This window comes from Aythya marila (genome assembly GCF_965140915.1).
Source record: "Aythya marila genome assembly, chromosome: 4".
NCBI classification, from domain to species: domain Eukaryota; kingdom Metazoa; phylum Chordata; class Aves; order Anseriformes; family Anatidae; genus Aythya; species Aythya marila.
This window is the reverse complement of record NC_139045.1, coordinates 46,854,330-46,996,956: the sequence shown is the minus strand read 5'-3', so window position 1 is coordinate 46,996,956 and position 142,627 is coordinate 46,854,330. Positions and strand designations below refer to the sequence as shown.

At 44.1% G+C, this 142,627-nt stretch overlaps 5 protein-coding genes and 1 long non-coding RNA gene across 6 annotated transcripts; all 6 read left to right on the top strand.

Moving 5' to 3' along the window:
• Positions 1–4,420: 4,420 nt before the first annotated feature.
• LOC309877811 (interleukin-8-like) lies at positions 4,421–6,677 on the top strand (the record flags this gene model as incomplete). The annotated part of the gene is made up of 3 exons (XM_082759572.1): positions 4,421–4,478; positions 6,311–6,437; positions 6,590–6,677. 3 exons carry the CDS (start codon positions 4,421–4,423, stop codon positions 6,675–6,677), a joined length of 273 nt encoding a protein of 90 aa, XP_082615698.1.
• A 23,246-nt stretch (positions 6,678–29,923) lies between these two features.
• Positions 29,924–66,384, top strand: MTHFD2L (methylenetetrahydrofolate dehydrogenase (NADP+ dependent) 2 like; the record flags this gene model as incomplete). The annotated part of the gene is made up of 8 exons (XM_082760297.1): positions 29,924–30,060; positions 36,987–37,171; positions 37,754–37,876; positions 42,562–42,714; positions 43,453–43,560; positions 49,282–49,374; positions 55,960–56,085; positions 64,801–66,384. 8 exons carry the CDS (start codon positions 29,924–29,926, stop codon positions 64,911–64,913), a joined length of 1,038 nt encoding a protein of 345 aa, XP_082616423.1. The 3' UTR covers positions 64,914–66,384.
• A 2,303-nt stretch (positions 66,385–68,687) lies between these two features.
• Positions 68,688–75,844, top strand: EPGN (epithelial mitogen). Its single transcript, XM_082760298.1, has 5 exons — positions 68,688–68,747; positions 69,246–69,335; positions 73,383–73,503; positions 74,066–74,218; positions 74,519–75,844. The coding sequence occupies exons 1-5, from the start codon at positions 68,711–68,713 to the stop codon at positions 74,571–74,573; spliced, it is 456 nt and encodes a 151-aa protein (XP_082616424.1). The 5' UTR covers positions 68,688–68,710; the 3' UTR covers positions 74,574–75,844.
• An 11,165-nt stretch (positions 75,845–87,009) lies between these two features.
• LOC309878174 lies at positions 87,010–91,964 on the top strand. The gene is made up of 3 exons (XR_014317499.1): positions 87,010–87,088; positions 91,627–91,666; positions 91,879–91,964. It is a non-coding gene; the product is annotated as an uncharacterized lncRNA (long non-coding RNA).
• Positions 91,965–96,544: 4,580 nt separating this feature from the next.
• On the top strand, positions 96,545–105,451 carry EREG (epiregulin). Its single transcript, XM_082758703.1, has 5 exons — positions 96,545–96,701; positions 102,646–102,729; positions 103,199–103,322; positions 103,898–104,044; positions 105,053–105,451. Exons 1-5 carry the CDS (start codon positions 96,647–96,649, stop codon positions 105,111–105,113), a joined length of 471 nt encoding a protein of 156 aa, XP_082614829.1. The 5' UTR covers positions 96,545–96,646; the 3' UTR covers positions 105,114–105,451.
• A 17,015-nt stretch (positions 105,452–122,466) lies between these two features.
• AREG (amphiregulin) lies at positions 122,467–129,928 on the top strand. The gene is made up of 6 exons (XM_082760348.1): positions 122,467–122,635; positions 122,750–122,914; positions 125,333–125,516; positions 125,969–126,127; positions 127,803–127,905; positions 128,714–129,928. Exons 1-5 carry the CDS (start codon positions 122,593–122,595, stop codon positions 127,888–127,890), a joined length of 639 nt encoding a protein of 212 aa, XP_082616474.1. The 5' UTR covers positions 122,467–122,592; the 3' UTR covers positions 127,891–127,905; positions 128,714–129,928.
• The last annotated feature ends 12,699 nt before the right edge of the window (positions 129,929–142,627 follow it).

The following is a 142,627-nucleotide window of genomic DNA, read 5'->3' as shown; positions in this document are numbered from 1 at the left end:
AGGTGATCTATGTTTTCTAGTTGTGATCAGACTTTTGAAAACTTCTTGATGTATAAAATAGCTTTTCTCTCTGTAATGCCAAAATTCGAAAGTCCGATATTTAGGCTGTTGTGGCTAAGAGGAACTGTTCCGTCACTCAGAAAGGAGAACTATTTTTTTCAGTGATACCATATTCTTGCTATTGGAAGTAAAGGGATAAAGTGTTACTATATTAACAGCTTTTCCAAGGCAAATCAATTATTTTGCCTGAACTTATCCATCTGATGAGTACAGAAATTTAAAATGAAAAAGGGCTAAAAAGATGTTACGCATCTGGGAAAAGCAGTGAATCCAATGATGCATGTCTGCAAGCATTAAAGAGAGAAGTTAGGGGAGAAATGGACAAATGTACATGTCAAAAAGGTACAGAGGATGGGAAGGTACTTACAGCTACGTATATAATTAACTGAATTAAATTTCTATCAAAGGGTGGATTTTAAAATATGCCAAAGACACACACATCTACTTGTATCAGGCACACATTACGAAATCTCAAAATGACTCGAATTATAGATGCTCTATTACCCAACTGCCTAGTGCACTTGGTCACAACATGACTTAGCTAGGAGTTGAAGACATTTCATGAAATGACCGGTGTTACTGGTTCGGTCATACAGTGAAATCTGGCTGTAAGGAAAATCAGCAGTTTCCAAATGACTGCGATGCTATTTGTCAGACAAAAATATTCCGAGTTTCCCCACATTGCCAAGTGAGCTGGAGTGATTATTATTGTCCTATCCGAGAACATTTTGCTTCTCAAAATTTATCTTATTAGACTGTTTTTGCATTTTCCCACATTTTGTAGACTTCATACCCTTTTCTGCTAGAGAGAAAAAGAGAAACTTTGCTCTGTTTCTCTCTGTGGGAGTCCTTTACAACACAGATGTCCCCGTGCCACTTGACACTGGGGTCAGAGGAGGTCCCCCTTGTAGAGACCTGGCTGGGACACGGGTGCATTGAGGCACTGGTGTCCCATGTAAGGGTTACTCGGAGCTCAATGCTGGTGATTACACCACCTACACATCCTTGCCCTTATGGAAAATTGCAGCAAGAAGGCCTCATGAGAGCACCCTTCTTATCTAACCATAGAAATGATGAATAGAGTTCCAGCAAACCCTCAAAAGAGCTTGTGTAAGCAAAATGGGGTAACCTTTTGGCATCCAGGATTCTCAGAGAATGCTGTGCCCTGCTTGGAGCCCTGCTCTGTAATGCACAGTGAGGGGCTACCAGCATCTGAAGAGACATCAGATGATCTTCACTCTCCTCTTCTTCTGTGTAGCATTAGTTCCAATAAATGGCATTTTAGGTGATGCTTTGTAGAGCCTGACTGCCTCTCTTACTGGCACCCTAATGGACTAGCAACTTTCTGGTGCAAAACAGCCTTTCAGAAAATCCAGGAGATGGTCTTCAGATGCAGGCATGTGCAAATCTCCTGGCTACCAGTCTGTGACCGGGTCTGTGCCGGCCAACACGCTTCTTCCACACCAGCAATGCCAGCTTTACTGCAGCCACCTAGAATACCAGAGTTGCCTGTTACACCACCACGCAACAAGACCTCACTGCTCTAGGCAGTTTCTGGCGAGGTTCATCCAGACACCAAAATGAGTCTGCTGGATTTGGCAATTCTCCAAACCGAGCAAAAAGCTTCTAAAAAGGAAGCACAATGACAAATGAGCTCAGGTCTCTTCTGTCTCACTGTCCTGGTTTCAGTTAGGACAGAGTTAATTTCCTTGCTCAGGGATAGGCTGGGCATTGGTCAGTGAGTGGTGAGCAATTGCATTGTGCATCACTTATTTCATACACATTATTATTATTATTATTATTATTATTATTATTATTATTATTATTATTATTATTATTATTATTTTCCTGCCTTAATAAACTGTCTTTATCTCAACTCACAGGCTTCACTTTCCCGTTTCTCTCCCCCATCCCAGAGAGGGAGGGGGACGAGTGACCGAATGGCTGTGTGGTGTTTAGCTGCCAGCCGGGTAATACCACAGCACTCACCTCTACTCACACTGTGTAGGGCTGCAGAACCAGAGCTACCCTTGGCTTCTCCCTCTCCCCCTCCTTCCATCTGACTCTTTCTCCAGCAGCCTGGCCACCACAGAAGTGGGTGCCTCTTTCCAAGACAGGACCCATGTAGTTCACGTTTCCAGCGGACCGCGCTATCACGCTGAAACCACACATCCCCCTTCCTGACCATCCCCAGTGCCCAACCTTGCTCATTTTGCAGAGGTGTTTCCTGCTTCACTGAGGAATCCCACAGGATACTCCTCTGCTGGTCTCACACCAGAAATCACTCGTCTGTTCCCAAATTTATGGCTTGCCTTGCTCCCTTTAAGGACAAGCTTGAGATTGTAAGTTTGCAGGTGCTGGTAACAAGCCCATTGGGTTGCTGTTACCCAAGCAGGAGGTGCAGGTTCCTCCACCAGTTCCAAAAATGTGAGGATTACAAGGTCACACAGGCATTCAGATACAGCAGAGTAGTCCTGCACTTGTGGCCTGCTGAAACCACAAAAAACATGTACCACCATGTTTGTTACAAAGGATTGAAGCCAAATTCCATGTCAACCAACATACGAACCAAAGCTGAAAAATTATTTTGCACGAAGTGTTAGCAATTTCTCACAATGACATATGTACAGATACACATGGAACAAGTTTTTCATCCTGCTCCTTACAGAAAATAATGATACCTTTCCATGGGGAACTATTCACGGGAAAATAAAGTTTTCCACTGCTTTATGAAATAACCTCAGCTGTGAGCATTACCATAGATATGCAGAGTGGCATGCCTTACTGGTTGTTTTTGAAACAAAAAGAAAAAGCTTTTCTAAATTCATACTGTAGAGAAATGTTCTTGTACTTTTCACTTCACAAGCAAAACTGATGGTAATTAGGTATTTCTTCACATTTTTAACTTTTATTTAGTTGATTTCTAAAGTTACCAATGTTTTAGTTATTTCATGGAGCAACCAATTTCACAACATGCAAATGTGCACAGAAAACCACAAACATTATTTGTCCATCTTGTGAGCTATCGTTCACTCGCATGCCAATGCCAAATATTCATATATAGAATGGGTAAAACTGAGTTCCTCTTCTGAATACAGTATTTTTGGCATAGCAAAATCACCAGCAATTCATTATGGCAGAAGAAAAGGCTGGACTGGGATTGCAAGCAGCGTGCAGTGCACACGTCTGGTCATAGACATGGGGAGAGCAACTAGCCATGTGGCGAACACATGCTTTCTTTTGTTTTTTTTTTTTTTTCCCTCATTTTCCTCTCTGGAGGAACACAAAGAAAGAAGTGGGAAGAAGAGATCTGAAAAAAAGAGGCATGTTCAAAAGGGTTAAACACACAAGCACAAAGAGGGACAATCCCTTTGTGCTTGCGAATCCAAAGGGACTCACAAGAAGGAATTAATTGCTCTTGAATGAGAAGAAGAGAGAAATACCAAGGAGGGCAAAGGAGGGACCGTGAGGTGGCTGTTTCCAGCATTTCCACAGCTGGTTTGTGTGCGTATCTGTGGTATTGCGCAATTAAATCAAATCCTCATTTAGTGAACCACACGTTATTAGTTCCCTTTGAAGGGAAGGAGAGCTTATTTTGTTACTACCTCGAATGACAAAGTTAAACATGGCTTTAAGTTCTTTCTAAAACAGAGCATAATATTCAGACATGTTGAAAACTCACACCTCCTTAATATCTTTATTTTATTTTTATTCTTTCTCAATAATACAATTACCCAGATTTTTGCCTATGTTCTGTTACCAAGTTAATTCTGCCTTGTATTTCACTGAGCAAAAACAAAGCAAGTACTGAGCTATAAAAGTCAGCAGCAAATGAAGCTTCATATCTTCCTCACTGTTTCAGCCAGCATGTTTGAAAAGCTCAGCCTTTAGATACTCATGCATCTCACACATTTCTCCGTTACTCTCTCACAATTTGTCTGTCTCACCTCAGACAGAGTCTCAATCTCTTCTCACATCAGCTTTGTCTGAACATCATCCACTGATTCCACTGCGCTCGCTTCTGAATGACACTGCTGAAGTAAAAGAGGGCAAGGCACACAATGTTCAACTCCATAAAGAAAGCATTTTAGTATTTTACTGTTTTATTGGAATTAAAGGAATCAGAGCAAGCCCAGGGGCTTCAGGTTGCTGCTCACTTACAGGTATGTTAGCAGAAGATGTTTCATCTCAGATTTTCCCACTACTTCTGGTTGTGGCAAAAGGCAGAAGCAAGAGCAATTGCATCTGTATGTACTTGTGCCTGCAAAACAAATCCTGCAGCAGTGTCAGCAGTCCCATGTGGGTCTGGAGACAGAAGAGTTTGTTTTCAGTTCACCATAAGAAGGCACAGAGAGCAGTCATGGATACCAAGATTGCAATCTCCCTCCTGATTCTTGCTTTTATGGGCAACTTTCCTGGTAAGAAAATTGAATTTATCTTCCTTTATATTTCAATTCTTCTGCAATATGGTTGAACTATACAATATTTTCAAGGTATGTAGGACTTCCAAACTCACACTGTCTTCAAGGTAGCAGGTCAAGATAAAGATGTCCACAAACTGTCAGAGTGAGCCTATTTCTCATCTCCTATTATTCTTCTACTAGTGCAGATTCACTAACATTGAAAACTTGTCCCTTAAATATTCTGAGAAAAATGAGATTAGAACCAAGGCTTGAGAAATTATAGCCTGCGATAACTGCGGCATGTTTCATTACTATGACTTCTCACGTTGTTTTTATAATAACAACCCCTGAGTTTAAAGCCCAGAATATTCAACTTAATTTGAGTTAATTTATTTCTATTCACCACCAATCTGTAGAAGCTCTTCCCGGAGAAGCATGAGGGTAAACAAAAGCAAAGTCTGCTGGGATAGTCCAGAGAGTATTTTGTGGGCAGAAAGTTTGCCAAGTTTAGGGGTCTGGAATGCTCCCAAGCCTCAGCACCATGGAGGTCCATGTATCCTGGCTTCACGCTGGGATGGCACACATGTGCAGTCCCTCCTGGGCCAGAACAGAGCTGGATAAGCTGTTACCAATCTTCAGGCTGGACAACTGGTTAACAGGACACTGGTATCATCATACACATCCAGCTCTGGCACCACCTTTGGAAATTTACTTTCTTCTGTTGAGCCTGAAGAAGAAAAGGTGCTGCTGCTATGCAGTGATGCTCTGTGCTGCCTGGTGTTTGACTTTCAAGTGCTTTTGTTTCTGCTTTCTGTCAGGTAGGGAGGGAGGTGCTGGTCAGCCAAAAGAACCACTGGAGGATTCAGCTGGCCGGAAGATAAGTGAAGAAGGGAAATAGGTGGATGATCTTATCAAGGTACAAGAAGTAGCACAGGGTGAGGTAAAGGGCAAAGCTGGATGGTATTAAGGATGTAAATACTGTCCAAAGACAACTGGTGAACTGAATGGGATTTCAGCTTCTGTGGCCCTGCTCATCTCAGTAAGAGTCTCTGTCCTCCCCCCACCATCTGTTTATCTGAAGCTTATCTTTGCTGCTTGTTGATGCTGCCCTGAAAAGTACTGAACTTCCCTTTCAACTAGATTCCACAGTTCAAGTGTCAGGAATTGCAGGCTGCAGCTCTAGCTTGCCTTAGCAGGAAAAATGAAGAAATGTGAGAGCTGTGATTGTACACTTTAACCCTGTGCTGTCTGACCTGAAAACAGGAACCTATCCCAGTGTCCGCAGAGGGTGGAGCTGGGAGAGCTCTGGGGTTTATGGCTTGTGATCCTGGGAAACTCCATCACCTTTCTGTGCCCAATCTTTAAAGCTGGGCTAACATTTTTCTTGCTTTGCTAGGAAAATGTGGGACTGGAAGGACTGTCAGGCAACAGCAGATCCGTGGACTTGGGAGCTGTAGGGAATGTGGAACAATTCAATTAAACTTCATCCCAAAGCCAGATAGATTTCTTGCTCCTAGTACTTACACCGCATGGCTTCCTCTGCAGCCTGATTCTGAGGTCAAGCTTCTAAGCTAAATGTATTTGTGGCTCTCTCACACCAGGTGCCAACACAGAAATTTAGCCCAAACAGGTTTCACCTCCAGGCTGTATTCATGGAGAGCAGCCTTCGGCCTCTTTGGCTAGCTTCTTCTTCCTCTCCTAAGACAGGGCCCCCAAACTTTCAGTAGCCTTTCACTGTCCTTGATATTGTGAGACACCAAGAGAATTGTGGCAGCAACAGGAGCTTATTCATTGTTACCTGTGCAAAGTCTGCAGACATTATGAGCTTTCCTTTCGTTTCCTCACAGAGATGATGCTGGCGGCAGAGCTGCGGTGTCACTGCATCCGGAACATCAGACGATTAATGCTGCCGAAGCACCTGGCCAACGTGGAAATCATTCCCAAGGGCCCCCACTGCAAGGCTGTAGAAATCATGTAAGTAAAGTCAGCAGGCGATGGAAGGCACAGCTTGTAAATGCTGAAGAGTTGGCAGCCCTTAAGCTTGAAACCTTCAGCCTTCTCTGTGTCCTCCGCTTGCCTCCTCTGGTGCTAACATTAATTAAAGTGAAATGTTCATTCCATTGCAGAGCAACACTGAAGAACAGCCAGCAAATCTGTTTAGATCCCCAGGCAAAATGGGTGAAGATGATAATTAACAGGATTCTGCACAGGTAGCTGTCAGGATTACCTAGTAACTGGAATTATTCCACCAAAGGGTGTTTTCTCCGGTAGAAACATCAATGTGAGGGCAATGTTTGGCACTCTGTCTCTGAGAGCCATTTGAGAAATGCAAGGCTGGGAATAAGGAAGGACTAGAATTAGTCAATCTTTGGACAAGGCAGGAACAAGGCTTACTGGATATATCTCTGTAATTTAAAGCAAACAACCACACTAAACGTTATCCATCCTGTATTTCCAATGAGTATGTTGGTCTTGGATTCCTCGGGCTTGTGTTCAGCTCCACAATGCCACAGGCAATGTTTGGGCTTTCTGGAGGGAGAGCCTTGGAAATAATACAAGAGCACTGCTTGGCACTGCCTTGCTGGTCAGGCTGACCACTAGGACAGGCTTCCCTCGTGGCTGTGGATGGATGCATCTCCTCGGAGATAAATTGCATGCAACAGCTATCCAGGGAACCTTAGTGTAGAATAGTTGCAAGTGACTTCCCACTAGTGCAACTTAAACCTACAATCAACTAAAAAGAAACAAAAACTAAAATAATTCTTTTTTTTTTTTTTTTTTTTTTTTTTTTTTCCCCCTAGGAGTGAGTGTTTTTTACTGTTTCTGATGTCTGTAAATTAATATCACTGTGTTGTGCCTTCTGATAATTCATTACAATGTCTGCATTGCAGCTCAGCCAAGAAACATCATCAGTAAAGAAAAGAGAGTCATCTCTGCAAACAAGCAAAAGCTGCATGGAAATGCCAGTAGCCTCTCAGTGTCTCCAGGGCTAGGTATTCATCATCTTACTCTCATTTTTTTCTGTCTTCGCTTCTATCCATGTACAAACTGTTGATTTTCAAAAGGAGACTGCTGGGCTCAGTAGGCTGCCACAACACAAGCAACTTCTCATATTTTATCACAAAATTTTATACTGTGCTTAACCGCAGAGCATTTAAAGCAATATTCTAGCCAAGCCCTAGCCTAGCATCGCATCACTCAGCTGGAAACACTTGCACAGGTTTAGCTACACCAAGGAGGTAGCCGTCACCAAACTGGTGGTAATACCAAGTCATCTGTAAGCTTAAGTCATCTGTAAGCTTCGTTCAGAAGAACTACAAAGTAGGGTTTTGTCTAGTTTAAGAAAGCTGCAGTTTTCAAACTAATAAGGAATTAACCAAAGGAGATTCTAAGTGAATGTATTAAAAAGAAAGAGAGAGACAGAGGAAAAAAGGAATTTCTTGATATCAGTAAGCAGCTTGCTTAGAGGCAATATGATCAATTGAAGTGAAACAAATGCTGTAAGATTTTAGTGTTTAAAACCTTTTTTTTTTTTTTTTTTGTCTCATGGTCATTAAATACATCTCTAACCTTAAAACCATAATCATAGTTATTTTGGTTTTTGTCACCAAGCATGACTGCAATAATACTATCAATTTCAAAAGGGTTCTTCTCTATAAAAGGTTTTTAGGTTTTCAGAAGCCTTCAACTGTAAAGAAAATGTGTATGAAATATCTTAATGTTTCAGATGTGCTCAGAGTTTTGCCACCTGCAAGCCATTGTGAGGCTTTATTCATAATGCACCAGGGGCTGAAATGTAAAACAAAATTTATAATAAATACAAGAGTGTATATAATTTTCTGAATTGCTGTGCTGTTCTTACAGGGAAAAAATAGATTTTACATTTATTTTCAGTACAGAAAGACTTGGTGAAAGGCATTTAAATAACATATTTGAATACTATTTTGTTTTCAAAGTGAGAAGTCCCCTTTCCCCATCTGAACACAGATGTATTTTTGGTTCTTATGCATGTAAGAGATCATGATATTGTCACTGAATACTAACATTGTTGGTCTCCAAACACAGCTGAGAGCTCACTTCTCAGCTGTTTAGCATGAGGGGCTATTTAAGATCTATCTGACTACTCAATAAATGAAAGAACAAAACAAAAGAACAGGTTTGCCACTAACACTTACATGTAAATGTAATTGAAAAGATAGCTCAGCAAGAATTTCTTTCCAAATATACTGAAAAATATGCTGATCTAGTCAATTAGTTAGAAGCAAAATGGTTGATACTTTTATCAGTATTTGGATTAAAAGAATGTTTATTTCAGCTGTACTGGACATGAGGTAGCTTTCTGATCAGTTTACTTTGCCAAAAGCACATGTTGGTACATGAAGTGTATATTCACATTGCAGTAGGAGTTGTTAGTGAAAAATGTCTGATAAACACAGTTTTGTGTGATTCTATGCACCCAAAAGTGCTATCGTGGATTCCAGTTTTTATCTCTGCAGACAGTCAGTGGCTGCAATGACACAGAAGATTAATACAGCATTACTATGACACAGAAACAGCAAGTGAATCTTCTTCCAAGCCCATAAGAAACAAAAACACATCTGGTACCAGATGTACCAGATGTTGCTTCACCTCTCTGGGACATCATCTTAAAAAGATTTAATTAAGGTTTCTACCATTGGAAGGATTCTTGCAGATACTTGAAAAGTTCTTCTAACTTCTAATGTACTTTCACCCAGCACTGATGCAAAATCTCTTGATGTTTTTCCATTTCTATCCCGCTGCATTAATAGGTCTTTTCCATTAAGGTATCTGTAAAAAGTCCCCATAGCTCCTCTCGACAATGTAAACCCATTTCATCTCTTTGCAGAACATGAAGTCTTCTAGGCACTCTCTGAGTTCTTCCCTGTGTCTTCTTTGATTTAAGCTAATCTTTCTTGCACATAAATAATAATCTTCTGGATAAAATCTTCATCTTGGCATGAAATGATGATGCTGATTTTAAAAACACAGTTTGTTGTGGTTGTTTGACTGGCATTTTATTTGTTGTAGATGGTCATCCACACATAACAGACCTTTGTAAACAGTCTGCCTTACAAAGATTATTGATGTGAATGAAAACAAGACTTGTTTTTATGATGCAAGACAGGATGTAGGCACAGAGCTGCAATATTTCTTTGAGATGTGGCTTAACTCTCAGGGAAAGAACTTCTGGTCTCTGTGATGGTAAATGAAATGTGTCAAGAAGCAGAAAAACAATCCTGTGGCAAATCTTTTGGTCTTTCATCATCTGTGACAAAAGAATGTTGCACTCCAGCCTAAATGTGACACAGCTACAGGCATATTTTTAGCATTCAGTGGGATATGGGAATTAGAATCCTAGAATATCCTGAGCTAAGAGGTACCCACAAGGATCATGTTGCTGTTCCCAGGGAGCAAAGCTCAGCTTCGGCCCCTCCACTCCCCTCGGGAGGAAGCTGCAGGCTGCCATGAGGTTGCACCTCAGTCTCCTCTTCTCTAAGCTGAAAGTGGGGGACAAACCTCTTAGTGAAATGAGGAGAGCAGGAGGGAGCTCTCCTCACTTCAGTTCTTACGTTCCAGAAACAGAGGGTGTGCTTCAGATACCCTCTATTTATGAGGATTTCTGAGGAAAAATAATACGAGAAAAAGTCCATTTTCATGTAGGTATTCTTCGTACTGGCTGTCATTTTGAGCTTTTTGCCCTTGATAATGCAGCCAGTGGGATGGAAAGGTGTTTGCTCTGTGGCTATGTCAAGGAAAGCAATCTGTATTTTATGTACTGTTAGGTAAGACACTGCAGCAAAGTCACAAAACTTTGTCCCTTTAGTATTTTGTGACCTTCATAGCAACAGCAGCCTTTTGGTGATCAGTTACATAAAAATGAGGGATGTCCAAATGACAAAATTATGTTGTCATAAATAAAATATTTTGGAAAAAGTACAAAAGCAACTTAAGCATTAAGACCCTAGAGGGGTATTTCTTTAAAACTAGTTATTCCAATAGGATGAGCAGCTGACATGCAGATCAAGCCTCTATTATGCCTGAACACCTCCAGATTGCACAGAAGACAAAACCTGCAGCCCTGAAGTGAACTGGTACGAAGGCCAATTCACAAACCCAAAACCCAGACCTCTGCATACCTAGCGGATCTGAAAATACACTGAAAAATCCCACAAAAATGCCTTTGGTTACCCTCCAAGGTGAAAGCAAAACATCAGAAGGCCCACATCTTCTGTTTTCACATAGTGATACCAACAATTCAGTGGCTGAAAGGATACATAAAAAGTGCCTCAAGGAAACAGCTGAGTAGTCAAGGTCAACTTAAACCACAGACAAAGTAGTACTTGGCTGGAAGAAGCGTGCTGGGGACAGTAGCAAGGCCCTGGGTCTGTTTCCTGGAAAGTCAGGCAAGCTGCTGAAAGAGAAATCAGAGCATGCAGGACTGACAGCTATGCGGGGGGGAGGACTTCCCACCCACAGAGACCAGCAAGGCATAGCAAGCTTTCTGCCAGGGTTACCCCAAGCTCTTTGTCTGCCCACAACATCCCCTTTCCTTCCCCTAGCAAGACCCTCCTGGCCCAGCTCCAGTCCTGGTTCCTCTTCCTTAGGACAGCAAAAATCAGTTTTGTTTACATGGCTGAGAAGCCTTGAACCGGTTCTGCAAGGATTTCACCGTACTGTGAGGAGGCTGCACTTAGGAGAAAAAGTTGGAAATATACATGTAAAAATACCAGCAATGCCTAAATTAAAACAAAACAAAATAGCAACCACAAACCCACAACACTATAGGAATGCACTAGCATGACCTGCAATACGTAACACAAACCATTTCCCCGAAGTCAGCACACAAGCTGCCAAGCATCACTCCACATGCAGCAGTCACCGGGGAGAGGATGTGTGAGAGCTGGCAGTGTTGATGGCACTTTGATCATCATGCAGGTGTTGCACTGCAAATGAGAACAGGCACAAGCTACAGTTTTGAAATACCCTGGTTCCAAAGAACTGGGAGGCGATCCAGCTAACAGTGGGAAGCAGAGAGCAGGAAGGGCATCAGTCTGTCTGTACGGTAAATGTAGATAAGGTTCAGAGGATGATAAGGGTTATGGGAGGGGAAACAACCAAGTAGAATACACCTCTTCAGCCTAGAAAAGAGATGTGACAAAATTTTGTAATGTTGCAAATGGCATGCATAAAGTGAACAAGGAAGTCACTGCTTTCAATCTAAAAGAAATATGGCCAAAAAAAAATAATGAAGGCAGCCAGTGGCAGATTCAGGAGAAACTAAAGGAATGTGTTCTCCTTACATCTAATAGTTAAACTGTGGGATTTTTGCTACACCATTCTGTGGATACTAAATGTTTACAGGGGGTCAGACAGTGATTAAGCAAATTCATCACTGAAAATCCTATAAGGCCTACTCAATACAGAGATGCTCTGTTTGGCTCAAGAAGTTCCTCAGCTGCAAATTCTTGACATCTAGAAAAATACAGTGGAATATTAAAAGTGTAAAGTATCTTTATATGTTTTCTCTATTCTTTCCTAAGCATTCCTTATTGGTCACAGTGGGTGTCAAGATATTGTTCTAGGTGAACCTGTAATGAGATGGTGATGCAGCTGCTCTTCTGCTTTTGTCCTAAGGCTATTGAAATGCCATGACATTTACAGGATACTTGTCAGCTTGCGTGTGAAGAGCTCAGAAAATCTCCCCTATACACCTACGGAAATGAAACAGGCAATAAAACAAAGCAGTTTGTTTCACAAAGTATGCTGAGTCAATGCTACGATCCTCATGCTGCTGATTTCATATTCTAGATTGGTCATATGAATGGCAATGTCAGCATGAAAAAAAAAGGAAACTATAGTTTCCACTGTGGAAGGATGACTTAGAAACACCATAGCATGATGAGGAAGAATGAAAATAACCTGAAAGATTGCACCATTACTGTGCACTGGAACCGTGTTAGGAGTGGTGCGTAAATTCTCCTTGAATTAATCATGTCAAGTAAACTACAGAAAACATACAATTTCAGAAACATTTTTCCTCTGATTTGAATTGAGTTTTCTTGTTCCTGGAACCAGCATGCAGTTCAGTATGGTTTATTCAATTGACAGACACTTCTATCAGCCTTGAAATGCGTTGCTTAATCACCTCTGGAATAGTTTTTCTGCCTTCTTCCAAAAAAAATGTCAGGAAGGAGAAACCAGAGGAGATAAAATGTTATCCTCAACAGCACAGAAAAGTCTCCTGAGGCTTGTTTCCTATGTGACTATCAGATGCAGAACACGAAGAATGTTTTTCTAAGTCAGATGAGCAAACAACGGCTGGGTCCAGAAGGCAAGAAGGGGATACTTTGCCTAATAAAAGTAACTTCTATTTAATTCTTCAGTATTTGAGATCCTTAGTACTGCAGATTCTTAGGACACTGGTAATGCCCTTATTGCCTTCAACTATTTATTTTTATTTTTATTTTTATTTTTATTTTTATTTTTATTTTTATTTTTATTTTTATTTTTATTTTTATTTTTATTTTTATTTTTATTTTTATTTTTATTGTGGGAAAGACCTAAGTATATGGAAACTTAGAGTCATCTCTGCCAACATGTGTCAAGTAAGAGGAAAAGGACTTCCCATGTATGTTCCTGGATTGTACTTCTAAATGTGTAGCCCCCACTGAATGAGGCCTCAGAACTTGATGGCCTGTTGTTTTGTCTTCTGTTCCTTAGAAAGGGAAGAGGGCTTTCACCCCAGCACTTCCATTGCACCTGCAGTCGTAGCAGATAGAAGAAACCTGTCTGTCTTTATGAAAAGTCCAATCAGTCCATCGAGCCCAACCTTCAACCTGACCTACTGCATCCCATCGCTAACAAATTGTCTGCATTCAGACTGACACCATCTCAGGGTATCTTTTCCATCTGCCCTTTCTCAGTGATAAAGTTGTTACTGAGATGAAAACAACAAAAAGCAAGGCCAAGTTATGAGATCATATTGGTCCTGAGTAAATTGACATGGAGAATGAAAACAATTAGCCAGCGCTCCCTGGACACTCACTACTTAAATATTAACACCGAATGGTGCCAGCAGAAAAATATACATTACACCACACTGCCAACAGGGAAACTTAAGAGCCTGAAGTATGGCACCACTCACGTAACACTATATTTTTTTTTAAAAGGAAGGTAGCTGCAGAGTCTGATTTCTGCACTTCTCGTTCTTGTTCTTGTCCCTAATGCCAAGTTGATGTAAGACTGGACAAACTGAACACTGCTGTGGGAGTATGCCAGTGAGTGCATGGTACCAGGGTGAGATCACATTCAGACCGGACTAGCTGAAATCCGTGTTGTAAAGCCATATTCAGGATGTCGCATCCTCTTTCGTTTTGCACTCTGTGCCACCTTTAGATAACTCGAGGCTTTAATAATATGAGCTACTTTAAGATTCTTGTGAATTATGGGAGAAATTGTTCTATGAAAAAACAGGACTAATCTTCTCCAGAAGATTTCTGCATTTAAAAGGCTTAGCATGTTGACTGCAAGACTGGTAAATGATGTGCAAATGAATGAGGTCAGCACTCTGAAATGGATCCAGTTAATGAGAATGAAAGCACCAATAATTCTAGAAGAGAAATCCTTGCATAAATCTTCAGATCAATACCTCAGCAAAGTTAGTTGCAGCATTTTTACTTCCTTCAATGGGCTGCATTCTAGGTTGCTCTACTTCTCAGCTACATGTTATATCCCATCTCAGGTAATACAGGTTTCACAGAAAGAGCTGATAGAAATAGTTTCTTCGAAAAGCTGAACAGGAGATTAATGAAGATAACTGATCCAATGAAGCTGGACAAGTTCAGACTAAAAGGAAGAGAAAGAAGGGTGAGAAACCAAGAAGGAAATCTGGAAAAGAATGAAACAGTAAAGATTCCTTAAAGGGTGTGGAATCTTCCTGCTCCTGTCTGCACTGGCCTGACTAATTAGAGCATTAGTTTTGGCACTCTAAATTGTTACCCATGTCATCATACGTCACAAGGAAATGTGCCATTCTGATTCCAGATGTAGGAAATTATGTGGGAAATACTGATTCACTGCAAGGAAAATAGTAAAGTCATAGAAAGTCACCTTTCAGGCTTGGGGCACGCTGAATAAAAATAGCCTACGTTCTGTATGAAATTAAAATGATGAATATGCATGTAATTCCTCATTTATATACTCAGTCAAAGTCAGAAAATAAATGCGATTTGGGGATTCATTTTTACATTTTGAATTCCAGCACCCAGGGTGTGGAAGGGGCTCTTCTGTCCAGTGTGTCACTCTATGTCAGAGTGAACAAACGTCTATTGGTTTTCAAGACAAGATTTCTTGGTGATAACATCCTTATTAACCTATTGGTAACACTAATACCTTTATTAGACCAGCTACTTTAACTGGGAGGAATAAGTATATACACCAAAAAGGCTTTGCCAGCCTGCTGTTCTACTTCCCTATACAGTGAAAATACCCAGATTATTTGACTGTCCGCTAGAGTTTTGTCTTTTTGATAAAATGCCATACTTCAACAACAACACCCCCAAACCACTGCATACAGCAGGCCACATTTCTCTATATCACATGAGTACACTGATGGAGCTCCACACTGATGTGTGCGACCAAAAAGATTTTTTTCTTAGAAAACTTCGGAGCCTGCTATAATGAAGAACCAAATCTCCACTCTACAGGAGGTAAAGAACTACTGCCACCTGTGGTTTAGTGATGGGGAAACTGAAGTCATAAATATCCCGGAATTTTGAGCAAGGTCTTCCCGTTTCTTTTGCTATATAACACTATAACACTGTCTTCCTACTTCTTCAAATCAGCAGATCAGCATTTTCAGGAATCTTTCTTACAGATACAAAATTCTGCTCTTGTCAATGAAATGAAACATTGCAGGGATTTGAATAAAAAAATGTATTGGCAATTGTGTTCTTTGCCAATCCATTTATCCTAAACAGAACACCAAATTCGCCCACTGCTTTTTCTCTTACCATCCAGCTGAGATAAGCTTCCTACTGAGACATACAGTAAAGCACATAACAAGACATAAATTTCCACCAAACTTCTGATCTCACTTCTTTTTATTTTCACTCGATACAAACTTTTCTAGCAGAAGGGTTGCATCTGGGTTGCACTACAGCAAAGTCCTGCTGTTTTCGTTTTGCCACCAAGCTGTACCTCAGCACTCTTTTCTGTACAAAACTACAACAGGCCGTTGGTGGTTTGAAAAATCTTTTCTATATTATCAAATTATTTTCACATCCTGCGAGGGAATGTGGGGTAGTTAAAGAGTAGGTAAGCTGATAGTGAAGAGGAAGACTTCTCCAGAGCTCTTCTTCAGTAGCTGTGTCATGACAAAGTTTGCAGTATAAGAGTTCTTAAATCTCATGGGATTTTTCCCGTGATCTGAATTGTCTACTCTTCCAATGACTTTCTGCCCTGCCCCACATGACATACAATATATCTCAGTCACAAGGTGTGAAACATTACCCTTGCATTATTAGAAAACAGTCTCAAATTTCCTGTTTATACTGATATTAAACAGTACAGTTCAACATAGAAGTTGCTTCAATGAAGTCAATAGAATTAAACTACAAGTGAACGTAGTCTGCAGTTGCTTTTGTCTCATGATTGCCATACATGTAAATACTAAATACTTGTCCCTTGAATGAACTCATCAGCATTTTCTGTGAACAGCTTACTGAACGATGGAAAATACCAGTTCTCCCTCCTTCTGTGCAATTGCAGTTTTTCATTTCAGGGTTTTTCCAAAGGCACACCCTATTTACGAGTCACCGTCTCTTAAATATTAGCAAAGTTTTCCTTACATGGCACATAAGTAGCAGTAATTGCAATGGTAGGAAGGCATTACATGCCTTAAATCCAGCAATGGACAGGAACTGGGTAGCAGGTTCTGATCAAGTTTGGCTGCCATTTCTCCTGACATTCTACTTTTCTTGGAGGGGTTTACAGTGTTGTTAGACAAATTATTTTTGAGACTGAATTGTCCACTTGCTTGCTCTGGAGGATTTTTATACATTGAAGGTTTTAGTCACATCTTTTGATGACAGCTGAGGTGTATGTGAAAGTACAAGTACCCCCTTACACACACTTATCCCCCTAGTAATGTTGTGGTTGGATAGAAAACTGAAGATTGAAATGAGCAACATCAGAGCTGCCATATCTTAAAGACCTACTTAGACAAAACCCTAGTTTAATGTGGAGATGGATTGCAGAATAAAGCAGAAAAATAATTATGATTTAAGATAAAACGCTCAAGAACTTCCTCAAATAAATGTCATTTTTAGAAGTGATGTAAGCATATAAAAGTCTAAGCCAGACAAAAAGCCGGTTGAACCTACATGGCTGAGTGAGCTCATGGGTTATGAACTTAAAGTATGAGCTTACTGGTATCCCTGACTGATGGCACTGATTTTGAAACACAAATGGCTTTTTCCAGTTCATACTGACCACTCTGCAAGTAAGAAAAAGCCCAGGTTCACATCTGTAGCAATCCCAATACAATTAGTAACATCACAGTTACACCATTCTAGTTTGGCTTCATGCTTCTCTGTTTAGGAAAGCAAGGTGTCACTTCCAGAACAAGTAGAGTTTTTACAGTGCTCTTAGACATGGACATTGAAGTTTATCATCTGTTTGGAGCTTTAACACCATTACTAACTGCACCAGGAATGCCTTAGGTTGGCTCAGCATTTGAGTGTTGCTCTCTGAAGCTTTAGATGATTCTGTTGAAGTGCATCAATTCAAAGAGGGTCAGAATCATTCAAATTCTACATAATGGCTTACAGTTTAGAAAATAGCTATCGTCTTCTACTTTAACACCTACCCAGGAAGTTAAATAGTCTAACTGTATTTACAAAACTCAGAAACTAACAATAAAATAATCTGAATTTTTGATCTGCTATACTGACTGACAGTGCCCATACACTTCAACTTCAGTAACAGAACCCTGCTGTAAATATCCTGTGGTTTCAGACACTGAGAATTTATTTCCTTTCTGGCTAAGTTTATCCAGAGCAGGATAAATCACATCTATGTTTTTCTTATCTTTATGTGCTTAAAACCCTTTGCTTGACATTCAGGACCTGAAGAAGCTGCAATTCAGATTGGATTCCTTCATGCTTCTGAAACATGCATTAAAGAGTGGCATAAAAAAATCTTAAGTTTTTACCTGTATAAGGAATAGAAAAAGACTTTTTCCACATCAGCAAATATTTAGTTTTATCTATATTCAGAATAGTAAAAAAGCGTCAAGTCATCTAGGAACATGGAAGAAATTTGCTCCCTGACTCAGTTGTGTTACTCAAATAGCAACGTGAAAGCAGATTTAAAAATAAAGCAAAAAAAAAAAGCAAACAAACAAACAAACAAACATTATTTTGCCCAGGACAGCATTTTTTTCTAAGATAAGAAACTCTTTGCTGTCAGGAAGAGTTGCATCTTTGGTGAGGGGGTGCAGTGGAGCATGACAGCAACAACACTGCTGCTTGCATCCCTCTGGAAAGCTACCCTGGAGATTCGTGCTGTGAGAAGCCACGGCAAAGACTGCAGATCCATAAGGAACATTTTTGTTCTGCCAGCACATCTACCTCACTTGCTGGACACAGCTTATTCAAAAACTTGTCTGTGTGTTAGGGCTTATGCCCTTAGTTATGTTCCCAGAGCTTTTTTAGGGTGAAGTTGTGTCTGCCCTCACATTCTCAAGAGGAAATTGAAAGGATTTTGTAAGCAGCTGTCAAATTCCAGACACTATCTACTGCTGTGCCACTACCACAAAATTGGAAAGGCTGAAGAAAGTGAAAATAAGTCCTGTATTGCACAGATGATTGGAGCTGAACATTGTGTAGGTGACTGATACTTGTGTTTTTTTAGGAAATACCCACTGTGGTCAGATTGTGTAAATTAGGTTGGTAATTGCAGAATTTTTCTAATTCATTTTCAAGGGGGATTTAAAATAAGTGGCTTTTGTTCCCTCTACACACATACTGTTCAACAGCTCTCTACACACATCATATTTTTAAACCAGAGAATGAACACCCATGTAAATGTGCTTGTTCATTACCTTTTATGCAAACTTATTAACCTTAATGAACATGAATTCCACAGAATTTAATGTACCGCAACATAAAACCTTGCCCTAAATTTAACTTTACCATTCATATTTCTTAGAATTACTGGACCTCAATGCTGAAAACCCCAGCACTTTATATTTAAGCACACAAGCGGCATCAAATCATGCGGTTGACCTGACCTTAACAGAACAGCTGATTCTTTCCCAGTTCAGCTGGAGCTGTCTTGAAGGAGTTCAGACAGTCTCCACAGCAAATTTCCCTCTGTGTTTAATGGATCATTCCTGCCCACCCAAGCCAGGAACCACAGACGGCAAAATAAAAGATTCACATATCCTGCTTACATTTAAATACAGTCAAATCATTGCCAATGTCCCTTGCAATTAAAAAAAAAATATATATACTAGTTCCAAAAAGCTATTTTCTTCCTCACACCGTGACTCCAACATAGAGCGCATGGCATCCCCACATGAATTATACTCCTAACTTTTGCCTTGACAACCATCTTTACCCTCACCATTTATACTTTATAAAATTCTCACAGCAGCAAGGTCTCCTGGCATAAGTTTTACCCATCATTTCGCAAATCTTTCTCCACACACAGGCAGTAATTAAGTCAGTAGGACAGAGATGAGGACAAAGGTACAGTCCAAGAGTATAGAACTGGGTCTTAGGAATAACACCAGGATTTTCCAAAGAGCTGAGCTGAGCGCACACCAGTTCTTTCCAAAGTCATAAGAATCATGTGAGGCCTGATATTCAGGCATCATCAAATCTTTTCTTTTGTGGCAAGCCCTATTTACAATGTAAGAGACACACTGCATTTTGAATGTCCTTTGGAGATAAAAACAGGATTAGAAGGGCATTAAGGAAAGTTACTTGTGCTGAACAGCCAGAAGAACTACTTCTCGGTTCATTCAAAACTAGCATTCTTACACAGAAAAGTAAACAGAGGACTTTTTAATCACATCAACAAACTCGGTTCCCTACTCTGTCCCATTTGTCTGCTACAGATTGGATTGATTCCTGCACAAAACATTCAGATGTAGCTGTCATGCCAACTGCACACACCCTACCTTAAACAGGCACTGGGCAAAATAGAACAGCTCCCGTTATTCTCTTGGACCAGTGCCACTTGCCTGGTTACTACATCTGTTCAAGCCTGATATGGCATTACATGCTTATGACAAATACAACAATGCAGAAACAATTATGAAATAAATTACGTACTCCTACTCTTTGTGTATCCTGCAATTTACTTATGTCTCATTTGGTTTATTTTCACAATTACCCTTAAGTGGTTTGCATGAAAGTATTCAAGGTTTAGTACACACAAATTTTATCATATGGATTTACTGCGATAGGGGCTCCACGGGGCATGCCAGAGGGATGAATGGCCTCTTGGTTTGTCGCGTGAGGGGTAGAAAAGCCCCAAATCCAGTCCTTTAGGTTAGACTGACAAACACGGCTCTCCTGGGAGAGCATTGCAACATCCCTGAGGGTGTAGGAAATGGTTCTATTTAGAGCAATGCCACATGAAGGCATTTATACTGAAAGGCCACTAAAGCAAGTAGCCCACATTTAATCACTTGTGTCTTAATGCCTCAGAATTACACAGATGTGCTCTGCGGCCTGATTGCAGCAAACAGCTGGAAACCAAAGAAAGGTGGTTAATCACATAACATGTGGCTAAGTCATAGTCAAGGATGTTGCAAATATTAGGAGCTTACAAGTGTCTCCTATGGATAATGTGTAGACATATGGCCAAAAAAAATAAAATCTAAAGACTAGCTCAGGAAGTCTGTGGAACACGAATTGTTGACAGTACAGGGGCAATTCTGGGAAATTCTTGCCCCACACTTGATCTATTCTTTTCTAGAAGTTTTTAGCTACCATCAAAGGAGACAAGGCTGGGCTGGATGGGTCTTCAATCCCATCTGGTGTGGCTGTTCTTATGAAATTAATATGTACTTCACTCAGCAGTCTGCCACAGTTAAGAGAATTTGGATTTAGTCCTTCCTCATCTCTCTTGTGGAAAACAGGCACAAGTATAGGTGATGCCTTACTGTGTTGCAACACTCTGTGTTTTGATAAACCAGGAGAAAACAAACCCAGGTATTAAAAAAGCTGTTTCCATCACTGGCACTAGGGAATTACCACAGGGAAGCAACCTCCGTCCCCAACCTTGGCAGTACCACTCCACACCCATGAATATGCTGCGTGTTCTCCTGCCTTCTGCCCCACCATTCGTTTCCTGTAATTCACAGGCGACCTGAGATTTCTGCTCCTTCTCCACACCCTTGAGAAAGTCCTGCCTGCACTGGCCACCACTCAACAGACTTTTAGTGCATCACTGTCCTGTTAGCAACGCTGTCTCAGAAGTTGCACAAATTCCAGACAGAGCTACGTCCAGTTTCATTTGACCACTTGACTTTGCCGTTTGTAAAAATCGCAGGTCTCCAAGGCAGAATTTTTACTTTGACTACCTGGTGCATATCAAAGAGTGGGGCAAAAAAATCTGCCAACAGTTTCCCTAAAGAGCAGACAGAGGTAATTTACCACTTGGAACAGCTGCTAGTTTGTATGTTGTTTTTGAAAACTGGATCAGTGAAGACTGCTGCAATTCTTCCCTCCTCCTCTATGTCATATGTTTTCTTCACATAGAAGCTAATCTACTAAAACAGCAATGGAAATATATGGTCTTGTGCAACCCTGGACTTTTGCCTCCCACCCAACTTGAGACTATATTGCCCAACAATAAATGCAAGGAAAGCAAGACATAAAAAGCCTCCTTTTTTTTTTCAAAGTCTCCATGAGACCTAGGACCTTCTGTAATCAGTTCTTGCAACTCTAAAAGTACTAAGCATAAAGAAAGATAAGCCTGACAGTACTCTCCGAACTTCAAATATATGCTTATAGATAGTCAAACACACACAGTCACATTAAGCCTAATTTTGCAAATTAAAACTGGATTGGACCCTTGCAGCTGTTTTTCATGGCATGAAATGTGGAACTGGAAGGAGGGTTTCCATTTAAAGTTCCACCTTTGGATAGTCTACTGTGATAGTCTTTGCACAGTTTTGTAATAAACTTGATTAGCTGAAAAAAAAAAAAGGAAAAAAAAAAAGATATTTCAAGGAACAGCTAGGAAATTGTTTTGTTATCCATAGTTGCAGACTCTAGAAACAGAATACTTTGAGAAATTAGAAATTACCCTAGAGGAGTATGCAAAGATGGTCACTACTACCATATGAATCATCAAATCATTTCTGTTGGAAGAGATCTTCAAGGTTATCAAGTTCAACCTGACCTACATCCCATCACCAAACCATGTCCCTTAGTGCCATGACCACACATCTCTTAAATACCTCCAGGATGGGGATTCCACCACTTTGCCTAGGCCCCCGTTCCAACCCCTAGCCACCCTCTCCATGATGAAATTCCTCCTAATATCCCATCTTAACCTCCCCTGGCACTATTTGAAACCATTTCCTCATGTCCCACCACTTGTCACCCGAGAAAAGAGACTTAGCCTCTCCTTGCTGCAACCTCCTTCCACCTAGTTGTAAAGATTGATTGTAAAGACCTCCTTTTCTCCAGACTAAACAACTCCATTCCCCTTAACCACTCCTCATAACTCTTCACTTCTAGTTTTTCAGTTTTTTTCACCAGCCACATTGCTTTTCTTTGCACAAGCTCAAGGAACTCAGTGTCCTTGTAGTGAGGAGCCCCAAACTGAACACAGTATTCATGATGCAGTCTCACCAGTGCCACGTACAACAGGACAATCACTTCCCTAGTCCCACTGGCCACACTATTCCTGATGCAGGCCAGGATGCCATTGGCTTTCTAGGTTACCTGAGCACACCACTTGCTCCACTTCCGAAAATTAAATGCTGAGTTTGCAGCACTTAAAATTGCTTTAAATTTGCATTTCAGAGTTTTCATCTGGAGGTAAAAAAAAAAATTAAATAGTAATAGCTGGTAACTGTTGTACCTGTACATGAATCAGAAACAAAATAAAGACATTTTCTGTTATTTTCACCATGGGGATGGAAACTAGAAGAAATTAGAGACAGAAACAATCCAGGAAATTAGTGAGTCCATCTCTCTGCCAAGAGCAAATCGAGAAGTAATCCTCCATAACTACTCCAGCCACTCCCAAGATAATTAACTATGGAGCACTGCTAACAACGTTTTGGCTGCAGTTAAGAGGTTGCTTTTGATTTCTGTGTTCCTGAACTAAGCTGTATTCCCTGGAAATGGGATGTTAAGTCAGAACCTAGAGAGCTTTCAAAAGCATGTGGCATACTGTAGCTATCGCCTAATTTTAATTAACTTATTTTCCTTTTTAAGCCTTGAAGTTAATTCCAAACCAATTGTTTTTCCTTGTCTCTTTGGAGTCTTCCCCCTCAGCACAGTCAGTCTGTGTCATAATGGGTCTGTTCTCTGCAATGACCTCTGTAGGCAGCCAGGATAATTTCTTGTAAACACTCTATTTAGCCTTAAAAATAGAGGGATGCGTGCTTCAGTGAAGATGCATTCATCCTCTTCAACACAGAAAGTATCTCTCAAAATGAGCTGAACAGCACGTAGAAACTCACTTGACAAATCAGCAACAATTATTATAGGCTTTGTTTTTTGCTTTTTTTTTTTTTTTTTTTTTTTTTTTGCCAGTACTATTTCAGTGAAGTAGCAAAACACATTCTCAGTGAAGGCCTTGTAGTTAAAGGGGTTTCCTTTCCAGAGTCAGGCTAAACAAAAAAAAGCAGGTTCTTATGCTCTGCACAGAAATGGTTTTGCACAGAGAAGATAAAACATCTTTGTTTTCTATGTGAACCAGCTGGCATCATAAGCAAAAGTCATCCACTAACCTAAAAGAGTTATACATGTACTAAGGATAAATTTGTCCTTATCTTTCCTGATTGGTGTGTTGGCATAAATATGAATTTTCAGCCCAGCCCAGAGTTTCCTTAGTAATCCTCCTACCTGCTAGCAGCACAGCTTTATTTCTGATACCTACCCGATGTATGTAATCTCAGGTATGATGCTGCACTTGATACCTATATTTGTTGCTCCTCATCAATGGATTGTTGATAATTCATTCTAGGATGTTTTGCATACATTCTTCTATAACTTTTATTACATTGGTGACCTTTCAGTAAAGTGCTGGATTTATATCAGTTTCCAGAAAAACACTGTTTCTGTAGTACCTAGACAATAAATATAATATATCCCACACCAGCTATTTTTATTTCAAGAAGTTGGCTACTCCTCTTCTCCTCATTGGAATATTAACTTTAAATTAAGTCTGTAACTAAATCTAAATTAAAGTGGCAAATAGTCCAGTTTGAAGAACAAGGAATCAAATTATATTAATTAATTTTTTTTAAAAAATACAGAGAAAGAAAACAAATGTAGATCCTAACAAACACACTGATTACAGACTGGCTTTTAAAAGACCAATTTATTCCTTGTCCAGCCATTTTTGTGTGATGTACCAGATTGCACTTTGATTCTGACCAGTGTTTTCTGCTTTCCAGGAACAGTGTACTCATCATCATAAGTGTATTAAACCATATTTCTACTGTAATGCAATTGTTTAAGATGAACCTCATTTTTTTTTACACTTAAGGCAAATCAGAACATTACAAGAAATTTCTTCATAAGTTTTCTCCCCCGCCTTTTTCTCAAAGAGAGAATGACCAAGTTCAGCTGCACATATTCACAGATTCTTTTAGGTGCTTTCCTGTAATTCCCCTGGTGATCAAAGACAGCTGCCAGCACACAAGCTCTTCAACAGTGATACACCCAAATCCCTTGGTCCCTGGACTCCGATTTATCAATCCCCTTCAGCACATCAAGTTAGCTTCCAAAAAGAAGAGTGCTCAGCGATTAACTTGGCAACTCAATTCAAATCTGTCTTTATCGTTCTGCAGCCCGCACCCATCACAGTATTTGTATTTTTTTCCCAGACACCTTTAAACCCTTTGCAGCCCTGCTCATCGTGTTTGATTAGCTACTCACCTCAGCCATAAACAACAGCATTCTGCTGCATGTTCAGAAGGAAACATCTCTCAGCCCTCGGAAATGAAATTGGAGAAGGGACCATATGTCCTTGCCTGAAAGGAAAAAAAAATAGTCAGCAATGGAATTTCAATCCTGTATTAGACAGAAATTTTATGCCTCTAAAAAAAATATAAATAAACAAACCAAAAGCCCAGGTTAAAAAAAAGGATGGGAACTTTGTACCACTGGCATATTACTGCTGCCAAGTCACTCATTCCCTCCCATAAAAGATGTTGAAACTGTCAAAGTATATAAAGCAACAGTAACTGCAATATGCATGTGACAGGTATTTTGGAATGTCTATAATTTTGTAGAAGACTTGGGACAGTATATATTTTCATAAGGTAAATGCCATGAGCTTAGAGTCTCATACAGAAAACTGTAGCTATATTAACATCTTTTCTAAATTTTTGACATGAAAAAGCTGTTCAAAATTGTAACATGTCTTTAGAATTTCCATTTTTTTCAGTGATATAAATAAACTGCAGATAAAGTTACATCCTGGGATGGTGAACAAAAGAGTGCTTTGCCAAAAAGCGTAGCTGCCTAGTGGCTAGATGAGTTCTAGGGGCTTCAAAAACAAAAACAGCTGAAGAACAGTTTAGCAAGTGACAAGAATGAAGATAAATAGTATGGGTATGCTGCAGACTTCAGTGAAAATTTACTTTAATGTAAACTCATAACATGTGTTCGCTTCAGTAACAGTGCTAACTGTATGAGTATACTTAAGTAAAAATCCACCTTTAATGCTGGTTTTATGTTCTGTTGATTTATGTCATCAGAAAAACAATTTTCATGGGCATTTTTTTCTGAGAACAACCTGTAATGTAAGACCCATGAGAAGATCCCTTTATCAGAAATAATTTATGCTGTGTCGTTAAACCACATGCTAAGTCTCGGCAATGTTTATCGTTGTTAATGATTATTTGGAAATAACATAAACAAAATACAAATACAATTAACATATCAACGAAGCTTAAGAGAAGCTTTCCAAGGCTGAAAATTCATGCTTCCTGCTGTTGTGCTCATAGCAAGGAGCAACAGCACTGACTAGATACCTTGGTTTCACTTGAGCTGAGTTATAAGTACAGAGGCAAAATATTCAAAAAGTGTTGTGGCAGAACAAGTATGCAGACTACTGCAACTTTATCGAATCTAAACTCAACTGGAAAATCACACCGTTTGAGTAGAATCTGTGTGTATTTATAGCACATTTTACATTCCTTGCGATTCAAACATCCTACTTGGTTTCTTTGGCTAAGAATAACAAATGATGAAATAGTCAAACTATTATGTATTTTTGCAAATAGACTACAGAATCTGGGTATTGCTGCTACTTAGCAATAGATATTAGTAATAATAATAGTAGTTATTACTAGGTATTAAAGGTTTTGTACTAGGACAGACTGTTGTGTGATTTAAAATCACATCAAAACAATTTCCTTGCTTCTCCATCCGAACATGCTTTTAAAGGATCCAATAAAGTTTGTGAAAAGCATTATAAATGTATACTGTTATACATTTACTGGTTAACATATACTGGTTAATTATTCCTATTTTATTTAGTTTTAAAAAGTAACACCAGAATCTTTGCTCAAAATTTGATCCCAATCTATCCATAAACTGGAGCGCTCTGGGAGGGCTCGAGCCTTCTTGAGTGCTCTGAGAGCACTGGTTTACTGCTTTGACGTCTAAGGTATGCCAAAGTAACTAGGATAAAAAATTCTCATTAAAATAGACTTGGCAAGGTATTTGTTCCTTCAGTTCATGCCTTAAAACTGTGTATTTGAGCCAAGATTTTTCTAAACATGCTGTGTGCACTGGCAGCCTGAAGGCTCTTAATAGTTGCAGGACAAGCATAAGGAAAAGGGGGTTTGAACGATTGCCTGTGCTTCAAGGTTCATTTTTCTCTTCCAGATCCTAAAAAACAGCAGACACCAGTACGAGGCAACAACGTAAAGCGAGTCTAACGCGTGGAAATGCCGCCTCCTGGTGGCTACTTTCCAGCATAACCTCGAAAACCAGGGAAGAAAAGCTCATCCCTTTGTGCAAGTACAGTAATAAATTCATCCAGGATATCGGTGTTCTTTAAAAACAGAGGAGAGGGGTGTAGAGATAGTAAAGAATGGCTGGAAATGTAAATTAAAAAAAAAAAGAATAAATAAATTTAAATACAAAGCTACCTAAGAGGAAAAATATTTTTGACTTATGTTTTTCCAAAAGTAAGACTCATTTTTTTTCTTAAACTAAGACTGTTTCTTCTCAGCCTCTTTATCTTATACAAATATACAGCTTCCAGTAGCTGGAAAGACAAAAAAAGAGAAGAAAAAGCAGAGCAGCAAACAAAGATATAATATTGCCCCAGGATATAAAAAGAAATTATATAAAAAGAAATTATTCACTTTTTTTTTTTTTTTTTTTTTTTTTAGCTACATTTCCTGATAAGGGTTTTTTCAAGATGAGAGAACAGTGATATGGCTTCATACCAAAAGAAAAATAATCAACTTCCCATTTAGACACAAATAACTATTAAGAGATATTTTTAGGTTGATGGGATTGTTAATACCCAAAGCAGTATTTTAAGATTATAGCCTGTTACCATTTGCACATAAAAACACACAAAGTATAACATACTCTGAAACAACCTGTTAAGAGTACCCACCTTTTCACAGCTGCCGATGCCTAACTTTGCTTTAACTGTTAAGCAAACAAAATGGCATATTTTCAGCTTTGTCTTTTGTACCAATTTCACCAGCTCAGTGTGGATAACATGCTACTATTTTTTATTATTGTAGTATTTATATAAGGTTTTCTATGTAATGTATTCAGTGCACCTTTAACAATAGCAATGTGGTCACTTTTTGTAGGCTTTGCTCTGGGAGCTGTTAGATTGAACAGTTCTAATAGCAGACACGGATTTTCAGATTATCCTTTTCCAGGAGTCATAGGAAAAGGCAGTGGTGTGAACCACTGATAAAAATAGATTTTTTTTTATTTTTTTTTTTTTTTATTTTTTGGTAATTATTAATAGATATAGCCTCAAGATCAAAGCTGAGATGGCCAATATGATGCAAAAGTTAATTTAATTAAAAATAATAAAAAGAAAAAAAAAAGTGTGATATTCTAGTTTTAAACTTACATAGGATCTAAGGCCTAATGAGGCAACTATGGACAAGAAAAAAGGTTTCATCCTCATATTACCGGGTATCGAATACCTGGCTTCATATGTCTTTAGGGGTTGATATGAATTGCAGGAGTTCAACTGATATAAAAGATGAGTTTGCAAAAGATAGCAGATAATTTTGTTTTTCTGTTGTTGTTGGGTTTATCATCACTGAATATAAGAATATACTTGCCTGTATTTGCCAAACATTCTGTAACTCTTCTGTATTTTTGATCTAAAACAGTTTTTCAGTCACAACTGGAATAGCAAATTTTACCAAAAATATTTATCATAAAACCACCTTTCTAGTGTACTAACTAGTGAGAGAAATGTTTGTTAGGTATTTTGTCTGTGGAAAACTTTAACAGCAACAATTCCAAATTTTATAATCAAGTATACACCTTACATAAAATAATAATAATAATAATTAAAAAACATGAGTAGACAACCTTCTTCTTCCTTGACAAAAGGAAACTTTTGACAGAATTCTCGTCTCTGTAATACCAATTTTTCGTACTAATGTGTTATTTTTTTCTTCAGTTCTCTGTCATGTGTTCTGTTACCCTCTTTAACTTTTCTTTCTTTTAATATATTACCTCCTCTTTATGTATATATGTGTATATATGTATATATATCTTTCAAGTAACCTACTTCTTTTTAAGGATTGCCTGAAAGGAAATAAAAGGAAATACATTTTCCTTTCCCAGCAGCATATAAGTGTCAGTATTTTGCTTTAGAATCTAATCTAATTATGTCTTAAAGATTTGGTATCTGTTTAGGACCATAAATTTTCATGAGAATTCCTATATCCTCACATGCTAAGTTCTCTCCAAACAGGGTAGTGACAAAAAAATAATAATGGAAATAAGGGACAGTGTTTATAACTGTGTCAATGAATCTCAGGTAAGTGTGCTTTTCAAGAAAGCTTTACAATTAATGTAGTACATACATGCTAGAGGGTGTTGCTACTGTATATAAAATAAGAGATGGCAAGCTAAAGGGGAAGATTTAAATAATATACACAAGACTGGAAGAGATATGAGAGATATCTAGGATGATACCTCATTAAAAAACAGTACTTACATCTTCTGTGTAAGCACCTAAGCCATGGCCCTTATGTGAACACTTAAATGATCAAAAAATTTGCCAGTGCTATAGCAGAAACTGCCATAGTAATCTGCTGTATCATTTACACAGCGTTCCCCAGTTTCATAAAGGAATTTGCCAGCTCTCAGGTAGGCTCAGTATTGCAGGTAAGATTGCTGTTACTATTTTGGCATGCTTTGTATTTCAGATCTTGTTTAGTTTTCTTCTTCTCTTCTGGATGTAGAGAAAAATCTGCAATAAAATATGACAGAAGGCACTAGTATATGAATCGCAAGGAAGTCCATGAGACTTCCACTGGGAAAACAAGAGGACGTACCTGAGAATTATGCGGGGCATCATACTGCAACTGCCTGAAGAGACTATAATGAGGTTGGTGTCAGCCATTTTTTGCAGGTGACAGGTGATAGCATGCAAGAAAGCAGCCTCAGATTGTGCCAGGGGAGGTTTAGATCGGATATTAGGAAGAATTTCTTCACAGACAGGCTGACTGGGCCTTGGAAGTGGCAGCCGAGGGAAGCGGTGGCATCGCCATCCCCAGAGATACTCAAGAAATGTGTGGATGTGGTGCTTAGGGACATGATTTTATGATTCCATGGCTTAGTGGTGGCCTTGGCAGTGTTAGCTGGATGGGTGGAATCGATGACCTTAAGTTTTTTTCCACACTAAACACTTCTGGGATCCTGTGCTTGCCTGAGCCCGCCGGGCTCGCCACGCCGCCTTTCGGCGGGAACCGCAGCTCACAGGATCCAGGCAGGGCAAAACCCAAAGGCGCCGCCCGCCCTTCGCTCCTTCTCCTGAGGAGTTTTCCACCTCAAACCCCTCCGTTTTTTAATTTTCCCGGGCTGCCGCCTCGCCTCGCCCCTCAGCCTCGCTGCCCCAGTCCGAGCCATCGGCTCCTCCTCCGAGCCCGCCCCCGGCCCCCCTACTTGCCCCGTGCTCCTCCCTCCGCCGCCGGGCTGCGGCTGCGCTTCGTGCGCGGTGGGAGGCAAATGGCGGCCGCCGCTTTCGCCTTCTCCTCCTCCTTCACCGTCTCGCTGCGCCCCTGCTTGGCTCCCCTGAGGAGATGGCGAGCCCTGTCCTGCCCGGCGCCCCGCAGCGCCAGCGGCTCCCCCCGCAGCGCCGCCAGGTACGGGGCGACTTCACCTTCCACGTCCCCGCCAAGGGGTGGGGGCTCCACAAAATGGCCCCCCCTCAGGTGTGGGGCGGCGACACAAAATGGCCCCCCCCCGGCTGCTCCCCGGGGGTCCGGGCGGTTACCTGGGCTGGAGAACCCTGGCGGCTCGGCTTTCCTTCCCCCTGCTGGCAGAAATCGGCCTTTTCAGGATTATTCTGCTCCCGGGACCTGCAGTTGTGTCTCGATTGTTTTACGCAGAATTAGCTTGTACTGATTTCTTGGCGTCTGTCAGGTTGTATAACGATATTAATGGATGCTGGAGAATTTCTCTCTGAAGAGAGAAAATGTGGTGGTGGTAGGGGTCCATCTTTTTGCATCTCTGCCCTCAGAAGGGCAGGCAGCTGCTCTCTTCTGGATGAGTATGAAGTAAAAAATGGGGGAAAAAAGCAAAAAGCGGTGTCTGTTTATCTCACATAGCACTGCAGTGTTTGCTGAAAGCTTTTTAGCCTCTGTTTTCAAACATGAAAAGCTTCATAAGCAATACCGTGACAACTGCATTAAGTGCCTTCACCTTCTAGGCATTATGTATGTTTTGGTGCATGTGATTCTGCTGTTTTTCTGCACAAATGTCTGTGTTTCTGTAACAACGTATGCCTACTTCTGTTCTTCGTTGACCGTAACTGTTTTTTCAATTTCTGGTAAAAGTAGATACTCTTATGATAATGCTTTTACTGAGGTTTTCATTGGGAAATACAGTGTGCATATAGAGTTGAGAAGATCCTGTTATGAAGCCTCATATGATTTTGGACTTGTGTGTATTTGGATCTAAAAGAGTGGCTGGCATCTTGGTGTAACATTTTGCAAGTCACAAGAAAGACTCAGTATGTGAATTGTTTTAACTTCACGCAGGCTTCAGAGTAAGAGCATCCACGAGCAGGTGTGATGATAGCGGGGCAGGGAGCACAGGCGTGCTTGCTCACTGACATCCTACCCTGTCAAGTTTTCTGTGTGGATATGTTTAAAACAATAATTCAGTTGTTTTGAGTGCTTTGGCTAATTTGTTGTAGTGTATAACCTTTCTGTATACCTGATGCCTTCGTTGGTGTGATTCTTAAGTAATATTTCCATCGAAGGAGTTAACCAAGATTCTCAATCTGCTTAAGCATCAACATGCTACAATGTTTGCTATTTCTCAATTTGACAGCTGTGAGCATTTTTCCTTGAGCAGATGTATATACTGTCTTATTAATGTGGAAATAGGTGTGGTGTTTTTGTTTTAATCTCTTTTTCTCCCTATTTTTAAGACTAGCAGAGGAAATAATTTTTTTTTCAGAACTCACCACTGCGTTTTTTCCATATGTTGTTAGGGTAATACTTAAAAATCCTTAATGTTCTAACACCCATGCGTTTACAAGGTTTAGACACAAGTCACTCAATAAATCTGGTGTTTGTTGGCTTTATTTGGCCCATATGGTGAGTTGTCACCAAATATTTTCCTTGTTTGGCTATGCTAATAGACAAATATGCATCTCATTAGTATTAATTGCAAGTTATTTTTGTGTGGCTTCTTACAGTTGAGACAATGCAAAATTGTTTTTTAGATCATTTCTTTGTGTCTCTTTTTTTTCCCCACTGAATGTTATTCTAGGTGCAGCCTTGTTTTCCCCCCAGGATATAGTACAGAAAGGAGTAATGCGAAAACCTGATCAGATCTGTAGTGGTTGAAAGTCATTCTGACTTCTATCTAAAAGAGAAGGCTTTATTTGCTTTTGCAAGTTAGCATGAAATGCATTAATCTTGGCAAACTAACTCAGCATATGTTAAACACCACCAGTGCTAACTGCCTGTGTGTACAAATGCATGTTAAAGCATCAAGCATGCGTATTTGCAGAGAAGGTTCAAATGTCTTTGTTTTGGATGGTCAGTTCTCAGGCTGAGGAAGTGATTACTGCTGGAGATGTCAACCTTTTATTCTTTTAATAGCTAATCAATTTCTTTTTTTTATACCAGGTCTCTTTACTTTTTTTTTTTTTTTTTTTCCAGAAAGGTTTTTATTTAATTTAAACCACACTTCTGTTAGACAACAGGTAACTTGTGCTTCCACAGCATCCTGAATTTGTTCGGAATTCTAAATGAAATTCTGGACCCAACAGAAAATAATAATGAAGGAAAGTAGTAAATACTGCTGTCCCTGTAGAAAGTAAAAGTAAAATGGGTACTTTTCTTATCTGATGTGTCAAGCTTAGTTCAAGTAACAGAAGCTGAAGTTTAACTGAGCACAAGGTGTAAAAATAAGTAATTCATTTCAGGAGTTTAAATCATTAAAATATTTGATAAGAAGAGCAATATATTGGCTTTCTACAAGATGATCAGTTAAGATAATATATTATAAGTACTGAAGTAATTCATTTTAGGACCTCTCTAGATGACCTTCATTTGAACTAACTATTAAAGTACCGAGATTTCAGCTTGTATAACTGAAATACATGTATGTATGGTTAAGTGTGAACACCAAGTACTGGGATTTCTTAATTGCATTTAATCAAGTAGACTTGCAGAACAGTAACACAACTCAATACCTGCTGATTGTGCCATACCTAACTTTGGGAAGGAAAAATACAATCTTTATATTCTAAGTAACGTAATGGTTATTTTACACTTGTTTCATTTGTATTTAGATTTGTAAAACCTACAATTTAGGTGCTGGCTGAGATAGGGCAAAGCTTCTGCTTCTTGCAAGATGGTCCTGAAGGAAGATTAGAAAAGGGGTTATGTTTGCTGTATGTGATGGTGACATAAGCTTTCAAATCTACTACACAACCTCTGCAAGGGAACTTTTCTAAGAAATATTGAACATTTCAACCCAAGTGATGGTTGTTGCAGTAGCAATATTTACAGGTTGGTTCCAGAGACTCTGTTTTTGGTGGAATCTGGTGGGCATGTGGAAAGCTTTCAATAGCCTGGGCCTTGTGGCAACAAGGATGCTGAGTTTTGGAACCATTATCAAGCTACTGTGCTTTGATCCCTTGAAAAAAAGGATTGTACTGAGATTAGTAAATCGTGCATGGTTGAGCCTGTGTGGTTAGAGCCAGGTTTGTGATCACTAGCCATGAGTGAATGGTGGTGGGGGGAAGCTTCCCAGCTTGCTACAAATAATAATAAAATTTAGAGAGATCCGCACAAAAAAAAAAAAAAAGCTTTTGTTCTTCTTCTCTTCCCTTTTTTTTTTTTTTTTTTTTTTTTTTTGGGAGAGAACAATGCATCTGAAACTTCACAGGCTATTTATCTGTAATTCTGTAAGATACTGACCTTTCACAAATTATTTAGTGATTTCAGTTGCTGTGTGGTTCACAGTCAGCCTCCAAAGCAAAGGCTCACAGTTTTAGCTGAGTATTTTTCTATACATCATTTTCAGTGAGATTATCCTTGAGACCTGGAGTCACTTCCGTAAGAGCATAAATGCATACGTACTTATTAGCATCTCACTCCCCAGCACCTTTAAGTTATGGGTATGGCAAACAGAGCTACACTGTCAAGTGATAAGTTTTCTTTTACATCTTGAAAGTATCCACGTGGCTATGGGAATGTCAAAAGAGGATAGCTCACTGGAAGTAGGGCCATCCCACACCTTCATGCCATGTTCTGGTTTTGTTTTTTAATTCTGTGTTTGTCAATTAACACGGGATCATTTTGATTTCCTATAATCTGGGGTGCCCCAGAGTATCCATTTTTTTTAGAGTAGTTTTAGCCTAAAGCCATTTGTTCAGTCAAGTTTTTATCTTTTATAATTGGCTTTCACTTAGGCTTGTAAAATTGGCTTTATGCTGTATTGAGAAAGATGCAAGTATCATGGAGTGTAATCAGTGCACCTCCTGTCTATGACATGTTATGTACGTTTTGTCCTAGCTTATAGTGTGTGTATGGGGAGGGGATGATTGTTTTCTTGTGTGTGTGTATTGTGGTATTTTGTTTTCTTTTTTTTAGCACTGTGGTTCTGTTCATTTGCTTTTGATTTTTTGGTCCTTGGATGACTGAGAAGCTTGAATGCAGTGGGGTGAGTATGGTCAGATTTACATGAGATCCTCAAAACTTAATAAGTATGTGGTTAGTCTTTTGGGGAAGAGGCATGCACTTAAAATTGGCTGCTTAAGGATTAGGAGAACTGATACTTTGGCAATGCATTTAGAGTACAAATGAAATATGATGTGGCTTTTCTATCTGCTGGCATTAAAAAATTAAGTTGTGTCATTAAATATACATTTGTATCCTTAAATATGTATTTTGTTAAATTTTTGTATAATTAAATATATGTGCCATTGCTACGTAGTTGAGCATTAATTATTTATTTGGCATAACGAGTACATGGAATCAAGTGTCTCGTGCCAAAGGCGCGTATAGCCAAAGCATAAATCATGCAGGTGAGAGAAGTATGGAAATGAGAACATAAAGAGGAGGCCGTACAGGGGGAAAAAAAAAAATAAAACCACATGTTGATTTTTTTTTTTTAATTTAAAAATTAATCCAAGTTAAACAGTGCTGAAGGTTATATTGGGAAGTAGTTAAAGCTGGAGTGAAATTGAAGGAAACAAGATGTTCATGTATTGTGCCCTAAGTTGGTTTGCTTAATGGGCCGAATGGTTGGATAGTTTGGTTTCAGCAGGGTGATTTTGTTTTTTGCTTTTTGTTTTTTTCCTTAATTACTAGGCACTGTGATTTATTTATTTGTTATTATTTTTAATTCTTTTCCATGTTGGTGCCATAATTCTATTGGGGACATTTATAATATGTCAAATGGTAGTCATGTTGAATTTATGCCTTCATTTCCAAGCAGGGTTTATGGTCTGTGTGTGTGTACCTCTAAAACCTTTCATTTCCAAGGAGCAAGCTCAAGCTTATTTTCAGCTCGGTAAGATCAAGTCTGTCTTCTGACTGGTAACTCCGCATCTGTAGTTCCGTTTCCAGGAACTAGGTGTTACCTTGCTGCATTTTCACAGTCAGAAAAGCTGTTGCTGTCATAATATCGGATAGTTGTGCCAAGGAAGCTTAACTGTAGGTCTATATTGTGTTAGGAGTTGTTGAGTTTCTGTGAGGAAGCAAGAGGCTCAAACAGTGTAGATAAAAGCTTCAGCAGTGTGGAAATGTCACGCACGGTATGCAAGGTGAGCAGCACCTCTGCTGACAATAAGCACACAGGCGTGAACGTGGAGAAGACTCGAGAGAGCAGGAGAATAAGCAAGGTAGGATCAAGCTGGCATTTGGGGGATCCCAATAAAGCAGGCCTTAAAGAAGAGCAGTTTTGGTAGAAATGCACTTGATCTTTGAGCAGCCAGCCACTGAGGAGAGCACAGGAAGTTGATGAAAGAAATTGGTAAAGCTTTTAAAGGCTAAGTTTGAATTTTGTTGTCACCAGTATCACTCGAGGGCGAGGGCTGGACTTGTCAGTCAAATTTCTTACTTAATGTCACCCTCTGCCACCCACGATCTACCTTGTGTTCCACTTGAAGTAAATGTTATTTTAAAATACGTTTCAACAGTTGTCATCTTATTGCTCAAAAATTGTCATATTGTTTGAAGGGAATGAGTTGTAGGAGAAAATAGAGTTGGCTACTATTATTTCTGGCCCAGAAAAATGTGTGTTCAGATATTCTGTTCTTCTTTGTAGCTGAGTCCTCATAGCACTGTTGTTCAGTGGTCTGAAATGTAGACAGGATTTCCTCAGCTGTCAGTCAGATAGAGAAGTGAAGTTTAGGTGACTTCTTTTATATAAAGCCTTAGCCTGGTATTTTGGTGTTTTGGGGAATTTCTTCCTGCCCAGTTTATTTAACTTCACACCCTTCTGCTTTTAGCTTCTTGGGTTATTAAGGTTTACCAAGAATGGCAGAAGGCGCACAAATCTCTGGAAGAAGTGAAATGGAACTTCATCTTCTTGGCTGCTTAAAAGTATGATGTCAAATTGTATAGCATACCCTGTTTCTGAGTCAGCAACACCACAATTTCTTGCCCTCTGGCTTTCTCTCTGTTCCTGCTTCTTCTTTCCTTCCCCTGCTGAGCAGTAAAGTTGATTTATAAAGGTTGGCTTACTTCATTAAAAAGTTAATATCATAGTACCTGAAAGTGATGCATACTGAAGGCTTATTTCTTGCAGGTTGGAGGGGTGCATTTGGAGGGTTCCACATCCTTGGTTGGGGTCATGATCACTGCAGTGATGCAGGGAATGATGCTGAGGGGGGCTGGAGTCAGTTGGAAGCACAAGACACTTGAGTTTTCCTCTGCCTTTGCTACGAAGGCAGGGCAATGGTGGTGGGCGCTTCCCAGGAGGAGGATGCTTGTCTGTTGTAGTGCTGGTTGAGGTTAAGAGCAAGATTTTGGGAAGGACGGGAACATGAAAACAGAGGGTGTAAGAGCAGCTCTTGACTTAATCAGTGTAGGTGTTTCTCAGCTTTCTTAAAATTAGCTTAGATACATTATAATCAAGCTTTGGACAGAATCCCACGTCACATATATTGTTTGAAGTAAGTTTGGAGAGTGAGTACAAAAATTCCTTAAGACAGAAACAGCTTTGTGGTGTAAGGCTGTTCTTGTGTCCTGTTCCCAAGCACAGGAATCGATAGCTACTAAACCAGATTGGCTATGTGTGCTGGGACGGTGGGGTGTGAGGCAGAAGGCAGGTGAAGCTTCTCTTTTGTATGTACTGGTGGCACTTAAATGCTTTTCAAATAAGATCATATGAAGAAATAAAAAATCCCTTTAAATAACTGTGTTTTTTTTCCACAGGTGGATTTGTACTGCATTAGTATTTTTTCAAATAATATTTGGAATGTTACTGAATTGGCTAGTCCAAGGACTTGCAAGTGTTAAACACAGTAGATTACACACTTAAGTGTCTTGTTCATGCAATTTTTTAGATGTAAATGTTGTGTGCCTTTTTGTCTTTATAGCGATGAAGCAACCGTTATCTCAGGGACAAAGCTTGCTAAAGAAGTCTTGAAGGAAGTTCAAAGGGATGTGGAATCGTGGATATCCTCTGGAAACAAGAGGCCTCATCTCACTGTTGTATTAGTAGGAGACAATCCAGCTAGCCATATATATGTCAGAAACAAGGTAAAAGCAGCTACAGCTGTAGGTATGTACAATATAATATAAATGTTATTGTAGCAAGGGCAAGATACAGTGCTTTAAATATATATATAAACATATATATCTAGAAGTAGCAGAGTGATCTCCTCTGTATCTTTACTTGATTTTACTCAAGTAAATCCCTGGTACTGGAATAAGGACCAGTCAGTACAGCATCTCACTTCCAAATGGAAGTAGCTTAAACAGAAAACTTCAACTTTATTGCTCACCATGGAGCTGCAATCTTGTGAAGTAACTTGAAAAATCTGAATTTTGTCTCATAGTAGCAGAACAGTCATGTTACCGGTATTAAAACTTACTTATTTTTATTTTTTTTAACTTCTGAAGCTACTTCGTCAAGCTACTGATTTATTTTTTTTTTTTTTTTTTGCATGGTTCATCATGAGATTGCACTTGACACCTAGAAATGCAGCATTAAAGCCCATAGAATTCAAGTGGGATTTTTTTTTGGAAGTACTGCATGATTATTGAAGATGTTTGTCAAGCATCAGGCAGGTTGATAGACAAAATGAGTAAGCTCTGTGTACATAAATTTCCTGATTACAAATATGTTTCTGTTTTTTATCAGGCATTTCTAGTGAGATCGTACTAAGGCCTGAAGATGTTTCTCAGGAAGAACTGTTAGATATGACATTGAAACTCAACAAGGATCCATCGGTTAGTGGTGTATTAGTTCAGCTACCTCTCCCAGGTAAGTGATCTCTTATCCCATCCCTCTAATACAGTCAGCATGAGAGAAAAATGTTTAACACCTTTTGCTGTGGCAAGTCTGTCTCAGTGATATAAGAAACTCCTCAAAACAGGACACATATAATGAAGGACTAAATGAAGAGATTATAGAAATATGTTTGTTGTACACAGAACAACCCTGCCCATTTTATCTATTTGACTTCTCTGGTTTTATTTTCTTCTTAACATGTTGCACTGCTTTTCCTTGAACTCCAAGACCTTTGCCACAGACCTTTGCTCTTCATTCCCTACCTTCTGCCAAGTTATGATACTTAGCAGACAATGCTACAGCCTTTTTCACAGTAGTTGCAATTTTTGCCTGTTCTGTGCTTTCCCCAGTGTTCCAGGTGAGCTCTGTGTTAAGGACCTAAAAGCCTCTATAATATTCTAGCTGATTTACTTACCCCTTTGCAGTCTATACTAAAAACTCACCTGGCTGATCCATACAAATGAGTTGTCAGTAGCTGGCAAGATGGTCCTTAGACAGAGGTAAACTTTGCAGATTTTCTCACAAACCTACCTAAATCAACGTATTTAAACTAGTGTAAACATTCTTGTGGAGATGTGCCCGAATTACTAGAGTTACTGTAATAAACTGGCATGTTGAGTTTGCCCCACATCGGTATTTCCAGTTGTTGTCTTTTATCACATATTTAGAATGTAGGCTATGAAGTGTAGAAGTGGTCTTTTTGGGGGATTTATAGATGCAAGTTCCTAGCACAAGGTGGGACCTGATGTGTGTTAGTGTTTGTAAACAAAACTGGTGATCATGAAGTGGAAGATCAGTTTTTAGGTAAGCTCTTTGTTTCCCCTTTTGTAGTCTTGGTTTTTGCTTTCAGGCAGTTCTTACAGTCTTAATTGTGTATCCCCAAAACATCAACGGGACAGGTGGTATATTTATGGAGGAAGAGAAAGATGTGCTTTGTTCACGTTGATAATAGACTAATTAGAATGAACACTGATTTATGTACTTATTCTTGCACTTCATATTATATGAAAACTACCTAATGGTTGTGCCCAAATTTGCCACCTGCTGGAATAAGTTGGCCACGAGGTGGAAGTATAACACCAGTAAGGAGAAGGAGGTCTTGGATATAAAGAACTATGGGAGCTGGCTGAAAGTGGTGGGTTTGCTTAGAACAAAGATCTCTGTCTGTAAGAAGAGATCAGGGCAGACAGGTTATTTAACAAGAACTCACAGAAGACATTCAGCACTGACAGCTGAGGGATGGAAAACTTCTGCAATGTGTGTAACGTAGGAGAGAGTCACCCTCCAGACTCCCAATCTGTGGCGGCATTCCCCAGAAGAGGGAGGTGTTGTGTGTCACATCTTTTTTGTGCTGATCCTACATAAAATAGTTGGGTACTGCTGGCAGAAACACTTGCTATCAGATGGATCAGGACATGCAATAGGCTTTTAAGCAGTCTGCCTTCGTTGTACAGAGTGATACATAATTCAACAAGGGACTGAAGCCTTAGTGATTTTTCAAATATTCAACAGGTTTAAAAGAAACAATCTGAACATGACTCTAGTTGTGTCAATTCACATGTCTATTGCTAGTACCTTTAAATGTTTTAAGGCCACAAATAACTGGGTTAACATCCCCTTCAAGAACTACAGTATGTCTGTCACAGTAACTATGTTAAGACTAAATAGTTTTCATTTAACCTCTAGAACTTGCTAATTTGAAGCCTGGCTGTTGCCTACCGTAGTAAAAACCTTGGAGTAATTTAATTAACAGCAGAACCTTTCCAAAACCATTTTGTCCATGTAGATATACAGTAAAGGTACATATCTAATCCATCATGAACTGAAAACGTTCAGGGAATTCTTTTTATAATGGATGTAGCTTGGAGTGCTGAATTATTACTTGATATTATTTATTAACTGCTAAATATCACGCTCTGGCAAGGGAACATTAGAGAGAAGGGCAGAAAAGTTATTTACCTCCAATTTTCCAAAGTCCTTTCAACTTGTACTGTAATGGAAGGATACAAAGACCAGAAGTTGTGAAAACTTGATCAGTAGCGGCTGCTTACCCCACAGTTGGGATGGTTGTGTGGTTTTGGATACTTATTTATTTTTTCAATAAACCGCACACAGGTGTGGCTTTTGATCAACATTGGGATAAAAATAGAAGCAGAGAATAGCTTTGTTCTCTTTGACTTTTGTGAGATGGAGCAACTTAACTTTGAGGATTATCATCTTTGCCTGAGGAAAACTTCCTTTCTGTGCACCTTTTGAGTGCATTGCTTCTGATATGGTAATGGTTTCGTGGAGAGTTTCCTTATCTCTTCCCTTGCCTGGAAGATGGCTGTGACATGTTAGATGCTTGTCTGAGATAAAACTAAGAAAACGTCATTTTTTTTGCATTCTAAGCAGCAACGAGGTGTGGGACAAATTGGGATAAACATCACATCCTTCTGTTGTGAAGGACAGTGCCAGCCAAAGAGCAACCTGCTTCCATGAAGCCAAGCACTAAAATCATAGCAAGGGCCCCATACAGCTTCTCAAGAAGATTGCCAAGGAGCTCGTCGCTGCCACTGAACTGCTTCTTCTTTGCTTCCAGTCCGTGTTTCTTGATCCACGTGGCATATTATAGAATCTCTTTTGTTCCATTGTTATCACTTCCATCAGTCCTCTCTTTTGAAAACCAGTCTTAATTTTTAGTATGTCTGCATTGGAGGCACGCGTTATTTGTTGTGTAAATAAGAGCTTGGAATGACAGCAAGGAGGTTTGGGTGAACCTCAGCTGAAAGAAGGCTAAGCGTGTTCTCTGAGACTGGCACTAACACACTGAAGAAATGACTTTGCTCCTCTGGAGCAAGAAGGGGGGGGTGGGGAAATACTGTGGCCCTGTGGAAATAAACCAGGAAGAATATCTTGTGGCAAGTAAAAGCTACACACTAGGTAGTTACTACATATACAATTGCAGCTGTTGTTTCTTGTTGGAGGAACATAGGGGATGATGATGATGATCAAGCTGGCATTCTATAAGCAACTCTGATGAGGCCAGGAAGGTGTCCGCATCTTTGTTTCTCAGGCCCATGCCAGCTGATTTGTTCCTAGCTATACAGTTGTACTTCTTTCCAGTACATTGTGCCCTTTTTCTGAAATTCCATAAATCAATTCTTAGTGGAAAAAATGCACATGAAACAGACTTCTCTGCCTCTTACATGAAATTGACTTTTTGCCTGTCTGTTTCAGGGAAGCTAAAGACAGACAGGCAAAAACTTACTTACTTACTTACTCTACGTACTTAACACCTTAATTTCCACAGGCCCGTATCAGTAGGATACAGAAGGAATTCTCCATTTTCCCAAGGGATAAAGTTCCACTCTCAAATCATAATAGTAAAACCTGTTAAGCGTGGTCTGATTTAACTCTAAGGTGTCTTTTGTTTGTTTTAATTGGAAAGCTTTTAACATGAGCTTACCACATTTTAATTCCTTAGTATGCATGATATATTTTAATTAGCTTGTTTCTTTTCATGCAAAATAAGACAACACATGAATAGAGCAGGGTGACCACTGAATACCATAAAGATGTCTATAAAACACTGTTATTGGAAACGTCTCAGTTTCATGATCAACGCTCATTTTCCCTTTATTGGGCTTTTTTAAACATCCTGTTATGTACCCCGAATTGGCCTTTGGGATATGTCACCTCCTAACAGCAGAGTTCAGTTAGGGATCTAGCCTAGAATGGGCATTCCATCCTTACAGAAGAGATGCAAAAAAATAGTTCTGAGATGGTACTAAAGCTTGAGCGTAGTTCTGGAAAATGTTAAATATATTTTTTAAATGTCCTTTCTGGGTCAGATTGGAGACATGCTTTATAGAGCTGTTCCTATAGTGTCCTAATGTATGTAACTTTTACATTTGGTTTTGTAACTTCTCAGAGTTGGAACTGGCTAACACATATCTTTATAATTATTACTATCAATGTTTATGTATTGTAAGCTTTAAGCAGCTGCAGACTTATCCTGTGTTGCTAGCATGTATGAAAAATGCTTATAATGAATAGTTATAAATAATAAGTTATGTGCAGGTATCTTCATTTCAACTGTATTTAATGTTTGGAGCTCTGTGCTATCAAACATTTTTTTTTCATTCTTAGTTTTCCAGAGAAAAGGCCTATCTTCACCCCCAAATTGGCAAATTCTTTAAAGCAATTGTCATGTTATAAAATTGAAACTGAAGATAAGACCTGTAAAAATCGTTTGAGATTACCATTTACTTACATTTGATTAAAACTTAGTTAATATATCTTGTGGTCTGTTAGAGAGTGATGAGAATATGCACAAAATGATTTTCCTCCTATGATTTTTTGAGCCAAATTATAATTAATGCTTCTAGATTGTAGAAGAAACTCAAGCGTTGTGCCTAAACTCTTCAATAAAGCCATCATTGGTAGCTGAGTATCAGTCTTAAAGTTTGACCAAATCTTTTGTGTTAGCTGTGTTGTTCACTGACTCATTGAATTTCCAGTAGATGACAAGGAGGGTTGAGGTTCTAACTTTCGTCATTGAGGGGGAGATAATTATTTTAGCTAGATGGAACTTTGTTTCTCAGTGTAATGATTCAGGTAGGACTGATGACCCCTGACAAGTGAAAGAAATGTAATTTGAAAGCAATGTTTCCCAGACCATATAGATGAGCGAACAGTTTGTAATGCTATCGCACCCGAAAAGGATGTGGATGGATTTCATATTATTAATATTGGACGTCTGTGTCTTGATCAGCCTTCGATAATACCTGCAACTGCTGCTGCCGTGTGGGAAATAATAAAGCGGACAGGTAAGAAACTGAACAATATTGAAACTTTTATTTAAGAAGCAGAAAATGAATGAAGTCAGGTGTAAATGAGAAGGTGTGGGCTATCCTAATGTTTTGCACTCATTGAAGAACAGTGTTTAGGGGATTAATCTAAAAAATAAGGAGGTGCCAAAGATAATGAGATCTTTCTTTTTATTTTTTACCAGTATTGTAACTATTAATTAAGTGTAGGTGGTGGTTCATGTGAAATACTCAAAGCATCTTTTTTACTTCCTTTCTGCTTGCTAGTGTTGCAAGGAACTTAAAGAATATTACTTAACTTTGTGATTAATTATAAAATACAAGATATCCATTTGTAATTTCTTGTGGGGCAAGGTGGGGGGGGAGAACAACAGAAATGAGAACATGTAATTGGTCACTAGAAGGGGAAAGGATAGTTATAATATGACATCACTTTAATGTGTAACTATAGATGCTCCTATTGACTGATGTACAAGCTTCTGCTTCACTTTGTGGTCAGAGAACAGAAATTAAGTCCCTCTGAAGGGAGGTTTAGGTGACCTGAATTAGTTGCCAGTTCTGTTTCAACTCTGAAAGTCAAAACTTGTTTTGTGGCTTCAACATTGTGGGTTTCCAAGTCGTATTGGTATCAGCATTCTGCAACAGCAAATAATTATATATTGGGCATTGAGAAGGGGTTTATCTCAAAATAGCAAAATAAAATCTTGTGCTCTGTTTTGTTCTGTGTTTTCTTTGAAGGAATCCAAACATTTGGAAAAAATGTTGTTGTAGCTGGAAGATCTAAGAATGTTGGAATGCCAATTTCAATGCTTTTACATACTGATGGAGAGCATGAAAGACCTGGTGGTAAGACGGTCAATGTTGTCAAGTATTTTAATGCTTTAACTTGCAAAATCATTAAAATTAAGCTAGCCTGAGGATTTGGATAAAAAGAGAGAGCTTCTGTGTATTGTGTGGTAGTTGCAACTGGAGCAAGGAAGTTAATTTGCTGATATATTTCCTGATCATTTCTCAGGAGAGAAGGTTAGTTTCTGGACTGAACATTTTCTGGTGTTATGTCATCACTTTCTTAACCTTTTGAAACAGCTTCCATTTAAATTAAGGATCATTTCCCAACTTAAATGATTCTGTGAATGGGACCTGGAGCAACCTGACTTAGTGAAAGGTGTCCCTGCTTATGGCAGGGGAGTTGGAACTAGATGATATTTAAAGGTCCCTTCCAACCCAAACCGTTCTATAATTCTAAATAGCTAGCACCAAACATTAAGGATAGTACCTGACAGCCTAGCCTTAGAGCTACAGCAGTTTGTATGATGTTTATACTAAGTACAATAGCTTATAAGCCTTATCTTCACACTTATATAATGCTGATTTCAAGTTTTTCCATACATAAATAAAAGCATTAAATGTAATGTTTGTGTTGTGCTATGCTGGTTAGGCTGTGATTATGAGAACACTAATTACCAATGAAGTAGCTTTTCAGTGTAAGCTTTATGATACTATTTGTTGGTTTGGGGGATTTATTTTTTTCTGCAGTGCAGTTCGTATCCCCTTGGAAATCATAGGCTGTAAGGGAAATGTTTTTGAGTAATTTTAATTATAGAAGCATGTATGTGCTGCTGTAACTATGTTGTAGGAAACAACAACAGTATTCTATGTAATGTTTATTTTTGCAGGTTCATTTTGATGTTAGAAACTGCCACAATGGTGTGCGCAAAGGAGGTAAACGTGGATGTTTAATCCCAGGCAAATTTAATAGGAGTGGAGTGAAATCTGTTATTAATATAATGAAACGCTAAAAGCTTCTTACTAATCATAGAGTTGGTTTTTCCATTCAGCCTCTGTGGGAAAGTTGCTATTTGAAACTTCTCGGAGTGTTTGAATTGTAATTACCATCGGTGTGTAATTTTGGTCTCGTCCCCATTCCTGTGAAAATTAGTAGGATTTTTGCCATTTACTGCAAATACTGGGTTCTGTGTAGTACTGGCAGTGCTTTTCAGTGATCCAGCAATGAAGCTGGTAAGAGGCTTTCTTTGGTTCAGATGTATATTGTAACCTACTCCCATGTTTCTCAGTGGGAAATTAAGAGGTTTAGCAACCTGTGATTCTTTCAGCAACTTATTCTAAAACCCTAAGCAGTGGTGCATAAGTTTTTATGCTGTAAATAGTGTTTTTTAGTTGTCATCTTTTGAGTTAGTTGGGTCCATGTCTGAATTTTCTTATATTCTGGGACTGTAGCTGTACCTATAGCTGTACCAGCTGTACTGGCCAACAGTGTGACTTGCTCTTGGGAGCTAGTCTGTGAGCCTGCTGGGCTATGAATGAGCTTTGTTCTGCTGCAAGGTAGCCTGCCTAGGCTCTCATTTCTGGCATAATGCACATGTACTTCACCAGTAGCACCATTTGCTGGGGTTGTCATTTATGCTATGCATGTCAAGTGTGCTGTGTGGGGACAGAAAAATATTCAAATATACCTTTCCGCACCCTGGAATCTAGATGTGAGAGGAGTTAACTTGTTATTGTTACCTATTAACCTTATCTTTGCTTATTCTGAAGAAGTGGATGCCTTTATAAGGCAGTCCTTCTTGTTTTCCAACCTGCAGAGCAGTAGTATACAGTGTAAGGCATCTGACAATAAGAAAATAAAAACATCTGTTGTCCTTGCACACTAAACAAGCACTAAACACGTATTGGTTGTGTACATGCTAATAAATCCTTTTCAAGCTGAGAGTACAGTTTGCACTCCAGACGTGGAGTGGGCTACCTTTGAAGATCTGGTTGGTGTTCTGCAGTTAACTATCTTGTCCTGCTCGGAGCAAAAGCCTGGCTGGGTGTGGAGGGGAAGGCAGGCTAGACAGCGGTTTCAGCTCTACCACAGTGGTTATCACAACTGAGGGACGTATTGTGACAGAGGAGAAGCCGAAGTCAGTTGAGATAAACTGAGACAAGCAGTGAAAGAGAATGAATAAAGCTAATGGTGCCTGAAATGGGGGAGGTGGATCTAAAGTACAGATCGGAAATGTGAATGTAATAAAAGTAATAGCTGAAGTGGAATTATCCTTTTCACCTGTGTTTTAGCAGCTGGTAGCAGGTCAAGATGTACGTGTTAGAGATACAAAACCAGGTAGCTTTAGCAAGCGTGCAGTTTCTAGATGAAATGTTTTGAACATGAAAATGACTTGTAAAATTGCAGATTTTTATTATTGAACAGTGGCAGGCTTTCCTCTATGTGCACATTTAGAATGGTTTAAGCTCGTTAAGACAAATTAAGTGGAAGCTTTTTTCTTTTTCTTTCTGACTTTCTGTTGATGATGTTAGAGCCCAGAAAAGACATTGCAAGTGCTGACAAAACACGTTCAGGTTATCAGTCAGGATAGGGTTTTAACAGCAACTGGTACTGACTTTGTGAAATAAGTGTGGTTGAAAAGTGATGCCAGGTGTATGGATAGGTTTTTAGGTTTGTTTTGGTGTATTTTTGTTTGTTTTTGTTTTTTGGTAGTAGGTTTTCAATTCTTCAGAAGCAGAACTGGAAAGCTGGGGTCTGTCTTCATCTGTGACATGTAGAAACTGTAACGTCCTGCAGGTGGCGATAACTGATCATGTAGGAAAACTATCTGTAAATTTACAGAGCAATTTGTGTTCTTCATAGACAGGTCAAGAGACTTTACATTATAAGCTAGGGAATTAGCTTCGCAGTATCATGCTAAACCTTATTTCCTAAATATCTTCCTCTGTCTTCTTTCAGCACAAGTAACAGTGTAAAAGTAACTTTCTGTTTTGGTCTGATCTCAAATGGAAAATCTACCCTTTTGGAGGTGTCTGTAAGCTTCTGGGCTTACCCCTCTGGAAGGTGGGGTTGGCTTTTTATTTATTTATTTATTTTGTTGGGAGTAATTGCTTGGTTTCAGGAGCTGACTACAGACATGCATTTCAAAATTATTGTCAGGAAATGATTTTAATTCTTAAAAGCTGTGAATATTCATAACTTTGGATCTAATCCATTGTTTTCTCTCATCCTGCTTGCTGAATATAGTACAAGAAGTAAAAATAACCTTACTATATATGTGGCTTTTGAAGTAATGATTGTAGTTCCAGGTAGAACATCTTTCTTATCCTTACCTGAACATATGATAACAGAATATTACTGTTCTATTCAAACTTTTCTTTCCAGAATCCAGTGTTAAGGATGACTTCCATGTGTGAAGGATCACCCTTCATAGAACAATTCCTAGAGAAGGGATGTGTGTCTCACCAAAGGACAGATGTGATTCTCCTCCAGCAGGCAGCATTTTGTTTCAAATTTGTTTTAGAATGAGTCCTCCAAAGGAGGAAAACTATAACTGTCTCTACAGTCTGTACGTGACTCAAGAATGTGTGAGACCTCCATAAAAACAAATCAGTAATTGGAGAGATGATGCTTTAGATTAGCAAAATCAAAAGTAACAATGAATAATTATTTTGTCATGTTCTTTTTTTTTTTTTTTTTTTTTTTTTTTTTTTTACTATTATTAGTTACCCTTTGGATCAATAAGTGACTTTGGAGAGAGGGAAAATAGAAGGAATCTAGACATGCAAGCTTTATGTACTGTTTGGGGCCTTTCTATTACAAGAAAGGCTAGCAGTGCAGAGATGTTCTTAAGACAATTGTCTGTCTAGGCTTTTGATGGACTTGCATACATAGGAAATAAAAGAACACTGGTGAAAGATGTCTGCTGGCAATTCTCATTTCAAGAAATTGCTTCTGTACATCTGTACTTCTATGTCATTAACTGAAAATACTTTAATTTGTTCTCCTTGAGGACATGGTATGAGGTGTAGAGACTGAAGGAGGACAGGTGATAACTGAAGGAGGAGGGGGATGAAAGTTGTGAGAAAAGAGCCGAGAAGTCAGAGTGCAGTCAGGTTGAAGATGAGATGCTTGAGGAAGACAAGTAATGAGATAAGAGGTCCAGATTAGACAGTCAGATGCATTCCAGAGGCAGCCACTGTGGTTGTAAAGACTGAGGTGGCAAAAATCTTAAGTTTAATGGCTAATAATGTGACTTTGGAGCCCATGATGAATTAATTGAAGGTGGAGATGAGGGGATATAACACCAGACAACTACGCAGTACAAATAGTTGTGGGGGAGAAGCATGGCATCAGAATATGCAGGAGTTTCATAGCTGCTAGTTTTGCTGTTTTCATGGGCAGTCTTAGAGGGACTGCTACCCTTGGTGTTGCATGTGGTGTAAGACCTCAGTCCCTATTTCCATGTCACTTTTTGTGTGCAGTGGTCTCTCCTCAGCATCTCCCTTCATTTGCACGAGGTTTTTTATGCTCTAACAGCAGGGTTTATTTGTAGCTTCTTGCCAAGCAATGTGGATACATGCAGGAGCAGGCCCCAGAGCTTTTGAGTTTGCCCAAAAGGATGTGGTCTTCTGCTTGTGATAACTTCAAACACTTCCTACTCTGGTATCAAGTAAGTGTTCAGCAGTTTTTCCTTTATCAGGAGATAGAAAAGCTGGTAGGGCATCTGCAAAATCTGAGCGCCTTTTAGTCAGTCTCTTCCATTCCTGTTCTTGCACTTGAGCTACGCAAAACAATTACTTTAAATGCTTTGTGTGTGTGTGGAAAAATGTATGCGTTTGATGTATTTATTCCTGAAGTGGTTACAGGGATAAACATGCTCAGATCCATCCAACTGGAATCCTACAGATCATATAAATATTGATGCTGCTGTTGATTGTGTTCTGCATGTATATTGAAGAACATCCCTCCTCACTGAAATCTGTTAGTGTTCCAGTTAACAGGGGGATTTTGCTGTCTGCCCCCTGCATGCAATTGTTGGTTAGACAGCGTCTAAGCGAAGACCTTTGGCCCAGAGTGTCACTGTTGTCATGGCTGCTAAGCCTGTTCCCTACGCAATTAGGCCCTGTGAAGAGAAGAGCCTTGGTTGTCATCGTGTGGCTTTGGTCAGATGATCAGCCGTGCTCATTCTTGAGAGGGGGCACATTAGTAAGAAATGATGCTACTTCACTGAACGTGAATTACTGTTTGTTCCTTGAGCAGTAAAAATTCGTCAGAAACAGAGGCCAAAGGCTAAGCACTGACCATACAACAGGAGGTCAAAGGAAGCGTTCAGGGAGTTTCGGGACAGATGAATGACAAATGTGGTTGAGGACAGAGGTCTGAACACGCTGATATTATATTTGAAGCTTTAGTTTGTGACAAGCAACTGAGCCTTACGGTGCATTCCACAGGTTGTGCTTAATAATGTAGGTGACAAATTCCATGCTGGGTTTCTCTGTGTAATTCTACTAAGTGTAATGAAGCTGATGGAGTCAGTCCAAGGTATATGAATTAATTAATCCTGCGTGAGTTTTTAAGGATAAGCACTTTTTCATGCGTGTAAAAGGCAAGTGTTACAAGCGTTCTGACTGTGCTGAAGTAAGTGATGCATCCCAAGACAAATTTGACGGTCATCTTTACTGTTTCTGGTGGACCACAATGATTCACATGTACCTGAAAGTAAATGCTTTACAGGCCTTCTGTATGTATCAATTAATTGCCCGTCTTTTGCCTTTCAGGTGATGCTACAGTGACCATTACTCACCGATACACGCCAAAAGAGCAGCTCAAGATCCATACTCAACTTGCTGACATTGTCATAGTAGCTGCAGGTAATACTAGTTGTTAGTACTCTCATCACAATGTTTACAACGTAAAAAGAAAAGCTTGGTGTCTGTTGATAGCACTACTAGCTATGTCACCTGTTTTACCAAATATTTGGTGCTCATGCTTGCTGAGGGTGTTGCAGTACATAGGGTTTCTTGTAAGAAAGGCAAGTGATCTGGCTCTTTGTTCTTGCCCTTCACATTTGCAGACTCATAAACTGTTTCTCATCACATGTGACACCTTTCCCTTAGGGAGACTTCAGAGTGAACTCAAGACTGGGAACCAGTTAGTGCATAGTTTATACAGGTATAATTATGTAAATTAAAACATTCTCTGTACAGTGCAAAAACCGTGAGTCATCTAACTTTTGACAGGAGGGTTTCTTTAAATCAGCTGGAGGCTGCATTCACGAAACAATGGTATCTTTTTCTTGCTGTTGGAATTAAGGACAGCCTTGGCAAATTAAATGGTAGTTTTGGTAACATATGCATGTTATTCATGGCTGATTTTTTTTGTTGGTATGTTGACAATTATCATGTCAAGAGGAAACGAATGGTAATTGCCAAAAGGAAGGGCTCTGAAAGATCCGTGTCTATGTTCTTAAAGCAATGTAGAATGAAATACTTTCAGTTTGACTTGTCTAGAAGAAAGAAACGAGTAGCAGTGCTTCTGAGCTTTTTTATTATTTTTTTTTTTACTTGATTGGTATTTATTAATTGAAATATAAATTAAGCAGGGAAAAAACCAAACAGCCTCTGGTCAAATTCTGTGTCCCCTTGGAGTTCATGACATCTTCCTTCTCTGATACTGCTTTGGAGGACCACAAACAGATTCTGTCTTTGTCTTTTTCTCCTCCCTTCCTCTGTCTTCACCATTCTCAAGACCAAGTCCTGGGAAGTTATTTTCCAGATTTGGACAGATAGGTACATGTCCAAAGCTCATCACTTCCTGTTGAAGCAAGATGTCCTTTTTTCAGAGCTTAATTGCGCTACCTCTTTCTCATGCCAGGTCAGGAACAAGAAACAGCTCAGTTCTCCCACATGGGATTACTCAACTGTGGGTCAGACCAGAATTCTCACACGGAATGAAAAATAATGATGTGTCTGCTAATTGGAAATAAACTAGTAATATCAACATATACTGCTTCTGATTTAATCATAGTTGAAGGTTTTTTTGTCTGCTGAATGCTTTGTCATCAGTTACGCTTGTAGTGAAACATTTCAGTAGCAATTCAGCTGTGTTTGTTCACATTATTTTTCCTCATGTCATTTGTAAGAAGAGCATGATACAACACTTGTTACACAACATGAGATATGCTTTGAATGATGAAAAAACCTAGGGCTAGATTGTGCAAACAGCATGCAGCCCTGCCCCAGAGAGAACTCTGGGGAGGATGACACCTTGGAAGGGTGTCCCTCCATGTTCCCCTTCTTGAGAACTCTGTGCATTGGGTCTTTGGGATGGTGCTGGGCTTAACCCTCGAAACATGTGACCGATGTAGTGAGCAGTGCAAGAAAGGAAGCATTTACAGTGTCACAGACCACCATGCAAGATGTGCGAAGGGAAGAAAGCTTTCTGTGAGTCGGTTTCACCCTAATAGTTAACTAAACTCCACCATAACTGCCTTCTCTCTCCCAGACAAGGGAAGAGGGAAGACAATGTGATGAAAAAGGGCTCAAGGGTTGAGATAAGGACAAAAAACTGCTCTGCCATGGTACACCATGCAGGGGAACTGCTGAGGAACTTGTGTTCCACTTCATCCTCACTTTCTTCACTGACCACAGTGCCTGCAATCTCGTTTCTTACATCTTTTCTCAATCCCCTTTCCCAGCTGCTGTTGTGCAGCCATTTGTTTCCTTTCTTGCCTGCGTTCTCATAGAAGTCCAACCAGTGTTGCTCATTGGCATAGCTCTGCCCAGCATCGGCTCCCTTCTCTCCCTTGTAGAGTCTGCTGGAACTGGCTTTTAGCTAACTTGGGGCAACTTCTGAACTCCTCACCGAGGCTGCTCTTTCAGCCCTGCTGCTACCAAACTCTTGCCACGTAAATCCAATACACTGTGTAAAAGAGCAAGATTTCTGTTCTCCTCTTCCCATATAATGCTCTAAGAGCCACCTGCCCTCTGCCTCCCCTTTTGGTGACTTGTGACACTAAGCGTGTTCATTCTGTTATGGTGCTCTGTCTCTGAGGAGTTTCCTGTTCACTTGCGTTCATGGTTCTCAAACAGTTCACACCAGGTGCTTCTGTCTTTACTCTGGAGTTTGGGAATGCCCATCTTCAGAGGCTGCTTCTTGTTGGCTCCCATCCTTGGTACCCTGGTTGTCCAGCTTTCTGTGATGGTAAATATTGATGCAATTTATTCCTTCTCTCTCGTCCCCTCCCAACTCATTGCATCATGAGGCATTCCCTTAATTCTCATTTTCATTCCCTCCCTGAAATCTTTGTCTCTGCTTCCAGCTGGAGCTTTCTCAACTCTGTGCCACACACCTTTTGCCTTTCTAGCCAAAGTGTAGTATTTCCTCCCAAGCACACCTGGCACTTTGCATCCCACTACGGACTTCATAAGCCATTGTCCCTGCCTATGCAGACATCCTATGGTGTCTGCTCCTGTTGCTATCACACCAGTCCCATACTGACAGACTAAGTAAACCTTTACTTATGGTGCTCATGCAGCTGTTGCAGTGTTTCCAGGGCAGTGATGGAGGCAGTAGGCAGTCTTTGTCTCCTGTAATCTGCTGCTGCTGCTCTTTGGGCTTTCCAGTCTGCCTTGGGAGAGACAACTCACCTGCCTGCTACCTTCGGAGAGAAGGTGAAGAGAAGGAACCGAGGTGCCAAATGCCAGATGAAATTCTTCTGGGCAAACTTGCACTGTCCCTCAGGACATGATCTGTGGGCCTCCTGCATGGGAATTGCTGATTTGCCAGGGTGCTTTATTCAGCCAGTCGCTGGTTAACTTCCTCAGGATTTAGCTACCTTACAGTCTTTATACCTAAACTGGGATTAGGGAGGAGTTTATTTTTTTTGTTGAAAGCATGATTCACTGTTTTTGACAAAAATTAGTAAAGAAAGATTTTCCCACATTCTTCAATCACTGCATTTTAGGAATAGCTGCTCTAACGCTTATCTCTCCCTACTTGGTATGTAAAGTAGGCTTAAGTAAATAGATCTGCTCATTTGGTTTGGGGGTTAGTTTATTTGTTGCTATTAAGTATTTGGCCTATTATCAAACCATTTTACAAAGGGTGTAACTGTGCAACTTCCGTTAATGTGCTTCCATCCCTATCACACACAGATCATTAACCCCCATAAGACGAAGGCATTATCCAATTACCAGCCAGCTTGCGATTGATTGCATAAGAGCGATGAAGTAGATGCAGCCAGATCTTATCAACGGCATAGGAAAGAATTTGAGGTCTTGGCTTGCTCAACATTAAAAGCAGAGTTTCAAGCTTGCGTCCTATGGGGGAGTGAGAAAGGAAAGGAAGGTTCTTGTGTTGCTTGTAGCCAAATGACTTGCTGGCAGACGTCCAGCACTTCAAATGAATCCATAGCCCTTGTCTGCCAGCAGTTGCCTCCAATAACACCGTGCTCCCAAAAAACATGGATGTGCTTTCTTCTTTTTTTTTTTTTTTTTTCCTCCTGAGAGAAGGCTGATTTCAAGGGGAGGGCAGCAGAGGGAATTTAGATTCCCCCTTTGCAGATACTACTACCAAGGTAGCCGTTCTTCAAAGAACGTAAAACTGAAGGAATAACTGAAGAAGCAGGGTAAAAGTTTAACTTATTTGAAATTTGCAATTTCCTTTCATTCCAAGCTAGAGGCTGTGTAGCAGGAAAGAAATTTTGGAGGTCATTTAAAGCAAATGCACAAAAAAGATTGCAGCTGTTGCCTTTAAGGTGTGATAGGCTAATGTAATGCAGATGATGGCTGATGACTTTGTAGTCTTGACTCTCTGATAGTGTGTACTGACTTAGCACTAGATAGCACTAGACGTAGGTCTCAGATAGTAATTTGCCTTAGCATTTGAAGAGGTGGTTCATTTGTTCTGAGTCTGTCCAGGAATTAATTTTCAGATGTCTGGTCACACATGATGCTGCTGTTGGTAAGCAGTGCTTGTGTTTCTGTTCTAGGGCAGCCTTAAAATTGCTGTTCATTAAGAGAGCTCCTCCTGAACTCCTGGTACTTGAAAGAAAGGTCTTTTGTGTGCATCCAGTGGAGCTGTTGGTATGCTAGAAAAGCATTACCTATTACTTGAGAACACTTGGGAAGTTCAGTGACATTCATCTTGAAGTAAATGTGTAGTGCTGTCTGCTGTTTGCAATCTGTTGTGGCAGTTCTTTGTGAAATGGAAGACGCTTCCAGTTTGGGAGTGCTGCTGTAGAAAACAGTGTTTTGCTATCCCTTCAGTAGGACCCAGCTCAGATCCTGTGGGCAATTAAGTTGTCATTGTTGTGCTTCTCTTGTCCTAGCACCTAAATAATTGTTTTGGTGTTGCTTGCAATGTATACAGATAGATGAACTGTGCTGACTGGGAACATATGCTGTTGCCTCAAGTTTTTTGTCCAGAACTTTAAGTGACCTTTTAGCATTTATATGTGCTGACTATCAAACATCTTTGTAATGAATATCAACATATTTGGAATTTAAATGCATTGAGAAAATGAGTTATATGTGGAAGTTCTGCGGAGGCTTGTCACAGTACCCTGCTAGCTAGGGTTTCTTTACAATAGAAGTGTCAAACCCCAGGAAATTACCCAGATGTAGCTCACCTGGAGCTGATGAAGGTATGTGATGTTGAGGTCCGGCATCTTTGGTCAAGCAGGGAAGTCTGTTCCAAGTGGCAGAATTGCAAATCATAGAAAAGTAGGGCAAGGAAGTTTTTTGAAAGCCCCTGCCTTAACTTCTGGTGCACTATGATGGATATTTGATATACCTGTTCAATCTGCTTTTAACATTTCCTGTGATAGAGACATGGTTCTCTTCTTGGGCTACTTGCTCCCCTGTTCCTCTGTTCTTATGGTTTAAAAATTCTGGACAGTGCAGCAAAGAACAATTTTTTTTTTTTTGCATAACATCGGTTGTGGTTGTTTGTGGGGATGGGAAGCCTAGTGCCAAAAAGCTTTTTTGTGTTTTTTGAAGGCTGCCATGAAATCAGGCAAGTTCATTCGGGGCAATGTTTCCTCATAACCTTCATTGTTCTTGTTGGTGCTCATAGAGATGGACAGACAGATCAGAGAAAGCTGGCATCCACAGCAGGAATATGGTGTCCCAGCTGATGTTGTCTGTTGAAGAGATCAGGAGTTTTGCGTGTCTTGCAGTAGTGTGACTGTCTGTTCAGGTTCAGTTGATCTAATTTCAAATTTTTCTTGTTGAAAAGTGACCACCTAACCAGTTGCTGACTGCCTTGCCTTTGCAAGGGGTAATCATTCGTATGTAAAGGAATGGTATCTTGCCTTTCTTGCTGTTGAATGTCAGCTGTTTTTTGGTGCTTTTCTCCTTTTTGCCAGCGGTGTTTGAAATCTAAGCTAATCTGTTTCAAGTTCTTTCCAGCTTTGGGTCATTTGCATTTTGTGTCACTACTAAATAGTAGGTGTTCTCTTCTGTCACGTTAGTGCCATTATAAATGAACACCTGGCCCTTGTAGAACTCTTTCCACACACACTTAGGTTTTCATCAAGAACCACCAGAGCCTGTTGTTACCTACCAGTTATACCTGAGTACAATTACCTGGCCAGTATTCTATCCAGTATGCTTTTCTTTTCTCACTCAGGAGGTCAGGTAGAAGAAGTTCTATTTGAAAGGCAGTTGCTTTTCTCTTGCAGACTGATCTGACACTTATGGGTAAATTGAGTTGGCCCCTTTTGTTTGTTTGTTTCTGTTGTTTACCTCATTTATATATTGGAGTAATGAAAAATAAGCTGGTGACATAGATCAGATTCTCTCACCATGCTTTTTTTTTTTTTAATTTTTTTACAATAACATTTTGTGTAGCTTGTATTTAGTATTTTATTAACTGCCTGAAAAGCATTGCATCTAAGGAGTACGTGACCGGTCAGAGAAGGCAAGAAGAGTAGCATGAATCGAATACAGATGCTCAGATGCTAAAAAAAAAAAAAAAAAAGCCAAGACAAAAGAAAACATTGCCAAGATAACATACATAGTTTGCTTCAGAGGTTCCTGACATTTCTGGACTGGTGGAATTCCAACAACCCTAAACACTTCTTGTAGCTCATGCAACACCTTTATCATCCAGCTTTTTTTTCTTTGGAAAAGTTATGAAGGTGACTTGCCACCACAAACCGGCAAGCACATAGTTCACTGGGATCATGTTGACTACATTTGTGACCACAGGCTTATCTGAAAATATTCGCTCGGAATAAACAGCTGTCAAGCTTTTTGTCTAAAAGTTACAGGCTGTGTGAAGCCAATTGTGTTCTCTGTGTGATATGTCAAGAAAAGTTTAAGTGAAAGATTTCTTTTTATTTATATTTTTTGGTGTAAATATACATAACGTGCATACACACATTACTATAACTTGGAATTGATGATCTAAGACTATCTGGCTGTGTTAATCAAATACCTTGATGATTCCAGGTATCCCGAAGTTGATTACAACCGATATGGTCAAAGAAGGTGCAGCTGTGATAGATGTAGGCATCAATCATATCCATGATCCTCTTACGGGAAAGACCAAATTAGTTGGGGATGTGGACTTTGAAGGTCAGTGAAACACTAATATTTTTATCCAATAGGTTCACATAAAGTTGGTGGGATTCTTTGATGATGAATACTTTGAATAGCTCATGTCCCAGATAAGACAACACTTGAAGGAGTGTGTGTTTGTTTTCTTAAATAAGAAACAAGCAATTTGTTCATGTACCTGCTCTTAAGAAATATGTTATTTAACAGCAAGCATTACTTCTAATTACATATACGAGCAGCCTTTAAGAGATGCAGATGAGTTCTTATGGATGTTTGGTGGCAGCAGTTTTAGCGAGATGCTTGTCTCCAGGCTTCTTTATCCTTTGAGAATCTTTAAAGCGTCTCAGAAGTATGCATGCATGCTCACACACAAACCCTGCACAAAAACAACCCACAGTTTCTGCCGTTTCACAAGTGTAAGGTTTCCCACTGATCGTAGCAAATACTATGATACTACAATTTCTCAAGCCTCTTTTCACACTTAGACTTAATTTTTTGAAAACGTTAACCTCTCCTTCAGAGGTACCGTTTATACTAAAGTTTAAGGTGGGTTCATCTTCGGCTCTTTAAAATCTTGGTCCAGGCAAGCCTAACTGAGATAATATGTGATGTTACATATTGATCTTTTTATGTTTAATGTGTTGCAGAGCAAGTTCACAATGTAATTGGATTAAATATCTCTGCTCTGGAGAAGCTCCAGACTGGAATAGCAGGATTGTTGCAGTCGAAAATTAAAGCTTATTGGCAGAGTTGTGTGGGAAGCTTAGACAGCATTTACCCACATTATTAATGGTTCTCAACAGTTCCTTATTTTGATAAGTATGAAAATCACCCACAGGGTTTTTTTCATAGTTATTAACATCTTGGCTGGCATAATGTCTCAAAGCTTAATTATATTCAGAATGTTTCTAGCCCACTGTATGTATTTCAAATTACATCACTTGCTTAGTTCCTGCGTATTTTACTCATCACACATGATATCTGTCTGCTAAAATCAATGAAATTAACCGCACGGGTGTAGCTAAGTCATTGTTTCAGCATGCATTTGGGAATTTATAGCTGGATGTATAAAATAGTTCTGTTAGAAATATTTTTCTAGAGTGCACCTTGAAAAATTTTTTGAGTTGTTACCCTGCTTTTGCCATCACAACTAAAAGGTTGTTTTCCGTATACAGAAATAAACTAAAATGAAGTAGAGAGGAGTTCCAGGGGTTTTTTTCCTGCTTGTTTGTTTTAGCATGTTTGAAAAACAATATGACTTTCAGAAACTTGACAGCGTGTCCTTTTTGTTTGTTTTCTTTAAATGTATGACCTTCTGAATGTAATGAGTCTAGATTCAATGGCCATGCCATGATTCAGAGTTTCAGCAATGCACTGTATCTGTCTCGTCATGTCTGCTGTGGGTTGCTCTCAGGATTTTACCTGGGGGGAGGGAAGATCCAAAAAAAGAGGGAGGAACTTCAACGTGGATTATGCCACTGCAGCTCCAAGTAGCATTTCACTGTGCATTGCCAAAGGGAAATTGTTGTTGGTTCATTAGTATCGGTGAAAGTTTCACTAAATCTCTAACAACAAAAAAAACTATCCCTGTGCATACAGTTCAAAATACCAAAGAGTAAGTCACCCTTGCCAAGCACTGATCTGGCAGTTAGGAAATGCAACAAGCTAGTGTATTCATGTACTAAATCGTTTTATCCTTTCCCTCCTGTTGATCACTTGACTGAACTTATATTTAAGCTTAAGTGAAAATGATTTTTGCAGTTTAAGGCCAAGCACACGAACTGGTATGATGTATGCCACCTGTTTGACGTAAAGTAGCCCACCAGTGTCTATTCTCTCATCATCCCCTTCCTCAAGCAGAAAGATGTTTGGGGTGGGAGTGGGGGTTTGGTGGTATGAAAAAGATTTAACTGGCAAGTCAGGGGTTAAACTCCATTTGTAAGAAATGGTTGGGGGTGGCTGACTTAACCAGGCCATCGGACTAAAAACCCCTGGTAGAGGAAATAAACTTGATGAGGTGGATGGAAACTGCTTTTATTCCTTTGTAATGTCTTAGCAATGCTTGGATGCTGTCTTCTAATCTAGGGAGCAGGTCTGAAACAGGAGTTGATCTCTAACAAGAAGGGGATGACACTTAAAGTAATTGTATTTTTTTAATGAACTGCATTCATAAATTCAGTATAAGAAGTACCTGAAGAGAAGAAGAAAAAAAAAAAAAACTTACCACAGGCCAAGAGAGTTTGATAGCCATTGAAAATGAGTTTTGCGGTTCTGAAATACGTTCTAAAATCTGCAAGTGTTAAAGTCATGTCCACTCGGGCTGTAGGCAGCTTGAGCTGCATGCAGTCACCTGCAACCGGAGACCTTGCTGGTGACAGCACTTCCCACGGTGGCCTGAGGACTGCCTGCTGCTGTCTGTGTGTGTGTGTGTGTGTACACCCTCTGAAGCCAAGGGACACGCTCTGGCTGTCCTTTAAACTCCACTACATCAGAAGAAACGACAAGATGGTTTAGTCTGCTGAAAGCAATTTAACAGTCACCTAAATATCACGTTTACAGCTGCTCGGGTGGCTGGCTTGGTGGTAGTGGCATCCGGACCCTTTGCACTTTCCAGGCTTACTTGTTCATTCTGGGCAAAAATCCCGGGCTGTGTTTTGGGATGTCTTTAAATAAGGCTTGTGATTTTCCCCTCAAGATCCTCTTTATTTTTGTGCTCCAAGTTGTTCACATTAAAAAGATTTTAATTTTTCCAGAACACTTCCATGTGCAGTTCTAAGATAGCTAGAAGAGCAGGAAAGAAAACACTGTGCACTTAGGTGGAGGTCACCCATGCAGCTCCAAGGTACCCAGCTCCATGTTGCTGGGATGTTCGAGACTGCATGGGCATCTCTCCACGAGTCACCAGCACAGCATGTTCAGTGTGCTCCTATTTATGTGAAGAACTTGCCAAAATATTTGGACCAGGGAGGGGTCGCCTTGGCACTTCCGTGAGCCACCACGAGGGAGGATGGGAAGCGGTGTCATCCTTAGATCATCGCAGTGCCACTTGAGTTACTTTTAAGCAGTGAATTTCAGTCATAGAAAGGGGCACATGTTTCTGTGGACAGGATAATGCTCGTGTGGGTGTAGCTGGCCCAATTTTTTAGGGCTTTTGTTGCCACAGCATTAAAGCTAAAGGGAGAGGAGGGCTGTGAGGACCAGGAACGAGAAATAAAGCAGCAGCTTACCCAGAGCATTTAACTGAAACAGCTCTTCTGGGTGGAGCACCGTTTCCAGGTGTGACTGGTAGAGCAGGGTGGCAGCACACCAATGTAGGAGCTAACCTTTGTTACACAGGAGCCTCAAAGAGCTGCTCACCTCCCTGCCCTGCTACCTGTCCGGGGCTGGTAGCAGACCTTCCAGGCGATAGTGGCTATTTTCCAAAAGCACAGCATTCAGAGCTGCTTCCTGAGCTGGGCCCCAAAAAGCAGCTGCAAGGCTTCCCTCGGTTTGCTGTCATCACCCCCAGGTAGCTCCTGCCTGAGAGTGGCCTTTTCCAAGGCTCCCGGTGCCCTGGCATTGGAGGTTTGTCACAGAACCAGGAAGGAGGTTTGGTACACAAATTGCCACTGCAGCTTTTCCAGCTCATTAAAGGTGGTGTTAGTGCTGAATTGTGCTGTTCGTGTGGTATACAAGTCTTTGTGGTGTTGGGCAAAACATGTCAAAAATGATCACTAACAGTATCTGAAAATGAACTGGGACAGGCCTGTGAGGCTGAAGTGTACAGAAAGGTAGTGTATTGTCCTTAAAGAGCAAAACAGCTTTTGCTGGCTACATTTCTGTGTGATTCTTCCCATATTTTTGACAAGCAGCTGCTAATACTCAGTTTTTGAGTCTTTATTGTGTATCTATGAAGACAACTTTTTATTTAAGAAAGCTTTCTAAGCGATATGTTGGAACATCAGCGGGGGAGTTTATAAATGAGAATTGTTCTCTAATGCCTAGGCAATATAACACATTTTGGGCAAGAGGTGCCCAACCAGGAGCAGGGAGAGGTTTCTGGTACTGAACAGCAGAGAGGAGTACCCTGACAAACCAGCAGTACAGTGAACAGCAGTGGGCATGTGTTATAAATCCCCTTTCAAGGAGGGATGATCAAACACTGTGACTGCAGGAAAACGAAGGAAAGGATGTATTGAATATTGTTAAGGAGGAGAATGGAGCAGGCTTCTGTAACACTACCAGGTGGAGCAAGCACATCAGTTCAATAAAAACCTGGGAAATGGGTCCTGTCCTGATGAGCTACAGGACTCACTGCTACTGAGCCATCGGGCGAGGTGACAAGTTTCTGAGATTTGTTCAGGTAGAGGAAAGATTTACATTTGAAGCCAGTTCCTTGGTGGAAGTGGGGGCTCTGCAGTTGTTTCAGGTAGGGTTTGTGGGATGGGGATGCCCCAGCCTTGTGACAGCAGTCACTTCGATGGTTGTTTGCTGCCACTCTGCGTTCGCTGTGCTACCTTCCAGGCTGTAGGCTTCTTCACCGACTGTTGAATCCTTTCCAACATATCTCTCTGTGCCGCTTATCCAAACAGCGGTCATGAAAACAGAATGTGGATGTTCCAGCTGCTTTTGCTACTGCTTTTTTTCCGGTTCATTTTGAAGAAGTGACATTCTGCAGGTAATACAAGTCCCAGTACTACAAGTCCAGTCTTCATAATCCAGTCACCACGTTGCTCCTTGATAAAAACCAGGGGTAGCATTGCCTGCTGTTATGCTTTGCTAATACAAGAAACCACGTTATTTTGCAAATTCTGGAATCTTAATTCCTTCCATTTCAAAATAGTGGCATGTTGCCTGTTTTCATAGTTGGGTAGGCTACTAGTTGCAGTGGGTGGATGCTTCTAAGGAGGGTTGCGGGCAGAACGTTTTGCTCGATGGGAATGTTAGCACTGGGTTGTGACTGCCAGAAGGCCAGACAGAGCAATCACTGACTGCTGGCAGTAACCTTTTGGATAGAAGAGTTTGGGTACTCCCTCACAGAGGAGTCTGCATGTCATGCAGGGGTCTAAGGAAGTCATCATTAGCATCTTGAATTTCTGCTGCCACTGCTTATTATCCCAGGGCTATTGCAATATTCCATCCAACTGTCTCTGCTAATAAGCTGAATTTGAAAGTAGCCATGCAGCATTATTTTCTGCTGGAGATCATTAGCGGATAATATCAAAAAGAAGGAATTGTGAGAAATGGGGGGTGTATTAGCTGAATGGTATCCCATGGTGCATGGTGAATAATCCCAAAATGTGTGTAGAGCAGAGCATGGGGTATCTACTGTCAGTGCTGGGCACGTGAGTTACACTTGTGCAGTGCTGCAGGGATGCAGTGATCCCAGGGAAGCTTTACAGGGACTAATAAAGCTGTGTGGAAACAATGCTTAGGCAGGAATTATTCTGCATCACTTAATGCAGATGCACAAGACCCAGAATTGCATTCAGGTTGAGACTTGCCCTTGGTTTGTGTGATTAACCCTATTAGGTGTCTGATGTTCTTAGCTTTAAAGGGACGTAGGAATGAAGGGCTGTTTCCAAAGCAGTGGATCCTGTTTTTCAAGGAAATAATCTACATTTCATTTCTTCTGAAGAATCAAAGGAAGATTTTCAGATTCTAAAGAAGCTGCAAAATAGCAGCTCCTCCCCCATAGGCACCTAATTTGTATACTGACATTTTCAAAATGGCCAGAGAAACGGCTGGGAGAACTGCACGCATCTCCAGAAAGCCAAGGTAAAGCTAGGGACAAGGTGCTGCTGTTGCTGAGAAGCAGAAACAAGACCTTCTGAAGGAAGCAACAGTGCAGCAACTGATGTGCTGACATGACAGTGGTCACACTAAAAGTGCTATTTTAGGACCATCTGGCCAACTACACTTCGCAAGGAAAGGACCAGGTTATTTTCCCCCCTTTGATCACTGGCATTCGTCTTGGAGAATTGCATTCACCAGATGAATGTTAACCTGTAGAAGTGGAGATTTATCAGATGTTAGGTCTGTAACTTAGACACCTGTTCATTTAAAAATCTGGGTTAGCTTTTGTGAATAAGATATCCAGGTGTTTGTATTCTAGCTGATATAAAATAAGGCTTCTGCCAGGCTGACCCACAGCTATTTCCATAATGACAGAGTATGGTAGAGAAATTCCCCAACAACTTGTGAAAACAGAATACTCTGTGTTTACTCCTGAGCACAGTTACTAGCACTAGAGGCGATGGATGTTGTCCATGATGTTCATTAGAAGGCTTGCTTTCAGTAAGGCACAGTTGAGCTCTGGACTGCACCTCTGTGTAAGTAAGATAGGAGTGTTCTGAATAACACCACAGAGAAACGTGTAACATTGCCATGGAAATGGGCTCATTTCAATGTAAAATGTCTAAAACAGTTTGTATGTTAATTGTTACGGTGTTCACTTCAGATGTGGGTACATTTCAATAATTATGACATTGACTTGGGAATTTGCAGTAACAGTGTTAACCATAAACACCCATCTCAAACAGTAGGCAGCTCAAAATAGTATAACTAATAAGACAAATTATTTGTGTTTGAAAATACTAAGAATAACTGGGAAAAAAAAAACACCAACAACTCACATTGCAATTTGTTTAGCTTTCCAACTTTTTAATAGTATATCTGGTGGTACCAATCAGCAGAGTAATTAAAACCTTCTCAGATGTAATTAGCAACTCTCCTCAGCGAGGCTTAATCTGCTCTTCAGTTCAGTGAGATATTTGCCGCTAACTTCTGTGAATCCAGTTGTTAGGGCCCTGAGTTGAGAAGTTCAGATAGCGTTTTTCATTCCCTTTAACGTCCCTGAAAGTCTTAATAAACATTTTGCTCAAGAAGATAATATCCAGTTCTTCAAATTCTTTTTTCTAAGAGCTTTTTATTCAGAACAGCGAAGCACCGCGTACTTTGGAGAGAAGTACACTTAAAGCAGAGGCAAGATACACTGCTTGTTCCAAAATCAAGCTGCCAAATTTTCCATCTATTGATTGCTTCTCAGGGTTAGGTATAGATTCTGCTACCCAGTGGGTTCAGTGGATATCACAGAACCATTAAGGTTGGAGAAGCCCTCCAAGAAGATCATCTGGTCCAACCATCCCTCTACCACCAGTGTCACCCACTAATCCATGTCTCTCAGCACCACGTCCAACTTCTCCTTAAGCACCCACAGGGACAGTGATGCCACCACCTCCTTGGAGGGCCCATTCCAACGCCCGACCACTCTTTCTGAGAAGAAATGTCTCCTCATCTCCAACATGAAATGGCTGTAGCTTCGGGGTTGCTCTTGCTTGGTGTTTTCTGTGTGTGTGTGTGCACCCTGTCAAAAACGATGCTTTTCAAATAGTCAGATTCAACACAGACTGCATCTATGTGGCAAGCTTGCAGCTTCTTTCCGCACTTCATTTCAGACACGTGGTGACAGCAGGGAGAATGTGACTTTCCAGGAAATTGTTTCTAAGCAAGGGCTAGGGTTCACAATGGCATTTGGAAAAAAAACTTCATAGTACTCAGTAATATGCCATTTGGACTAACCATTTTTAGCAAATAACTGCTCATTAGGGTTTGTCATGCAATGAATTCCCAGCCAGGTGCACAGAATTCCTTACCAAGTAACCTGAAATTTCAGTTCATTATATCTTGCACAGTAAATACATCAGGACTTTTTGCTACATGATATTAATTCCTCGTGCAAAGAGTTGAACTTGATGGGTATTACCTTAAATGCTTTAAAAAAAAATACAGGCATACTGATCTCCTAGCACGAGTGCTTGAGATATATGCTAACTTTGGCTAGTCTGACATGTTATGTGGTTGGAGCTAATTCATTTTTGTCTTTGAGACTTAAATAAAATCAGTGCCTCCACTTCAGTATAGGCACCCTAGTAACACTGTTTGGTGGTGGTGCTTTTTTAAAACAAATAAATAAATAAAATTTTAAACAAAACTTCTCTGAGGGAGCTGAGTATTTATGGCTGCCATTGCAGTGGGAATTTTGCCACTGCCATCTGTTTTTCCTCATGCACAGTTGTATTTATTGCTCTTTATCCATCTTAGGAAGCAAAAACCAAATCAGCCAGGAAACTGTTCTCTCCCTCTACATTTTTCTGAAGCTCTTTGTTATGATGGTACAATGTCTTTGTTAGAAGCTGCAAACTGCAGTGAGGAAAAGAGGCTAAAGAAGCGGCAACTTGCTTGTGCTTCGCTGTCAGTTTTGGTAGCGTCCTGCTCTTCTTGCAGCTCCTCAGGAATAGGTTTGCTTTGGGCCTTCAGAAGGAGATCTTTGGAGTATTGAAGGTGGCATCAAGGTCTGCAGGTGCAGAGCCGTCTTCCCGGGGCGGTCCTGTCCTGGTAGCACCGAGGTTTGGTAGGAGTGTCCTCCCTTGAGGAAAGGGCAGCCTTATGCAGGTAGATTGGCTTAAGCAGATTGTGAAGCTATGCCCTGCAAGTAGCCCCTGGATAGTAATACTCAAATCAACAGCACTACCTCACACTACCTCACAGCTCTGACTGTATCCCAAGACTACCATGGTTGTAACAAGATTTCTGCATTCTCATTTTCCCGTGTTCTCCAGTCCTGTCCCAAGTTATGGGCCTTTGTGTTTGATATCAGTTAGGCGTGTGTGGACAAATGAAGGAGAAAAACGTTTATGGACACGTTCTTAGTCAATACCTTTTCTTTTTTTTTCTCTCTCTCTTTTCTCTTAGAAGTAAAGAAGAAAGCTGGCTTTATCACTCCAGTGCCAGGAGGGGTGGGACCTATGACTGTTGCAATGCTTCTGAAGAACACCCTCATAGTTGCTAAAAAGCTCCTTTACTAGAGCAAGCAGGCTGTCTTGGAAGAAGAATCCAAATTGTTCTATTTATTGACATACAAAACCTTTATTTTTTACTACAAAGATATTTATTTCTACGTTGTATTTATTTTTTCATGTAAACTCTATTGAAGGTGATGGTTTACAAAATGTTAAGATGCTTTGTGTTACCTCCAACTGACTTGTGAGCAAAACTGAATTGGAGAATGCGACCTGTGCTGATGTGTTGGTGGTGGTCAACTGTGTGTGTGAAAATGAAGAACAAAGCTTGAATTACAAATATGCCTGTTTATTTTGAGATGGGGTGCTATTGTCGAGTTTATTTAAATACTTGGGACCCTCAATCTTGTTTAAAATGTGCAAAAACTGGATTTCAGCTTGCTAGATACCTTTTGGGTTGGGTTCTGATGTCATGGAGCACTCCATGTGTAGTTTAAAGTCTTGAATATTATATTTTTGGGTAAACATTTAGATCGCATCAATCTTAAATCTGAAAGGAATGAAAGACTGGAATTTGTTTCGCCTGTCAGTCACTATTGCTGGCAATTAATGCAAATGCTCAGTATGCATTTTAAAACAGTTGTGTACTTAAACATTGGCTAAACTCTCCTCTTAAATGTATTCAAGAGGACTGCATGAATAGGTACCTAGAATTGAGGCCAGAATTGTTTTCTTGCCATGTCTGGATTTGTTTGACTATGTTTTCACACACGGTACCTACAAAAAAAAAAAAAAAAAAAAAGCTTTGAATCGGTGACTTGGTTGGATTGGACTTTACCTGGATAGGATGTTGTTAAAGTGACTTTTAATGTACATTTCTATGATGTTGTGGGGGGGGAAGAGAAAGAGAGAAGCAAAAGTTTATCCATGGTGGAAATATTTGTATTGGAATTTGAAATAATTTACTTGTTCTCTTGTTTTCTGAAGCAGCATGAAGGATTTTAGTTCATGGTGGAAGGCTGAGGCCTTTCCTTGTTTACATTTTGCTGCTTAGAGAGAACTGGGTGGGATAATAAAATGCTTGCTTTAAAGGGAAATAGAGACTGGGAAAATAAGTGGGAAGAGGAATAATTAGCAGTATGTTTAGTTCCAAAGACAGATCCAGAATAGTCTCATGCAATATGAAATTTCAGGGGGCATTACTGTGAAGATGCCAGGTTTACTGAGTGTATGCACTATTGACGTGAAGAGCCGCCCCCAGTTCCCACTGAAGTCAGTGGGAATCAGTTTGGGCTGTTGTCTTCATAAATTTATCTCATTTGGGCAAACATTATTTCAGTCATGAGCCTTTGGCATATGCCAGTAGACTCAAGATTACTTGAATGGGGAAGAGAAAGAAGTGTGACTCAATACTGCTTCTGTTTATTTAAAAAAATAATGCTTGCTATAATAAAAAGAAGGAAATGGATCGTTGTTTCTGTGCTGCTTGTTCTTCTGATGGTCTTTCTGAGAGTTTTGCTTAATGTAGTGGTCGTAAAATAGCTTCACAGATGCATCACTAAGCACATGGAAGCAATAGTGCAGACACTTGCTTATCTGTTCAAATTAAGCAGTTGGTCAACCCATCATGGGCTGAGGTGGAATAAAACTTGTTCAGTTCTGCAGATCTTTCTGTGGCAAATGTTAATACAGTTGGTGTTGTTTTTTTCTTTTTCAGCATGTTAAAAGTGGAACGTTGTTCGTGTTTTGCTTGTTCATTATTTTGTTTGTTCACGTTGCTTTCCTGAACTGACGGTCACTTTCTGTGCTTTGACTGAAAACGGACTCCGCATTTTTGGCAGAAGAACAACCTAAGGCATTTTGCTTATGTCACTCGAATGAGTCTGCCTCTTTCATATCCTGCAAGCAGTTCATTGTGCATCTTCAGCTTTTTCTCTTTTCACCTCTCCCGGGTGAGTTAGCCTTGCACAAAAGCCAGCCAGATGGAGGTTTCGCTCAGCGGCATGCCGTTTTGGGAGCTGCCAGGCGCATCTGTGAGAGTGCCCTCCGCCGTGACATCCAGAGGGAACGGACAGTTTCCAGCCTGAAAAGCACGCTCGTGTGCCAGGACCCAGTCAGGTCTGGTCCGAGCACAAACACCCCGTGGTGGACAGCCGCACGGCCTCGTCTGCTGAACCCTTCTCGCAGGCCTACCGCACCCAGCTCTGTTGCCTAATGATGAAGCCGCCTCTCGGATTCAAGCCGGATTAAGTTCCCATTGTGCAGATGTGTGTTGAAAGGAAGGCTCATGAGACTTACCCCTGCTTGGGACTGATAGCAAAGGTTATCCAGGAAGGCACACGCACTCCCGTCGATCCGGGGAGTGCACGAGCTGCACTAGATCAGTGTGCAGGCATGTGGCAATTCAGGATACTGAAGGAAGGGAAAAGCCTCCTGGAATGCAGTCCATGAGCAGGAGAACACATAATTAAAATGTGCATAACTAGCTTGTGTTTTTCCCTGAACTTATGAAGTGGTTAGATTTAATCCCATAGATCACTGAGGAGAGCGTGGTGTAGAGGGAGAACTTGAGCTGACCGGAGTTGTTAGGGCATCTATCAGAAGGTTTTGTGTGGTTTTTGTTTTTTAAATCAGTTGTGGTAAGTTTTTTGTTGCTCAGAGCTCACAGTCGAGAAACCGTAAGTTGGGGTGAAGTTAGCAGTTTTCTTGGGGTTAGAGTCAAGAGTTTTGGGGATGTTGAAGTGATTTTGTGTTACTGAACTGGGCCTTTCTGATGATCTCCTCCAGTGCGTGTGGCTGCCTAAGAACCCTTTGGAGGGACCAGTCCTACTTGTTCCAAGGTGCCCGTGACAAAGGAGAGTATTTAGGGCTGTGGAGAGCAGCTTAGTACAAGAACTGTGTATGTCAGGTATGTCTTAAAGACCTACAAATACTTGATGTAAAAACCATGATTGCTCTCATTACGCTACCCACTTCCTTGAAAGGGGAGCGATGCGCTCTCGTGGCTGGATAGAGGCAGCAGGAATGATGGCGTGGCCGTGTACAGCCTCCTCTTTCAGCCAGTATTTTCTCTCCCCTTTGTTTTCTCTGCACTCTGCCGGCTCCCACCTGCCACCCTGCACAACCACAGTCTCTGATGGGGCTGGTGCCCTGCCTTGCTTCAGAGGCCTGTGCGCAGGGCAGGCTGAATGCAAAGTGGTTAGCACGCCCCTCCGGCTCCCCAGAGCCTGTGATCAAAGGCCTCTTGCTGGCAGTCGCTGCTGGAGAACATCAGCCGTTATCTGCGTGTCTGATCGCTTCCTACTCCTTGCACTAGCTGCACTCGCAGTTCCTCGTCAGGATAGCAGCAAACTGGGGCACAGAAGGGACTGGGGCAAAGCAGGGGCTGGACCCCGCTTCCTGAAATCCGTGGCAGCAAGCTGAATGTTGACCATCTGCCTGGAATTACCACAAGACTTGCATTGCTAAGGGAAAGAAAGAGCACCTTGTTCACAATACATCTTTTTTTTGTTTGTTTTGCTCGCTTCTGTTTTTGCTGTATTTCATTGATCTGCTCTGGCACATACCACGGCTCTTGAAAACTGCATCTTTGCATGCACAATAATGCCCACAGGTAATAGGAAACTAGGGTTTCAAAAGAAAACCTGATCCCATTGCTAGATAATAGTAGTTTCCTAAATAAATGTGTGGTTGCCCCGGGGGCTGAGGTTGTTGCCAGATGCACCTTTTTTTGATTGGCGAGAACAGCAGATGACGCTTCATGGCATATAAGTGCAAGAGAAAACACACGGGAGCACAGATAAGCAGAGCAAACAAGCTACCTGGAAAGAAGAATTGAAAAGGTGCTAAAGCAGCTGCCTGCAATGGCATTTGGAATGCTAATTTATATTTTGCTGAAAGGTAGGTTTGGAGGGGGCTTTTCTATGGCATAGTACGCTGGGCTTTCTGGAGCAGGAGCTCACTCTACCTGAAATAAGCAGTAGGAGTAGAAAACATGCAAAGACGTTGTGAAGCAGCATTGTTTTAGTTAATGTGAACCTCAACAAAGTTTTTAACAGATAAATAATAATTTAGACTTGGAGAAGAGGCTACTTTGTTAAGTAGGTGTAATATCGTCTGTAATATATTGCAGGTAGCCTTGTCAGAAGTTACATAGATAATCGAATGGAGATGGATTTTGGATTTCTGCAAATGATATATTTTTTTCTCTCACAATCGTAATAATTATTCCATGACAAAAGGAGGTTTGAGGCAGGAACATTTTACATGAGCTGTTATTACTTTTCTGCATTGCATCAGAATTTGTAATAAGTGGGTAAATGCTTTCTGAATGAAATGAACCTTGAATAGATACGCTGAGTTTTTCTGTTACAGTAAGCATCTATTTGCATTACACAGCAATGGGGGCACTGAGTGAAGAATCAGCTATTACTGTTTCATCCCTCAGCACAGAGTTGTGGAATAACTGGACAAAAAACAACACTGAAGGTATTTGTGTTCCATTCTGTTTTTCTCTATTAATCTGCCACTGAATAGGTTTTATTTTGTTTTATGCTAATAGCTGCTGTAAGGCTCCTGTCAGTTAGACAAAGTTGGGTTTTGAATATATTGTACGTGTGGGATGAGCTTACTTTATTCATGGAGCCTTAAAATCCTCTCTGAAATAATGGCTGTCGCTCAGCTGTGGTAGGCTCGTTGCTGACCAGCTCAAGAATCACTTATCCAACCCTTTTTATAATTAGGGGAAGGTATTTTGAGGCTATTTGGGATAGATTATCTACACTTTTACTGGTCATTTATGTTTTAACTAGTGCTTGGTTTCTAGCTGTCTTCAGTCTGAGTCTTTATGCACTGAAGTGAGAATGCGGCAAACGTAACTTAAAGTGATGCCTCTCATTACGGTTACTCAGTAGTTTTTCTTTGTTACAGTTTTGCTTTCGGCTATCACAGCTTCCCCAGCCCTTTTCAGAGTGCTAGCGCTCTCTTCACTTTCTTTTCTGACTGAAATGTGAACTCAAGCTATTTACTTGCCAACATCTGAGACCAGAGTGCTGTGTTTATCCTGCAAGCTGCATTCTTGATGTTACTTCAGGTGCTAGTGATGTCATTACTTTTGGAGACCTGTGCGATCTGGAACTGAGGTTTTGGCAGGTCAGTAAAGGAGGAAAGGATTTTAACTGTGATACTTATTAATGTCTTTGTACTTTTAAAAGAACATAAACATGCATACAAATCATTTTCTGCTAATTGTAAGTCATCTTGGGATGTCTTGCAAGCTTTTTTTAGTAGATCCATAAGCTTTTTATTTTTCTCATAACAAGTCAAATTGCTGTTCTCTTTTTGTGTCTGTTTTGTCAACGCGGTACAGTTTTATAGACACAAGCACGTTCGTACACATGCTGTATGTGTTGGACTGTATTATTTTTGTGTGTATGTGTATATATATATAATACATATGTATATGCACTTGCACACATATCTACATACTTGTAACAGTCAAGGTGGTGTTGATTTTTGACTGCAGTAGTTTGATTTATTAGCCCAGCGTCTGTGGTCTGGCCTAGTGGATGTGTCTGACACAGTTCTTCCAGTGCAGGAGTATAGTGAAGTAGCCGTATTTGTTGGGACTCGATACGTACCCTGTATTATTTCTAGCCAGCAGGAGTTATGGGTCATATTTTAGTAAATAAGAGTTGTGTTTACAGGAACACAACCGTGACTGCAATTGTTCCCTGCTAGTTGCAGTTGTGCAAATCCACTAGGTCCCCGTGCTGTTAGCTGAGAGCGTGTTTTCCTCAGTAATACCACAAATGTATAGCCCTTCAAGCACACGTTTGCACAGGTAGTTAAAAGTATATGTAGGCGTACCTTATACGCAGCCCTTGATAAATCAGAAAATGTGATTTCTGGCAAGAAGATGAGAAAGAAATGATTGGAGGGTCACCAGAGAAACTGAATTCACGGGTAAGAATCACTAGAGGAAACAGCAGTTTTCTGTGGGACTGCAAGTCCTCTGAGGACTGAAGTGCAGCTTGTGGAGAACGCCTAACTTCTGCTCGAGGAATAACTCCATCTTCATCCCATCTACAAGACCACGTCCAGTTTCCTGTTGTTATACCTTAGGCAGGCCAGTGTAACCAGTGCTGGCACTGGGAAGCATTAGGCTCTGTGATCAGTCGGGGGAAAAAACGTGTGGAGAGCTTACAAAGCAGGGTCGAACAACTTCAGATGCTCTTTCAACCAAAATGAAACTTTTGTAGTGAAATTTTCAGCCAGAATTCGGGACGGGCTTGGTTTAATGGGGAAAAACGAGGCCCCTTCATTGCCACAAGCTGCTTCTTCTGTGTGACTTCAAGGGAGGTCCCGAACCTGGGGCTGACCCCTTCCCTCCCCTTCCTGACGCTCCCGTTCCTCCCTGGCACACCATACCTTAAGGCTGAGCTGTCGTGGTCTTAGTGGCTCGCTCTTTTTGTAGCCGGTCTGTCAGTTTTGGCATGCCCGGGCTTCCAGGTTCCTGTCGTTTTTGATTTCAAGTCGGATCTTGCCAAGTGTATCTGCAGGAATGACTCAGTGGTAGGCAGCTGTCGGGTGCTTACACAGCATGCTTTTCTTTCCTCACGTGACTTGAAAGGGCACATGGATGTGTTTGTTCAACAGCTCGTTTAGTATCTAGGTGGATAATGTGATATGAATTAGCATAATGCTCTGGGATGGGTTAGAAAATCTTTCTTTTTGTTTTCGAGACTCATCATTCTTGTAAAGGTAATCATTTGTACTTTTGCAATGTCAGAATAATTAGCACTTGGGATTTGTGTGCGTACACTTCAGATGGGATCTTGCAATCCACACTGGACAAAGCTCTTGCTCCTGAAGTAAGGGAGGGCGAGCTCACTCTCTTGTGGCCTGTGTTACGAGATGTTTGTCTTGAGCGCTTTCCAGGCAGGCCTCTGTTCAAGGCTGACCTTAGTTTCTGATGACAAAGCTGACTTGGGTACTCCGGGGAAGTGTCTGTGTGCACTAAGCAAGCTTTCTTCCAGGAGTGGCTGGATGGAAGGCTGCCATCTCTCGGCAAAGGTGGTGCAAATCAGGAGGGATGCTTTGGCAACGTAGCAGTGGGAGCATGAAGCTCACCACTGAGTGCTGCTGCATGCGGGGCTGACCTGGGAGTTGTTCCAGGCCCTCTCTGCTGCGCTGCAGTGTGCTGTACAGATGGGGACTGAGCTTGGACATCTCCCACAGAGCACAAGTGTTGTCTGTCGCTGGATTACTAGGCCAAAAATATGCAGCTGGTAATACAGCTTCTGGCCTTGTGTTTCTAGCTTCAGGACTTCTTTCTCCACAAATCATCAAGAGGCACTTGTGAGTCTTTCTTTTTACTTTTTACAAGACTAGGGAACGTGCTGGAAACGTGCTGTTTTCTCAGCCCAAAGAATTATGTTTTAAATTAAGATAAGCTTTTCCTTCTCCTCTGTAGCTTTGCCTGAGAAAGAAGAAATCCCTTTGCTCTTTTTCGAGAAGACTTTTTCTCTAGAGACCTCTCCATAAGCTGGAAGTCTGATTTCTCTGTAAGATGTTAGGGGGCACTATTTTCAAAGCAGTGTTTTTCAATCTGAGTGCACGAGTGGATTCCTGCTGTGAAACGACTCAGACTGAACTTGGCTCAGAAAATGGGGGGAATTGGTGGTGTTAGTCTTGAATCTGATAATTGTTTTGTCAGTATAATCTTTCTAAACCTTGATTCAGCACTTAGAAAGGAGGCTTTCTGTTTGCTGCGCCGTTGGTTAGTCACTGAGCAGACCTGGGCACCTTGTCACCTTCCCACCTGACGTTGTGTTTCTTGTGGTCCTAACGGAAAGCTGCTGCTGATGTTGGCTCAGTGAGGAAATAAATCATCTTCAGTCATCTTAGAACTGTCCCCTCAGAGAGTAACACACTGGACATCCCACCCCACTGGAGACTGCTGTAAATTGGGTTGAGAGACCAGTTCAAACTGATACTCACTTTGAGCCTTCTTTCTGTTTGCTGCAGCCCTTTTCTTGTGACAGATTAATCAAACCATAACTGGGCACTCTGCTAACAGGAGACCATGGAGAACAGGTTGAGGGAGCAATCCCACCATTCCTCGCTTAATTGTAGCTGCAGTACTGACAGACAGGAGTGCAGTGATTTGTCTTGTGCTGGGAGGAAAAGGGAAAAGAATTCATTGTTTGAATTCAAACTGGGAAGCATGCTAAGAATAATTCAGTGCTCTCATTGTACTCGTAGCCCCCTGAGCGAATATTCCATCATCATTTTTCTACACACTCTTCAAGAGCAAGTAATTTACTTGCAGTTTGTTCTTCTTCCAAAGTCAAGCTGGTGGATCTTAGAAGCTTGTTCTGATAGCAGCGTTTGTCAAGAGACCTATCCCAGTGAATCTGTATATTAGGTGTCTTTCTGCACGAGCTGTCTGTTCCTCTTGAGTTGTGAAAATATTTTTGAATTACTCGATTTTTTTTTTTTCCAAATATAATGTGGCTTTTTCCCCTTTGACAGTAGAGTACACAGAGCAGCCGAGGCTCTTGAAGCTTATGCAGACCTGTCTGGAAGAACACCACAGCTATTGCATTAATGGACTCTGCGCTTTCCACAGTGAGCTGAGGAAACCCATCTGCAAGTAAATAACACTGTTGATAAGTACTCTTCTTACAGAATTAGCCTCGTTTCTTTCTCTGCTATGCTTTATTGTTGTAATGTAACCCAAGTTTCAGCAGAGCACAACTTCCAAGTGGCATTGAAGTATCTGCAGGCTTAAAGCTTGGCACAGTCTCGGATGCTGTGCTGGCTCAGGACTGATGACAAAGCAATAATGCTGTGCTGTTACAATACTAAGGAAGAAAGAGGGAGAATTAACTCTCTAGATCCACAGCCTCAGTGGCATCTCAGATCAGAACTAGCACCATAGTTAAAGAATGTTCACAGCAGGCGCAGCAAAGGGGACAGGATATTTTAGGATGACAGCTCCAACTCCACTACTGTACAGCTGCTTACATACCCTAGATAAACTGGGACAACTGGTGGTCTTGTTGAAGAGGTTCTGACTGAGTCCCAGATTCAGTCCATCCTAGTTTAGACTTGTTCTAAATTGTTTAAAACTACTCAAAACTAACATGTGTTTCTGAAGTACAAAGTCTAAGATATTCTGAGTAATTTTTACACGGTGTATATTTAATTTGTAGGTGCCTTGCAGGTTATAATGGAGAGAGGTGTGAACATTTAACACTAAATTCCTACGCACATAATTCTTACGAACGCTACATTGCTGTGGGAATTGGTGTAGGGATACTGACAAGTGGGATACTTGCCATCATCTACTGCTACGTAAGAAAGAGGTACGGGAGACGTGTAACCTTCTCATTCTGTTCAACTGAATTACAGTGGGGGGGAAAGCTGTGCAGAGTTTTTACAAGGGCATTGGGAGCATGTTCTTACATTTGTTGTGTGATCTTAAAGGAGCTGATGCTCAATATTTCTGTTTTCTGATCTGCCAGTTGTATAACACGGTGCAGCTTTGCTAAAAGTGGGTTTTGTTGGGGCTACTTAAATGAATCAAGCAATTACATCTAGTTCTGTTCAGACTACGGGGGTTTTACAGGTGTCTGGCTAAAATGACACAACCTTTTCCATTTTAGATGCAGGAAATTGAAATCGCCCTACAAAGTCTGCACAGGAGAGACGGCGTTGTGAAGACGTGGCGCTGGGACACTTAGCAATCTGCCTGTAGGCAAGAGGCGGTTCTGTTTGGAGGGCCACCCCCCACCACCTAGCAGGTACCCCAGCCTCGCTGACGAGGTGAAATGAAGGGAGTGACGGAGCGAGTGTGTAAACGGAACTGCTGCAGAACTGCTGGGCTCCACTCACTTTTGAAGAAAGACTTGATATTTCTAGTGAAGGCTGCTAGATGAGCAGGTCAGAACAGCAAGGGATACTTGCAGCCTTCTCAGCGCTCTCCTGCGGTTCCTATTTGTCCAGGGGAGGACTGAGTCATTTTATCTAGTTTTTGGTCATTTCAAGCCCTAGTACAGTGTTCTGCTCTGGTCTTTCCTGTCTTTTTTTTTTTCTCCTTCCCTGAAACAACCTGTTTCATAATGGCATTGTATTCTGAACATCATGTGCTGATGAGAAGCCATCTGGATTCTGCTTCTATTGCCGTATGGGACAAAATCATCAAGTGCTTTGGACTGAGGAAAATACATTGTTCTCGGAGACTTAGTAAAATCTGGAATAACAGGTATGCAATTTCTGGAAAATTAGACTATGACACCTTGGGACACAGCAAGTTCTTAACATTTTTGACGACAGAAGGAAATCAACATCTTTCTCGAAATGGATTATGGAGTGTGCTCATGACAAAGAACACAAGTCTTCCCAAACATCATATAGCAGCTCATCACATTGCTGAAACTTAATGCAAAACATTGCCTTGCTGCATGGTGATTTCAGAGCAAGACTCCACCTGCTACAGAATCTGGAATTTTGTTATGCAACTTAGCATGGCTTTGCCAAGGAAGCATGTTCATTTTACTCCTTGTGCACATCCTGTGCACAACGTGACCACTCAGATAAAAAAGAAATGGCCACAGGGATTTTGTTTCATCATGGCCAGACAGATTATTACCAGGTGCTTGTTTTTCTTCGTCTTTCCTACAAAGAAATGCGAAGGCCGGAGGATTTTGTTCAAGGAGAAGAGACTGAGTTGGTTGTAAGGATGGTGGCACTATTTGTGACTTCTCACTGACATTTGGAGGATTTGCCATTGCTGATGAGACTGGAGATGGCTCCCAGAGATTTTTCATTTCAGCTGTTGCACATTGTAGACAAATTTGCTGTGCTTAGTCATCTACAAGGAAAAGGCAGATAGGTACCTCAACAATCTTTGGGATTTTTGTGGAATAATGCAGGCTCATAAATTGCTATGCGTTGCTGAGAGGTTCAATTTCTTTGTTATGTGAGTTCATTTTTACCAGAGGATGGTTGTCATTTGTTTTTTGTTTAAAATAATAATAATAATAAGCTGTGTATTTGTGAGACTACAATGGTAATGCTGAAGTGTGTACGGAAGGCTGGATTTTGAGGAGGTAAATGCACGCTGAGCACTTGAGTGTTCAGAAGTTCAGTGGGCTTCTCACATGGGGGATCCTGGTCAGTAACTGAGTCTCAGCTCTTGATTTCATACAAAAAAAAAAAAGGGGGGGGGCAAACAAAAAAAAAACCCACAGCACATCACCCTGATTGGACATGATTTTGAAGTCAGCTTTCAGTTGTTGCCCTGTTTTCTGTGTCACCTGTATGTAGTGAGAGAGCAATCAGATGTTAATACCTGTGCAAATGCACATAGGCGTGCAAAAAACACCCCTCACCCCTTGCACACACACACTGTCCAAAGGCTGAACTGAAGTACCTGTTAAAAACTGCACGTCATCAGGAAAACACAGGTTAAAGATCTTCCTTGTATCTCTGAGAAATTTTAATCGCTGGACAAGCCGAAAAGAGGAAAAGCTACAAAGCACTCGTCGTGCAAATTAATCTTTTCCAGTGTCCCTTCCTGTACACACCTTGCAAGTGTTGCGTTCATGTGTAGAAAAACCATCTTTCTGCATCAAGAAGTCTGTCATGGAGCAGCCATTCACAGGAACACTTTTTCAGTGCATATATGCAGCTGCTTGAGGAGTTTTCAAGGCAGGAGTTTGAACAGCTGGAATTTCTTTTGTCCTAAAGAGCTGTCAGCAGAGAGATGGATTTGTGTGTGTGTGTTTTAACGATTTGTGAATCCACTCGCTGTTGTTCTTCACTGTCTGGTGGCCAAATGGGTGCACTGCAGGACATCGAAGTGCTTCTTGAAAAGTATTTATTCAAAACAGAGATACTCTGTACCTAGAGAAGTGCACACTGATATTTTTTTATGTTTAACTAGAACATGGATGCCAGCTGAAAAGGGAGGTTATTTCAAGGCCCCAGTTTGGCAGGAAGCTTTTTCTAGTTTGCTTTCAGGACCAAGGCAGCTCTGTGAGGGCTGTCTGTGAAAGTTTGCAGGGGTTTTGTGCTAATGGAAGAAAACCTCAAGAGTGAAATACCAGATGAGTCCATGGCATGCAAAATAAAACTTGGTCTAAGCACAGGGAGAGTAAAATGGAAAGACAGATGGAAGAAGGAAGAGAAAGGAGGTCTTTGCTTTATTTTTTTTATTTTCTTTTTCCAATTGGTAGTGAGGCTTCCAGATGTGGGTTCCTCACCACTTGGGTGCTATGTCCTTTGTGCCAAAGCACGATGTGGGAGCAGGCTGCCAGCTCCTCAAACATCCCAGCTTGGTGGCACCAGCACAGATGACTGTTCTCTCTGTCAGCCTGCACAGTGTCTACGGGCTGTAGCCCGTGTGGGAGAAGAGCCTTGTCATTGCTGTTCTAAGGGATTTCATCAGGCCCAAGCTGTGTTTGAGGCATCCCTGCAGGAATGAATCACTCAGCTGTTTGATGCAGTGACCCTGCTGAGGAAGTCTGTGCTGCCTCAGATTGCTTCGTGGAGTCAGCTGTGCTGAGCCCTGCCTTGATAAGTGACAGGTGCTACTGGGCTAGTATTGTCTGTTGCTGCTTACAGTGCTGAATTTCCTGCAGAACTGGCCCGTCAGAGGATCGGGATCGTCTTTCCTGTCTCATTTATCGGGCTCAGACTCTTTCTGTAATGGCATAATTAACAGAGCTGTGAGCTTCTCTTTCCTATTAGCTGCACGTGCCAAAAACGCTGCCATTTCAGGAGGAGACCCTGTGCTTGCGTGGCTTCTGGGCACCCCTGCGTCAGGCTTAGTGGGGGCACCAGCTCAGCAGGGAGGAGAGAGAGATGCTAAAGACTGGGACCTGCCTTTGCCTTGCACGCGATCCTGGCTGCTGGAACCACACCACGATGCCTCGCAGTGCATCACTTGAGCCTAGCTGTCTATATACCACCAAACCCTCTCCCTGCTTCGCAGCAATCCACCCTCAACATCTGGGTGCACTTTGTCACTAATGCTTGGCTGGGACTTGAGCTCCTCCCCAGCATCTGACACCCGTTTTCTTCTGAAGTACCTGGGTAGCCCGCAGTGTACCTGCTGGCAGCAAGGCCCATTTAAAATGCTGGGATGCAAGCCTGTGGAAAAGATGAGTGTCCTGGCAAAACACTACTCTTAATCTTGGAAGGAAGCATATTGCTGGCTGACAGTCAGTGCACAAAGTGTCCCTGTGAGCACTGAAAACTGTCCCACCTTCCTGACAGGGTGTGCTGCTGTTTCCCAGCAGTGCCCAGGATCACCCATGAGTGCATCAGCAGCCTGAGCAGGGGGCATGCAAGCAGCCAGGCCACTGGCCCAACTCGTCTGATAGCCAGTCAGCAACAGCAGGCAGTGCCAGAGGCTCCTGGAGCTGGTCTGAGAAATGTGGTGGCAGGCAGGCAGGTAGGAGAGTTTTCCCTCAGAGAAGGTTTTCTCTTACATGTATTGTTGCTAACAGAGAGCAGAGTTTGGATGATAATCCAGCAGTGTGTCTGATCCTTCTCACATACAATGGAAGAACAGCTTCTTCTAGTGTGTAGTAAAAGGAAAAAAAAAAGGTTTGTGTTCATGTGGCTGGCAAAAGGCTTCCTTGGGCATCGTTTGAGCCATAAATGCTGGGTTATGTCCTAGGAACAAGAGGTGAAGTGCTAGCAGTTCTCTATTTCAGGCAAAAACAATAATATAGCTCAGCGTAACTTTCTGACTTTTTAGTTCTTAACACTAGTTCTGTTTTATTTCATTTCTGGTCCATGTAATGTGCTGTGGTTGGAAAAGCATCCCTCAAAGAGAAAGCCAATTTGGCAAAATAATGAATTTAATAATTATGTTAAGAATAGTTGCAATGACCTCTGAAACTTAGTGGATTTGACTTCACAGCATCCATGTGAAGCAGATCAGTGCTTTGGGATGATGTGCTGTGGAAACTGAGATGAGGAGGGACTAACTTCACGTGAGTGAGAGGTGTCAGGGCAGCGAATCCAGACTCCTCAGAGCCTCTTGTGCTATAGCCAATAGGTCATGGTTTTGCTCCTTTTAGTCCTTTTAGCGCTCTTAAGAAATGGTGTTATCACGTAGATGGATAATGCACTAGTAGTTTTCAGAGAGGGAAAAGAAGGGAATTCTCGGTAAGATGAAAGTTCAAAGGCAAGAACTTGAGTTTCTTCTTGAATATTCATTTGAGCTCTGGGTGGTGTATGACATGAGGACAAGGTTTTTGTTTGAGAAGTATGACAACAAACCAGTACTTGGGAGGGGAGAAAAAAAAAAGACAATTCACATTTGCAAGTAAATGATCAGCAGGTTGTATGCGGTTAGCTCCAACCCATTGTGTGCAGGGTTTGTGGAAGTCCTGCTCATTTCAGGAGCTCCTGGCCAGGAACAGAACAATTTCAGGGCAGCCTTGAGAAAAGTGAACATGACAAACTAGGAGGGGGGGAATGTACTGGTTATTGTTTACATTTCAAGGTGTTGGGTGGCTCAGAGGCACGAGAGAGCAAATTGGCCTGACGACTGAGAGACTGAAAGTGCTGTCTGCACAGCTCAGTGCTTTGGTCACTGCGTTTGTAGAGCTCTGATGGCATCTGCAGTGACGTGTGGCTGCTCGTGCACGTCACGTCCTTTGCCTGGCTCTGGAGAGGGAAGCACCTGTAGAGGTCCCTATTGTACTATAAATCCAGGAAATCACTCAGGATGCCTTTATGACCCAGTTAACAAACAAACAGAAAAGCGCAGCTACTCATTAAAAGCTCAGTGTAAGTAGTCATTAATTATCATGACAGCAATAAAATCTTGTACTATGACTAGGCTCTGGGCTGCTCCTACTCTCGCTGAAGTGAGTGTGAGCAAGAGCAGGCTCTGAGAAGCAGCTCTCAGCGAGCTGAAGGAGGTGTCGCAGCACAGCTGCTGCTGCTGGTTTGTGCCTCCTCTGGAGGAGGACCCATGAAATGAGAGGAAACAGAGGCACAGGGAAGCCAAGTCACTTGATCTAAATCCCAGAAAACAAGATGGGTGCGTAGACCCTGGGCCTTTGGCCTGCCCTTACATGGCCTAGGTAATGGCTTTTTCTCCCATTTGCAGCCCAATATTTTGCTTTTATTAAGAAAGAACAGAGGTATGAGGCCTGGCAAGAGACCCTGAAAGAGACCCCCGAGGCAGGGTAGCCATTCAGTAGGCATCTTATTAATAAAGGATGGAAATCTGTAGCACCTACGATCATGTTTTCATGGTCTCACATCTAAATCTTTTCTTTTCTTCCTTGCTGGGGCTTCAATTTGATAAATGTTCACATAGAAGAGAAAGGCACAATGTAGGCAGTAAGTGGCACAGAAAAATACAAATATAATGCTCTCCATCATGGGATTTTTCCATATAGCTCATGGATTATGGGTTATGGTCTGCGTCCTGCTGTTACATCCCTGTAGAAGCAACAGGTCACATAACCACACCGAGGCTGTTGTATAGCTGGTCCAATTGATTGTTAGTTTGATGGAATTGGCCAAATTAAAATTTTAATCTTAAAAATATGAGAAATTCACAAGCCAGGGTAAACACAGTTTTAAATGCTCATCTTCTCTAACAGTTCAAGATGAGCTGAACGTGGGACTTGAGGCGTGTCTTGCCAAGCCACCTTTTGGGAGATGCCATCCAATTTTTTCCCCATTTTGGCAATCAGGAGTCCTGCGAAATTGTCAGGTAGCTCTGGGATCGGTTTTCCAACTCAAGTCAGAGGTATGCAGATGCCACATTTGGGTTCTGTATCTAACAGTGACTCACTTAAACACAAAATTTTAATGAAATCTTCATGTTGAGTTTATCTGGTGCAGGTTTGCAAACAGGTTGCCTAACAGCGGTTCCATTTTGGCACTCTTATTTAAACAGTACTTTGTCCTTTAACAGGCAGAAGCACAGCTAGGTGGTTCTGTGAGTACTAGAAATTGAAACGTGGCTGTGTTTCCTGGCCATGACTGACCCAAAGTACCGTTTGGTGGCTTTGCCATTGGCCAAGGAGAGACTGAGGATGAGGAGCCAGGCTGAGGCAGCTGTGGGAAGGCTTCCCAGGCACAGCACGTCCAGGAGCCCAGTGCTGAGTGCACCCCACGTGCTGTGCAGGGGCTGCAGACCTCCTGAGAGCTCTGTTTCTGTTTGCAAATTGATCTGCCTTCAGCTTCCCAAGGCAAGGAGCCACAATGTGACCCGGGGTTGGGAGTGGTACAGCTTGTCACTGTCACTTTACGACATATGCTCTGCTCTTTGCTACTTTGAATTATTTTATTGTGGTATTCTGTCATCGTTTTTGCTATGGCAGGCGAAGAAAAATCCAAGAACTCTTCCTCTGTCTTCTCTGTGCAGGACTGCAGCACAAAGATGCCTCCTGGTAGCTCCTGCTGAGAAATAGCACAGCCAGGGTTGAGACACAAGAAGATAGGGCCGTGCTTTGCAAGAGCATCTGACTAACCCGAGCAAAGCTAATTTGTTTGACATCATTTCTGTACGTAAGCCTAAGTCTGTTTGTGTCCCATTGTTACGGCAAATCCCATGATGAGCTGCGTTTTATTGACTTCTGCTGGCCGTTTGACGGAGCCCCGGCGGCAGATGTGAATAGGAGCGCTGTTCCAGGAAGCTGTCTAATAGATACTCCTTGGGATTTGGAAGGTTGCAAGGCAACCAGTAGGCCTGGCAGGTAGCTGCAACAGCTTTACGTAACAGGGAGGACCCAGGAGCTTTCAGGGCATCCCTGCCCTGCGAGCCAGCCAGCCCAGCAGCCACCCCGCAGGGCGGTGAGGCATCTAAGACGAGGCACTGGCAGGCAGGGGACAGTGTGGGGACCGTGATTTTATGGGGCCATGCCACATGGCCAGAACATGCAGATTTTGACCTAAGTGTTTGTGTCTTTTCCCTCTCTTCAAGACTACATGCACATGCTTATGCCTATTTATTGGAGGGATGTTGCTGAGACAGCAAAACACGAGGAGGGGCCCCTCAGGTGGCCTCAACTGCACTTGTGCTTTTTGGCAACTCTTAGCATCTTAGATATTGGGTCTTGGCAGCTCTGGCACAGAACGTGGGCATAGCAGGAGAGCTGCTGGGAAGGGTGGTGGTTATGCTGTGTGATTTTCCAGGAAGGAAAATAAGTGGATGCAGAGTTCCTAGATGACTGACTGACTGCCGTGCTACAGGGCCTCGTCCTTCCGTTCAATTCAAGATCAGACCTGGGTCTGCGTGGGAGCAAATGCTGGGATACCTGTAAGGAAGGCTGTAGCAGGTAGAGTGGTGGCTGTGAAAACAATCCAGTAGGAATTTGTGCTAATTTCTCTTGCTGCCTTGGTGGCAAGGGGCAGAACTGTGAACTTGAAGATGAGCATGAACTTGAAGACAAAGGCACATTGAGCCTGGTGAAAGGCTGATGAACCCGTGAAGCTTGTAATTTCCAGCCTGATCCTGTAAAACAAGTCAGAAGAAGCAGGATTGAGCATTTAAAGGCAAAACTACGTTCAAAACCCAGAATGACCATTGGAAAGAGCTGACCAGTTGCACGGAGAGTGGTAAGACCTGTGGAAGGGTGCAGGAGATGCCTGTCTCGCTGCCGTGGCTTCTGCTTCAGCTGTGTCCTGGTTTCCCACTTAGGACCATACAGCTTAGCAGCTTGTCATGGCCCCTACACCATGGTGAACTTGCACAGCTTGGCTTAGATTGCTTAAAAGAGCAGCTCTGAGTTATCCCTGCTGGGCCTGCAGCCCCTGTTAAATGAATGCAGACCCCAGCAGTTGAGCTGGGTTTTGTAGTTGCATATGGATTGGTGATCAGCCAACCTGACTGAACCAAGACTGGGATTTTGTTAATCAAAGCCCTCCAGAACGTTAGTCCTGGTACAGCAGTGCCTGGGAGCTCACTGCCCTCTCACAACTGGCTGTCATCGGCATGAGGACTGGTGTGTGTCCAGCAGCTGGGGGTTAAAGCACAGCCTTTCCTCCTTTTCCAGGTAAAAGTGATGTTGCAGATCTGCCTGCTGCTCTCGGAGCAGCAGTGGCTCAGGCTGTCCTGGTTTACCAGAATGAACCAGCACACAAACGCAGCGCGGCTCCCGAGGAGCTGACAGACTGGAAATTCTCTTGCCCTTTCCCCTCGCCTCGTTAATACTTCTCTTGACTTTTTCTGGTGGCACATTCATTGCTTCTCAAGTGCAAATATGTTTGTGAGGTCTCCTCCCTCGGGCACATCTCAGCCATCTGAATGCCTTCCTCCATCACTAACTGCTTTTCCCATCAAGATTACAGCAGCAAAAAATGTTCTCTATGGGCTGGGTGCTCCCCTATGCATGAAAAATGTGTGCAGGAGCCAAGAAACACCAGGAGTTTCTTCCTGATTGTTCCAAATAAGAATGGGGAGTGACGCAGGCGAAGGGCATGACCTTACAGAGACACATGCACGCGTGCTTTGAGATCTGCACAGAAATGGTCGTGACCTCAGCCAAACCTTACGGGATTTAGGGGAAGTTGGACTGGGTTGTGTGGCCTCGGACATTCCCCTCCAACCCTTTCTTCTTTTCCAGCATGGTTCCTTACAGGTCCAGCCTTCCAGGCCTTCCCAGTGCAGGTGTCCCCTCCTTCCACCATCAGCAAGTGCAGGAGGAAATCCCCTAGGTTTGTTCTCTATGGAGGCCTCCAACGGGTTGTAGGGCAGAGGTGCCAAGGAGCATTTCTGCCCGGGTTCTGAGCACTGCCGAGGGCTGGGCCGGGCCCCAAAGAGAAGAAAGTCCGCGAGGTTTCACAGGGTTGGGAGGAGAGATGGAGCCTGCCATTCTTGCTTTCCCCTCCTGTTATTCAGGGCAAGTTTGCACTGGTTTGACCTTTCCGTTCATCTAGGCAGAGGACAGATATCCCGGTGTGGGATCCCGCTGTAAACTGGTCCAGCGCACTCTTGTATTTCAGGTGCCACTTTCAAACTACAGCCTGCAAAGTCTTAAAAGAGGTATTTAGGATGATTCCGCAGAGGGTTAGTTTGATTGCTTTTTAGACCATTAAGTGTTTGTGAAATGCAGCCATTTAATGTCTTCACACGAGGATTTTTAAGAGAATTAAAAGAAGGGATCTGGGATTTTCCCAATTAGCTCTGGCCTGACTCCAAGACCTGCCGCAGGCTGTAGTAAAACCCCTGTTGATTTCAGTGGGTATGGAATTAGTCTTTGGGTGTTTAGGCATTTTTAGGCTTTTGATTGCCATGGGCACTCAATTACTTAAATTTCCTTAAAATTTACTTTTTAATATTTATATTACTAGGGAGTTCCGTGGGATGTAAGAGGAGCAGGATGAGAGATGCAGGCCACCATGCTATGCAGTAACAGCAACTCATAAATGTAAGCATGCTCTGAATATTATTGGGAGGTTAAAAACCCCAGGGTGGGGGACAAAACTTGGGTATTTTTCTAAATACAGGACAATTTGGACAGAGCCTGTAGAAATCCTGGTCATTTTTCCATCAACTTCACGAGGCCTTCTGGTTGCTGTAAAATAGGAGAATCTGGGGGCATCTCTTGTGTTTGTGCCAGTTCTTCCTCTCTTGTTCTGCAGATGAAATTGTACCAGAATTAGCACGGCTGGCTTTGAGGGGTGACTTGTGAAATTACACCTGGCAGTGGTGGGAATTAGCCTTTGTGTGGTTCTGTAGGATTTTCTTCTTACCAGCTTTTTATGTCTGCCATAGGACTTCAGGACAGTGTGTGCACTACCTGCAATGCAAGTGAATTCTAGCTTTTCTCCTCTGTGCTGTAGCTGTTTCAAAAGAAAATATGACACAGATAGGAGCCAAATTCCCTTTGTCATCAAATGTTTGAATCCCTTAGAGACTGTGCATTGTTTTCTGTTACTTGCTGTTCGCTCAGCACACTAGCTCTCTGCTGCCACGTACGCAATTTCTCTTACGCCAAATAACATTTTCTGTGCTCAGTGTCTAGCTGACATGGAAATAAGTAGTGAAATGTTCATACATGCACCCTGAATGTACGATAGAAAACTTCTGATTTTAATGTACAGGATGTACCTTGTGCTGCTGCCAAGCTCGGGCTCTGACTTAGATCCCAAGGATTTTGGTAATGTTGTTGAGCAGCAAGTTTGTCTTTTGTTTCTCATAAAAATATCTTGGTTAACCTAGGACTCAGGTTCACACAGATCAGTACATGCGTAGAAAGCCCTGCGGAAAACATACCATTATCCTCGAAGGAACTTGGGTAGAAAACAAAACAAACCCATCTCCATCCCGAGCCTCGTGTGAGAGTCTGCTGTGTGGGGTTCTGCTGCGGTGTAGTGGCAGATCTGTGTCACTGGACACGGACCAGGCCCTGTGGATGAGACCCCAAAAGTCTCACACGTGTGTTAGCCTGGTCACTGCTGTTGGCTGTGGGAGGATAGTGGTCCAGGCCAGCGCAGAAGCTCTGCACTCGTGTGTACCAGTAGCAGTACGGGATGAAAGGGAACACAGCACAGAGGCCTGGTGGCACTGCACAGCGGGGCATGGGGAGCTGTGTATCCCAGGGTGTGTGGAAAAGTTCTGGGGTTCGGGTGGAAGAGCTTTCAGAGACTCCATCTGATGAATGATTTCCAGTTAATAGCTACTGGCTGCAAAGGTAAATCCTCCTCTATTTCCAGCCAGAGCAAAAGTGATACAGAGATTTTTTTCATGTTCTACGCTAGATCTTGAGTCCAGGCCTTTCCACAAATCAAATTCCCCAAGGATTATGGTCTTAAGCAGTATGCAAAATGATTTTCTTGCACAAATAAGACAGCATTACAATTCATATGTATTAACACAGGTCATTCTCAGACCAAGGTTTCCCTGTGTCATGAGTTTTGGGGCAGCACAAAGAAAACTTACACCTGCTTCAGCAGGCCTGTTACTTCAGAAGCTTGAGCTCAAACGTGTCTGTCACACACTGCAGACTTCCTAAATCTCCTGTCCCTTTTGTAAGGCAACAGAGTGCCTGGGATCAGGATGTCAGCTGCAAGTTCATTTCGCCCGTGCTAAGGGTGAGGAAGCGGCCAAGGGAAAAAAGCTCGGGTTGGTTCTCTGAGACCACCACGCACAGGATTTGCCATCTCCCAGCTGGCAGTCAGTGTGCCCAAGGGACAGAGTGGTTGTCGCCTTTAAGCATAACAGCCTGACAGTTGTGCTACTGCAAGTCTTCCTCCTCGTTCAGCTTGACATTTTTATTCTACTGCAGCGTGGATCTGGGCTCTGGGATGAGGAAGAGGAGTCTGGGAGGCAGCCAGTGCTGCTCTCACTTGCCACCTGCAGAGGAAATGATCTGCGAGCAGGGCAGGAGCCGGGATCACGGGAGATGCAGGTGGAAGCCTGTGCCTCGACACGCGCCTCAGGTAAGCTGCGCGTGCCTCGGTTCCACCCTCCGAGAGGTCCCAAAATAGCTGTAGGGATGCCGTGGGGGTGAAAGCATTGAAGACTGCGAGGGTAGTTTGTAGGTGCTGGGGGATGGTGGAACAACGCTCAGTCCTTAAGTAGGTCTTGGCACCTGTAGATCAAAAACCAGTCTCACCCTCGGTGCGGGGGAAGCAGGCAGCATCTCGGCAGCCAGCTGAAAGGATGCGGGGACTCCCCTGGCCCATCATGCTGTAGGGAAGGGGAACACCTCTCTCTCTCTCTCTGCCTTTGCTTTTGCTGCTTGCCTCCTTCGGCGCTCCCGTCCATAAACAACTGGGGGGAGTTTCGGGTGTTATTAATTTTAATCAAGTGGTTTTAGGAATGCTTTGCCTCTGTGGAGCTTTCATAACATCAACTAATAGAGGCTTTTGGCAAGAGCAGTAAAGCAAATTGCTCCCACCCTCCCTTAGCGTGCGGTGAGCAGTGTCTATCCCAACAGCCACGTGACTGAAAGTCTGAGCACGGCGCAGCACCTGGGAGGCTGCGAATGCCCTTGTGAAACACCCCGGCCTCCGTGTCCAGCACAGAAGCGTGAGCCTCTGCCCTCCCACACTTACTTTGCCCGTGATCCCTGCAGACTTGAGCAGTTCTCCGGAGCTGCCCAGTTTGAGTGAATTGGGGATGTTCTGCCACTGGGTAGCACGTTCTCATGCCACAGTTGCCACCGAGTCCTATTTCCTTTGCTTTGGAAGGCTTACATCAGACCTTTAGGTGTTTTGGGCAGGAACTTTTCTGTTTATCTGCCTACCAGGTAAGGGAAAGGTGAGCAATTTTTATGCTTTAAATGCCTCTCATATCTCCCCAAGGGCATTCAGTTATCTCATTTCTTAGCTGTAGATACACTTGCAGTGGGTGTAAGTTAGTTTCCTCGTGCTTTATCTGCAAAGCCATCTGTGAAGCCCAGCTGAGTTCATAGTGCACAACAGTGATCTACCTCAGAACAAGTGACATCAGGACTTAACACTGCCTTCTCCTTCTGGTTTTAAAATTTACGAAGTTTGCCATAATTTCATTGCCAGTTGTCTGCGTTCAGCTGGTGCTAATGAAGGGATAGAGGTGTGAAAAACAGGCCCAACATTTCCCACTTGTGGTGGCAGCAGGAATGACACCAGAGCAGTCCGTGTTCCTTCCCTGTGGGTCCAGCCAAGGCAGCTCCTGCATCCGGAGCGGAGGCTGCTCTCCGTGCCTCGAGTATGGCAGGAGACAATTCTGCCCTCCCAGTCCTCTCGCCTAAGTGAGGGGCATAGAAGGAGATGAGAAGAAAACGGGGTTTGAAGGCTTTGGTGTCACTGACCTTATTCTAGGAAGCAGACAGAAATGAGATCAATGTTCTAGCTTTTCCTTGCTTGTGACACAGCATGTGACTCACGTCTTTCTACCAAAGTCTGGGGGAATTGCATGTGCAGGTGGGAGGAGATGCAGAACAGGAAGGCTGTGAAGCATGGGGAGAGCTGCTCTCAGTTTTCCCATAGTTTTAGGCAGGATTAACAAGATGTGCAAGTGCAGTCCTTTTTTCTGATATATACTGAGGGGGGAAAAAAAGTATTGCAAGACAACCAGGCTCCATGGAGTATTTTGCATTCAGGGACAGAGATGGAGCTAAGGGGCTATCGTAGCCTGGCAGAGAGGCCAAGACAGAAAGCTGTACCCTGTTTACCCTCAGCCATCTGCAGCAGGGACGGTAACCTGGACTGGCCTGGACAGACAGCTTCTGCTGCAGTGCATGGCTTGACTGAGTATCTCTCTGTGGCAGATAAGATCTTGGATGAGAGGCCACAGAGGTTTTCTGGTCAACAGCGCAACCTCGCTAGCACTGCTGCAGAGTAAGTGTGGGAGCTGGGGGAAACCAGCCTGACTCGGAGAAGCATTAACAGTCAGGGGACAGCGTTAGGATCTGTGTCACGTGCAAACCCCAGGGTTTTGTTAAGGGATGGCACCAGATATCTGAGACAAGATCTTTTTTATGTGCATCATGTTTGGAGACAGCAACAATATATATTCTTACAAGGACTCCCTCACCCGCTGAAGAAGTATTTAAGGTTGGGGCAAGTATTTCTCAAATGCTTTACTGGGATCTGACCTTAAGCTAGCACAGCTACTGCCTGTCATTACAGTTCCTTAAGGCGCTTATTTTGAAGCTAAGGACGTACTGACAGACTGCTTTGCATCAGTGAACTCCCAGCAGTGGGTTATTCACACTTGCATCAGGAGTGACACAACATTATGCTGCCTCTTCTCCCACACCGTGGGTTTACTGCAGTCCTTCTGTTGGCTTTCAAGCTGGAGTTTCCCTCTGCATGAAGGCAACTCATCCATCCCCCAGAGCTCACTACTTTGTCTCTTAAACGTGGGCTAACTGGGGTAGGCACACATGAATTTTAGTACAATATTTAGCTTAGAGGGAAATTCTGGCCTCTCTCACTGCCAAGAGGATGTGTCTGTAGGTGGATTGATACAACATGAGGGTTGTGTTACAACTTCTTTTTGAAAGGTACTTTAAAATTTCCTGCAGTCAAACCACCGTTTATGGACAGATACCTAGGTACTGACCATCTAAACAGTCTTCTGCAACGCTCAAGGAAACCCCAAGAAAATATTAAAGAAAGATTTTTCTGTGTGCCATATGTCTGCAGGTGTACGTGTACGTGTCCCCATCTGCATTCAGCTGGAGAGAAGTTGATGTGAAAAATTAAACAAAACACAATAAACAAATCTAGCTAAGGTGCAGCAGCAGGAATTCAGAACAGCACAATTCTCCTGCTCTCTCTCTGACTGAGGAGAAATGCACCGTGCAAGCCTGGAAAATGCTGGCAACAATAATGTGTTTTTTCTTGGATTTCTGCTTGCCCGGGCAATGTGCTGAAGATGTACCAACCCCAGGGTCAAACTGTAGGAGAGACGAAGCAGAATCATTGGTACATGCAATTAGAGGCAATTGTTGTGGTCAGTAACAGTTGTGCAACACTACCAGTGAAGTTTTAGTGGAGATAGATTTATTACAGACGGGCACATATATATTAAACTGCTGGATTTCCAGCGGGATATTTACAAATCGTTAGTATCCTGTTTATAAAAACCCTGTAAACAATTGAAGGCCATTGCCTAAAGGGCCCAGCCTTATGTAGATCTACGTAAAAGACAATTTTAGCATTTGCAGTGCAGTCGGCGGCGCAGATGACACGTCGCACGGTTAGTACACACGGCAATCCGGGCTGCCCCCGTGTAATCACACGCATGCTGCAGTGTGCAGCGCCTTGCATAAGAGCGCTCCGTGGAAGAGGGAGAAGAGACTTGCACTGAAACCTCTTTTCCCATTTAACTAACCTATGTGCCCTTTAAAGTGGTTGATTTGGAAAGAGGGGCAATTAGCTTTGCATACAGCAGTCCTTCCTGGAAATCTCGCTCCTTGGTCCACGTCGGGGAATGTTACGAGAACAAAACAAGGGGAGGGTTGTGAAGCCAGGATGGAGGCCAAAGAGCTGGGCCATGCTCTGCATGAGCCCTGCTGGCCAGCGTGTTTCAGCTCAGCACAGGCCGTCTCCCGTGCTAACTTCATGGTCTTTGTTTTGGTTGATGTCAGCTGGCTTGTATGCCTGGTTGGGCAGGGTAGCTTAATCTGGGTGTGGAGCTGGAACGTGTGTTATTTATGAAGGGGTGACCTCTGCTGTAGGCACGCTGTAAGTCGGTGACCAAAAGTGTTTCATCCTGAGCATCTAATGTGCAGCCTCTCTTTGGACTCTTACCAAAAAAAATGGTTTTCTGGGATGCCTGACTTCTCTAGAAAGCCCTTCAGAGGGACTATTATTACTGAAGAGTTGAACTAGATCCAGAGAACTGAGTGCTTTTGGCAGCTCTAGCTAGTGTTTCCCGGAGTACTCTCTTCCTCACCTGGCAATTCACCCTTTAGCTTCAATTCACATGGGAATTACCGGACCCTTATCCACAGCCCCCTCTTTCATGTATAAAGGACCAAGACACTGGCTACAGGAGTGGTAATCAAGAACTGCCAGCCCCAGGTTGGTGATGTTCTTAATGGAGTAACTAACACCAGTCTAATTAAACCCAGCCCTGGCCTTTGTCATTTCCCACTCTTGCTTTACACACCTGCACTTGGAGTATCCTGAAGGAAACCTCCTGCATCTCTTCAATAGCACCCCGCTGCAGGGAGCAATGCTGGATGAGGAGGTGGGTGCAGAGGTGCCGTGCAGAGGAGTTACCCGTGGAAGTATCACCGTCAGCTGCTGGCACCTTGTCCCCCGGACTTGGGGTTGAGACCCCAAGACACACAACTTCAGCAGGTTTCTCTCCTCATCCCATCTCCATGCACACAGCAGGTGACCAGCACTATCCTTACCCTTGTTGGACAGGTGGGGACAAGTTCCTTAGGGGTCTTGGTGTGGGGATCAGCTTAGGCTGCTTCCTTCACCTTGGGGCAAACTCACAGCTCGTTGCAGAGAGAAAGGATCCTTATAGAAGCCTGCAGTCTTTCCCTAGAGCTCCCTGTTGGTACCCAGTGTATGACGAAGCTGGTTAATGCTCTTCTTCAGTCTGTCTCGGGGAGGTTGGATACCTGAGGTAGTGTTCAAACCATGGCTGGGAGGAGAAGGTGACTAGAAGATGATTTCAGTTACTCTTGGTCATTCCCAAACCAAACCCCAGAGGTTTCCGCATGCCATGTGACTCACAGCTGGATTTCAAGAGTTGGTGATACCAAATTCACTGGAGATCAAAGAATATGGAGTTTTATTGCAGGTTGGGCCCACAGAGAAAAAACACGGAATGGAAACTTCTTGTTGAGTATTGAGACCCCGAGGTATTCCTGATCAGCTTCTTGCCTTTCTAGCTGCATTTCAACAGAGAGCACCCTGATATCGACATCCTGGCTCCAAGCTAATGCAAACAAGGCCGTCATAGCTCAGCTGGAGGGAATGCCAGGCTTTCGTTTTGCTCAGGTCCTACGGGAGCTTCATCGTGGACCACGGTGTCCTAGTTTGAATATGACTGCAGTGATAAATTGGGCATCCACGTTTATAGATCCCCTGGGGCAGGTTGTCTCATCGCCCCTGCATGACAACAGCCAGGACAATGAAGGCTTGATCCTGACTGCTTTTTTTTTTTTTTTTTTTGGTCACTACAGTAATAGTAATGATTAGCAGTAATTATAAGAACAGTAATAGGAGTGTCCCATAATGCTAGTGGATGGGGGAATTCCACTAAGTGCATCTGCTCCCATGCCTAGCTCTCGTTACCAGGCCAAACAAATACAACGCGGACTTGTCTCTTTCCTAGGTTCTGTTTCGGGAACGTGTGCTGGCTAATCTGGTTTCAGGTGAATTGCTGTTTACTCCATCATCCCTAATGCCACACCCCTCGTGGCGAGGGTGCCCCAGCTCCCTGTGCGCATGTCCAGCATGCAAGTGGCAGTCACCACTGAGTCACAGCCAAAATGTGGAGGCCAAGGCAGGCTGTTTGCTTCCCTCTGATGGTGGCACTCCTCTACAGAATGTCTTTTTTGTTCTCCTTCTCTTCTCCCTGTTTTAGTGCCAGCTATCCAGAAGGACAGAGCAGGAGAGAGGAAGGTAGCGGCGGAGAACACAAAGCCGGGGCTGACGGCTGTGGTGAAAGCCCAACTGGAACCAGTGAGTGCTGGCTGAGTCATGCCAATCCCCACAGCAGTGGTTCTCGCTGGCATTTCACTGTCCCAAGAGGGATGTCGCGCTCTGAGCTATCGAGCGGAAGCGTTGCACGGTCAGCGGCCAGCAACACGCTTTCACATATTGATTTGCTTGCTTGTCAACAGTAAAATGCAGTCAGGTCATGAGAGGCAATTCAGAAGGCTGGCAGCATGCGTCTTAGAGCCCTTACTGTATGCGTGCACTAAAGTTTGAGTTTTGAGACAAAAGAAAAGGAGGAAAAAGTCAGAGCACCTGAATGGCTCGGAGCTTCATTCCTGCTCACGTGAATCAGCTCTGTGCATCTTACTTCTGGGGAATCTACTCTGAGCTGAGCTGTCTTGGTACAACAAATGATTTGGAGCAAGGAGGGGAAAAAAAGGACTAAATATACAGGTGAGTCTTAGTTTAATAACACCCTTTACACACCAAATGTTTGCATGGGTTTGTTTAGTAACAAATAAAGACAGGAGCCATGGAAATTGTATCAATGAAAAAATCTATCACCACCTTGGAGGCTAAGAAATCACCTTGCAGGGAGCTGTAATTAGGAAAGGGAAAACATCAGCTGAGCATTAAGAAGCTCTTCCTGCTAGCAAGATGTGTTGGGCCATTCAGGAGTTGCCCAGGAGAGAGTAATGAAAATTTCATACAAGCCAGCAGAGTGAAAAACTGCCCTGTAGGGAGCAATCCAGAACGAGCTGACAGATCTGTTTGCCTTTTCCTTTCCATCATCTGAAATGCATTGAGATGGATGGGGTTTAATGCTCTCTTTTTGTTTTTGTTTTCCTTTTTAATTTCTGGTTAATGCTAATCCAAGAAGTTGCCTAAGAAATGAGAAAGTTGGGGGGGGTGGAGGGATTGATTTTTATTTTTTTTTAAACAGTGAAATATCTTTGTTGTCCAGTAGCTTTGACCTCATGGTGCATTTACAAGAAGTGGCATCAGCCGCTTTCAGCCTTAGGATAGCATTTTGAACTCGGATAGTTTATAGGAGAGCTTGGTTGTTTAAGAACACTGGGCCTAAATGATTCATCGCATACATAGAGAGGTCAGCTTCAGATCTGCTATGGAGTAAGTTCAGCTCCAGATTTTTTCCTTACTCCGTTTCCTTCACACTAACTTGTCCATGAATCCCAGTTAAGTATATTCCCTTTTTAGTCACATGTAAGCCCCATACTTTTTACTATTTGAGGTGTTTGTGTTTAATACCCATCTTCCGTAGTTGAAATAAAAATGCTGTCTTGTGAGCTACGCTCCAGTTAGCCTACTGATATTTTGAGAGCATTTCTTGAGCATATTTAATGCTCAGTAATGAAAGTTTACTGTCAATGAAAATTGAGGTACACATGCACTGAAGCATGTATTTGTGATGTTTAAAAGAAAAAAGCTTGTTGATTTTCCCAGGAATTTATGAAAATGTTGGTTTGGGTTATTTTTTTTTTCCCTTGTGTAAGGGTGTCCGGTGCCTCAGTGCAAGATTAGGAATGATTTTCTTGTATTTTCAAAACTGCTTTCTAACAAGGTGATGTTGATTTTGGAAATAGGTGGTGTTCCAAATGGACAAAAACCAATGCAGATCCACACCCAGAATGGCAGTGTGTAAAACTGGATGCAAGTTCCACAGAAAACAGCTAAAGTGAGTAGTAGTTGCCTGTCACTGATGGATACAGTTATGTAAGAACACATACATGTAAATGAAGTGACAGTTCATTACCATGAATGCATCTTCCACAGCAGATCACCATGAGGACAAGTATTCTATTTGGAAGCACAGAGAAACGTACATGAAACCTCTGTTGTTCCCCTCTAAGTTTAAAGGATATTTTGTTTATAGAAAATTCTCTGTATCATGAATGTGACATAGACTAATCAACAAAAACCTCAAATCATGCTCTTGAAATAATCACTGCTGTGAATCAGCTGCTTTGTCTCAGAATAGATGAATAATTGCTCCAGTGAGAGGATGAAACACAAAATTGACTTGACTTGAGCCCCTGTGCTTTGTAAATAGAAATTTTCTTTAAAGTTGGTTGTTAAAATGTTGTAAGGTAATAAAAGCTAGTACATTTTCTGCACGAGTTCTTTACACTTTGTGAAGAAGAAAACCCTGACAAATGGAATTACTTGGGGGGCTTCTTGCTGGTCCGATGGCAAGTGGCATAAATCCATCACTGGCTTGGCTTGGGTGTGCCAGTTCACCCCAGCTGTAATTGAGGCCACCAGCTGACATACACCCATGATGGTCTGTTGCCCAATCAGTGCTACCTTCCAGCATTGTGCAGGCATGTCCCTCTGTACTCAGACCTGTGGGATGTAATGAATCTGCCTTACAGTGAATCTATCAGTGCAGGAAGGTGCTACTCAATGTGAATAGCTGCTTGGAAAATTGGCTCTTAAAGTGTGCATCAGCCGTATCCAAAGAGACAGCCTCCACATGGAGGAGAGGATGGTGAAATCTGCAAGCGGAGATGTCTGATGTGGAATCACATACCACGAGACCAAGAAAATTACAGAAAGATGAAACAGATGTATATATGATACTTGTTTTCCATGTATTCAAATCTGAAAGAGGAAATTCCAATGAATTGCTCCAATGGTGTCAGCGTTACTTGGTATCTGAATACCGGTACAGGACTATAATTAAATGCTCTCTTTTCAGAGGATAAATCAGGTAGGAATTTAAGGGTGAAATTAATTATAAAGTGGAAGTTCTACAGTGATGTTGCTTTTAAGGCATCCTGAAAAATGCCCGCATACAGAAACGCTTTCCTAATGGTTGCAATTCCTTCCTTTACTCACTGAAAGAGCAGACAATAAAATCCTTAATAAGGGGGATCAGCCCGAATTAAAGAAGCAACAAAAACAGTCATGTGGCATCAGAAAAGCTACCATCTGCTAACCTTAAGGTAGTAAAGTGATTGTATGGGGATAACCCATGACCGTAATGCTAGAGGGAGAAAAATGGACTCAGAAAAAGTGTCAGATTAAATCATGTCCTGCTTTCTCGTGGAGTACCAGAGTGTATGCGCTGCTGGCACGCTGCTTTTAGTTTCATGGATCCTGCCAACTCTCCCACCATTTGCATAATTTGCCTGTGCTGACGTAGTTCAATAGTAACACATTGATCTTTTTCATTTCAGCATCTCCACAGTTCCATAGATCTGAAAAAACGTTACCTAAGCAAGCAGGAATGTGATTTGTAAGTACCAGGTCTATTCCCAAACTGCCTGAATTAATGCGTTTATTGCTCAGAACTGGAATCTGAACGTGGAGATGGATTGTGCCATATTCTGCAGTATCTATCTTCTATAGTTAACTCTCTTGTATCAACAACCACTTGTAAAGTAGGCAAACTGAATACTTGAGTTATCAGCTATTAAAACTGTACCTTGCTATGAATACTCAAATTCCTTACGCTACGAGATATGCTTATCAGTCCTGCAATAAATTGGGTATCACCTTGACTTTTTTGGTGCTCAAAAAAGGTAAGGCAGAGGAAGAAGGTTTTTGCTTTAGAAGGAAAAGAAATATCTGCTGTTGCTGAGCAGCTTCTTCAGAGAAGAAGCATTTGATATTTCAGGTAGGTGTGTACAGAGGGATGTGGGGGTGGATGTGCCCATCGACTGTCTGATGATGGGATGTAAGTGCAGAACGAGGTCTTGCTTAACCTAGTCATAGAGTGCATGGGCTTCAACAGGATGCATGAAAGGATTAAAAAACCAACAACAACCAAGTGCTGACAGTCAAGGGTCCTGCCAAAGAACCAAAGGACACGTTGGTACCCAGCTGGGCTGGGGGGGCACTGCAGTGTAAGCACCTGCTGACCTGGAGCCTGTCACAGCCTGTCAAGGTGCGGGGTGAGGTGCTGGCATTCCTGCGGCCTGTGCTGGAACTTAATAGACCCTTTCTGCCCCTAGCCCTGAGGCTTACATGAGCTGAGGGTCACTTGGGAACTGATGGGAGATGAGGAAGGAGGGGGTAGCCTTCCGGCTGCCTGCCCTGCTCTGCTTTCTTGCTTTGCATGCAAGCAGTGACAGGGGCCGTGTCGCAGCCCCCCACGCAGGCAGGGCCCCCCAGGCAGCTCTGCTCAGCATCCACCCCGCTCCCACCCAGTCTCACACCACCGCTCCTGGCACCGATAAATTGAGCGCCAGCGGTGCCACCGCTGCAGGGTGAGCCGTGGGCGCCAGCTCCTCGGCCTGTTTGCTCTAAGGTGGTTTTATGGCCACGAGAGCCGTATGCAGCAATGTTCCCTAAAAGAAGGGTAACCCAAGCACGTGTATCCGGACGGCAGCCGAGAACCGGAGGAATTTGCCCTGCCAGCCTTGCCCTGCCTGCCCCACAGCATGGCTGGGGATGCCCCCTGCCTGCCCTCGGGCCATCGCCACTGGGCACGGGGGGGGACAGGCGGGGAGGGCCCCGGGTGCGGGTGCGGCGGGGCAGGAAGCGAGGCCGGGCGAGCACCTGCCCGGAGCTTGGCCAGAGTTTCATCACCGCTCCGCCCCGCCTCTCCCGCAGCCCCATAAAGAGCCCTGGCGGCGCGGCCGCCGCCACAGCACTCCCTGCCACCACTGCCTTCCTCTCTTCTCTTCATCATCTCCTCTTCTTCATCTCCTCCTCTTCCAGCCGGCGACATGAGGGTGATGGATACCGGCCGCCTGCGGGCCCGCAGTCTGCTGCTCTTCCTCGGTGAGTGCCGGCGGGGACAGGGCTGGGGCAGTCGCTGGCTGCTGGAGGACCTCTGGCCACACGCGGGGCGAAACTTGTCTTGAGGTGAACACGGCGCGTTTGTTCCCCGAGGCAAAGCGGCAGGCAGAGCTGGGCGTCTGCGGGCTGAGGAGAGGAGCGTGCAGCTCTCGCTGTCAGGGCGCTGAGCTGTAGCAGGGCACTGCTTTGCTCGCTCTGTGTCCGTGCTTCTCCCCTGCTCAGCCTGCAGCGCAGCCCTGGCCGAGGCAGAAGGAGCTGTTCTGTCACCTTGTCCTGCCTGGCTGCCTTCACCCAGGCTGTGCTCCGGGTGAGTCCCCGCAGCAGCAGAGGCTTCCGTCTGCTCACAGAACAGGTCGTGGCCTCCCGTGCCTTGATACTTCACCTCTCTACTGGGCACGTGTTCCTCTCGCATCACATAAGCTAGCTGACAGCCTGAACTGAACGTCCGTGTCCTGAGAGCATCGAGAGCCCCAGAGCCTGGGTGCTGGCAGGGACTGCGTGTAGCTGGCCTTTTGAGATGGCTCAAAGTATGTGGGCAGCAGGTGTTGGAGGCAGGATGGCAACCTGGAGCCCTCACACACTGCTTTAATGACAGGGCATGTTCTCACACTGCCAGTGCTGGGCTCGGGGTCTCAGGTGATGGAGAAGCTCAGTCTCCAAGACCTCTTTTTTGGGACAGATGTTCCCTATCTGCTAACCCCACTGCAGCACAAGTTTCTGTCATCTTAGCCGGGTATTTCCACAAGGGCTTACAGATGAGCTGCTGCAGCATAACATCTTACTTTCAGTGACAGCAGGTTAAACATCTTTCAGCCTGTGACTCAGCCATGCTTCGCACAAAACTAGCACTGGAAGGAACTGGTGTGTCTTCATGGATTTGTGTACAGATTTATTTATTTCCGGGACAGGTACAAAATCTAATAGTAAGGGACAGATTAGTCACAGCTAGATGGCCTCATAGCAACTGTTATGAGCACTTTACTGCCCTTCCGTCCCAAGTCAGTAAAGCTGGGAGGTCCATCCATAGCTGATGTTTTGCCAGACTCGAGAGGTTCACCACTCAAAGGCTGAAGCCTAACTCTAGTGGCACTCATTGTCAGCTTTGTATCTGGGCTATCACAGCAGAAAGGCAGTGACAGGAGAGAGCTGGCACTTGTCCCTGGGGAGCTGTGGCACTGTGCCAGCCAGAGAGGAGGTGGCAGTGATGGAGCTGAGCCCTGGCCCTGCCTTTTCCGTGAGTTACTGTGGGAGCCCCGGGCAAGAACTTGCCCAAGGTCTCCTTGCAGTCACTGTAACACCCAGTCAAGCCTCATATCTTCACACTCATGGGCTTCAGGAGCTGCCAGTCTTATGGTTTACTGTGTTGTGTTTGTCTGGCCATGGGCAGGTAGGCTCAACACAAAGGTTGGTAAGTCTGGAGATGTGCAAACATCAGTGGCGGATGTGTCTGGTGGGGAGAAATAACAAATTTCTACTTCTGCAGCATAGGGAGCTCTGCCCCGTGCTCATGGCAGAAAGCAGAGTGGTGCAGGAGCAGGGGCAATATGTGAATAAGATCAGTGTTGTGCAGGTCTCCACGGGGGTGGAAGCAGCACTAAGATGACTGGGTGCACACAGTAAGTAATTATCTGCATTATCTCTGTCTAAGTGCTGGCACAGTGCTGAAGGTGATCGTGTGGGCCTGCAGCAGTTTAGGAGCAACAGTCCTTCCGTGCAGGCTGGTGTTGCCAGGGCTGCTGTAGAGCTGCTCTGGCCTGGCCCTGGGTGTCCCCAGCTTGGAGTCTGCAATTCTGCACTCAGGGGTACAAAATTCAAGATGGGGAAATGCAGGCGATGCTTCCCAAACCATGCACGGGTGCTGCAGCCTGTTGCCCTAGGGGTAGTTTCTTTGCATCGCTCTCAGCACCATAAATTTTGGTGCCTCCGTATGAAGAAGTGGCCAAAGTAAGGCAGACCAAGAGGGGTGGGGAGTGGGAAGAGCTGTTAGCATCATCTCCTTTCACATGGGTGAGAAGAGCAACCTGTACGGCCTGTATGTCTCATCTCAGGAAGAGGAGTGTCTGGCACCTGTTTTGCTGGGCACGGCCAGACAACTAGCACCGGATACATCCCACCTGAAGCATCAGTCAGAAGCCAGGCGTTGTATCCTGAGCGCAACGATGAGATGCATCACTCTGAGGTGGTTAAAAGGATCTCAAATGACTGCTTCCCCTTTCTGAGGAAGCATGCCCAGCATGCGCGGATAGCCTGAACTCTGGAAATGCTGTGGTTGATGTGAGCAAGGTTGCACAACCAAATCTTGAATAAGAGCAAGTTGTTAGCAGAGCATCCATGGCTAACCCTGCATTTTTGTGGTCCTCATCTGGAACACAACCACCCACCTGGCCATTATTTGCAGAGGGGCTCGCTTGGTCTGGGGTGGCCTGCAAACATCTGTGGCTGCGCAGGGAGGTTAGCTGCAGAGACAGGGAAGGTTAAGCACTAGAGTTAAGTGGTGGTAGTGGTGATGCTCACAAAGCCAGTGGGACAGATTGGCTAGCTTCAATGTTTCCTCCAACGTTTTCTGCTTATTCTATGCAAAGAAAGCCCTAGACACTCTGACATGCTCTGGGTGTGTGAAATCAGGTGATGGGGGTCCAGCTCAGTCTGTCCCTAGAGTTAAAATGGGCTGAGATCCACCAGGTGCATTGCTGCGCTTGGCGTCAATTTGGAAGTGCAACCCGAGTTAAAAGTGTAGGCACTGTCTGTGCCACAGGGACCATGCTGCTGTGAAATAGCATCAGGAAGTCTTGTCCAGGTGAATTGGTGTGTGACTTGTGATCTCAGGGACAGGCAAAGTAACTCAAATGATGGTGGGGCCCAACACCTCTCAGATACCTAACAACCTGCCTTTAAAGTGGGGATAAATCTTGTAAAGGTTCTCAGTTAGGTTTATCCTGTATGTACATCCTTCATCCTTAGCACTCAGCAACTGGAAACTGTAGCTGGCTTTGAGTAGCTGAACTGATAATTAGCCCTTGCATGTCATCTCTAACGAAGGCTGCAGGAAGCTGAGGCGGCCAGCCTCTGTTCCTTATTCTCCATCCTGGTTCTTCCTTGAAGGATGAAAGCAGCAGCAGTATTCCTGTTTGAGGAGCAGCTGCTGCTGTCAGAGCTACTCGTACAGCGAGACCCGCGGTGTCAGCCAGGGCACTGCGCTTGTGTGCTGGCCGCATGGCACTCGCATTCCTGTGAAGCATAAATGAATACCAACAATCTCGTTACTCTTATCTTGTACCCTGTAGAGTATTTGCTCAGTGAACAGCGAAGGAATAAAAATAAAACTACCTCTCCCAGGTCCTGTATTTGATATACATCACTTGATAAGTATTCAGGGAAAGGTTTTCCTCTGTCCCTGCACCATGTGGATCCCTTATCCTCCTGCAGGATCCCCCTCCCAGTGATGTCAGAGGGAAAATATGTGCATGGGGGAAAGGGCAAAACGTAACAGTGCAGAGCAGGAAGAACTTTGCCCACATGCCGAAAATACTGCTGGGTGTCAGCAAATATCCACGCCTGTGCTCCAGCCTCTCTGCTCTGTGTGCCTGCAGTCAGGTGGAGGAGGCTAGCAAGCTTTTATTGGGCTTTGTATGAGCAAGTGTGTTTTAATCTGTCCCTTACAGGTGTCAGGCATTTCCTCTCTAGGGACAGGTCCAGCTGAAAAGCAGTGCCTCCTTCTGGAGCAAAGAGAAGAGCTGAGCTGCCTCTTAAGCGTGCCCAGGTTGGAGTTTGTCAAATGCAGAAGCCAGGGGCTGGTGTTTGTCAAGCTGAGAATTTTAGACTAAAAAGCAGCTGCCTAAATTGCTCAGAGATCAAGGAAGAACGCAAGCTGAAAGACAAGTTGTGTAGGCTAAAGGAGATCTTCAGTTAATGAATCCATCTACTTAACTAACTGTGATAGAAGTGGACGTCACAGGTACACCCAGCATTTTTTTGGCTTGCTTGATGTTCATCATAGTCAGGTGGCCCCCCAGACCAAATCCTGCCGCAGCACGTCACACAGAGGCAAAAGCAGCAGGAGATGGGTAACAGGAGGGAGGCTCAGGGCACTTTTGCCAGTCTCAGGACTTCAGCATCCCTTCTTCCAAAAGCACGGCATTGCTTTTGGGATGGGGCTGTCCTGTGCCACAGGTGCGCCTTGCCGAGGGAGCAGCTTAGTCCATGGAGCACTCCTGAAATGTCCCTTTAGTTCCTGGGAAGAAGACGTGGTAAATCTTTTCTCAGCATCCTTTGGGACTCCAGGTCCCTGGTCAAACCTCATAGTCTGCTGTTCTAGCTGTAACTGAGCTGCTGTGGTCTGTCAGCTGATGCACTTTTCTTTCGAGCACTTGAATTTTCTGTTGTTCTTACAGAAGCATTAAACCGCTGATTCTGATTAAATCTATACTGAACATAAGGTGCTGTATGAAAAAAAAAAAAAAAAAAAAAAACAATAATAATAATAAAAAAATCCCACCCTGAAAGTAAACTTTCTGGTCCTGCCCCATTGGAGTGAAAGGCATGTCCTGCTGAGTCACGCTAGCAGGAGCAGCTGTCTCTGGCACAGTCTCTGATACGAGTCCTGTATCACTGCTCTGTTTCCGTGGCTCTTGCTGTGGTGGACTTGATCTTTGTCCTTTCCTCTAAAGCATGGTGGAAACCTGGCTCATTAGCTTGGCAAGAAATGTTATGGAGAGGAATGAAGGGAGAAGTATTATGTTTAAAGCAAAACAAAAGAACCCTGTCTCTGTAAGGTAGATGTTCCTGCTTTTCTTCTATCTAACTGAACTAAATCTGAAAGGAAACCTTACTAATCACCCAGAAATGGATGAATTGCAGGAAATTCTTAAATTGCTGCTAGATTTAACACTGAGATGTAATGAAACTTTCTAATAACTGGAGTTGAATTAGAGTGATCAAGAAATTATGAAGGCACACTCCCTCCATTAGCCATGCATGACCTGACAAGTTAATAGAGGCAAACAGCCCAAAGACACAAATTACAGACTTCTGTGGAATGGGGCTGATGACTAAATAGTTCATGAGCAGGTTAGTTTATGACCACAGCAGGAGTGTTCGCCAAGTGGATTTTATGGCCAGCTGGGGCACAAACATTGACTGTTCCTTGTGGGCTAGCCGTGAAGCTACAAGTGCATTTGCTGGCCTTCAAATCCTCGTTGGAAATGTTCATTTGACTTGCAGAATACCTGAAAGCTGGCCTTGTGCAGCAGATACCCTGAAAAGTGTCAGAATGCTTTATAAGATGCACCTGTTTGAGAAGGGAACAAGGGTCCCTGCTCCCCAAGGGAATGCAGCCGCTGCTCTGGCAGCCAGGCTCCTCAGCCTGCCTGGTGCAGTCTCACAGTGTGGCTGGTACCCACATCAAACCTGCTTGGAAGGGGCAGTTCTTGCTTTTGTATGGATGGTGAAGGAAGGATGGAAGTGGACCCATTTTCTGCTGGGGTGTTCTGAGATGAGTGACACTGGCCCAGGATCCGTGTGCTGGTCTATGTCTCAGAGCCAGTGACCAAAGAGGGTTTGGTATCTCATGTTATCTTTGTGCAAGTGAGCACAAGAGTGAGTGTTAGTGCAGGAGCTGGCCACCCTTTCAACCTGGTTGAAAGGCAAGTAGAGGGCTGAGGAAGCTCGCTCCTGCAAAATGGTAGCGTATGTGTTAAGCCTACCTCAAGTGGTATGTGGTCTCTGAAGCCAGCAGCAGGGTGCTGAGTCAACAGCCAGGCTGACTTGTTGAGTCCTGGGAAATCCTCTCCCCAGGGACTGCTGTGACTTAAGGTGTTCTCTATTTCGATCACCAGAAGAACTTCTCCTGTGATGAATGCACAATTGTCACACCTAAGCTTACCCATACTGAACAAGAATCTAACGTTGACTCTTTATTCTCTCGTAGGTTACCTATTGCAAGCAGTCGCGGGCACAACAGTGATCCCATTATGTGAACCTGGTGAAATGGAAAACTGCACAACTGCACTAAGTAAGTGTACTGCACAGCTCTCTTTGCAAGCGACAAGTCTTTGGTTCCCATCTTCTTCAGGCTGGTGACCTCACCGAGCCACCCTTGGAAATCACTTTGACTCTGCAAATAACTTACTGTTGAATCACATTTCCAGCATCCCACAAAGTGTTCACTCTTGTTGAGCGGGAGCCATCTTACAACCTGTATTTCCTTAAAATTGCCTTTTCAGACTAAGATCTGTGTCTTAGATAAGAATACCTCTATAAAAGCAGAAATAGGTAAAGTGGAACTTGTAAGGAGAGAGTTGATGTAACTCTAACATGGGAAAATCCTCTCCTTATTCAAAAGGCTCACCTGCTTCAGTGCCTGCTGCATTACAGCTTGGTTGGTAGCTAGGCTGTTAGTTTTATTTGTAAAGCTTGCACATTGTTTGGGAAAATGAAAGGGAAAATAAGGCTGATGAGATGCTAACCAAATCTCTCCACAGTCCAAACAGAGAACAGTCCTCGTGTGGCTCAAGTTGGGATAACCAGATGCAAGCCTGAAATGAAAGATTACTGCTTCCACGGACAGTGCGTGTACATAGTGGACTTGGATGAGCACTACTGCAGGTATGGACAGAGTGCAGCGTGTCCTGCAGCCTCCCTGAGGTGGGCTTTGAGATGAGCTGCACGTGGTCTTTGATCTTGCTGACACTTAGCTGGATCACCAACCCTGCAAGGCATTAATGCTTACAAGAACTGCAAAAGGAGCAGTATATCTATAACAAACCTCAGCTGGATTTAAGCAAGCATTAAGTATGTATGTTGGCAGCAGTGAAACCAGAGTGACAGTCTTAGTTAGACACCTGAAATTAGTCACCAACCCACCTTAAACATGGTACACTCATTCTGCTCTGCCTCCTGTTGTTCATCTGTAGTTAAAATAGTGTGAGATCCAGACCTCAGGCAAAGCAGCAAGGTCTCTCCTTTGATTAAGTCTAAAAAAGAAAGACCCTCTAGGCATTTTTAAGGGTGTTTCTCACTTACTTGAATGATGTGCATCCATTCCTAAAACCACGTGGGCTTTGGTTATCTAAGTTGAAATTGCTTGTCCCTGAGGAAACAGGCCAGTGGTATAGCATGCTTTGTGGAATGCTAAAATGTAACCCCATGGCAATTTCTCTAATTCTGCCTCTCATCCTCAGGTGTGATGTCGGCTTCTCTGGTGTCCGTTGTGTGCATTCGGAACTTGTCAGGCAACCCCTCAGCACGGAGTATGTAGCACTGACAGTCATCCTAATCCTGCTTTCCCTCATCGCCATCTCCATTGCAAGCTACTACATCTGCAGAAGGTAAGAGACGTCATCTTCATGGCTCAGAAAGGCAAATCTGTTGTGTGCATAATAAGATGTCCACCGAGGGCCTCCAGCTGGACTTGAGATACTTAGGCTCACTTGATTACATTGAGATAGTCTGATAAGCAGACCTGCTGGCATGAACCAAAATAGTAGTGTGATGACTGCACAGCATACCCCAAACTGAAGGCAGAGTCATGCTTAGGCAAAAGTACCTGCAGATGCTCTTTGACCCTATTGGAGAACTGTGTAGGTTAGTTCATGTCTGTCTTGGAGAGGGTACGTTGAGGTAAAGGAGCGAACAGACAAGGGGCAGAAAACTCTAGCTGCTCTTGTTGGTAATGCCATTTCCCCAGTCAGCAGGAACTGGAGAGCAGTTGGATTAATAGTAGCCAACGTGTCCATCTGCCATGTTGTTGCGGTGACTGTGCCATATCGCAAGCATTGCCTTATCAGCTTTACCACGCAGGACAGCAGTCTTCTCCACTAACAGACACAAAAGCATCAAGAATTGTTCTTCATGCTCATAACTAATGGTAAGCTACTGTCAGAGAGCCAAGAAGGTGGAACAACCCCCCGAGGGAGATCTCAGCTTCACAGGTCTGATAGCTAGATGGTAACTGCCGTAACAACTCTTCCCCACCTGAAGACTCCATGGCACGTCATATCAGACAGAAGATGGCCTAGCTGGTTAGGGTACTCAGCCCTATTGCAGGCAAGGATCCAGCAGGATTTCACAAAGATGAGCCTACTGCCAGCAGCAAGACTTTAATGCAGATGTGAAATCATCAGGGACAAGCTGAAAAATGGGACTCTGCCTGCAAGTTATCTCAGACCCAGAAATAAGCACAGACAAAGCCTAGCTGCTAGAGTTGAAACAAGCACAAGGAGGTCATGTAGAGTTTTTTTTCTTCTTCCTTCCCTCCCCCCCACACCCTCACTCCCCAGAAAGTCATTTGGAATTACTGGCTTTCCAGAACTGATGTTTCTCTTCTCTACTTTCAGGTACCGACACAAGAAGAGACATACGAACACCAGTGAATACAAGGAGGTCGGTGCCCTGTAGAAGAAACAATCGCTTTGTCCAGTGTTCTGTTCATTCGGACAGACTCAGAGTCTTCCCATCTATTTAAATGTTATTTTTATTAACAATATTTACAATATTTATATCCTTTTACAAATTTCAATTGTTTGGTGATCCAATCAGTATAGGTCAAGCATTTTATTTTCAGTGTTTTATTTTTTTATGAAATATTTCTTAATGCGAACCCCACGTAAGTGGTTCTGTGCGATAGAGATATATTTTTGTAAAAAGTGGTCTTACTCTGAAGAGTAATTTTATATTTATTCTTGTGAATATGTTCAAAACAATTTTACTCCTTGAAATAAAAGTTCTAGACAAAGTCAAAATGTGTCTGTGTTTTCATTGAAGTGAAGCTTGGCTTGACTTGGCTTGGTTGAGCAGGATGTTTGAAGCTCCATCAGTTAATTTTGGATGGACAAACCACTGCTTCTAATACCATGCACCTTAGTTCCAACAAACATTGCTATTAGCCAGCAAAACTGAAGGAAGACTTAAAGGAACAGTGCAGCTCCTAGTGCACTTATCCAGGCTGTGTGACAGCAGCATGGATCTGGGCTCATCCCTAAATTCAGGAAAGTTGTATTGGATATGTCCTGGATTACAACAGTGGCGTTTCAAGTTAATCAGCCTCCACAGCTCACCACAGTAGCACACTGCAACTTGGTGTATGAATCTAGCTACAGGAAGAAAGCTCCTGCAGGAGCAGTACCAGCACTCCAGTCCTCCCCATAGTGTCTGTTGTAAAGCTGTGAGCAGGGGAAAGGAAAGCTTGCAAGTTTGTGCTCCATGCAGATACTTTGCTGGCCTGAAATAAGGCCAGAACAGCCTGCTGGGTTTAGCCGCACCCAGCGTTGTGCTTGCTGTGAACAGGAAGGGGCCTTGCAAAACTTGAATCATCCACGTTAACCCCACCGCTTCTCACGCTTCAAGAATATGTGAGACGAGTGCAACCTTGACACCATTCCTGGTCTTTGCATACTGCATTGCTCTGTGTTGCTTGATGTTTGTGGGTGTGCAACAGGATCTTGGTAAGGAAGCTGGTGGGACCTGAGACATCACAAAGTGAGAGTGCTATTGCAGAAGCTCCCGTCTCTGTAAGGAGAAGTGATGCTTGCCCAGCACATTGCAAAAGCTTCCGGCTCAGTCAGGCAGAGGCCCTTCTGGAGGACTAACCTGGCTCATTCTCCATCTCCTTCAAGTATCATCGTGTCTGAAGTGCTCTCAAGATCAAACAAGTGAAAGGGGGGATCACCAGAACCTCCCTTCCTTGTTTTTCCACTGCGTGTTGAAGGTAACAGTGCTTCAATCTGCCTAGTATCATCCCATCTCTGTATCATCTTGTCTCTGTCTTGCCATGGAAAGAGACGTGGGAGCTCTTCCACGCACATCTGCAGCAAACAGGCAAAAGGAGGCCAATTATAGCAAGGCTCTGGGCAAGGAGTGGTGCAAGGAAGACCCTTGGAGCTAGCAGTGGGAGGCAAGGTGGGACAGGTTTGCCCAAGTGCTCTGCCCCTGGCCATGCGGCCTACACCCTTTCCTTTGGAAAAGATGAGTCACGTGAAATGATAGCTCTGCTTCTTCCCTGCCTTGGTACTCACATCCTGACTTTGATTTACTTTCCCTGTTATCTTCCCGCTTACAAGCACCAAGCACAGCACGGGTGTGGTCGGGCAGAGCGGGGCTGCAGTGAGATAGCTCTGCCCAAATTCTGCCCATTTCCACCGCTCTGCTCTTCCCCAAGCTGCCCCGAAGGCAGTGCATGAGGTGAGGAGGAGGAAGGATGTCTACTGAGCAAAGCAGAGGTGTGATCTGAGCACAGACTGACCTTACTCACGACAGATAGCTCCGGCAGCATGCAGCAGGAGGGCCCAGACGCTCAAAGGCACCGGGTGTGAGCTCTGGTTGCAGTGCTGTGGCCTGGCACAGTGGCAAATCCTGTGCTCCTCACTGAGTGCTTTGTTCACTGTGGACCTTCTCATGTACCTGCACTCGGGGTCCCTCTCTGGCAGACGTACCACCAGCTTCTGGGGCTAGGCGGCACTGGTTTTTCCCTGGCATCCAGTTAGAAGGGGACTGTTGGTCAATCCCTGCTAATTGGGCCTGGTGTCGCAGGGCCCTCATTAGCTGCTCTTCAGCTTTTCACTTCCTCTCTCCTTCTCCTGTAATCCGGTTGTCACCGGGGAACCTGTTCTGCTGGGTGACTGGTGACAGTGAATGGCAACCCCAGCCCCAGCCTGGTGCTAGCATGGCCCTCTCCGCTGGGAAGATGGGGCAAAAATCAATTCTTGGAGCCTCCTGCCGTTCCTGCTGTGACCCAGTTAGGATGGTGACACATCTTTGTTTCCACCTCAGGCTTCCCGGCTTGGCTGTGAACCGCTCTGGCCGGTCTCTGTTCATCCTCCAGAAACTGTTCCTGGACTCTGCGGCAAGGCTCAACCCAGAGGCTTTGCTCCTACTCCCACACACTGCCCTTGCTGCTCCTCTTGGGGCATCACAGAGACTCCAGCCGCTCGGCTAACCTTTTGTAAACGATGACCCCGTGTATTTGAGGTGCTATTAGCAAAGCTCAAGTCTGAAAGGCCTTAAATTATTCCCTGCCTTGCTCTCCACAGGTCTCCCAGCTGCTCTCTGCCAGCCCCTCTGGCCATGAGCAACTTCAGTACCAGAAATGCTTCTTTCCTCTGCAGCCCTCCATTGCGGCAATCACACAAGTTTTAAACTGCCGTGACAGCAGCAGCTTGAGGATTACCCTACCCTTGGCTTTCCGGGTTGGGGAAATTTGAGAGAAACAGTCCAGTTTCAGACTTAGGCAGGATTTTGTTTTCCTACGTCTTAACTTTTAGCTGACTGTTTTAGTTTGGCTTGGGTTTTCTCCACCTACCCTGTTGCTCATCTTAATCCCAGCCCATAGCAGCCCTTCCAGACCCTGTATTTTTCTCACTCCTGCATGTGATTGAGCAACTGAGAAGCTTGGGGCCACATACCAGCCTGCCACCTCAACAGCTTGCCGGCTGGACTTAGATTGCCAGTCCAGCAACCACGCAGCCGGGTCCTGACGACACACCCCAGGTAATTTCTCTCAGAGAGTGAACCTCCCTCATTCCTTCCATGGTTTCTGCTGGCACCACCTCCATCTCTCTGCTGCAGCTCTTCCTCACCCTCACCGCCCGCTTTCAGAGACACCTTTGGCTGTCTCTGCTGGTGAGAGTGCCTGTACCGTGCCCCCTGGGCTGCCCTGCGCAAGCCCTTCTTGCCAAACAGTTTTGTGTCCTGCCAGAGAAGTTCTCCAGTCCCCGTGTCCGGCTGCATCACGGCAGAGAAAATGCATGGAACAGGTGGGGATGCAAACTAGAGACCAGTAATGGTGAGACCCAGCTGATAATGAAGCATCCAGATGTCCCCAGGGCCACCACCATGTCACCGTGCAGTTTTTCCACAAGATGCTTTTGGCAGGAGCTCTCTGGAGCGCTGAGCACCCACATCTCCCATCAGCTGTCTTTGACATCTCTCTGTCATTTTCAGACCTATCCCACCTCAGACCTGCCCTGTCAGTATCCCTGCTGTGTGATTCTTGCCCACACATCTGTATCTCCTATCTGAAACCCATTCCAGCCTCTTGAGATTCAGGCAAAGGATGACTGATGCTTGCTTTCAAGACCTTGGCTGTCAGATCTAGGAAAATAGCAACAACTCTTGTGTTGGTGCTCTGTGGAAGGACAGTGCTTTTCTGAAGTACTGTGAACTCTCCAAAGTGCTTAGCTTTTGTGCAAAAGTTACTTTTGTTAATACTTCCCCTGCTCACAACATCCATCCTTATTTTTTAGTAAGAGGGAGCATAGTGGTTTTAGTAAGAGGAACAGCAGCCAGGCACAAAGCTGCCGAGAGATCAGCGTGAGAGCAGGCACAGCAAATTAAGCCATCCTTCGCTTATCACTTCTTGAGGGGGAAGGTTTTTCAGCATCTGTTGCGTGCCTGCTGTTACTAAACAGGGAACCCTCGTAGCCACAGTGCCCATGGTCACGGCCATAGCGTGCTCATCCCCCGTGGCCCACACAACAGAGGACACGGTGACACACCGAGCTCCAGAGGCTGACCTTTCTCTGCCCAGCTGCCGCCTTGCCTGTTGCGTGCTTCGTGGTAATGTCACTAGAGGTGCTGTGGCAATCTCAAGCCTCTGTGAGTCATGTGTCCCCCTCGACGGGTTTCCTTGGAGTGCGTCAGCCAGTAATGCCCCGAGCTTGCTGAGAGCCGGAGGAAGCCTCCCTGACGATCTTGGGTTACATCACGGAGGCGGAGGATGTTTGGACAACTGGTTCCAGTCTCCACTGAGGCAAGTCTGAGATTGCGCAGAGCAGCTGGCACCTCACCTTGGTGCTGCTCGTGAGAAGGCCAGATTTGGGGCACAGGGAGGAGGGGAGGTGAAAAGGGCTGGAAAGACTTACAAATCACGCACTCATTGCAGAGCCGGGCTGGGTCAGTAGCAGCCATCCTTCTTGTTGGTGACGAAGAAAGGATGAGTGGACAGATGGATGGACGGATGGACAGATGAACACATGGAAGGAGGGAAGAAATGATGAATGAAAGGGATGAAGGAAGCAAGCAAGCAAGAAAGGAAGGAAGGAAGGTGCTCCATCAGTAAAGGTGGAAGTTTGGTCTTGCACAAATAATTATTATTATTTTAATAAAGCTAGTGCCAAACCTAAATTACTCCAGCACTCCCATTATATAATTCCACCCTGTATGATTAAAAGCTTTCCCAGCAAACTGGGAGATTACAACAATTGATCAAAAAATATTGAGAAACCTCTCTGCCCTACCCCGCTGGATGCCAGTTTGATCTTTCTGACCCAGTCATCAGAGGGCATCAAAGTCTTGATAGGAAAACCCAGCAGGAATTCAGGAGAGGAGATGCAATAGTGAACCAGCAGCAGCCTCAATTTCACCACTGGTCCGTGAACGTTTGCCAGTGGTCCCCAGTGGTCCTGTGGTCCTCTTTCTGTTCCGGATCTTCAGGCTGGTTGTCAATGCCCTTCATTATAACGGGAAGTGGAGGCAGTTGTACAAGCCGCATGAATGAGGAAGAAAATCCAGTTTAGCTGCCTCTGCCAGGATGGCTGTCACTTAGGCAGCAGAGGAGGGGAAATAGGGCTTAATTTAGGAGAGGAGAATAGGTAGTGGGAGATGGATCTCCATCAGGATACCCATGTCAGGTCACTTCTGAGAGGGAGGCAGTGGCAACCAAACTGAAGAGTTTAGACGAGGGCAAGAAAAGATGGCAAGACTTGTGATAGCAAAAAGAACACGATGTTGAAGTCAGCCGGTAACAGGAGGACCCGGTACCTTACAAGATCAATGCACCTTTGGCTTCCCAAACATACAAGAGGTTCGCATGCTCAGCCCACCCATGGCAGTAAGAAGCTTTGTAAAACAGCAGAGCAAGATGCAGCAATCTTCAGAAAACTCCTGTTTTTCTGTAGAAAACATGCCAGGAGGACAGCGGCATTTGTCTGAGCAAGTCAGACAAATCAGGTCAGCTACTGGAGGATCAGATGGGCTTTAAATCAGCAGGAAAACCCAGGAATGAGTGCAAGCCATCATTTTCAGGGGAGCTCTGCAAGAGATGCTCACAAACCCTTCCCAAACCTGCTCCAAGAGCCCTGGCTCCTCTCCTTCCCTTTAGTATCACATTTGTCTTTTGAAATGGGACAAGAATACCGCAGCCAAGGGTAGTCCCAACCCAACCATCAGCAGCTGGAAGGCTCTGCTGGGAAAGCCAGGGCTGCCTGCGCCCACTCGGTGCTGCGGTGACCGCTCTGCTCAGGCTGTGACTTTGGCCTGACTCGCTCCATTCCTCATCGGCCGCTGCCTGAGCGGGGACATCTCCCTGCACGTGGTGACACAGCTGGGCCTGTCGGCTGCTCCCCGCGTAGAGCTGCGTGCTCCTGATCTGCAGTCAGGTTTGCTGGGAGCAGGCCCATCAGAAGGATTTTTCTGGTGGAAAACATGAGTTCTGCAAGCAAAAACTTTCTGACTTGGGATTGTTTCTTCTCCCAGTGAATTAATCCATTTACTTGGTTTCCTTTCCACTAGGGTCACTGGACTGGGCTATTTCAGCCAGTTCAGCACTGTTTAAAACTTTTTTTTTTTTTTTTTTTTTTGACTCACCCAAGCTTTTTTGTTCCAATAATCTCAAATCAAGCAAAGAAAGGAAAAAAAAAACAAAACAAAAAAAAAAAACTTCATTAGTCAGTATTCCTGTACAGGTCAGTGCGCCACGAATCTTCTGACATTGGTTTCATTCCCGCCTAGTGGTCACCTCAAGGACTACATCTCCCACTTCCACATCCCCAATTATTTGCCTCCCTGCCCCATCCTGCCACCAGGAGTTAGCTGGCAGAAGGAAGCAACATTTAGAAGTCTCCTGGGGAAAAGAAGCATTTTGTGCCCCAAAATGGCAGAGAACATTCTGAGCTTACAAATAAATAAATAAATAAATAAATAAATAAAATGTTTTGTATGCACTGAAAAACATAGAAATGAAGAGTTTCAGAGTTTTCTTAACACAAAGCTTGCAGCATTGCTGACACCCCCATGGAAAAAATACTTATGCAATTTTAGGGTACTGTCCTCTTTGGGAATAGAAATCAAGGTTGGAAAGTCAGATTCTCCATAGGGGCAGACACATGGCTTTGGTCTGTCCTGATCTGAAAGGCACAAACCACATCTCCTGGAAGGTTCTCACCGTTCCTTGTGCACGCTGTCCTCGGTGTGGTTAATCATTACTGCAAGGCTCAGTTTCCTGACATTTACCAGCAAAGTCTTCCTTTCTTTCCAAACCCAGGGCACGCAGCAGGCTCTGGAGAGCTGTGCGGCCACCAAGGGCATTTAGTCAGTCTCGTCCCTCATGGCCACAGGTACCTTGAAACTAGGCCCGTCTTTGGCAGAGGCTGGAAGCAATTCCCAAGGGAATGATGGATTTTATTCACCCCAAAGCCGCCCTTCCTGCAAATTCATCAACTTCAAGATGAACCACTCGAGCTCACGGTCTGAGAATGCAGGAGTCACTGCGTCCTCCTGAGGATTTGGCACTGAGCTCAGCCCTGACGCACTTTGCCCACCAGCGGCCACCCAGGACGGAGAGATCTCTGATTGCCCTGCTGGTAATTTGGCAGCCGTGGGTGGCGAGGAAATGGCGTGTGTGCATTTGTGGCTCTCTTCACACTGGGTGCAGAGCTGTGTCAGAAAAAGCTTTCCCTCGGAGTCTCCTCTGTTTACTGGTGAAGCGATGCCTTACCTGGCTGCCTCCCTTGCGGATTTCCACCTGCAGGACAGCAGGGAGTCTCCGTTTCAGACACTGGAGCTCAGCGGCAGTGGAGAGGCTGCCTTGGTGCCCCACTCGCTGCACCAAAGGTCTGGCTCATGGGATTGCTGACAAGGGATAGCCACTCCAGCAACACCACAGTGCACATGGATGGTGAGATGGGTACATGCTGCCTATCAGTGGTCCAACCAGCAAAGTCCCATCAGCCCCAAAATCCTCACAGGCCCAGCTTGGACTTCAGAAACAAGAGCCACATCCACAGTGGGGCTAATGGCACAGGTGTCAGCTCTGCTGTGCGGGCGCACGCTGGGAATACACTGACTCTCCAGCTAGCAGTGGGGATGGAATAGAGCTTGGGTGAAAATCCCTTTTGCAGAGGCATTCCTAAATTGGAGTGCGAGGCCACTTGTCACTGTAGGTCCACAGGGCCCCAGGCAGCCTGGCTTCTCTTCCTTTCAGTTTCCTTCAAAACTTTTAAAGTGTTTACCTACCATGTCACTTAAGGTGCCACACAGAACACCTGCAAAATGAAGCATTTGGCATTCGTGTGGGTCAGGATGCTTGAAACATGACTCTTGAATTGAAACCGTATGGCCATTTCTGAGTTTTCAAACAAAGTTTTGTGCATATGGGTTCCTTCCAACTCAGGATACTCTATTATTCTATGATTCTATGATTCATTTTTTCCAGCTCAGCTCTTTCTTTTAAGTGCCTTTAATTTTATTTGCCACCAATCTACTAATGTGGGGAAAAATGGTTTTCTGGCTGCAGTGACCTGTTTCATGCATGTTAAAATAGTATTTATTTAAATCTTAAAATAATTTAAATTTAGTCAAACACATTACATTTTCTCTCTCTCTTTCTTTAGAAACGTGTTAATTCCATGCAACTTGAGCAAGCTTGGGAACAACCTTCTGGAGTTAAGAATGGAAGACATCATTCAGTATCAGCAAAGCAGGTGAATCTCAAATGAAGGTTTCAGAAGGCAGAGCAGGGGACAAATCCTGTTACACGAAATGGGTAAATCCATCCTGCCCTTCTGTAATTCGGATCAACATAACCCAGGTAGGAGGGAATAGAGACAAAGATCTCTTTCTCTGCCAGAAAGCTGATTTTGACACTAATCCCTTTCACCACTGTCGTGGTTCCGCTCGAGTGGGCAGCCGAGCTCCACCACAACCGCTCTCTCACTCCCCCTCTCCTCAAAGAGGAAGGGGGAGAAAATACAACACAGAGAACTTGAGGTTTGAGATAAGAAAGGTTTAATTAAAGGGAAAGGGAATGGGAGGAAAAAAAAACAGAGTCAAAAGAAGCAATCAGTCCGCGCGGAAGCACAGAGAGAGAGAAAATTATTCTCTACTTCCCATCAGTGAGCGGTGTTCGGCCACGTCCTGGGAAGCAGGGCCCCAAACGCGTAGTGGTTGTTCAGGAGGAACAGCCCCCTCCCCCACGAGAGCCCCCCCTTTTATTGCTGAGTGTGACATCAGGTGTTATGGAATATCCCTTTGGTTGGTTTAGGTCAGCTGCCCCAGCAATGTCCCCTCCCCATCACTTGCCCACCCCCAGTCTGCTGGCTCTTGGGGGCTTGGAAGGAGTCCTGATGCTGTGCCAGCACTATGCAGCAATAGACACAACACTGGAGTGATATCAGTGCTGTTCCAGCTACGAGTGCAGAGTACAGCACTGTGTGGGCTGCTGCAGGGAAAAGGTGACTCCAGCTCAGACAGACCCAACACAACCACCAGCATCTCCTCTCAGCTCCTGCTCTCCCATACCAGCTCCTGCATTCATCTGAAACCAGTTCATTTCCCACTGTGTAGGTGAGTTACCTCTTACCATGGCAATGGAACAGAGCTGAGCTCTACATTTCAGGGAAAGCCTTTGGTGGAGACCAAAGCTCAGTGCTCAGCAGTGCATTCAGTACCTCCAGGTCCCTCCTTCCCCACTGGATGCAGACGTGTCCCCACCGAAACCTCTTGGGTGTAGCCCACAGGGACAGGAGGAGCAGTGCATATGCTTGTGCGTTGGTCACATTGAATTTGAGAGTGGAACGAGACTTTTTGCAAGCAAAGCACAGCCCATGTGAGTACAAGACATGAACCCCACTCACTGTGGAGACTCGGTTTTGCTTCAGAGCACTGTGTGTCCCCATGCAGTCAGACCAGGAGAACCCAAACATGCCAAGAGGACAGTTTTGTAGCATGCCAATGTAAACAGGTTTCTGTCCAAGGACTTCAAGAACAGTTGTTGTTTTTTTCCTACATGAAGGCAAACTTACTTGCAGAAGGAAATGAGACTGTGCTTAGGAAGCCTTCTTCACAGCATGAGTGTGTAATCTTTATGCAAACAAGACCTTACTCATGTGGTGTGTCTCAGCAGTCCTCTCCTGGGAAAGCTTTGGCTCCACATTCCAGCCTGCTGGGGACAGACACAACACGCGAGGAGGAAGGTGCATGAGGTGCACAGGTTTCGCTGACAGATGGACATGTGAGGCTGGAAGCAGCATCACAAGGCACTCACTGGTCCCACTTCATCACGGTGAAATGACCACCCAAATTGCCAGGGCTGACTTAGTCCGGTGGCGCATTTGTAGTTTGTCACATTTCATGTTTATTTGCTAGTACAATTAATTAAAGGCAGCCGACGTCAGGAGGGCACGGGACTTGTAGCCAAATGCAGGTACTACCAGCTAACAATGGGATTTCCAAGGAAGCATAACAAACATGCCCATGAAATAGAGTGTTCTCCTCAATTTCTTTGCTTACTCATGGCCTGTGAAAAAAACAAAATCCAGAGTGATCTACGTAATCATTGTTGTGCGTAGGAAGGCTTGCCCGGGCTTTGTTCTGGGGAAAAATCTAGCTTTGGCAAAGGTGAGAGGAAAGGAATTTCTAATTGCTTTAGGCTTCTCTTTGTGATTCATTGTTTCTTCACATACTAAATGACTTCAGGTAGGTAAAGAAAATTCACCTACTGATGCACCAGTGGCAAACACTCAGCTGTGGCAAGACAGTGCCAGATGTCCTCCTCTTCCTGGGAGCAGGATGATTCAGAGAGAAATCCATTCAGATCGAGGGAAATATGATGAGTTGCGCTTACACCAAAGACTCTGCACTCTGCTCCTGCTGCAGGAAGCAAAAGCAAAGCAAACCTGCACAAGAGTTGGGCTTGCAGTAAGGGGTCCCTCCAACAGCCAGGCAAAGGGCTTTCCACATGTTTATTTCTAAAATCTGTGTTTGATTCTCACACCGGAAGATAGGACTTGAGTTTGACTCCTCCTGAGAGCTTTCCTAAGGGGTCTGAGTCACACGCCAACAAACCGATGTATGCAGCAGAGATGAGAAATGGGCAAGCAGCAAAGAAACAACAGCCCTTTTGTCACGGCATGGGCCAGATGCGTCTTTGTAAAGATGCTGGGACAAAACGTGTTCACTTCGGATGGCAGAGACCGCTTCTTGGCTGAAGGGATTTGACCAGGTTGCTGCAGCTCCCAATTGTAGCAGCTCACAGCTAGGTGAAGTCTTTTCTCCATGCTCTGTTCACCTGTGTGCATCCATCTTTCTCACCAGCCATCCAAAATTACAAACCAAATTGGAAAAAAAAAACACATTGTGTGAGGAAGATTATAAATTAAAAAGCTACAACTTTCCCTGCACTTCCAGGAGAAAATTCCCAAGCAATTCTCATCTGTACTTTATTTCTCTGCTGCTCCGAATGCTGTTGGAAATAACATGCAATATGAAAGAAAAACATGACGCTATTTCTGTCACGTGTTCCTGGTCCTCATATGAGACGATAATCCCTCAAAACGTGCAGTACCGTGTAATTTACTCACATGCTTTCAAATTAGGTGATACGCATCTCCACAGTGACTTCATACCCAAGCCACTAAGGTGAGGAAAGGGATATGTTGTTCACCCCACTTAACAAACTCAGTTATTCAAGCTACACTTTGCAACTTTCATTGGCATCAACACACTTCAGGTCAGACAGACTTCCGTGGAGAAGATCCTCCTAGGGCAGCCTGATTTGTAACCCCAAATTGTTGCCACCCCATCTGCACAGGACTACCTCAAGGAACTTTGCCTACAAAAGATTGCTCCTCCACTGTTAAAACCAGTGGTTCTATTTACTCTGACCACACTACACGGTGTCCTTAAAAAGAAAGCTGCAGCAGGCATGGAATAATTAAAAACTACATAAGGGCTTTTGCCTACGGAAAGCCACTTTATCACAGTACGCCAAAAAAGCGATCATCCAGAAGTTGTATGGAATGAAGGAAACAGAAGACTCATAACTAAAATTCCAGGCATTAGAGGCAACCACGTTCTAGCTTTTAAAAACTCCGCATTGTAGTATAGGACTTTGGGATTTTGTTGTAGGTTTGTTGTTGTTGTTCTTTGTTTGTTTGTTTTGTGGGGGGGATTTAAGGTGAAGATTTCTGCTCTGGTCTTTTCAGCTCAATCTCTAAGACACTAAAGAAAAAAAGAAGCCTTTTTTTTCCAAGTGTAGACATTATTCTTCAAACAGCCACGCTGCTCATATAAATACGCACATTCTCTGAGCTGAGTGCTGGGAGATGACCGTGCCTTAATGAACAGCAGCCAGGCAGCTTTTGCTACCATGGTGGAAAAGTTTAAACAATTTTTCTCTTCTTTTTAAAATGAGTATGTCGGGGATACTTGCAAAACAATACATGACCTACATCCAACTTTGGAATGCATTAAGATGGCTCTCCCCCTCTGTAGGGACCATGCAGGGCTGCAACCTGAGAAACTGTGTGGAGAAGAGAGATACTACGGTGATTCTGCCCACCTGAGAGCAACAAGGTATTCTGAATATATGCAGCTGTGTGCAGAGTGCAGGTGAAGCAGTGTGATATGCAAGGTAAGGGGCCAGAGTTACCTTGCCCAGGTACCTCAGTGCACAGATTACAACAGCAGAGGTCCAGCCTCAGTTTTTGTAGGGACTCCTGTACAACATCTTCCCCTCTTGGTCCCGTGGGGCCAGGGAAGCAGGGTCAGGATGGTGGTGGTGCATTGTAGTACTGTGGGGAGCCTGACTCCAGGAGGACGTGGGCAGGACCACGAGCCCTGGAGTCCTGGGGAATGTTTCTGTGATCGCCCGAGGAAATGGAAGACAGGGCAGCAGGTTTCAGTGCTCTCCGGCATGGAGGAGCTGGTATTACAGAAGGAGATTGTTAGCTGAGGGCCAGCTCCCAGTTCTAGTGTAAATCCAGCATTGCTTCACCCTGCTCACCGCTTCAGGCCCTTACAATTACCGCTGGGGTCAGAATCTGCCCCTGAGCATTTGCAAATTGCACAAAAATGAGTGGGTGAGCGCTGGAGGTTGTATTTGGTCAAATGAGAGCTGCTGGGTGCATGCTGTGTGGAAAATTAACCAGTCAGAGCCTGGGGCAGGGCTCTAACAGCAGGCAGCTTCCCAAAAATCCTCCTAGAGTATGGCAGGACTTTCATCCCAGCCACCAATGTGTTCCCTGCCACCACTGCAAATCTGAGCCCGGCCTGTCATCAGGAGGTGGGAGATGGCCCAGGACATTCTGCAAATTTCAGGCTGGCCATCCCTGAAAGATGTGGAAAGCATGTGTAAAATCCCACTGCTGAGATTCGGTAGCATTAAGTCCCTCAGTGCCATTGTGTGCTTCATCAGGTGAGGCAGGGATGCACACAGCTGTTAGAGTTTCCCTTAGCTGATTAGGAACCCCTTGGGTTTTCAGGGGGCTGCTTTTCATCCGTATTGATGTAAATGAGAGAAAAACGCAGATCTCGTAGTTGTCGTGGGCGCCTGTAGATTCTGCCCTTTTTGTTTTTATTCTTTAGGCATGCTGCAGAAGATTTTGCAGTCAAACGTGGAGCAGCTGAAGACACGTGCCACTGGGCAGATTTCCCTGGGGTGAGCAGCTGATGCAGTACACCTGCATAAATTATTCCCTTTCTGGACGGGTCTCACTCATGAAGTCTCTGCTTCAACCTAGGTCTCTGGGAAAGGAATCGAGTACTACCAGACTGTCACCACCTCAGGAGAGATGTTGCTGTTGACTTTCATGGCAGGGCTGCATGGTCCTCCAAATGCCTGCATATCTCAGAGGCTAGGACCTTCGTACCGATTTCCAGAAGTGCCGTATTGTTTCCCCTTCCTTCCCACCAAGAACCCAGGCTAGGCATCCACATCCTCGTAATTACAGCAATCTTGACTTGCATCAGCAGGAACTGGAGTGACACATGCCTCACTTCAAAGCTCTCTCCCTGCCTATGAGGTAGCTGCTGATAGCAGAAGATACTGGCATCTGCAGATCACAAATCAAGTGAAAGTCTAGTGAGCTGCCCAGAAGACACTGCTCCGGTTTGAGTCATCACCCTTTTCCACCTGTTCTCAACTGGATGGATGAGAAAGGATAACTCATGTTCAAACACCCAGGTCAGCTGCGCCCGCCCATACAAAATAAACATTTGATGTCAGTGAAGAAAATTAATGGGCAGCAATTTCTGCCACTTCCTTTCCCTTCACGCATTTCTCTGGAGTTTTATCAAAAGTAAAGAGAGTGAATAATGAGATCGTGGCTGGCACGCGGACACTGCTGGAGGACACGATGCCCAAGCATGCCCCGCCAGGGCCAGGCAGGACTGGTGTCACTTGGCCTCTACAATCCCTGCCTGAGCCCCTGATTGTCACTGCATGGCCGGGGAAGGGACAGGCTGCTTGCTGGCCACCCCATGCAGGGTGAGAGCAGGGTGGCTTTCACTCTGATACGCGGGGACAGAGGAGAAGGAAATATAATCCACATTCTCTGCCAGTCTGGGGGCTCCCAGCGTCATTGAGAGCTGAAAATATGTAACTTCACGTCCTGGGCACATCTTTCCAGTTTGATCACCTCACGCTGATGGATCACGGTCAGTGAGGGGCACAGCAGGTCCCGGGAGCTGCCAAGTGAAAGCTGAGGAGAGCTGAACTTGTACAGAAATGAGAGCACATTAATTCTGCCAGCAAAAATTTGTTGGGATTCACCACAGAATGGGAAATTCACCACAGTTGGGATTCACCACAAATGTCTGCGTGGCAGGGTCTGACCTGCTGTCTCGGGATATCACGGCATTGCCAGGGTGGTCTGACAGCCCCAGGGAGCAGCTAGCCAGATGATGCACTGCTCCAGAGCAGGAAGCACAGCCACCACGTTCACCCCTGGCATGGTTTCTGGAGAAGACAAGCCTGGGAAAAGGCAGGCAGACCGTCGGAGAGAAATCTCCCCTCCAACGTGGCTGCAGTGCCATAATTGCACCCTGCGAGGCTCACCAGCCTTCGGGGAAGCTCCCTGTGCCCCGCAACAAGCAGGATGGACAGTGGCTTGCAGCCACAGCAGGGTGTCCTACTGGAAAACCCCAGGTGCCGCCGGGAGCGGTGGCTCAGTAGGTGGCACTCTGCATCCACGGGGAACCAGCACCTTCCCAAAAGCGAGCCCTGCCCCTCACTGGCCCAGCACCCTGACCTGCCAGCCCCACTGCAGTGGGGCAGCACACAGGGGTGAGTCCTGCAGCCCCCTCAAAGCTTCATCTCCTTCCATCACTGCTGGGGATGTCCTCCAGCAGCTCAGCCTGGGGACAAAGTCCAAGCATCCTTCCAGCCTGGGAACAATGCCATGGTCAAGCTGAGCACCTCCTGCCTGATAGCATGCAGCTGATGGGGGCACGGAGTTGGGAAGAGCAGATCCAGGCCCTCCCTGCTCAGGAAGTGTCTGATTTCCCTTCGCCTGTGCCAGGTAAGCTGGTCAGAGGCTGGCCCTACAGATCAGCAAGGGGGAGGTTTCCAAAATCTTTGTCCTGCTTGTGGCTCCCTCTGCAGTTGATGGAAGTTCTGTTGGTGACGCATCAGCCAGAGCACTGGGGGCTTCCCTCCCTGCACATCTCCCCAAAACACCTGACCTCTGGAGGTGTCATCTCAGAGAAGCCCGCAGAGCTTTGCTGGAAAGCATTTTGGGAAAAGCTCTGGTGATATCTCCCCCAACCCTCCTCCTGTCCAACTGGCAGCCAGCACCCTCGGTATGTTCCCTGGATGCTGAGAGTCTCACCTTGCTGCCCCAAACATCCCAGCTGCATTGGCAGTACAGGATGGCAAAAGAAAAACACTCTCATGCCTTTGCTGTGGCCACCAGCACTTCTAAAGCGTTTCACAGGGAGAAGAGGAGATTCCTGAACTGTGCTAGTTTATGCCCGGCCACCCGTTTTTCTTGCAGGAAGCAGGAGAGGCAGGAGGAAGTCAGCGAAATGCCTAACAAATTTGTAGCGTGCCAAGCCAAATTCCTTGCCGCTGCCAGCTGGTGAAGCGGAGCCATTGGTTGGAGATTTCAGGAGCGAGGTCAGAGTCAGTAGCTGGATGTGCCATGTTTGGTCTCTAAACAGTGCAGGTAAGACAGTCGATTGCACTCGGGTCATTAAACCTTTCCCCCGGTTAGCTTCTATTTTCACTTGCTTAGCAATTTGCCAAGCACAGCATGAGGTTGGAATTTTCAGTGCTTCTTGGAATGAGATTGAAAGAATTACCTCAAAGTGTTCCCGGTAAATTTCTCTCTAACAAAGGCTGGGAGAAATTTACTTCATTTTAAAGGCAGCAAAAAAAAAAGAAAACAGGGAAGCTGTAGGAGCCAGCTTTGAGCACGTCAGGCGAGGGGCAGGAAAGGTCTCAACTTAGGCAGCTCTATTTGGCCATTCTCACAAAACAAACCCCACTTGTAGGCAGAACAGACCCCGTCCCCAAAAGTCAGCATCTCTGCCTTTGGAGAAGCTGTGCTCACACTTGGTCTGTGCCCTGTACCTTACAGGGGTTATGGGTGGGTAGCTCAGGTCTGTGGTGGAGGGGAGGGAGCTGCGTTGAGCCCCAGGCTGCCCCCAGATGAAGACTGAGCGACTGATTTGGCAGCGTCTTTTTTGGAGCTGTCAGGCATCGCTTCCCAAGATTTACTCACTCTGGAGTGCTCGGCGCGGAGCTGGCATGAGCCTGAGAGCCAAACAGAGCCCCGGGAGCTGTGTGTCCTCCTTTGGCCTGCAGAGAAGAGGGGAGAAGACTTAATAACCGAGCAACTTGGATCCCAGACAGGTTAAACAAAGGCTCCGGCAGCTCCCTGAGCTGCAAATGGCATTCCAGAGCATCCCAATTAGAAGAGCAGAGCTTTGTCTGACTCTCACGGCCATCCCACCCTCTTCTGCTTCCTCCTTACAGTCGAGTACTGGGGATGCTCTTACAACACCCCGTGAGGAGGAACCTGATGCAGAGAGCTCCCACCACACGGCTGCTGGGGGCCGTACGTCCCCCCCCCGATGCTCCACGCTGAGCCTTTGTGGTGCTGACCGACACCAAGAGGCACCCACCTGCTGTCCTCGCACCACTGTAGGGCTTTTCTGCATTCCCACGCTACACCAGCACGCTACAACCTGTTCCCCTGGGGTCATCCCCTACAAGCAAGCCGGTGTGGGACACGGGAGAGCAAGGCGCCCTTCACCAGGGGTGAGCGCCCACCCTGGCTGGCTGCCCCCCTCCTTGCCCCAACTTCGTCAGTCATTACTCACGTCCTGCTCCCCGAGCACACCACCCACGGCCCCGCACGCAGGGCCACCACCGCCTTTGTTGCCCCCCAAAACACGCCAACCCGCTTCCTCCGAGGGGCAGAGCAAAGAGCGGGGGCGTGCCCCGCCATAAACGTGCCTGCCCGTGTGTGTACGGGGCTCGCCATGGCAACCCCGCTCCGCATCACAGCGCCAGAGGAGGGGACGCGGAGCCGGGGGGGAGCCGCCGACCCCCTGAGGGGGGCTCCCCACAGGGCGACCGTTGGGCGGGAGCGCGACCGTTAGGGGGGTAGAGGGACCGTTAACGGCGGGCGCGAGCCCCCCGCGCGCGCTCAGCAAGGTGCGCGTGCGCCGCCCTCCCCCCGCCCTCACGGCTCCCTCCCTCCCCCCTCACCTGCGGCCCCGCCCGGTGACGTCACGGAGCCGCCTATAAAAGGGGCGGCGGCGGCGGGCGGCTCCTCATGGAGCGCTGCGTGCCGCCGCCTGTCGCGACACTCCCCCTGTCGCCACGCTCCCCCTGTCGCCGCCGTCTCCTCCGACGCTCCCGTCGCCGCCGCGATCACCGATGCGCGCCCTGGCGTTGCTCGTCGCGCTGGCCGCGCTCGCAGGTGCGGGGGAGGGCGGTGAGGGCGCCTCACGGGCGGCGGTTGGGGCCGTTATGAGGCGGTTGGGGGGGGTTGGCGGGCTGCGCGCCCCCCTGACGGCGCCGTCTCTCCTCACAGCCCGCCTCGCCGCCGCCTCAGCGGCCAACGGCACCCAGCCCGGCCCGAGGGAGGCTGAGGGCCGCCAGGGGGAGGCTGTGCCCGGCCCCGACTACGAGGAGGAGGAGGAGGAGGGTGAAGAGGCGCTGCCCGTCCACCAGTACATCGTGGATGACTTGATCCGAGGTGAGGTGGCGGACCCTCCCCGCGGCTGTGCTTCGCCTGCTCCGTGCTGCCCCTTCTCGCCTCGCCGTGTGTGGAGTGCTCCTGCTGGGTTAGAAATAGGGCGTCAGGTTTGGGAGCTCGGTGGGAGTGAAGTTAGGGGTTGTGGGAGCTGCTGTGCTGCCTTCCTCACTTTCCTCACAGGAAAGTTGTGGTGGAGTGACTGCCTAGCTGCTGTGGGAGCATCAGCAGGGCTGCTGGGTGCTGTCCCTCTCAGGAGAGGGGTTGAGATGAGGCTGGTTGTTCTGCCTTGAAGGCTTTTTGGGGTGTCTTCTCATGCTTACTTGACTTGGAGTTGACTAAAGCTTTGCAGAAGAAACCAACACAAGCGCCATAAGTGGCTGCAGAAGTGCTTGTTAGGCATCCTTTAGCCAGCACTTAAACAGTCCTGGAAGCAATGAGGATATTTGAGCAGCCCACCGGACCAAGAACAGAGGGGACAGGAGGACCTTCTTGGTTCTCATCTAAGTGCAGTTGTGAGACAAGTTGTGGAGGCTGGGGCTAAAGGAATACCTACGAGTGATTAGCAATTCAGTGCAGGATAGTAATCGGTGCTGTTGCCTTCTAGGATGGGATCCAACTGCTGTTTTTCCTGAGGGAACACCCTGAGGCTTGAATGAGACTCAGGGGAGCATGTTCCAGATATTATGTACGGGAACGTGTGGACCCTTGTTCAAGCTTTCTGTGACTGCAAGACCTTCAGGGGGAACAGGAATGTCAGAGTTAGTGAGCAGTTTAGCCAGTAAAACTACTGGCTCCGTGACTTCTGTGTTGTCTAACTGCACAGAAACCAGATTTGTTACCAAAGGTGGTTGGTTTGTAGACAAGCTCTGCTACTTGGCATGAAGTTTATCTGTGGAGGGAGTCTTCAAGCTGTTATGATTCAACTGTGGATGGTTTTCTTGGCTATGCAGCTTGCAGACGGGGACGTAGATCAAACCAACAGCTTCTTCCTTGAAGAAGGAAGAATGGAAACAGCCTCAATTACGAAAGTGTGAACCTAAATATCAAGTCCAACTGGACAGGACAGAGGCCTCAGCTGTCAGTTTTAAGTTCACACTTCTAGGGATAGGAAACCTTGCTGCAGGAACAGTGTTCCTAGTTTACATATTAATATAGTTTATACAATTTGAATCAGACTTCTGGTTGCTGAAGGCGTTTTTGCTTTTAAGTAACTTCAAGCCAGGCTTGTTGCTCTAGAACTTAAAATGATTGCTGTCTAGACAACAGTGAACTACACCTTGTTTCTTTGTGTACTTTGTGCCATCTCTTGTCACTAGAAATACAGGGCTATGGAGTTGTTGCATCCTGTTGTGGTAACTGCCTGCATGTGTAGTGCTCTGAGTGAAATAATCCCCAAATTTTTCTCTTTGCGGCACTATAGGGAAATAAACAGTCTGGAAGATGACTGCAAATGTCTTCTCTGTTGTTGAGACCTCATGTGGTTAACTGTTACTCCTGAATAGCGTGGCATCACTTGGGGAAGACTTGTTTTATGGCTAGCAGAAAAGGGATGGTTTGTTCAGAGAACCAGTGCTTCACCACCTTGCTCTATGATAATACTATCAAGCTTTGTTGCCATGTGTCTGTGGAGTTTATTCAGCTAGTCAGTGACTGCCCTATGCTTGTTCTCCCTGGCAAAAGGAAGATGCCCTCAAATCCAAAGGCTACTAAGACACCAGCCTCTTAAACCACACTCTTTGGGAGGTTTATTTTAATTGAGATAATGAGGGGCAACAGTAAGTGGCAGAACAAATAACCTGACTCTTGTGGACTCTCCTGCTTTCACTCCTCTGGTGCACTCATCTCAAAGTAGGAGAACTGGAAATGAACTATCTCTTCTGCTGAGGACAGCACTGCAGGTTATTTGGGAGAAACAAGTATGCTAACTGGGATAGCAGGCTGTCTTGGCTTGACAAGCGCCCAGGACTATCTAGCAACTTACAAAGCCTTTCATCACTGATGCAAATAGAGTTTAGAGCAATGGAGGCTGGTAGCCTTGCATCTGCATCGCTATAAAATGTGTGGATGGCTTGGCTCAGTGTGAACTCATATTCTTCAGAAGTCCTTGACTGAACCTATGTGGTTTCACTCAAGTGTCTTAGCCATGTGGAACACGGCTAAGTCCTTTAACTCTGCTCTTTATCCACTCCATCTTCTTTTGCCTGCATTGCTCAGGACTCAACGGTATCAGAGTTAAGCTTAATGAGCTTCTGAGCTTGCTGCATTTGTGCTGGATGTCAAGTACCCAGGTCTTTGCTCACTTGCATTCTGTGCTCCACAATCACAGGCTCTCATGAAGTGATTCCCAAATCTTATTTCATTTTCACAGGATCTGTCTGTTTAGCATTACTAGACTGAGTCCTCTTGTTCTTTTTTCAGTTGAACCTGTGGTTAAGCCCAAGACAACAAAGAAAGGGGGCGAGAAGAATGCTGGCAAATCAAGAAGGAAGAAGAACAAAGGGAAGAACAAAAAGAAAGGGACTCCCTGTGAAATGGAATACAAAAACTTTTGCATCCATGGTGAATGCGTATACCTAGAACATCTCCAGATGGTGACCTGCAAGTAAGTTACGTGCACCTTGCGAGCCAGCTGTGATTTGCATGTACTGGTGGCATATGAGGGCTTAGAGGAAAAATTGGTGTCAAGTTGGCCTAGATCCATCTCGTGCAGTATTTTGACTGAGAATCTTTCTGCCATGTAAATTAAGTGATGATGGAATCTGAGATGCATAACAAGCCACTGAACTCATCAGTTGGTCATAAACTTGAACCAAAAGAATGAAAAGGCGTGTCTTCTTGGAACATCACGCCCAAACTAATCTCAACTTGTTGAAATGCTGACAAATCTTGTGCTAGAGCAGTGACTGCATTTCATGAACATGCTCTGAAGAGAGCATCTTGAGATTCATGTGAAACTCTGAAGATGTTGAAGTCAGGCTTGAATGTGTGTGTAGGCGTCCTTGGCTCCAGACGGTACGGGAGCTGATAAGAACTTGTGTTGATGTTTACTTGCAGGTGTCATCAGGATTTCTTTGGTGAGCGCTGTGGTGAACAGTTCATGAAGACTCAAAGGAAGAATGATGTGGCAAACTACTCCAAGACCGTGTTGGTAGTGGTAGCTGTCCTGCTCTCAAGCATCAGCTTCGTTACTGTACTTATCGTTGTGATAGTGCAGTAAGTATTATGTTCTTGGGTGTCTGGCTGGCTTAAGGGTGAGCAGGGCTTGTGTCTGGTTGTGTCAAAAGTCTGTGTGGCTTGTCTGAACTGTGTGCAAGACCTCCAAAAGGGCAGAGTTCTTATCCTGGCTTGAAGATGTCTTGACGGTAGAAGCGAAGTCTGAAAAGTTCATATCAGGTGTTCGCTTACTCTTTCATTATTGGCTATGTGCAGCCTGTGAATGCTAAGTTTTAAATCAAGAGCCTTCCTGCTACAACCAGAGTACTGGTGCTGCGAAGCATCAGCAGGAGGTGGAGGAGAAGCATTAACGCTGATGCAGCAGTGCATTTCCTAATCCTTGTGCAGAATAATTCTGCCAGCAGTAATGTGACTAATATGTGGCTGTTATCCAACAGCTGGGTACACAGCTAGAGGTAAGGAAACAGTCCTCTAGCTGTCCTTTTCTCAATGGAGGTTGCTGGGCTTAAATACTTGTGCTTTGGGAGAATCAAATAAGGGAGCAAGTGCTGTCTGTCCAAAAGGTTGTATGGCATGCTGTTAAGGTTGAGGAAACAACCATTCCTTGGTTAACGGCTGCAGACAGTGCAGAGCAGTGGGTAACCAGAATCTCAGGTCCTGTTCTATGTACAGTAAAAACTTCACTGGGAATGTTCTTTATGCCTTGCACGAATGCCTCTTCTGTACCTGTGTTTCTCTGTACAAGGTACATGCAGCAGCTTCTACCCATCTATGCCTTGGCTTCTTGTTCTCTAGGCTTTCTGCTGCTGCCATTAGGTAGCTGGCACAGGGAACCTGGATCCAGTGTTAACCAAGCACAGGAGCAGTTCTCTAGGTCAGACACTGCAGCAGGGCTTGGGGTAGTGTGGGTGAAACTCAGAAATCTGGTCTAATTTTAGATTTAGAAGTACATTGAATTAGGTACATGCTGTACCCTTTTGTGCAATTCAGGAAACGAGGTGTGCATTTGTCGTGTTGTTGTTGCTTCATATTTAGATGTGAACTTGAGGAATGCTGGGAAGAACAGTTGCTCTCTGAACACTGCCTCATTCCTCTCTGCTATGAGAGAGAACCAGTTTGTAGTGCTGTAAGAAAACGAGCAGAGTTAGCTGCTGAGGCAAGCCATGCAATAGGACTGCATCTGTCCCATGAACACTCATGAGCTTGAACCGTGAGGTTCATTTATCTGTACCTGTGTCCAGAGGTGGCTTGTTGGGAACACTAGAAAAGACTTCAGGGGAAAAAAATCAGTTAGCAGCTTGCTTTTGATGGGTATTTTGACAAATCTCTTAAATCCCTGTTCCCTTCAAGTCCAGCTCCAGGAAGGAGCAAAGCAGTCTTCACTCTGCAGCTGGTTGCAAAAGGCCTCTGGGCTTTTTGCAGCAAGGCCTCTTCCTCTTGATACCTAGTGAAGCTTGAATCAGGAAGCCCTGGCTCTGTGTGGCAAAACTGCCTGTACTTAACCTGGAGGATCTGTAATGTTATCAAGCTGTCAGATGTAGCTTAGAGATGAATAGTTAAACATTTAAACAGTTGTGCTCAAAAATTCCTGGTGCTCTGGGGTTGCTTGAGGATTTGAAGGATGTTAAGTGTGAATGGTGCAGAGAATGGGGGGCTTGTGACAGAAGGCTTTGTCAGGGTTCAAAATGACCTCTAACATGATGTTGTTCCACAGGGTCAGGAAAAAGTGTCCGCAGTATGAAGAGAAAGAAGAAAGGAAAAAACTTCGGCAAGAAAACAGAAATGGACATGTTGGTGTGTAAATGAGGAAAAAGCAGGTATGAAAGCTGATGTGAAACTTGTTTCAGGTTTTCTAGGTTGGGGTTAACAACACAGGAGTTGCATGCATGTTCAGCAAAGCTAGCCTTACCTTTTAACACATCAAGTGCCTTGAAGCAGGTAGGTTACATGCAAGTGACCTAGGTTACTGGTTTTCTGAAACCACTCATGTTGCAGTTCTGTGAACTCTTCAACAGCACTGTTAGCTTTCTGGTAGGCCTTATCATAGGATATAGCGCAGCAGCCAGATGGATCATTATCTCTCCTGAGAAGTACTGAGACTTTTCACATCTCTTCAAGGCATTAGCAAGTTTGCAGTGCTTAGGGAATACAGAAAGACCAAGCTGCCAACTCAACAACCACCACAGATAGCTCCTCAGTCAAGTTCCATACTCAAAGCAACAGTGCTGAAGCTCCTTGGATAGATGGATTGCTTTAGGGAGAAATGTGGTGGCTTTTAATGAGCAAGTAAGTTACTCTCTTCTGAGCAGAACTGTATTAAACAGCAGTTTCAAGGACTTCTATTGAACAGGAGTTACACTACAAGCTGAAGGAGAAACTAAAGGATAGTCCAGAAAAACTTTGGCATACAGTACTTACGCTTTACCTCATGTGAACTACAGAGCTTATCCAAGCTTTGTCCCGTGACAGTTGCTGAGTTCTGCTCAATGTTTGCTTGAAGCTGAAGAACATGTAGCAGGGCGCACATAGCTAACCTGCCTGCCTTGGATGTAGGTTTGACCTGTTTCTAGTGCGGAATGCTCATGTTTTGGGTGATGGTTAACGTGCCTGGTCTGCCCCTTACAGAACAATTCTGCTGTGGCCACTGCCAAGCTACAGGGTACCTCTGGCTACCTGCCACATCCACCTGGACACTGGGGGCTGGAGTTGTTGCCACTAAGCCCTGACTCATCAAGACGGAGGCTGCCGCAAGGAGATGCCCAACATGCCACTTGCTGCTGAACCACTTGCTGGGGAGAACAGTTGCCACTCTACTTTGTACAACAACATGGAGGGAGCTGCCGCTGCAGGGGCAGAGGACTTGCTATCAGGACCTGCTGGAGACTGCTGTTACTGAGCTTTCTCTACCTGTGCTAGACCTCCAGTCTCTGCTGTTTTGTGGATGGACTTTTTTTTCTGCTAGCAAGTCTCTTTTGGCAGCTCTAACTGAGGAGAAGTTGTGGCTTTCAGCAAAGTGAGGCGAAGGGGAGGATGTTCCCTTCCCTCTCCCCAAAGTTAGAGAAGAGCTTATCTAACTAGGCCTCAGTGGACAAAACTAATTCTGCTCTTGCTGTGCTCCCTGTTGATATCAGCTTCAAACGATTTCATCTCCAGTTCTGACTTGCAGGGTGTTGGTGACAAATCTGTTAGCCACACCTGGGTTCTGTTACTGTATGTGTGGAAGGTTCTCTCTCTGAATTCAGTAGGACTTACTGTGTGAGTGGAGCTATCCATCTGTGTGTGTGCTAGCCACAGTTAAAACTAGCCTCCTCAGGGTGCTAAGAAGGTCTGAAGCTCTGTCCCTGAAGGAAAGCAATGCTTGAAAAAGCAATAAGCCTGGGCACTCCTGTTGTGGTGTCTGTCCATTGGCTACAAACACAGCTGTTATCCAGATGTTGGATGCTGCTTTGGGCAGCATTGAAGTCAAGTGATGCGAATCAGATTCAGCCATTTGACAACTCAGCCAAGAACCTGTTCCTTTGAAGAAAGAAATTGATGCACTGATACTCGGCAAGTGGTGGTCTCCTGTGCTCTACCTCCTGGTGTGAAGAACTCTACTTACCTCAAACTTCTCTGACCCAAGTACCCTCAGTTTCTTGAATGCCCATGCAATCTTGAGCACGGAGTATTATCTGAGTTCAGTTTCTTCTTGGAAGACTGTGTGCACTTTCTAAATAGATCAGAATTCTTCTGGTAGCAGAGCAATGCCATTAATTGTCAAGTTATATCTGTAAATGTGTACATTTATTGTATTTAATATTTAATGTTTCCATAACAAACTTATTTATTTTATAATTAAACTTTTTTATAATCTTATCATGGTAAGAGTTTTTCTTGCTCTCAGGAGTACATGTAAACACTTGAAATTAGAGCTTGGTTTCTCCTCTAAGCATGAGTTTTAACACTTATGTGCACAAAACAGGCCTGGGAAGACCTAACCTACAGCAGGTGCAAAGTAGAGCTCGGTGTTCTTCTCAGAGTGCAAGTTGTTTGTAAACAATGTGCAAATGCAAGTGCTTGCTTCAGTAGGAAGTCCATTAAATTCAACTACAAAGGAGCCTTTTAAGTACTGGACTAGGGAGGGCATTAGTGAGCTACCTCATTGGAAGCAAAATTTGAAACACAAGTTTCAGCAGATGAGTAGCCATTTGCAGCAAAGGGAGAGCTGGGATTGTTGAACAGGGAGAGTCTTTCATCTCACTGTGGTCAGAGAGGATTTCAACGGTGGCTTGGAATCCCATCTTAAGTAAATGAGGAAAAGCAGAATAGCTTCAGGCCTGTGACTCTAAACAGCAAGGAAACCTTGGCCTGTAAAGTCTACCTTTAATTTCTATCCTTCCACAAGTGATTATTAGTCCAACTGTGTGCTGATGTTCCCTCTAAGCATTTCCAGGAGGGAGCTGGGGTCTGAGGTCCAAGTTGCCTAGAAAAAGGGATTCAAAGGGACAAGAGCTGCTTAAATTCCGTAGTTTGAATAAAGATGTGAGAACCTTCTTTTTAAAGCCTCTCTCTCAAACAGGTCTCCGAGAAGGTTAACTGTTGTGTCTTAGGTTGTGGCAGATTGCAAAACTTTCAGGAAAAAAAAAGACCTCAAACTTTCTGCTGGGACCTAAGTTGTGTGCTTGCTGTAGGAGAAGGGCACAGTCCTGTGTCACAGAGCTGAGCCTTGGCCTTTTGGCTTAGCCAGGCTGTTCTCAGACATTCTCTGTGAGAGCCTGTATGGCATGTAGCTGAGGTACAGGTAAATGTATTGCAACATCTCTTGGGAATATGGCAATACTTCATTCCAGGGAACTTGCTTCATTACCAAAGTAAATAGCATCTCTCCAAGTGGCTTTTCCACAGACATTTGGTATTAGAGCTCTGGCAAGAAAAGCTGTTTCTGTAAGTCATGCCAAGGTTTTTGCTTTGGAGTAAACAAGCTCAATCTCAGTAGTGGCTGAGGCATAGCCTAGTGAGACTAGGAATGGATTGCAACTCATATGAAAGCCATGAGACTTCTCTACCCAAATCATATCCATCTTCAGTCATCTTTATAAAGTAAATACCATATTTTTTTTTTCCTTGATAGGCTAAACCAGTCTGAGGCTAAACCAGACTGAGGTGTTTTCACTCTTCCTGTTACAGCTTTGAAGCCTAACAAAAGTGAAGCTGCTACAGTGCAACTTGTAAATTCCATCTGTTGTATGTTTTTCATACTCTGAGTGACTGAAGTTACAAAATGCAGGTGCCCAGCTGAGCCATTTCTGAGAAGTTGCGATCTTGAAAGTTTAAGCCTCAGCTGCAGTTGTCCTGGCTTGGACTGCAGTTCTTGTCAATAATCAAGAAGGAAAATTGTTGATTGCTGCCAGGTGGCTGTGCATGTGCTAACAGCTGTCCTGTGTTAGGCAGGCAGCTTTCTGTGTTCCTTGTGGTGGCCTTTCTGAGCACTGTAGAATGTTTGCTGAGGATATTCCTTCTTGAGAAATTTAGTGCATAAAACTGAGGTGGATGTGCCCTGTCCAGGAATAATACTTAACTGTGTATTTAGAACTAACATGCAGCTTTCCAGTTAAAAAATAAAAATAAGAAAATATGCATTTGATCAACTGGAACTGCAGGCAAATACTCATGACTTTTTTCTTCTTAGCAAGCAACAATATTTTTTTTTCTGCTGGAGCTATGGCACTGACTAATTACAGCTTATTACCAGCTTCCTAATGTGAGTTTGGTACACAACCACCATTAAGACCTAGTGTGCCCAGTGGGTTGTTTGATTGGAAAAAAAAAACTGTTGGATGGAATGATAAATCTGTAAGTCTCTTGACATTCATGGATGTGATGTTTGTGTGACAAGCAAATCTGATCTGCTGCAGGGCAAGGCCAAAGAGAATCTTGAATGCTGGTCCTTCACAGCCAGGTCTGTTTTTCAGGATACATACATCATCTGCTCCCCTCATCTTGGAGTTTCCTTCATTGCAGTAAGCATGCCACACATGGTCCCGCACATTATCAGGAAGTTTTGTCTCTGGATTTTTCTTGGCCTTCCAATGGTAGCGTCACTTTGACAGGAGAGCTTCTGTGTCCTTGTTACCTGTAGCTGCCTCTGCTGAGACCTGGAAGAGCAGCCTGACCTCTCTTGCACAATTTTCTGCACACATGGCTGATTTTGCAAAGCATTTTTGGTATCCAGCTCAGTATCCAGGAATTCTGGTAAAGCGTGGGTCACGTCTACTTGCACAATTCCTTGCCATTTCCTAAACGTTTTGTTCTCTGCGATCTCTGTGATTTTTTAGAAGACATAGTAGTTCCTTATGTTTCTTCTGTTGTGGCTTTGTGACATTTTTGCATGTTTTGCAGTTGTCTATAACCAGAACAGCCTTCTTTCTCCTTGTGAACCTTGCACCCCTCCTCCTACCTTCCTCTCAGTGGCCCTTGTCTCCTTCAAGAGGGAGGCTTGACCTCTTCAGTAGCAGATGTTCCTTTAAATCTTGACCTGCTGGGTATCACAGAAAGACTGGTTCTTCTCTGTGGCACAGGAAAGGTGCAAGTTAAAGATGTTTTCTTCTTCCTGATATACAGGAACATTTGTGAAGATGTTTGCATTGGCAGCTGCTGCAAGTAGACATAGTGCAGCAATTTGCTTAAATCCATCTTTGAGTTGTTCAGTGCCATTGCCGGTAGTTGGTGTAAAGTTTAGTATTCTTAAAATATCTGTGTGTTTTTTATATCAATATACTTTGCTATCCTGCTAGCATGACAAGTACTTCAGTAAACTACTTGAACAAACATAACTGAGGGCAAGGTTGTTAACGGGGACAAATGCCGGCTTGGTTTTGAAGAGGTTTTCTCAATGCACTAACGGTATGCCTCATTTCAGTGAACTGTCCTGCAGTCACTTGGCTCTTGAGGAGTTTTCTTTGATAGGAAGTGATGGCTTCATGTTCTTGGTGACAACTGAATGCAGTAAGTGAGCGTGCTCACGGAGCAAGAGCAAAGTGTTTGTGTCGGTGGTGGAGGCTATTCACAGGAGATAAATCAGTGGACAGAAAGGTCAGACAGCCTTTAATAAGCAAACTTTGATTCCTTCTCATTTTGTGAACAAAGCTGTACATACCTATCGTTCCTCAGCTGGTTACACCTTCCTCGAGCGAGTAATCCTCATTTACTGCAGGTCTGGCTTTGCCTATGACTCGTGAGATTGCTCAGTTGAGACAGCTACGCCTGTGAATGTCAGAGGGAAACAGCTATTGTTAGCTTACTGTGGGTCTCGGCCTAAAGCCAAGGAAGGAGGATTTGTGTCTTTTTTCAAAAATTATCTTGATATGGAGAGTGGCAGGGTGTTTGGGTTTTTGTTTGCTTTTTGTTTGTTTTTTTTTTGAAAAAGAAAATTCATCTCAACGTTTTTTTGTGTCTGAAAGACAGGCCTTTGCATATAATTCAGAAAAAGTCAGTGTTTACCTCAGTGTTTTTTGAATGAAATATTATTGCAGCCTCTCTGTTCAGTTTCGGACACAACTAAGTAATCTGAGAGCCAGATCTTATCCATTATTTCCCACACATCCCAACATAGATGTCAAACCTTCATTCCAACACCATGCATGCTAAGTCAGGTAACACCGTCACTGCTTCTAACTGCCGATGGATTCTTGCCTATCAACAGTTTTGTCCAGTCCTTAAAAAATAGCTTCCTTCTTTGGGTGTGGTTTTCCTTATACAGCTGGCAATGAGTTTGTTTCTGGGTATCAGACTGCAGTCACTTACTGATCAAATTAGTTCCTCGGTGAAACCTACTAGTTTTCCAGAAGATCACCAAGTACATGTCTTGGTACTTTTTGCTTAGGAAAGGAAATATGTCAGTAGTTCGGGTTAACTAGTTAAAAACTGCAGAAACAGCAAAGACTCTTTAGGTGTCCAAAGCAATTAGATATTTTGAAATGTCGCTATTGGATTGTCCACTTAGACAGCTCCGACTGGCCTAGGGTCTGAGCACCTCAAAAACAATCCAGATCGTATGAGGTGTTGTGAGATCTGTCTTCCACCGCTTAATTCACTGCTGGGATGATAAGGTGAATTACTGGAGGTCAAACAAGACCTGAACCTGGTAGCTATCCCGCATGTTGGCCACAAGATTTCCCTTCTAAATGCATCCTTAGCCCTCACATTTCTAACCAGTGTGATTTATGTTCAGAAACGATTAAAGGCGCATGGAGAAAATGCAAAGAGAGAGTTGCAAATGAAACTTGCAAATGTAATTTCCATAGGCACGGAGTTAGTGTGGCTCCCGTTGGTATCTGTCTGCATTGCTTTCATACAGTACCTGCCTCCTGTGGATCTGGCTCCTCTTCCAGTTAAAAGGCGCTTTCCTGTCTTATGCCTGCAGATGATTACTGTCAGGGATGAAAGGCAGACACCTCCTGGGTGGAGCGGAACAGAGCAAAACCAAACCAGGGCTTAGGGCAACAAATGTCCTGTCAGGTCCTAGTCCCTCTCATTTAGGATGAAAGCTTTTCAAGAACATGAGCAGTAGCTACGTGTTTTAATCCTGTTGAGATGTTCTAAGCAAGCGCTAGCATTTTGTCTGAGCAAGATGGCAGTAGTTGGGAGTTGAGCTGAAGGCAGGTAAGGTGAAAGAATAGAGTACCAGACTAAGGCTAAATGGGCCAGAACAGGTACAAGGTTTTCCATTTCGATTCCCCAACAGTGAAAAATGTTAGCTGTCCCTTCAATTTTAAACACTGATCTCAGGTAATTCCCATAACCTTCGTTATCACCCTTAAAGCAACTCTTATTGTGCCAAATTCAACCAATATCTCTGTTGTACCTCTGCAAATATTAAGGAAGGGCATAGTGTTAATGGCCTTTGTGCTATGAGAGCACATGCAGTTCTGCCAGCGTTTCAGTGCCCTTTTGTCGGCTCAGCACTAAGCACCTCTTTCTGGTCTGCAGTGTGGGAAAGGCTTGGCAGGATACTGGCACAGTGATCCACCCCGTGACACTGATAAAACCAGAAACAACATCCAGGCCTTTGAAAAGCTTGTGTTAGCAACAGCAATAGGAAGAAAAGGATCCTTCTACCATGAATACTTGTTTATTTTTCTTCATCGCATTTACAGTGTTTAAGAGACTCTACACGGAAAAAGAAATGTTACCATCAGCTTCATAAACATGCCCTTAAAAGATAAAGTTAAGATTTGAAAGAAGACATGAGGTCCATAGACAAAATTGCTCCTCAGCTTCAAACCTCTAATTAGGTGCATAGAAACTGCTGCTGTTTGTACAAGCTTGGTGACGGCACTTGCAAATAGGCAGCCAGGGGAATTTTGTATTTGGAGTATTTTTGAGGGTGATTGTGCATGCTGTGGAACATATGCAATACCTGTTTTTATGCCCAGTCTTTGTTTTTCCTTTATTTTAAACAACAACAACAACAACAAAACCAAAAAACTACAAACTACCACCAGGATCATTAGCATCTCAGTTCTTCTCCTCTGTTCTGTGTCCATCCCGGCAGTGCAGACTGGAATTGAACTGGTTTTTCTGTGGGCTGGCACAATTTACATAAGAAATCACTTACTGCAACGCTAATGAGCAAGCAGCGCAAGGCTCGACAGTTTGTGTCTGTTAGCAAAAATATCACAAGAAAAGTTGGGAAGGGATGGTGAACAGTGACGGCAGGGAGCTCATCAGCTGTCAGCTGTCTAATCGCGGTCCCAATAGCATTGGCATGAACTTTGTTATTGATTTAGTGAGAGGTGAAGGAAAACAACAGTGTTCAGAAGATCCCATCCTTTCACTGTGGTCTAACAAATGTTGCTTTAAGACATATTTAAAGCTTTTCATAGTTCTCTTTGCTGAGATTGCTTTGCTTGTGCTAATAGCTGCTTTCGTTCAGAATGTGTACATGTAACTGAGGCCTTCCTGGTGTGCCTGGAGTAGAGTTTAAACACACTCTTCACATTTGCATCTTCTCTTCTCTGTTAAAACCCCATTTCTGGTTTCGCCTGGTTCTAAAGTATGCATAAGCAGTGTTCACAGTTCACCTATTTCATCTTCGGGATGCATGAAGGCCACGTTTGGTTGCAGAGAGCGTCGCGTAAAGCTTCTGTACACTAAATCCCGAGTGGGAGTAAGTTGAGTGTTGCCACTGACAGAACTCTGAGCTTTACCATCTCACACTGATGTTGCACAACAGTCTCTAAATGATTCTCACTCGTACGTCCCAAGGGATTGCGCTACGGTTCAACACAGTGATTCAACATCCCTGGTCTCGCTGGTGCTGGGGAGATGCTCTACACGCGGAATGGTAAACTTGCTGCAAACCAAGGCAGCTCATGTTTTCTTGGGAGGAGCCGATCAAGAGCAAGCATTATCTCCATCAGGTGTTCCCAGCTTTAATGAAGGGTGAAAGCCTTTCGGCCCCTTGCTCAAATTTCATCACAACCATCCCCGGTCTCGGCTCTCGGTGTGTGAGCCACTCTGGAGGGAGCTCTTTGGAAAGCAGCCAGCTGGTCTGCCAGCAGATTGGATCCAGTTGCATCAGCATGGGAGCAGGAATGCTCCTGGGCTGGCAAGACCAGTTCTGACTGGTTTTCCCAAAGCTCCTCCCACAGGAGCTTCTGCAAGGATATCCACTTCCCTCACCAAAAGCATCTCACTGGCTGATCCGGTGATCCTGAAAGTGGAACAGCTGTTACCTGGCAAAACAAGCAAAGGGATTAACCCTCCCCTGGGCTCCAGGCCTGGTGACAGAGAGAAATAGTAGGTGAAACAGCACTAAAAGTGCTACCGAAACATGCTGTCTTTCACTGTCATAGCTACAGAGCTATCACGGCCAAACATCTACCAAAACAAAGACAAGCCAGGCCCTTGTTTAGTGGAAGATGAAATCAATTGGTCTGTGCTGATTAACTGCTGATGACACAGATAACTTTATGGAAGGCACTGTAGCCTTTCAGAAAGGATGTCTCAGACTGGCTGCTGCGTGCAAGGTTATCAACACAAATGACTTCACTGTGAACCTTTCCATCACAGATGGTGCATTAAGGAGGTTGTAGATTTGGGTCTTTTTGTTGGCAGTGTTTCAATGGGAATCTTTGGAGAATCTTGAAACTTTTCGTATTTTGTATGCTTGTGCATCAGATCTAAATATCTACAGTTGCCTGGTGCTGCGGAGGACTAGACTAAGCAGTCCCTTCGGGCTTAGTCCCTGGAGGTGCCTAATGGGGTATTGCACCAAGGACAGGCATGGCCTGAGAACCTAAAGTTTCACATACCTATTCTGAGAGAGGACATTTACAGCCCCTGGAGACAGACGGGATCAACTTCAGTGTATGAATTGAATGTTGCCCTAAAGACTGAGAAACTCGCAAAAGTAACAGGGCTTACTTTATTTCTTCTCCTGATTTTTAGGGCCAGTGTGATGATATGGAGACCCGACTGCCAACCGAAACATGACTTAAGCTGGGAGCCCAATACCATGTGTGAGGAGCAATCTTCGACCTCAGTGGGTAAGTCTCCATCTCCCAACCAGGCAGCATGGGAGCGTGATACGGGCAGGCATGTGCCAGCCCAGCGTATCTCAGGTACTCTGCTGGGAAGTAGGACAGGCAGCAGACAAACCCTCGGGCCTGTTTATGAAATATTCCCCTGCCGTAGCTACCAAAGCGAAGAGCAGGGAGTCCCACAGTTGCTGGGGAGGAGGAAGCAGAGGTGAGGGGAGGCCGTTTGCTACCGATGCCGCGACCTATGCAAAAAGAAGCCTGACGATTGCTCCTTCCCCCTCCACCTCGCTAATTACTATTGGAAAAGCTGTCTCCGATGCAAAGCATCTGGGAAGACTTTGTCGTGTGGGGAACTTTGATTAAACAGATGGTATCACCCATGAGCACTGGTAAGCAGACGGTGACCTTGTACATATCTTGGGGTGAAACAGGATATGCCATGCAGGAGAATGCTTTGCATTGCCTCGCTGTGCCCACACGCCTTCTGCCCTGACCTGGTGTGGCATGTCTGCCTGGCCTCCCAAAGGACACGCACAGCCCACAGATACGCTGCTTTGGCTCGCATGGCTAATTGCAGCTCAGAAGCCTGGCCAGTGTGATTGGGGCCACCGAGCACAAATGACAGGGTAGTGGGCACAAGAGAGCCACTGGAAGGTTTTTTCTTCACTGCACTACACTGCCAGGTAGGAGTCATCCTGCCTGAGTATAGCACCCAGGTACTTGTTGTTCCTCCTGACTGTAGGTTATGTCCTGTGTGGTATCCCTGTGTGTGTGAATAGCTCTTCCTTCTCCTACATGTATCCTTCCGAGCTGTGGGCTGCAGTGTGTTTCCCTAGGAAGCCCAGAACTTTACTTGACCATTGCCTCATGCTTCTGCAAGCTCCTCAGATGCTAGTGTGATTTATAACTTCCAGTGGGTAAACCAGGATTGACATGTTCTTGGTGAGGTGTCTTAAACTGATCAATTTGTTTACTGAGCCTTTAAGGCTCTTCCAACAAAATCAGAAAATACCAGGAGCCCAAGAGTTAGTCTGGATATTTCAGCCTACTCTGCACAGCCTCACTGAAAGGTTTCCTTCCTCCTCTAACTAGGCTGGAGGGAGTCAAATTCTCCGTTAGTGAGGTGCCTGAAATACAAATCTCCTTCTTCTCCACCTCCCAGCTGATGAGGTGTAAGTTGCAACTTACAAAGGGGGCACTGAGCCAGCCTTGGTGGAAAGCCAGCCTCCCTTTTTATTCTGGCTTCTTGATGCAATCTCACACCTGCCTCCCAGTGCTGGTGCAACCAAAGTGTGGCTGCCTGTGCTCGCTGCTGAGTCCAAGTCGTAGCAGCTACACCCATGAGCAGTTCCAGGGGGCAGAATTTAGCCCCCGGAAGAGGGGGCCCTGCTGAAGGTCTCACGCGAAGTCAGACCCTTCTCAGAAGTGTCTCTTGCAGCCCCGCAGGATTTTCGGTGAGTCACCGGAAAACAGGAGGTAACGAGAATGTGCCGTGAGAAATGCCATGTAGTCATTTATTCCCAGCCTTCCGTTGTGGGTTTGTTTCTCTCAGTGCTACCAGGACAATGTGTGGAGTCTCTGTAACTGGTTCTCACCCATCCACTATTTCAGGATCTAGGTGTATCTCCTTAGTAGCAAAAATTTATATAGGTTAATTCCCACACTCCCAATGAATGAATCATTAAGGGAACAAAGAAAGGTGCCTCCTTTAAAGTATCTCTGCCACCTGCATTATGAACATACGCCCAGGTTTACCTGTGCATATTTAACCCCTTATCAGAGCAAATAAGTGACAGTCAGCTCGAGCACTGGCTGCATCTCTGACACGGACAGCAGGAGGAAACACGTTCCTGCACTTGAAAGTGATGTGCAAAACACAAAAGAACACTAAAAGATAAAATAACATAAAATAATAATAATTAAAAAAATATATATGTAGGATTCATCTAAGTGTGCAGCTAGATCTGGCTGGAGGTATGTCCCACCTCCCATAGCCTTAGATGTCCAGGGGCATTGAGGAGGAGCGATACCTCACAGAAACACTCAGTGTCTGGCAAAACCGAGCGGGAAGAGCGTACCTCCCACCTGGAAAGCCTGCGAGCCTCCGTGCTAGTAACTGATGAGCAGCTGGAGCAGAGTGGCTGCCAGATGAAGCCAAAGGATGCAGCAGCTTCCAGCAGCAAATTGTTTCTTCCTGAATGCAAGTAGGAACAGCGTGCCCTTCAGTTGAGAACTGCAGATTGCCCTCAATTGCAAGGGGGGAGTAGGGGGACAGCTCTGTCTCCTGTGTGTTTTTCCCACTTGGTTGGGTTGTCAGTATAGTCTTGCAAAGAGGTGTGCCCCAAGGATGTGAAAGGAGATAAGCCACCAAACTGTATTAGCACATGAAAGAAAAAACAGTGGGAGCTTCCAAAGGATGGCCAAGTTTCAAAACCTGCTCACAGAAGCACATAGTTGTGGATGATTACTGCAGCACACTCCTCCAGCCGGAGGTGTGGCCATATAGTGTGAGATGAGAACGTAGCAGGTAAGTGAGTAATGCCAGTGCCATTCTTAGTAAGGAAGCCTATTTTTAGTACGGATTGGCTTGGAATATGAATGGCTTTAAAATCAAAGAGCCAGTGAAAGGAGAACTGCAGCGAAAGGTGCTGAATGCAGAGATACAGGTACAGCCTCCCTCTGAAGATGACCCCAAGACACAGGGTGGCAGAAACTAAATGGTGCAGACTCAGGCCCAGCACCCTTCCTTTTGGGTGCTGTTAGAGGTGGGGTCCTGGACTTTTCTTCTGAGCCCTGTGCACTGCGAGTGTGCAGTGAAGCGCGGTGCAGCAGGGAACAGCTGGGGAGACAGAGGGACAACAAGAAGTCAGGCAGCAAACTGTTGCAAAAGGTGGCTTAGTGTTCTCATGTTGCATCTAGTTTGCCTCCAAAAGAAATAGGACAGAAAGCCCATCTTTTGTTTCCATCAGGGAACTAAACACAGGGAGGAACAGCGCTGTAGTAAAATTTTCCAGAGCACCCAATGCTGGATACCACAAAGGGTTCAGTCACTTGTTACCTGCTGGCTCTGAAGGGAAGATAGTGCCTGGCTCCTTCTGCATCCCGACTGACTTGGAAAGTTACATCATGCAGGAACAGTGCCTAGTGTTGCTGTCAAACGATTGACAGTGCTTGGGTAATTGTGAGCAAATTATTGTCCTTTGGGTGCTGAGTCTTTCACAGGTTGGCCAGTCTGGGGGGCAACGAGGCATTTGCCAACACATGCTGTGTTATAACAGCCGCAGTCTGTAAGGCCCAGCTTTCTCAAGGCAGGAAAGAAACTGAGGGGAGTGGTGTGAAAGTTTCCTTTTTTCTCCAGGAGGTTTGCCTCGGAAAGGCTTTGATGTTTCTTGTGTCCTGTAGGTGATGGCTGAAAGGGTTCAGCTGCCTGTATTGATCCAGCAACAGTTAGAGCTGAGGCTGCCAAGTCATTATTGCCATGCAAATCCTGTATGTGTGGAAAGGATTGTCACCGCATGCTTTGCAGAGGTGCAATGCCGTTAGTCATATTTGCCTGAAATGTGCCTTCACAAAAAGCAGGACATCTCCAGATTCTTTGTGTAGGTGCAGACTTCCTGTGGCTGTGGCAGGATCCCAAGTTAACCAGAGCTTTGAGGCTGGTCTGCCTAGGCATTCTCCACATCACTAGCTCTCCAAAGAAGACCATCAAGGCTTTAAAACTCCAAAGTTGATTATATTAGAACAAAAAAACTGGAATAATTCACTTCTTAAGTAGAACCAAAGGGCAGGTTGAAAACAAGAGCTCCCCCTGCACATACCCACAACCCTTATGTCCTTGCAGGAGCTCATTTTTTGTCTGCATTGCAGGAAACTGCACAGTTCCTTCTGTCCCTTAGGAAAAGGAAAACCTTTATCTTATCTTTGGGGTCCAGCTGTGAGTCCACTCGTCTGAGCAGTCTCCCATTTTTAAAGAGCTTCACACAGAGAAGAGAGCCACACAAGTAAAACAGATACTGTCTCTCTCCATGACTCAGAAATGGATCGTCTGGCTGACGGTCTGTATGTGGGTTGCAGACAGGGCTGTGATCTCTGGAGATCTAGTACTCTGACTCATGTGTAGGACATCCAGAAATCCTGAGAAAATATCCAGGGGCCTCACATTCTATCAGGACACCATTTCCCAGCAGAAAAGGAGGAACAAAATAGGGAAACGCGTGTAATTTGTGGGCCCTGCTGTGTCTTGCCACTTTGATTCACTCAGTTACCAGACACAGAGGTGGCTTTGCCCTTCTGGTTCTTCACAGGCCTTTAGTCGAAATAGCAAACATAAAAAAACCTCTCTCCGTTGTTGTATCACCATGTCTGAGATCCAGCAGACCTTTGGAAATGGATTTTGCTTGAGGAGCAGCTGCTCAGATGTCAAAGAGGGATTTACAAGGTGGTTGCGAACAGCTCTGGAAAGCCTCTGGTGGAGAGGGAGTGGCTTGGAGGCCTCTTGTTTGTTTTTTCCTTTTCTGTACATGATTTGAGGCGCCACATGGGATTTCTCTCCTTTTCTAATCAGTGGGCTGTGGGGCAAAGCTAGGAAGTTAAGTCTGATGTGGAGTTTGTCAACTTCGAGCTGGACGGTGAGGAACTGCACTCTGACTGAGACCAGGAACTCACTCTCACATGCATAAACTCTGTGGGGTTATTGTAATTTCCCTTCCATTGACCTCTGCCTTAAGACGGGGGAACTTCCCAGAGTGAAGGTTTTCAGGAGGGCCTTGCAACCCCGCAGCCATGGCTGCCAGCGAAGGGATGCTTCGCTCTGCTTTGTGCTGGAGGGACCTGGGCTCCCTTACCTGTGTGCTGTGAGCCCTGTACTGATCAGAGCTGACTGAGGTGATGTGATGTGATGTGACATGTGCCACACACGGGTTAGCAGCTGGGACCCAAAGTGACCTCCCTGTCGTTAGTATATATGGCAAGAGGTACTGGAGTTCACGTGAGAAGGTGCGGGTATGCAGAACACCGG

Bases quoted from the DNA above. Each gene is read 5' to 3' on its own strand.
- EPGN (XM_082760298.1), top strand. From the start codon at position 68,711: ATGGCATTTGGAATGCTAATTTATATTTTGCTGAAAG. The intron at 68,748-69,245 runs GTAGGTTTGGAG...TGCATTACACAG, and splicing joins AATTTATATTTTGCTGAAAG to CAATGGGGGCACTGAGTGAA. The intron at 74,219-74,518 runs GTACGGGAGACG...TTTCCATTTTAG, and splicing joins TACTGCTACGTAAGAAAGAG to ATGCAGGAAATTGAAATCGC.
- AREG (XM_082760348.1), top strand. From the start codon at position 122,593: ATGCGCGCCCTGGCGTTGCTCGTCGCGCTGGCCGCGCTCGCAG. The intron at 122,636-122,749 runs GTGCGGGGGAGG...CTCTCCTCACAG, and splicing joins CGCGCTGGCCGCGCTCGCAG to CCCGCCTCGCCGCCGCCTCA. The intron at 125,517-125,968 runs GTAAGTTACGTG...GTTTACTTGCAG, and splicing joins CTCCAGATGGTGACCTGCAA to GTGTCATCAGGATTTCTTTG.
- EREG (XM_082758703.1), top strand. From the start codon at position 96,647: ATGAGGGTGATGGATACCGGCCGCCTGCGGGCCCGCAGTCTGCTGCTC. The intron at 96,702-102,645 runs GTGAGTGCCGGC...ATTCTCTCGTAG, and splicing joins CAGTCTGCTGCTCTTCCTCG to GTTACCTATTGCAAGCAGTC. The intron at 102,730-103,198 runs GTAAGTGTACTG...ATCTCTCCACAG, and splicing joins AAACTGCACAACTGCACTAA to TCCAAACAGAGAACAGTCCT.